The sequence below is a fragment of the Cavia porcellus genome, unplaced genomic scaffold, assembly GCF_034190915.1.
Source record: "Cavia porcellus strain 051 isolate PalLab524CR breed Dunkin Hartley unplaced genomic scaffold, mCavPor4.1 scaffold_14, whole genome shotgun sequence".
Lineage (NCBI taxonomy): Eukaryota > Metazoa > Chordata > Mammalia > Rodentia > Caviidae > Cavia > Cavia porcellus.
In genome coordinates, this window is record NW_026947497.1 from 23,565,745 (window position 1) to 23,709,923 (window position 144,179).

The 144,179-nt window shown below is 33.7% G+C and overlaps 2 long non-coding RNA genes across 2 annotated transcripts; one reads left to right on the plus strand and one right to left on the minus strand.

Moving 5' to 3' along the window:
- Nucleotides 1-16,510: 16,510 nt before the first annotated feature.
- Nucleotides 16,511-43,061, minus strand: LOC134470387 (uncharacterized). Its single transcript, XR_010039239.1, has 3 exons — nucleotides 42,956-43,061; nucleotides 35,924-36,048; nucleotides 16,511-18,401 (listed from the first exon to the last, which is right to left on the minus strand). It is a non-coding gene; the product is annotated as an uncharacterized LOC134470387 (long non-coding RNA).
- An 11,957-nt stretch (nucleotides 43,062-55,018) lies between these two features.
- On the plus strand, nucleotides 55,019-80,515 carry LOC134470388 (uncharacterized). The gene is made up of 3 exons (XR_010039240.1): nucleotides 55,019-55,279; nucleotides 55,478-55,712; nucleotides 79,446-80,515. It is a non-coding gene; the product is annotated as an uncharacterized LOC134470388 (long non-coding RNA).
- The last annotated feature ends 63,664 nt before the right edge of the window (nucleotides 80,516-144,179 follow it).

Consider the following 144,179-nt stretch of genomic DNA (forward strand, 5'->3'; position numbering starts at 1 on the left):
AGTGCCAATATTTAAAAAGGGAAGATATGCTTATAAAAACAATTTATTCAACCCAGCAAAGATAGCAATGTCCAAACTTAACAATTGTATTACACACAGCACTGAAAAATCCTACCCAGAGCAATTAGACAAGGTACAGAAATGAAAGATTTCCAAAGCAGAAAGGAGGAGTAAAAGTGTCTCCTTCTGAAAATAAAAACGACCCCATGTACTGCAAACCTTAAAGACTCCTTCAAAATAGGGTAGGAATAATTGACTCATTAGTTTCAGATATGAAACCAATGTATAAAAATGTTCTGTAGCTGGAGATGATGGAGCAGGCCTGGGACTCAGGAGCCAGAAAGGCCAAGGAAGAAGGATTGTAAATTCAAGCCCAGGCAAAGCACCTTAGCACTTAACAAGATCCTGTGTCAAAAAATAAATGAATGAGGAGATGTACTCCAGTGTAAGTCTCTGAGTTCAATTCCAGTACAGACAACAACAGAGTAACAAAATCTGTTGTGTTTTCATACACTATGACAAATTACCTGTAAAATAAGTTGCAAAACACAATGCCCTTTACAGCCACTTAAAATATTAATGAATGAATTTAACCAATCAAACTAAAGATCTTCACACTTATCAGGCTCTCTAAAAAATGTTGAAATGCTTGTGTAATTTAATTTAAAGAACTGAATGTGACAAACCAGCTATGTTTTATTTGTTCATTTTTGTATGTTTAAACCTTGTTCTATATTTTCTTTCATTAAAAGTTAACTTGAATAAATCATGAAATTATTAATTATCTGAAGCAGTATTTCAAAGTAATTTTCAATATCTCTGAAATAGAAATATTTTCTTACTGTGATTTAAAGAAGTAAAGTACTTTGGAAATACAACAATATTAAATGTGTATGGAATTAATTATATTATTAAATCTTAGTCGATACTTTATTTGAGCTAAAGAGTAAATCCATCCTAAGAGCCCTAAAAATGCCAAATGCGCGCCCTTTAGATTATTGCTTCCATAAAGTCTGAGAACTTTTCCTGTTGAGAAGGAACATACATCAAATTTATGTAGCCTTCCATCACTATCAATAGTGGCATGCCAGCTGTTTACAGTCTATCACTGCCAGAAGTTCCAAAGATATATGTGAAATCATGTGTGATAAAGAATTGTTCCAGCAAGTTTGAATTTAAAATCCTAACTTACACTTAAGTGTGTAAATTGTGTACATGAATGTTTCTCTATTATGTCAAAGAATGTATTTGTCCAGAAAAATATGTTAAGAATACAATTTGGTGTCATGTTGTATAAAATGAACATATTATATACCAAGTCTTCTGCTATATATTTTATCAGTTAAATATCTATATAAAAGAAATATTTTAAGTGCATAAGGAAGCAATATGTAATACAATATTTTCCCTCAAGACCATCATCTCCCAAAGATCCTACAAATGGGTTTTTTTACATTTCTATGCAAAACATCACCTATTTGTGTGCATGTGTGTGAAATATAAAGGTATAGAGATATATTCAGCAGCAAAATAAATTATATAAATAATCATTCAGGAGAAGATATGACTCAGAATTCAAGACCAAAAAAAGGGACAATTTAAAAAAAATAGATTAGCAATTTAAGAATAAATAGCCAAAGCTATCCTTTAGGGAAAAAAAAAAAAAAAACTCATTTAGGAACTTCAGGGGTTCAAATTTATATGCAGAGGTATCTGTGGTTTAGTTTGTGGTTTAGTTTGGGTTTAGTTTGGTTTCTTGATTCTCTGCAAAAGAAAACAAAAGTTATATTTTACCGATTTTTCACTGACTAGGCAACCAGTTCTGAAATTGAATTGTAACACCATTTTCTGTATCTTCTTCTTCACAGGTTACTTTTGGGTGCAATATACATCAACAGTGGTTTAAGAAGCTACCTTTACAGGAGCCAAAGAACAAATGAGCATTGATGTGAGGCTAGGAGTCACCACTTTTAGGTAGGTTAGATGTGGAAAATCAGAGTAAGCCTTTAGTAATGCATTTAGTTTAACTCTATACATAATAAACATTCAAAATCTGGCTAAAATATAAAAATACAAAGACAAAGTTATAGTCCCTTTTTTTCTTAAAGTGTTAAAATGTAACAGGTACCACCATGTTTTTTCTAAAGTAGCAAATTTTTCATGTATATATATTTATCCTGAAAGCTGTACCTCCGACATTTCTCAGGTAGCGTGTATTTTCCATATTATTTCATTGCATTTGTACCTTGTATACCTCATGTTCATTTTGTTTTCTAGAAAGGTCTTATTAAAAATTCCTAATCGAGATAAGAATTTGTGTTGTGAATATCTTGAGAAAGAGCACATTTCACCTTTGTGGCGAGCTGCAGGGCCCGAGAAGTTTCTCAGATGTAGGGAACGTCATTCAACATCAGTTTAGTTAACACGGAAAAAATTTTTTAATTCACTTGAGAAAATTTAAACCTGCAGACATCTTATCATGGCTTGAATGCTGTTGGAGACCTTTTTAAATGCAAGTAAGCTAGTTAATACAACTGAGGTTTTCTTTCTTTTAAATAGTCTTTAAAAATATTTACATTCTTCTATTATTTATTAGAGACAGAGTCTCTGTATGCAGTTAAGGCTCACCTTGAACTCACTGTGTAGCCCAGTCTGGCCTCCAACCCACTGCTCCTCTCCTCCCTCCAAAGTGCTGGAATCACAAGTGTGAGTTATTACCCCTTTCTAGTTTCATCTAATTTTTAATAATCACAATATTACTGTTTAAAAAACTGCATTTTTAGCTTCTCTGAAAAATCGCAGCATGTTCTAAGATCAAACCCTCAACACCAAATCTGCAGTCAGGTGTGGTGGCACACACCTGCAATCTCAGCACTTGGAAGGTTGAGGCAGGAAGATCACCATGAGTTCAAGGCCAAGTCTGAGTTACAAAGCCAGGTTGTTCAAAGCCAGGTGAGTTGCACAGCAAGGCCTTTTGCAAAGCAAGAAATGAAATAAAATGAGACAAAACAAAACCCCTCAAACCAAACTGTGGCTAAGTGTATTCTTGAGAAGTCAGCTAAAGTTCATGTGTTTCCATTTGCCCAACTTGTTCATAACTTGTTCATAACTCTTGGGTGACTCCACAAGAGTGTCCTGTGAGCTTTTATCAGTGCTTGAAAAAGAGAGAAAAAAGTGTTTGCTTTGGTATTTCTTTGCGAAGTGATATATTCCTTCATGGAAAGAGGAAAGCTGTTTTCCAGAAAAACAGTGACAATAGCCTTAGCCAAGCATATTGGCAAAGGATCTAGCTCATATAGTTATTTGTAAAATTTGTAACATTAAACTAAGAATCCTATGATAACTTGCATGAAAATATGCAGTTGCAAAGTTTCTTTGTAAACCCTAAAGAATGTGGTCACAGAATGTGGAATTAGATGAAAAATAAAATGTACAGTGTTTCTACTACAATTACATTACATGTGCTCATCAGAGAGATTAATATTATTGGCCTAGGTTTGTGGTAGGAATTAGAAGCAAACTCAGAGTTGTCTAAGTTTTGAAGTTTGTGCACTACACTAGCTATTCTTTCCAACACAGCAATTGCTTGCAGGTACCATTTTGGCTGTTACTAGACAGAAGGCTAAAAGGAAATCTGCATGAGGCGGAGCATTTTAAAACTCTTATAATGCAATATGTCTTCATCCTGATGGTGAGAAATTGTTGATGCTCTATGATTTATCTGTTTTTGAATTTTTTTAAAGTTTCAATTAATGTGGGATACTATTTTTCTCCTAAACTCCATTTTCCTATCATCAAAAAAGGTCCTTGTTGTTTGTTTTCAATCCCTCTTTCTGCCAAAATTATCTTCCGAGTATCAAGGGACTTATCTCCTCCTCTTTTTTTTTTTTTTTATTGTTGTTGTTGATTGACCAGCCAAAGTTGAGTTCTCATAACCAAATGTACAGTTTATGTCATAAAAACAAGTTTATGCCAAAATATTCTGTCTGATTTCATAATGTTTTTAATTCCCAATAGGCTAAATCTAATTTAAAATATATTGTTTTTCAATATATTATACTGTTCTTATAGTCTCCAAAAATTACCTAAGTCTAATTGAAATATGTGAATTATAAAGAGGTAGGTGAATTATCAAGACGCTGGCCATCAGTACAAGCAAACATAAAGCCTTCATGTTTCTGATACTTCTCATTAAGAACATAAAAAGATTTGGGTCATATAACAAATTTTCTCTTTAAATTTGTTTTTAACCTTGTATTTCTCCAGTAAATTTAAGTATTTTTAAAAATTCTATATTGTATTTAACAATATAAATATTTTATCCAAAAAGTAAACAGATACACCAAATATTTCTTATCTGAATTATAAACTGAACAGCAGATTCTATTTTTTGTTCTCAATCGTATAACCTAAGTGAAATGAAGTGGAAATTTTTACATTTTAGTTAATCTAAAATTGTTTCCTATCTACTGAAATATATTACTGAATGAAATCGATTTATTTTATATTTCAAAAGTATGCATTTAACATAAAGAGTGAAAGCATTCAATAAAGAATGGATATTTGATTAAAACAAAATGCCAGACCACCTCCACAATGTTTTCTATTAACAGTCCAAGTTTAGGGGAAGAAAATACACAGAATAGAGTGTTCTTCTACAGTTGAATTATCCTTTCTCTCTTTCACTTTCTGAAGTTACAATGTCTTACGACTTAGGTATTAAGCCACAAAAATAGTCCTTTTGGATATTGAAATGTGATGCATAGAGTATATGGCTTCTAAAATAATTTGATATATTAAATATATTCTTGGGGAAATAAAGCAAAAAAATGTACAATCAGGGTTTTGTTAGTTGAAACAAGGAGTAATACACCTAGCATATTACACTACCAGGATTATATTTTTGAGTTTTTATTTCCTCCATTATTTCATGATCCCAGATAGGTATCTAAATACAAGGAAAGCAGACTGTTTTCACAGCTGGTTTTACGGAGTTACACCTATGCACCGTAGACCACACAGAGTGAACACAATTGTTCAACTATTAAAGTTTTACCAAGAACTGCTTTACTCAAAGGTATTTCATTGCACTGCTTGGTGTGTACACACACTCATCAATGAGAACATATATCAGTGAGGAGATTTATTTTGGAGAACAGTGTTTGGGAATAACATCAAAGAGGGGAATGTTACATCATAAAATAGCTAAAATTCCATGATGCCGAAAATGAAAAGGTGATTGATTGTGCACACTGTACCCAAGAATATGTCCATAACCTCTCAAACACATGTTGGAGAATAAGAAAAATGTGAAGGAAAGTAAAATTGGTAGTGTCAAAGTAGAAAATTATACTGTGCTTGCCAAAGCAGTGTCTCATAACATTCAAGTCAATCCCCCCATTTCCTATGCATTATCCAGCTTAGGTTATCACATACAGACACGTATCTCATAGCCAAAATTTGTCATCTGTTGATAGAACCAAAGGAAACAGAAAAATGTATAAATATTAAACCCAACATTCTCTCATGCGTTATTTCATACATTGACTATTTCAAGTCAAAAGGCACCCTTTGATAAATGAATCTCTAGTTCATAAATAAACTTAGAATCAGTGTGCCCTCACCTCCAAGAAAAGGGAAACCTCTCAGTCATTTGAAGGTGCAACATGGCATGTTCTACTCATGTTTTAAGGTTTCAAGTGAGGCACACAAAGATGAAGATATAAATATTTCAACTTTTGGTTTGTTTCTTTAAAGTCTACCTTTAGAATGGATTTAGAAAAGAAAGGCAAATTGATTAGTAGTTCTGCAACATTAAAACATAAAGATTAACAATCTTATTTCCATCTCACTGTTTTATTAAGCATGCGGACTGCTTTGCAGATTTAGTTAATCTCACGCAGAAGTGAGGCCAAACCACTAAAAAGAAAAAATACCAGTTGAACTATGAATACCAGATTGTTTCCAACAATCCTCAAGGAGGCTCTGGACTAGAAATATTCCACCAGACCCTCAGTCACTTTTTAATTAAGTGGCACATTAAACTCCTAGATCCCAGTCAACTACAATAATTTAAGGTTTCTTCTGGAATTAACTTCCCTGTAAATATCGCCCTATAAACTTCTGTAAAGTTATTCCTACCTTCATGTAGGTGTTTTCATGTACAATTTCAAGACATCTGATGATGTTTATTTTTAATATAAGTCATAATTAAAAGTCTTGTTTATCCTACTTTTAAGCATTTTCAATATATTCACATTTAATATGCAATGTAAACATTTGAATATATAAAAATAAAATATGGATTTAAAGATGAGAAAACATTTATAGAAAGCATAAATGTTCTTTTACAAAATCTTGCAAGCAGGTAAAGGGGCAGTCAGAATTTGAATGCAAGCAGACCAAACTTGAACCTGACCTCATAAACACAATTTTAATACTGCTTCTCTGCATAATCTCCACTTTTCCTTTTTAATCCCTAAAATGTAAGATAATAGTTACTGTGATTTATGGCATAAATCTGTTCGAGCCATCTATATTCACCCTGGACATTAAAAGGATTCTAAATGTGTATAGAGTTTTATAAAAAATGAAAGTTCTGGTTTATGTCTCAAAATAAATATAAAAGATTAGGCTACCCAGAGAAACAGCATTTTTCTAAGTCTCTGTGTACTTCTAAAAGACTTCTGCAAAAACTATTTACTTCTTAAAACAGAAAATAGTAGGCACGAAACAACAACAACAACAAAAAAAAATGATAGATATAATCGGTGCTGTAAAACCAATTTATAAAACACTATTAACATGTTTTGGCCCAGAAAACTACACAGTGATATTGTTAGAAAGATACATAGTACAAATGTGGCATTTTATAGTTTTATTTTTTTAACTGTCAGTTGAGCCTCATGGTTCCAAAACACGGCAAGATGACAAGTTTACTTACACAGGTAAAAAACTAAATAAGGGAGTGTAATTTTCTCACAGTATGATAGTAACACACTGAATTATTTTAAAATAAAAACATTTGTTTAAAATAAGACCCATATACTTTCAGTTTAAGATGTATAAATCGCTAAACATAAATTAGGAAAATTTTGTAGCACCATGGCCATCGCAAACACGATCCACTTCAAATTTAGATAACTAAAGACTTTTAAAACTTCTTTAGGAATCCACAATATTTTATTAAAACCAATTTTCTTAATATTTAACTGCAGCTTTATCTGTAGCACTGCCTTTCACTAATACTTTCATCTTTTTCTAATGTGGTTAGAGTCACTTTGACATAACTCAATTTTATACAAGGACTTCTAGCTTCAGAGATGAAAACATCAGAATAATTGTTGTAGGAAAACATTTGCATGTTTGGATTTGTTTTTGTGTTTTATTTTATTATTACTATTTTTTTTTACTTTCCATTAATATGTTTTAGTGTCATGTAGACATAGCTGAGTTCCAAAGACATAGCAACTTTTTTTTTTAACATTTGATTTCTTGGCCAGTTCTTCAATTCTTAAAAGGTCTTTTTGTAGCTGATTTTTTCCTCTTTTGCTAAATCTAAGGGAGATACATATTGCCACAAAACCAAAGCAGAGTTTCATTGCAAAATTAGTCCTATTTATTTTCAACTTGTCACAATTTACTTGAAGGTGTACTGCAAGTAAAAATTTGCCTTCAACACCTTCTTTTTCAATTGAGTTGTTGAGATAAAACTTACCTTCAGAGGAAAAAAAGTCACAAAAATAATTTCTGATAAATTTTTATGACATATACAGCTAAGTAACTATTTAACATAGCATTTCCATCACACAAGAAAATTTTTTCTCCCTGCCAAAAGCACACTGACTTCTATCCCCATATATTTCTAACATCATTTTTTCTTTTTTCTTTTCTTTTCTTTTCTTTCTGTTGATTGTTTTGTACCAGGAATCAAACTCAGAACATGCATTTGCCAGTTAGGTGCTGTGCTGCTGAGCTATATCCCCAGCCCATAGTTTTTGAACTTATAATTAATATTTTAAAATAAATATTTCAATGTAGTATGAAAGGGGAGTATTATTTTCCATTCATTTCTCCAATTATTCAAGAATCATATTAAAAAAAAAACACTACTTTCCCACTGAATTGACTTGGTATAAAAGTTAAAATTTGATTATGTAGGCACACATTTATAAACTTTTCATTCATTGATCTGTCTACTGTTAAACTATATTAGGGCTCACCAGAGAAACAGAATTGATATAAAATGCATGTATATTTGTACAAGTGATTTATTCAGTAGCCTCTAAGGAATCAGAAAGAGAAGAGTCCCAGTAGCCTTTGGGGAAATCAGAGGCCCAAGAATGTAAAATGGCCACCAGCACACTGGACTCTGGAAGATCAAGTACCACTCAGAGGTCAAAGGCCAGGAAGATCTCTGCAGTCATCATCATGAGTCTGCGTAGGAAACAGGAAAAATCTGTCCTAGACCTAGAGTTAGATGTTTCATCACAATTGTAAAGATTAGACTTCCTGGGCTGGGGATTTAGCTCAGTGGTGTAAGCGCCTGCCTGGCAAGCACAAGGTTCAATCCCAAGTACCACAAAAATAAAAACTAAATAAATAAAAGATTGAACTTCCTTTAAAGAGAAGGGAGAGAACTTTCTTTTTCTCTTATTTCCTCCAGGGTGAAAATCTGCTGCTTGGCGCTATCCACATCTGGGGTTCTCAGATTCTTAGTTTTCCGTCTGCACTTCGGTCACCCAGAGACACATGCAGAGCTTCACAAATCTGCAAGGTAGTTCTATAGTCAGGTTGGCTTATCAAAGTTATTCTGTGTAGCAAAAGAACCATCTTTTCACTATCATAGCTTTATGGTAAGTCTCAAAATCAGGCAATACTATTCCTCCAACATTGTTTTTATATTTGTGATTAGATATTTCAATATTTCATATTGGTACACCTTAGAAGATGTTTGAAAATATCTTCTGAAGCATCTGCTGAAATTTAGATTGGCACTGCTTTGAATCTCTACATCAATTTAAAGAGAATTAATATCTTAATGTATAATATTTCAGTCATGAATAATCCATTAAGTTAAACTTAGTTTATCTCACAATTTTTCCTTTTTTCAGTGTAGAGATTTTTGTACATATCGCTTTCACAGTGAGGTTGGAATTTGTGTCTTGCTGCTGCACAATTCTTATTTGAACTGGATCCTCTCTTGTTAAAGAGCTAAACACAGGTTCAAGCCACATAATGGGACAGTCATGTATATACTAGGGATCCAACCTGGCTGGAATATGTTAAATGATAAGTATTTCATATTTTTGATGCACTTTAAAGTAGTATGTAATTTTTTTTTGCATTTGGTCTTTTCAAGAACATGAAGAAAATGATTTTTGTTTACTTTTATTCTATAATTTTTTTTAAATGTCATATATTTATTACAGTATATTTATTGGGAGGGGGGAGGCAAGATTCTCTGGGATTTTCTTATGCTACAAAGGGTGTGGTCCCTGTTTATGGGTGGTGTTTATTTTTTTTCCAATCTTTGTGTCTTTATTTTGTTTGCTATGTTATTAGCATAAATAGCACTTTAATAAAATAATTAATAGGCTCTCTGGAGAAAATATTCTTCAGAGGAAGTGGTTAATGTAGTATAGTATTATATACTATTTTCTAATTTGTTGAGTGTATTTAGAATAATAAGCATTGAATATTTCCAAATGTTTTTGTCTTCAAGAAGATATTTCTCCTCAATCATACATTTAAATTGATTTATTTTCCAATGAGAAACAAGCCTTGCAAATTAATATTAAACCCAAATTCGTCATGATTAAACCCTAACATTTTGTTAAGGATATGTTTCTATATAAAATGGATACAAATGCCATTGTGATGATGCCATTCAATTCTATAACGTTTTACCTCTCAATCATGTGAATATATCTCTACATATTTATACATAGGGATGTATGTATCTTTGTGATTTGTTTTTGCTTGACTTTTTGTTTTCTAATTGTCAGTTTTATTGGGGTGGTTAGTCTAATTCTAAAGTGAGAAATAGAGATATTTCTTTTCTTAGCATGTAGATGAATGTTTACATACAGAATCTGACAAAAACTGGCTCCCATTCTAAGCTGCCTCTTGACTTTCCAAGACTGAGTGGGGAAGAGAGTGTTAGAACCCTAAAAAAAAGGGAGTTCACATGAGGCTTAAATTTTATCCACAGTGGAGAATAATGAAAGTGCAAATCAACCCATAGCAGACTGTGAGTCCCCATTTTTCTCTGAACAACCCTTATTCTTTACTATCAGAAAAGAGTCAATCACTTTACCTTCAAGTTCAAATAGGTGCATCAGTAATGGCTTGAATAAAAATTTGTCCTCTGTTGCTCTGGACAGAAGCTATCACCAAAGTCTTATTTTTAAAGAAGAGAACTTTTCAGAATGTGAAATATGCTCCAAATTGGATCCTATCTTCAAAGGTTACAGGTTGGAAAGATACGTATGTATCAAAGCAAAATATGATCCAACAGACCCTTACAAATATATGGCTAAAATTTGTTTAACTTTATTGTGGTTATACAGGAGGCAACAAGTAATTCTACATTTTTATGGAGTATTCTTCAAAATTCAGAAAATAAAAACAATGATGAAGGACAGTGATATAGAATCAATTGGAATCAAATTGTGAATTCTGTCACATTTTAGTAATAAGAATAAAAATTTCACATATTTTAACAGCACATAAGTTGATATCAAGTGGAAAAATTTTTTATAATCATTTCATATTTGTGTTTTTTGCAATAACCTTTATAGAAAGTATTTGGATGCATAATTTTGTTCCTTTATTTTAAGAAAGCCACAAATTCTATTAATTCTTTGTTAGGTTAACAAGTTTAATATTTACTGTTATCATCTCATTATTAAAAGACAGCCAGATTAACATACATTTTAAAAGGAAAAAGATATTTAATTTTATCAGAGTATTATTGAAGAGAAAAAAATTGATAATTCCAGTTGACAACTGGTGGTCAACTTGTAACGCCCAGCTGAACTGAATCAGTGTGGTGCTGGGTGTAGAGGGCCCACCTGAGGATTGTTGCCAACAACATAGAAAGGAAAAATGCAGAGAAAGAAGCTGGTGTTGTGTCACTGGTTCTCCTGAAGAAGCTTGGCCAGCTTCCTTCATGATGGAAACTTGGCTGTTTTGATCATTGGAGGAGCAGAGAACCTCTTTGTCATTGAAGATAGCTGTGATAATATTCAGACGAGCCCTGGTCCTTACATTGAGCGCCCCTTCCTAGCTCCAGTGAGGATTGCTCATCCTCCTGGCACAGATTCTTCATCTCACTGGCACAGACCTTCTAAGATTCCTCTGCTGACATTTGAGCCTTCAGAGCACAAATCCATGAAACAGACTTGCATGAGACATTGTCATGGACTCTGAGTCTTCCGGGGGATGCACACAGGACATTGCCATGGGATTCAGGCACTCGTTGGATACTTTGATTTTTTGGTGTGTGGGTAGATTCCTGTACTTTTTTGGTTTTGATGCTTTGGGTGACTATTGTAAAATAATTCTATTTAAAAATTAAAACAAAATTTGTTATCCGTTGATTTCTTGATGGCATCCATTCTTTCCTGAGTGAGATGAAATCTCAAAGCTGTTTTAATTTGCATCTCTCGAATGATCAGGGATGGTGAGCATTTCTTCATGTATTTATTTGCCTTTGTATATCTTCATCTGAGAAATGTGCATTCATCTCAGATGCTCATTTTTGGAGAAGGTCTTTGAATTTTGGGCTTGATGTTTTTCAATTCTTTACATGTTTTGGTATAAGTTCTTTGAGGAATTTTTGGCTACAATACTTTCTCATTCTGTGGGTTTTCTTTTCACTCTGTTGGTGATTTCTTTGGAAGTGCAAAAACTTTTTATAATATGAGATTGCAGTTGTTGATTCTTTGAAGTATTTGCTGTGAAGTTTGTGCTTTGGTCATAAATTCTCTGCCTACCCCTATGTCTCCAAGACTTCTACCTACCGTGTCTTCAGTAGATTTAGTGTTAATATTTAGGTTTTTGATCCATTTTGCCTTTAGTTTAGTGAATGCTGATAGGCATGGGTCTAGTTTTAGCCTTCGGCATCTGGAGAGCCAATTTTTTCAACATCATTTTTGAAAGATACTATCCTTCTTCCAGTGAATATGTTTAGCCCCTTTGTCAAATGTCAGGTGGCTGAGTGTCTTTGAAGTTGTGTTTGCATCTTCTAATCTGTTCTATTTATCTTCAGGTCTATTTCTTTGTCAGTACTATGCTGATTTTATCACTGTAGCTCTGTAGTATAATTTCAAGTCAGGAATTGTGATGCCTCAGGCCTTGCGTTTGGCAAGGCTGCATGGAAAAAGGAACACTACTCCACTGTCGGTGGGAGTGTAGACTGGTACATCCACTATGGAAATCAATATGGAGATTTCTCAGAAGACTAGGATTGGAAATTCCATTAAATACAGCTATTCCCATCCTTTTTCCCAGAAAAACTGAAAAGGTAATTTCACAGTGATATATGTGTACCCATGTTCATAGTGGCACCATTTGTAATAGCTAAGTCTTGGGAATAACCAAAATGACCATCAATTGCAGAGTGGAAGAAAAAGATGTGGTATTTTATACAATGGAATATTACTCAGCTATAAAAAGGATGATCTTGAGGTCTTCAGAGGTAAATGGAGGCAACTTGAAACAATCTTCGTAAGTGAAATAATTAAGAATCATGTTTATAAATATCACATTGTGTCTCAAGTATAAAAATAAGTAAGAGCCGTAGGAGTAATAAAACCCAAAAGGTATAATTGCTACTGTAAAAAAAGAAAAAAAAGAAAGTTCTCTAAAGGATATAATTGCATGTATGTTTAAGTATGTCAAGTGGATAACCGTATTACTAAGTTCTTGTTGGATCATTGAACAGAACCGTTTTCAATTCACTGTCTGCTTATTATGCTTTAATTTGTAGCTTACACAACTATTTCTAAGATAACAGCATGTAATTTATCAACTAATAAATTCTTAGTGTTTATTTTTAAATTTTGTATAATTTCCACCCATTTTTCTGTTTTTCTTTTTTCTATCTGAATAAAAAAGGAAAAAATATTAAAAATAAAAATGAAAAATAATTCTATAAATTATGTCCTGTATTAAATTGTTTTTCTTGTGAACCCTGACTACAATACCAAGTCATTAAAGCAACAAAATTTCCATTGTCATTCAAAAGTGAGAAATTAAATGAAATGGACTTAAATTTTTAAGCCACTGAGGCTGTAAATTTAGTGTCAGACGTGAATGACTAATCCAATATCATCATAATGTAGTTTAAATAACAGTAAAAATTGTTCTTTTGTTACATATAACATCTTAATGAAACATTGAATAATAAAAAGGAATTATATAATATTTGCATGCCCTGAAGTTTTGGACAGTCTCAATCTTTTCCTTCTTATTTTCAGTAATTTCTTGGTTTATTCAGTCCTTCTCTGAGACATCCTTATTTAATGTCTCATAAACTGAGTAAGATTAGTGGTTTTCCCACCTTTTACCACAGAAACCACCAACTTCAAGTTGCTAGGATCAGAGAACCGTGGCCCAGGCACCGTAGCCTCACAGCAGATCCCAGTATTACAACAGTAACAGCAGATACAGTCCAACAACCACAGAAAGTTAATGAATTCAAAGTAAAATATAATGAATCAGTGAGGGGTATGCGTCTGTGTGTGTGTGTGTGTGTGTGTGTGTGTGTGTGTGTGTATGCACCAAATTTCTGGTCTCCTTAAATAAGAGCGTTCAAGGAAAGGTGAAAGCAGGTGGTGGCGATGAACTGGTTTAGTGAGTATGAAGACTGCCTCTCTGTGCAGCAGGGTTTCTGCCAGGAGTCTGCAGCCTATTCTTTAACTACAAGCCAGCCTCTTCCGGAAACCTCAGGGGTTATTTTATAGGTGTTCTATAAACATTTTAACACTGTTCTGTTGCTGTTCATCTTTTACTGCCAACCCATCTTATCCCTTCTGGAGATGCTGAACCAGCAGGAGAAAACCTAACAGCCAGTTTTGGAGGGCAAAAATGGATTGCTTTCTTCAACTGCCCCTCCCTTCACCTGCTGTGTAAGGGCTGCCAAACTATTCCCGCACAAAAAAAGAGAAACTAGTAAGAATAGATGTGAAAGGAAACTCTAAACACAGGGTAGACCTGAAGGTTTCCCTACTGCCACTCTGAATAAATGTTCCGTCCACTATGTTTCTTTACATACAAATGGGGTTATGTTTAAATCTAAGAAAGTACCATTAAACCTGACACAAAGAAAACTATGGGAAGAGAAAAAAATCGGTAAGGCATCCTGGGTCGTCATTACAGAGGTAAATAGAATTATTATACGGTACTCATATAATTAAGAAACTATTTGGTCCCAAAAACATAATGTTGATATTATGTATTTAATCAATCTTTTCATGAAAGGGAAAATAATATTTAAATTTTATATTTTCCTTAAAATATCATAAGAGGCCTGGGGATGTGTCACCGTGGTGGGGTTTTGCCTTGCATGTACAAGGCCCTCAGTTTGTTTCACAGCACAACAACGACAAAAATAAATTGATAAAAAATTAAAAAGCAGAGTTTAAGTTCTAGTCTAATTTCATTCCTCTAGTTTATGGTTGCATCACACTTTTCAAAGCCAGTTTACCTATCGTGCACCTTCTTTTTTTAGTCCTCTGTTTTCTGACATGGGGTCAACAGTGATCTATCCATGGCCGTGAACTTGCCTGGTTAATACTGTGTCAACGCTCTGCGAGTTTAATACTATTTTCATCAAACACATGGAAGTGAAAAAATAAGTAGTTTTTCTTTCTTTCAGAATTCCCAAGTTAAACTGAGTTAATTTGTTGCAAAGCAAATTTGGAAATGTTTTAACATCTTGCAATTTAATAAATTAAAATTTTCTAAGTTACTTTTAAGTGTTATGACCTTTCTTCTTTTTGTTCCCAATATCGGCTTTTAAGATATCTTTATGTTACAATCCAGATTTTCTTACTATTCACGTCTGAGAAAGCCCCTTATCATAGAAATGACAGCTACTAAAAATTTGTTATATAGTTGTATCTCAAGCAAAGTCACACAAATGTATTGTAAAAGGTCAAATGAGACTTCTAAAATACATGAGGAGTATATGACTGAATCCAGTGAACACATCCCTTACTTTCCTACTGTAAATTTGTACTTCAGTTGTGCATCTCAGTACTTTTCTATGAGGGATACAGGAAGCAATATATGTGTCTCCCCACTTGTTACGATGACTAATAAGGAGTGTGTACTTGTGCAGAAGTAGCAAAATAGTGTTCATATCCACCTTACGCTCTAACTAGCTGTGTGTATGTTTACCTGAGCATCACAGAGGGTTCAACAGATCCACATACCCCAAGATTTGTTATTAAAATGTTTTCTTTTGATTTTCCTGGTGGAGGTAGCCCAGATAGTAAAATGCCACATGATAAAACCAGATTTCCAAGTTTTGGAGGAGATCAAAAGTAAATCATCATATTGCTCATGCATTGATAATGAAGATGATCCATTATGGTAAAATATGTGCTTTCATGACAGAAGAAGGGTGTAAGTGGACGATGATAATAATGATGATGACATTGACACTGGCCATCTAAGCCAAAGTTCCTTTGACAGAGAAATGGAGCAAGAATAAATGATACAGGCACAGGGAATACAGAATTCCTTGATTCAGATGCCAAAGAATATAATAGCAAGGTAAGTATATATTTGACATTGTGAAATGACCATGTAACTAAATGGAGCAGTTTCATATTAGAGCTAGTTTCAAAAGAAAATATAATGAAGGTGTTGTGCAGGGGTGAAATATATTGAACATAATGTCAACATTGCCATTCAGTATTGGAAATTGTAACAGATAAAATGCTACAAGATACTTCGAAATACACAAAGGCTGAAATGCAAGTCAAACATTCTGTATGCACTAATAGCCATATTAAAAATGTATTAACTATGACCCCTCACTACTTGAACTGAAAGTATTGATAGGTCTGCTATATGTAGCACAGATTTCTCATGGTGGTTACAGGAATATAAAAGATTTATAGAAGTCAAGAGTGATGGTGCACAACTTTAATTCCAATACCTGGGAGGCTGAGGTAGGAGGATAGCCACAACTTCGAGGCCAACCTGGTTGCATAGTGAGTTCAAGGCCAACCTGGACTACAAAGTAAGACTCTGTCAGAAAATAAGGCTTATGGAAAAATGATGGTCAACTTATGACACAAGAATTTATGCCCTTGTAGATGCAAAGACTTACTATACTTTCAATTGATCTTGGAATTCAACCATCAGGTCCTTATTCAAATAGTAATAAACTGAATGACATGGTTAAAAGACATGCTCACATCTTCCAAACTAATTAGGAAGTGACATGCAACAACTGGTTTACCGGTTTTTAATTGATATTAAAATTGCTAGCAGAGCACAAGTTTACCAGTGCAGGAACTGTACACCTGAACTAAGCAGAAATTGCAAATGAAATGTTGCGATTTCAAAACAGAGAACTTTGTAGTACAATTTTGCATTTCAGGAACATATAACATTGGCTTCATATATGACAAAGAAAATCAAATTGTAAGCATTTCACCATCATGAAAATATTGGTCTGGAAAAGTTAACAAAACAGCTTAGTGGGAACTTCCAGCAGCAAAACTGAATGTGGAATAGATGATGATGGTGTGTTATGGCAGCTGTGATATAACCTGTAACAGAGCATTGGACAATGGCTGTAGTTTACTGGATCCTAAACATGGGTGGCGTAGTTTGCTAGTTTACAAAGAAAATAGCAAGTGCAAAATACGATAGAGAAATTTTCGTTGAGGATTGTGACTAGAAGTCAAATAGATCATTTCTAGCAGAGGAAAAACAAAATGTTTTTGCCCAGTGAACAATGCAAAAAAAATAAAAAACAAACAAACAAACAAAAAACAACAGCACAGGTGTATAGGAAGGTGAAGCATCACAAAAACCCTCTATGGCAACCCAAAAAAACATGAAAGATGTCAACTGCACTCAGAATAAGCAATATTTGTGTATAGAACATGCAGTTGTCATATGTGAAGACTGCCTTGAGTGTAACAGGAGGAGCAAAGCTCTTTTATTTTATTTTTTGTGGTAGAGTTCTCTTGGTGTTATCATTGTAGGTTATATAGGCTTTTTTCAAGGAAGCACATAACTGATGTAAAAATGTTTACATTATTCTAAATGCACAACACATATTCAGAATTTAATATTTTACCTCATTTGATATTTTATGATCTTGTTAACTAAACACTGTATAATATAATAAGAATCTCATGAAAAAATAATAAGACCAGCCATATATCATGCATGTCCCACAAAAAGGCCAAGAAACAAACACATGTGCTGTCAGTGTAAGTGATGTGCGTGTATTGAATGTGTTGTCTTGTGTGCAGACTGCCTTAGGTGTGATAACTGAAATAAAGATTATTTTGCAGAGTGGCATTTGTATTTTCACTGTAGTCCATATAGAATTTCATTTCTGATGTTCTTTTTCAGATTTTGTACACCAAAACCAGTCGATGTTGAAAATTCTGATGCTTTTTTATATACATTCTTCTTCTCCAGGGTTTAACATCTTTAAACTACCCAGGAACACAGTATTTATTTCTGTTTGCCCTCCTCAAAAAGACATGTTTCATATATTCTCCTTGTTTCCTCTACTGTAAAATGAATCCTTAAATGTTTCTGCTCTGACTTAAATGGCTGACATATTAAAATGTTACCACACCCCAAAAAATCATACACGTACTGAGCAGGTGAATGTCTGTTATACAGACGCTTTTCCAGAGACTCCTCACCCTCTGGAAGTTAAATTATCCTATACTGTGTTTTGAAAAATCACAGCTGCTGGGATAGGGAACACAGTGGGATGCACAAGACAAACACTGCTTGTTGTATTGTTTACAACTCTTGTTCGTGACATTAGGAGCAATCTTAAAAATTATGCTCTAAACCAAATGCAAAACAGTATTTTCAAATAAATATGCAGACAACAATACTAAGTTTACCATTAAGTTAGTCACCAAGCAAATGCTAAAAGTTGTCTCAGTGACACCAGGCATAAAATATTTGGAAAAACAAAAAGAGTCTCTCCAAATCTTTGACTATTCGGTATCCTTAAATGTTTATTTATTTCCTTTGTTGTTGTTGTTGTTAGCAGAAAAATCTCTGCTGGATTCTTCAGAAGAGCTTGTAGTGCAGAAATCTTATTGAAACTTATTGGCTTCTTGTTCCGTATTTTGCTTAGTTAGAAAATCAGCCAGGAAAGAGGTGTATGACATCATGGTCTAGTGGAAAGAACAAAACAAAATTGCTTATAGAAGACAAGGTCAAGTAAACTTTAGGAGTCTTAGCTGACAGAGAAAATTATTATTTAAATATATTAATAATTTTATCCTCTTCAGAAATAAAACCCATACATGTGCATATGTGAACACACACACACATTGGTAAAAATTTGTCTTCTTGTCTAGCTACTGTCTAATTAAATTCTCAAATATAAGACCTTTCCGTTCTATCAGCCACTCATAAAGTTTTAATTAGCCATATTTTTAAAAGTTGAAAATTATGCTGCTGAAAATCAGCTCCAGTTTTGACTAAAAGGTCTGTAAAGAATTACTTGGTAGCAATCAGAATGAATTGCACAGCTTATGTCCAAAGCTTTCTCATATGGCTTGAACACAAGTAATTAGTATGGAAATTCTCCTTGATTACACTAGTTGTAGTAATTTGGTAAAAACAGCCAAAACTTAGCTAATCCATGCTATCTACTGGCCTATTTGTCATAAAATAGCTAAATATATGTATACACAGCTATTGTTATATGTGTTTTTATTTAACGTAGAATTTATTTGTAAGCTATGTCACTGGAAAACAATTACTATTAAGATTGCAGAACCATCTGGCGTACAGACACACCACTGAAATTCAGCATTTGCTTCACAAAAGCGGAATTCAGCACGTTCGACATACTTTTCCAATTATCTGGTAGTGTAGTGCTATTCTTCATAAAACTTTTATTATTTATAAATATTATAATTACTCAAGAATAGAATAAAATGAAAAATGAAAGTGGATTTTTTTGTTAATAATACAATTTCTTGTTCAATTTAAAATGTGTGTTACTGTGGTTCTATAATGTTAATTTTTTGCATCAAACCAAACTTCCACGAAAATCCCAAGATACTAACAACTCACAGTCATTATGTGAATATCAAATCAGTTCCTCTATTAATGTTAATAGTAACACAAAGCATAACCACCAAACCACTAGTAACAAAGTGACTCAAAGAAGGAATTCACCTTTTCAAATATATCTTTTATTCATCAGTTGGGCTTCTGAAGGATAAATTCATGGTTTTAGAGGTACTGAAGAGTGAAAATGAAATTATAATCAGAAAATATAAAAATTTTAACATTAGATTACCAGAGATGGGGAAAGGTCTTTAAGGATGACACATACATGATGACTTTAAAAGGTTTCTACTGATATTTCCATCTATGAAAGCACAGAGAGAGCTAGAGCTGAGGCTGTGGTAAGCAGGAGAATGCCTCTCCAAACAGTGTGGAAGGTGTGACAGTGGAGTCATGCCTTCCTTAAAAACTAAAACCACAACAAAACACAAGAGTACTTCCAGATGTGTAACCAAACATAAAGAAACTAACTTAACCCTAGCCCTAAAATTGAATGTGCCTGTGATATGCACATGTACAAGGCTTTCGGGTGTAAATTTGTAAATACCGTTTCATTTGTTCCCAGAATAAGCCTAACCCACGGGACTATCAATAGCCCCTTTTATTGCAAATGAACAAATGCAGAAAAGGGGTAGCAGCCCTACATGATAGCTGCCCAGTGAACAAAGATGTGAAAAGTACAAAACTTACCTGAATAAACAAAAGCTACAAAACTGTTGCATATTATTACCAGGCCAATTTAGCCTTGTCCACATTTGCTTCATTTGCCTTTGGAAATATTGCAGTAAGAACACCTAGCTTCGGATCTACTCTCATCCAAATTTTAGTATACTATACGTGACTGTTGGCACGATAGACACAATATTATACGGCGGTCTCTAGAGCTTATTCATCTGATTTGAGCCTGAGATTTATGAATACTGATTGCTAACTTCCCAATTTTTCCATTCTCTAACCTCCAGGAAGTAAACTTCAGCAGAAATAGGTGCATTCATATCTCTTCAACATAATAATTTAAATTCCTTTGTATAAATATCCAGAGGTAGGTTGCTATATCATGTAGCAGTTATACTTTAAATTTTTAGATGCAATTTTATACTGTTTTCCACTGGAATTGTACAGTTTTACACTTCCACCAAGAGTGTGCAAGGATTCTAATATAGTCAAAAACTTAAATACACACACACACAGACACATACAGGTTCACAAACTTATTCTATTCTATGATTTTGGAAAAGATGGCCATATTCTTCTTGCTGTGGTACATACGGCCGTGGTCATGTTCTCCAAACAAAAACAAAATTTTGGCAAGCATTTCTGTTTGTGAACTGAGGCACATGAATGAACACGTGCACACACACACACACACACACACACACACACACACACACACACACATATGCATTGGCCATGTGTAATGGTTGATACATTGTATCAACTTGAGAAGTTCAGAAGTTTAACTAAGTGACACAGCAGGGAGCCAGGGTGTTCTTTTTGTAAATATTCTGAGTCTGGGCATGAGAAGATCCTGGAGATGGGATGAATGCTACACTGGTCCTATGGGGACGGTAGCCTACTTGCAGTGTAGAGGATGGAAAGAGGGCTGTTGTTTTCTTTTCTCCCATTTGTTCTTGTTGCTTTTACTGTCTTTTGTCACCATGAATGGTTGCCCCTCTGCCATGCCACTCTGCCTTGAAGTCAATTCATTATGAACTGAAACCTTTACAAACTGTGAGATGTGTAAACCTTTCCTCCTCTAATTGTGGGTGTCAGGTATTTTGTCTCAAAGAAGAGAAAAGTAACTAAGACACTATGACTATCCTGAAATGTTTAAAATGTCTCAGTGTAGTTTTGTTTAGCTTTTTCCTGATCATTAATGACAATATCTTTTAACAATATCAACAAATATTAAAACAATAAATAAAGCATTAAAATGAAAGTACTAAGAAGTTAAGGTATGTAATTCCAAATGTATTTTTATGCATTTACAGATAGGCACACAGAAATTCATAATTTTTGTACGTATTTGGTATATGTTGTTCTACAACATAATAATTCAGTGTTCCTATTCACATCAGGTTATTGGGGTTTTGTTCATTTGACTGTGTTTTTAATGATAGACCTTTCTGTATGTTCTAAAAATTAATCTTTCATTAAATGATAATGATGAGTATTTTATCATTTCATAAATTGCTTCTTTATTCTGTTTGTTTGCCTTGTTATGCAGAAGATTTTTAGTTTGTTATAATACCACAGTTTTATTTCTATTTTTGTCTTCTGTTTTTTTTTTTTTATGTCATAAGTCTTTATAGCTATTTCTAATGGACTCTTTTGTAATTAACATTTTCTCAAACTCAGTCCTCAAAATTGTCAGGATTTTCCAGATTAAAAGAAGGGATTCTTGGAAATAAGGGTTTTATAATAATGTAAATTTAGAATTTTCTAAAGTATTTGCATACTTGAATATGTAAAATGCCTAATCTTTTTATCTTTCTGTTTTCCTGCAAGAATATGCATTGAAACCTGAGGAGACACAATTGTGATCACATGCATGGCCTTATACCAATTGCCTTCCTGCAATAAACAGCAGAACAATTAATAACCGACAAGCTCACTCTCTGTTCATTGAAGCAAACTAGGGACTTCGATAGGCACAGGGACTGGGAAGACTTAAATTCATCTGGAAGTCACCTAGCAATTTTTGAGAATAGAATGAGAAAAAGCTTCATGCTTTTGAATTGGATAATAAAAGGCCTAAGAAATTATCTCTTCTTTTCCTATTAATTCATTTGGCTACTTCTAAGAAATAGTCAAGTCATGGAAATGGTCAAAGCTCATAAGCATGAAAAGACTTCAGATTTAATTAAGGATAAATATCAGAAATAACAGAGAAGAAAAATCTCCTTATTTATCTTCCTTTTTTATCATATAAGAACATTTTTTGATATGAGCATAAATGTATTCTTAGAATAGTAAAAGAAAAAAGAAACAAACTGTGCTTCATTTTGTTTTAGTAGTCCATGGAAAAACACAACATATAAAGTATACGTTTTTATACTGATAAAATTTGCGAGTCCCTAGTATTATTCTGTGCACTGAACATAGAACAGCTGCAAAATCTAAAACATGCATGTATTTTAATGTCTGCCTTTTTTTCAGAAATCAGAGGGAAAAAGTCAAAATGACTGGAAAGATTTATTTAGGAAAAGGTAGTAAAAGGCAAGCATCTTAAGCCATAAAATCATCTATGTTATTCTTCATTCATGCATATTTTCCTATGATACCAAGTGTTGCATAGAAAATAAAGAAAGGAATATAGTACAGTGTGGCGAGAAGCATATAGATAACGGTTGAACTTAGTGAGAACCTGATCTGATGGAACAACAGTCCAAAGGCATTGGGTTGAAAAGAAAGTGTTCCGTAAAGAAAAAGATACACTGATTATGGATGTCTTATTTGAGAAGATTGTCTCTGAGCACAAAAAATAAAAATAAAATAAAATAAAATAAAATAAGGCAATAATTTATTTTATTTTAATTTGTCAACCTTGAGTAGTTAATAGAGAATGTGAGAGTTAAAAGTGAGTACAGAGCATTGTAATTGAGAGACAAACTGAGTACTGTGAGGAGAGAAGAAATAGTCTCAGCTTAACTGTGGAACAAGGAGAAGGAAGGAAATATGCCTCATTCGGGCATATAAACTGCTTTTCAAAAAAGGAAAGGAAACCCTCTGTTTTCTCTGTCCTTCAGTTTGTCTAAGTATAAAAATCCCAAAAACAAATGGAAGCCTGGAGAAACGCAAATTTGGGTTCCGTAGGTCTGGCTTGAGGCTTTGGATTTTACATTTATAACAAATCTCCAAGTGAGGCCCAGGCTGCCTCGAAGCAAATCACATTTGGAGTAGAGCAGCCTGTGTTTCTGTCTGGTTCCAAAAAATGAGGAGCTCCCAACATCTGGCTGTAATTTTCTATTAATTAGAAATGGTCATCAAATACTTGGAGAGAGAAGAGTGCGGGTGGTTCAAGCGTTGACATAATTTTTCAGAGACTGTGTGAGTTTGATTAGACCTGAGCACTGTGGAAAAATTACAAGCTGTACAGTTAGGGCCTCCCAAAGGAAGAGGTGACCAGTTTATAATGGAACATAGTATGCAGTGGGGCCCGTCCCTTTGTACTCCTTGGGAGTCAGGAGAAAAATGCTGGGTTTGGATGACTGAAGGTTAGGTTTATGTGGGGAAATATGATAGAAAACAAGGGGCAGGAGCATATATTGTTACTGATATGGGGCTCTATGTAAACTAAGATGGCTACAGAAAGACACTAAGATGAATTGAGAACAGTAAAAAGATAGATGTATACAGCCAACTTAGTGATCAGATAAGGTAGATAATATTTTTCCTTTTTATATTGTAGGGTTTTTTTTTTTTTTTTTTTTTAGTTTGATGTGTTACTGTCAACATACATTCATGTATTACCAGGTAAAGTAAACATTGCCATTATATGCACTAGTAAGACTCTTTTCCCTAACTATCCAGACTTACATGTTATTCTGTTTGTCTTCTTAATGAAATGAGTTACACAGCAAACTGAGAGCTGGGAGCTCAACATTCTGATCAATAGCCTAAGGTATTCGCTAAAGAACTATAAGGAGAATCCCAGGCAAAGGATTAAATTGATAATACAAGAAAGATTGCTGTGGGAATCTAGTATTGACAAACATAAATCAGCTGAGCAGGATTCAAAGTTCATAGAAAGGAACAGAATTCGGTATCTGGAGAAAAGTTGTACTTAAACTGCACTTAGCAGTGGTACACTGATACTATGTTCAAGTTCAGGTCAGCATAGCAAACAGCATAGATCTGCTAAAGACCACCGTGGAAGCCTTTGGACTCTTCTTGAGATATACACTTACCCATGGCAATCATGTGAAATTGGCCAACAAAACAAAACGTCTGTATCAAAAGAAAAGAAATTCACCTAAAATTTTTGAAGCAACTCTCCTTAATAATGTTCCACTTCTACTGTTTTAAAGACAAGATTATTTGTTTGTGGAAAGCTAGCTACTTAGAGTTCATCAATTTCTTCTCTTCATTTAAAACCTGTCATCCTAAATGCCCTGCACCTGTAGCAGAAGACACAGAATAAAAAATATGCATATACTATAGGCACATATATTCAAAAAATATGTCAAGATATAAAGAATAGTTAATTAGAAGATATTAAAATATTAAGAGTATATTTCTCCTTTTGAAATTTTAAATATATGTCACTTGGCTTCAAAGAATTAAACTAATTAAGCAGAGTTTAGACAAATTATAGGGCACACATTTGATTAGGGTCAAATAAGCTTCAGACTTTGTCCTAAGACCTGTGCTTTTTGCTCATGTTTAGATCAAACTTGTTTTCAAAGCCACATAGGTGCCTATTTTGTCCTCATAGAATTGGTCCATTCAATCAGAAATATCTTGAGCTGTTCTGTTTCATAGTACTTCACACAAGCATCTTGATTTGTGTCTCTGCTGTGCTTCATTCCTTTATGCATGCCAGTATCTAATTTCAGAATGTAACCAGATGATGGTATTACATTAGGTTAAGTGCACAGATTGTGGAGCCATACTGTTTAGAATCAGTTTTTAGCTCTGCTCCCTATGAACAGTGTTTACCTTGAGTGATTGGCTTAATCTTTGAGAATCTCAGCATATCTCTGTTAAAAAAAAAAAAAAAAAAACATAAAACCAAAAGCCACATTTATTTCTTGAATTTCTGATTTCCACAGGCCTGGTAAGCTATACATTCTATGCATGTTTGTTGAAGAATTTTGGTGGACAAAATTAAACAGAAAAAGAAAGTTTCATTTAAAACTACTGCAGTAAGGCAGAGACCAGAACTCTGAATTAAACTCCACCAAAATTAAAAGGAGAAGGGCTGGAGAAAAGGAAAGGCTGGCCAGTTGTAGAACACACCACTATTGAGTTTGCTAAGATTTCACTAAAGATAGGCTCCTGTGCTTCCAAAGAGACTGGGAGACAGGACCGTATCTTCTTCCAATCACATTTAGAATGGATGTTTCCAAACTCCTTGAAGAAACATTGCTACACTGTAAGACCAGCAGAAGGTCTTAGAAAAATTCATATTTTAAAGAAATAAAGAAACAATTTTAAGTTAAAAGTTTTAAAATAAAATATAATTTTTTGTCTTTTTGAGACAGCATTTCACTGTGCATTTCACGTTGTTCTTAAACTCACTTTGTAGTCCAGGTTGACCTCAAAAGCACAGTAATCCTACTGCCGTGGCCTCCTGAATACTGGGATTGCAGGCATTTGTCACCATGCCCAGAAGAGACAATATAATTTTAAAAGCAGATTGGGGCTTACAGTCAGGAATTGAGTCCAGCTGAAGCGAACTTTACTGCCATCTTGGTTATTATCCATTACTATTTTAGTTACATGATGAGTGTTAGTTTTAAAGCCTGAATCTTCTCCAGCTGCCCAATCCATGCACAGAAATGCTTTTTGAAAATTCTTGAGGATTTGTCAAAAGATAAATTCATTTTACAATGTCCATAAATACCTAAAACCTTAATTTTTCCCAAATTCTTAAAAAACTTTAATTTTCAATCAAAAAACCTTAATTTTATCCAAATTCTTCAACTTGTTATACAAACATGAGACTCCACGTAGAAAGTGAAATCCAAAATACTGCATGTGTCTAGAATGAACACAAATTTCAACAAAGAGAATGCTGATCCTCAGGGTTATATCTGTGGTACAAATCCATTTCCTAAATGATTAAACTGAAACAGAGTCCAGCCAAGACAGACAATGTGACTTGAAGACTACATTTCAGTTAATCTTCAATCTTTGGTTAAAAAATTACATAAACACAAAAAGTACAAATTACAGAGAAAATTTTCAAATTTCAAAATTCCTGTCATGAATGAATGACATCAAAAAGAAAACACCAATCCACTTATTCTGACTTTTTAAAATATAGACATTGCTCGTTAGAATCTAAAACTTCAGAGCATTTTACCTTTCATGCAAATAAATAACGCATAAGGGGAAATGCTAGAAGACTGAATGAAGGTTATATCTCTTCTTTTCAAGGCATGGCTCCTTCATTATCACTATTTCTTCTCCTAATCTCACTGATATTTCAGACTGAAATTTATTTAATGAGAAAATGATAGATTCTATGGTCTCTCACAGAGGGGAGCAATATTCTAGGGTCTTAACCTTTCTCTCTCTGCCAAGGGGTTTTAGTATTTCCACGCAGCCTGTTGTCATTCACCTTTATTTTTCACAAATGTACTCTTGGGATTATCAAAGTTCTGTAGTTTCGTGAGTCATCTTTTTCTCCAAGAATAAAATGACTACTCAAGTGATCACTCTTGAATGGTTTCTATTTCTTCAAATATTGACAAAAATCTTAAAGATTTAACTTTGTTTATAGCAATTTGATATATAGTTTCAGGCGTCCACTCAATTACCAACTCTCTCTCCAAAATGAATGGTGGAAATTTTGAACAAGATCTTCCAAAGAATCCAGATTGTGGTATAAAAATAAAATTAAGTTTTTAAAAAAAAAAAAACTTGTGAATCAACTAGGGAATTTGAGGATGTATAATTTAAAGATAACTGAGCCAATATCATTAGTGAAAAATGCCAGAGCATGCCATTTTCCGAAACTAGTTAGACACAAAATTCCTTAATCTCAACATCCAATGCTTCTATTAAATGAAACCATTAGAGGGAATATGAGCAATTTTAAGGCAGATAGACCTTGTGAATTGAGAATAAAGTTAAAGAGATCTAGTACAATCTCAGTTAATCACTTAGGAAGTTTTCAATACTGTACGTTTACAATTTTCTAGAATTAAATGAAGTGGGGAATGAAGGCAAAGATAAAGCCAGCTACCGAGGAAAAGTGTCTCCTTGTAACTTAAGAGAAAAATCACATCCACAGCTAAAGCATAAAGAGTAGAAGCAAGTGAATATAATTGTACTTGAAAGTTAGAAATGTGTGTCATCTCTAAAGAAAGGACACATTTCTATGTATAGTGTGGGAAGTATTTGCACAAATGAGTGTAGATCTTAGAGAAAATGGTTTAAGAATAACAGCAAAAGTGGAAACAAACATGAAGATATCCCAAAGAATTGACAGAGCCAGTGGAAATTACTTTGTGCTTCTTTAAAGACCAAATGTGAAATTATGAGTTTATTATGGTGCATATTCTTGGAATGGGAGTTTTATGTTTATTTTAAATTTTATTCTTGTGTTTGTAGCATTCTGAGTTGGTGTTTTACAATACATGGGGAAGAATTAGTTGTGGTTAGAATGATAAGGAATAAGGAATCTGAAACTATTGGCAGGCGAATAAGAAAGGATATGTGACATCAAAGAACATTAAAGGTGACCTACAGGTTGATGAATACCAGTGAGTGGGCTTGGAGAGCACAAGGTACAAAAAAAATATAAATTATGGGATTTATCCAATGTTGCAAGTTTAAGAGGTAACCTCCAAAATTAAGTGCCTCAATGAAAAGTATAAATTAGAAACAAAGTCGATGCTAATCAAAATAGACAAGAGAAATTGTGCAATTATTTTTACCAGAGTTAGGTGAAATTGAACACAAAAGAATTCTCTTCAGTGAGAATGTGTCTCCACAAGATGGCACTCATATGTGTTTGCAGATGAAATTTATACTACCTGAGACATTACAAGCTGGGAAAAACATCTCTGAAGAAAGCCAGGGTCACGTTGCTTTCAAAGCAAGCCAAACTCCATTCCAAGCATCTCAATTAGCACACAAAATTCACCTAACACAGAGAAATCATGAGACAAAAGCAATAGACATCAGAATTTTCAAACTATGCCATAAATGAAATTACTGACTTTGTCCTTCTCACTCATATAGAAAGATAATTCTCAAGTTTGACCCTAACATTGGTTTCTGATCCTTAGATCTGGGTCACACATGTTAGAAGTTGCAAAACATTTTTGGACACACATCACATCCAGGGAACGAACTGTGCTTGGTTCTAAGCCTCCAATGAAGCTTATTTATAGGTACTTTGCTGAGGATTCTATCCCCAGGGAGCTATCATATAATTGGGAATAAAAATATACACATTAAAATGAAAGTGAGTTGAGCATTTTAACTAACCATATGGATGCTCTAAAAATGTAAACATTTATTTTCTATGACTGCTCATCTCACATTAGTTTGTTTCTGTCCTAGAATCTTTGGATAAGGAGGACACACTCTAGCCAGAAAACTGAGTAAGTCTATCCTTCCTCATCTTGTCCAATAGAGAGGGTAGAATTACAGTTCTGTGAAATATTTAAGGAGACTGTATCTCCTTTTTACTATAATATCGCCAGACCACTATATAAATAACACATGCTCAACCCTTTTTTTTTGTTTTCTTTATTCCTTCTTCAGTATGGTGCTAACAAAGATTCAAGATTAACCAACAGAAAATAGAGCCTATCGTTGACATAGTGCTCTCACCTGGCAAATTATGGGTTGCTTATTCAGTGTTCTTAGAAACAATGAAATCATTTGTAATAATCTTTCTAAATGACAGCTTTGGCCTTCAATAAGCTACATTTAGCAGCAGAGCCCCTTCATACCATTAGAATAATTGAACTGTCCGTGCTATGTGATTCTCCTCAGCAAGAGAGCCCAGCAGTTATTGTCCAAATATGTTCCCAATTCAGAACAGAGGTATCCTGCACAGTTTGTAGCAGGTCAGTATGTTACTGCTTCTCACAGAGATCAGGTTCAGAGTAGAATATGAGAGCAGCTCTTTAAGTATTAGTTGAATAACTGCCTTTCTCAAAGTTATATGTAAGTGACTTTTTTTCATTATTAGGAATATATTTAATACATTTATTTTTATTGTCAAAGTGAGGATGAAGGGATTCCCTTCACTGGGTGACTCTGTCCATGTGACTAGAAAAGAGGAGGGTGATTCAGACTCTCAAGTGGCTCTTTGCCAGCTAAGATTACTCTCCCTACGTTCTAGGAGCAAGTAGGTCCTCAAGTCTGAAAATGGCATGCTGCTGGGCTAATCCAAGAACCAGACAAAGGATTCAAAATCAAAGTATGCACAAGTAGCCTTTCTTTGTGACCTGATTTAGTGAGTAAATACTGAAAGCCAAACCTTTTAGAAAACAATGTCCTGGATCGCTTTCTGTTAATGTTTCTCCCTGATTTTCCCATGGCATGAAACTTTGTTTTTAGTGTACGAATCCTCATGCTGGAATTTTGCCCATTTTCACTGAGGAGGGAAATTGCATTACGGTTATGACAAGTAAATGATAATAGTGCCTACTTTATAACTGCCAATAGACCTGTAGGTAAATCTTATACAGAGGATGAGAATTAGCTTAATCCCTAAGTAATAATGTTATGAACCTGAATGTTATAAAGTAACCTTCTTCAAGTATTATGTCACTGCAGGAAGAGAATAATTTATTTTCTACCATCCTAGCCATCAGCAGTTTTGTGGTGTTCAGAGTGCCATAATGTAGTTGAGACATGCCAGAGATGTTGCCTGAAAACAGCTATCAGAGTAAATGAAACTCTTTTCCTCTCTGTATAGCACATTAAAACTAAAAAACAATTTTCTTTTACCTGCTGTATCTATGAAAAATTTGCTTAGAAAAAAGAAAACTTAATTGATTTCAATGCAAAGAACCAAAACTATAAAAACTTGTCCAAACTAATCCACAAAAATTATATTTTGATATAAATTATTTAAATAATCATAATTGTGAAGGTCTCATTCTAGAAACAACTAACAATTTGGAAAAGTTCATCTAAAACTATAGCAACCAAACAAAACAGCATTGCCTCTGAGCTGCCAACAATGACCAACTGCCTAGGGGGAACATGCTGTTTGCACGTGTGAGAATATCTCATTCTATGTGACAACAATAAGGGGAGTCTGCACATAAAGTATATTAGCGAATTTTGCAAAAATGCTTCTAAATGTGTCATCAGAGAAAGATGGACTTCATGGAGCTAACTGACTGCTGTCTTCTGGTAAAGTATGATGGACATCAGTGATGGTGCATAGGTTTTATTTTTACCTGTTGATTCTAGAAAAGGTAGAGATAAAGCTTTAGGTAGTCACTGAGTTCAGCATATGAGCACACTATCTTGCAACTCAGAAAAAGGCATAATTTCTAAGAACTCTTATGAATATTTCCCAAGCTGTTGTCCAGATTTTGTGGTGTCTTGGAAGACATATGCTCCCAAATCAATTTGATGCTCTTGATTGTTAATGTTTGCTTTATGGCCTTAACACTAAACATGTGCATACACATGTGGCCACTTAGCCTAATGTCTCTATATTTGTGCAGACTGTCAAACTGCACTTAATTCACATAAGCAGATCTTTCCTCCGAGATGGGTCTTTCATCTTCACAATTCTGAGACAGTGGAATTTAAATAAATTCTATGCCCAGAATTAGGGCTCTACTTTTCAGTATTCAAACTATTTTGAGGATCTTTGTAAGACAGGATGAAAATAATATTCAGTCTTCACTGGTGCATGTTAATGGAGACAATCTGTCAAAGACACTGTGACTTATCTCATGTTTGGTTATTTATTCTGGTTATTCAGTGAAAAAAATATCTTAAATGCAATACTAAAGCATAAGTATTCTAAATCAAAATAATTTTTCACTGCTTCATAAACTTTATAAAACTGCTTCATATTTTGGAGACTGTATTCTTAGAATGCTTATTTTAGTCAAATTTTACTTACTTGTACATTGACATTGTCCATATTTTTATTGGGTAGCAAAATTGAGTCCTTTTTACTATGTTAAGACATGTATTCTAAGTTGTGTTTTTCTTTACTTTATAAACTACCATAAGTTACTTTACCACAGATTAGAAATGTAAGTTGCAGGGGCTGGGGATTTAGCTCAGTGGTATAAGAACCTGCCTTGAAAGCAGGCAGCCATGAGTTCGATCCCTGGTACTGATAAAAATGGAAAAGACAAAAAAAAAAAAAAAAAGTAAGTTGCCAAATTATTTCAACAATTTTGATGTTGAAATTAACTTCAGACTTTCCTGAGAAGAGTGAAATACCATATATGAGACAAATACAGTTATCTTAGTCAGTGCCAAACACTTGCTTGAAGGATCTAACTATGTGCTGCTATAACAAATATTGTTTTATCTCATTAAAAGGAAATCTGGATTATTTCAATTAGTTGATTGTAAGTTTCCCAGAGGAATCTGAAACTTAGTATGCATTTTAAATTACATTATTAGATTACCATATCTGCTTTTCTAAAATGGACTATAGGTATTTTGATAGATTTTTCTCCATTTTATCACTAAGCCTGAGTTTACCAGTTTTTCTTTTGCTTCTCAATTGTATATGCTTCAAAAGACTTCAGATTATTCATTTAACCTCTTTATTTATACTAGTTTGACATTCACTATTTCTTTAAATGTAAGTTAATTGAAACTATTTCAACATGAGCAATGACTTATTTATTGGGGAAGAGATCTTGAAGAAGTTTGACAGCCAGTGAACCTAACTTTACTCTCATCTCTAAAGTGAAGTAAATTATATTACAGGATGCACTTAACTATGGAGACTCAGTATGTTGTAGGCCATGTGTCATATCCATGTTGATACCACCTAAATGTTTATTGAAAAAAATGTGCTCAACATGGAACTTGTCAAACTATCTTTTTCAATTACTGCATCCCTATATAGATTCAGCTAAGCAAGAAATTATGTTTTGCCAACTTTTAATTTTTTTCTGTTATAGTCAAAAACAAAGCTTTGCACTATTTATTTATCAAATATTAATTTTACCATAAGAAACAGGAAGTAGGCAAGACTCCAGGGATATGCAGATTTGCAGGTTCTAATCCTGGCTGGCTCATTTATTAGTCATATGGCCTAATCTCTGTATTATGTAGCTATTGTCTACCTCAGTTTCCTCATCTGTATCATATCAATCATTGTATACATTATTTTTGAACTCAAAGAAATTAAAATAGTTGATATAATAAACGTTTTAGGATCATATAGGGCAGTAAATTGTTAGCTCTATTATTGTATCAAGAGGTACAATATAAGAGAGAAAAGATATAATTATCAAGATATAATTATCAATTGTCAAGTTCTGGAAGTATTATAAAGGATAAACGTAACTACAGAAGCATATAATAAGATTATTTCACATATAATAATTAATTCAACTGTATATAATTTTGTCAAACATAAAATAAGTCTATGATATATCTAGTATCTCTGATAAAAAAAATACATAACATAAAAAGTATAAATGAAGGCTAAACATGTACAAGTTTAACATGGCTCATTTGTATTTTTGTTCTAAGTTTTAACTTTCCTTTTTCTTAATGTTACCAAAAGGGAGAAAGAACAAGTTCAGCTCAAATGACTACAGTATCGGCCAAGAATTGGAATCATCCAAGAAAATCCTTCTCCCTTAAAAACAAATTTACACTTTTCTTGGAATCTCAGTGTATTCTCATTATTTTGCTGGAAGCCGGGCTAAGATAAGGAGAAGGTGTTTGAGGAGAAGTATAGGCTGTGAGCATGATGAGCTCACATATCTCAGGCTCCCGACAGGATTGTAAGAACCACCACATCTGTCAGGGAGTCTGAAATACAGCGCATGAGTTTGAGATGGTTACAACCTAGCTCTTTTAAATATTGTAGTTGTCACCATCTCTTTTTAGAAACACCTGGAGTTTCAAAAGTTTTGAAGTTTCTGGAACTTATCAGTAATCACAAACACAAACATATATTGCTCCGTCCCTATTGCTTAATATTAATCTAGTAAGTGAATTCTGAAAGAGTAAATAGAAGACTTTAGCATTTTTAATATGAAAGGATTATCACTGTGCATTTATTCAATAAATAATAGAGAATCATAATACTGTCTAATATGTGAAATTGAAAGAATTTCTCTAGAGACAATTGGTTATATTTTCATTTATAAATATTCAATGCATGTTTCTCTAACAACCAGTTTCATCGAATGTCATGTAAGCTTTGGTAAATTTATATTAGCATTCATTTTTCAAAATTTTCAGTTACTTAGTAAAAAGAAATCAACATGCTTGCTTTTGTGTTTCTCTTTTGTTTTCAAAGTTTGATGGAATAATTTGGCTATTTGCATTAACTTCATTTTTTTGATTGCTAAAATTTTAACAATGTTTAAGAGATTAGGGCATTCTAACCATAATTTTCTATTATTTGTTGTGATTACTAACACTTTAAATTGTGTAAACATTTAAAAGTACTATGAATTTATTTGAAAAGATTGTCTATCCTCCAGTTATTGTATTTAACAATTTTATTATTGTCCTTTATAAAACAATTGTTACATATGTTATATAAGCCTTTTTTTAACCTTGTAAGTTTTGAAAGTTTAAATTTCTATATTGTTTAAAAATCCATTAAAATGATTTTGTCAATCATATTTCTATTTTACTCAATGCAGCTCTGACTTTTATTTTACATGCAGTATATTGAAGACATGAAGTTATGTGAATACCATTGTAGAATCAATGTATTATCTAATAAGTGCCACCTTTGTGTAAATATGTATATTTAACTGAAAGGCAAATTTTCAAATGTTCCATGTTGCAAGTCTCATTAACATTAAGATATGGAAGAATGTATTTACCCTATTAACCTTCGGTAAAACTAAGAAAATAATTGCTATACATGAGTTTATGTTTATCTTGGTTTTTAACTATTGCATAAGGTTGTAGTTTTGGTTTTTACCTTAATAAAATTGGCATGATGCTATTTGTACATATTTAATATTTGTGATATTTACATATAAATGTTTCATTTTCATTGAGACATTATTTTAGTGAGCGTTTGCTGTATATTTTGTCTAAATTTACATTAAAATCATTTTTTCCAATTAAAACTTTAATCATTAGCTGAAAATTAGTTTGAGATTTTGCAGTTTGAAAATGTTGACTTGTTGCCTACCAACATTATTGTTAAAAAGTAAACAGCACGCATATAATCTGCCAAATATCTCTAGCTGCTTTGACATATTTTTCTATTTACTTTATGCTAACACATTTTTCATATTATATGCCTTGTTGATGATTTAATTAGCATAATTTTGGATATGTTACACTTCCTGAGTATTTGAATTAGAATCACTTAACAATTTGGAAAATTTCACAGCTATTGTTTCTTCCATTAGTGCCCTTTCTCTGTTTTTTTCTTTCTGTTCATCTGAAATATAGATTGGTATTCTTCACAACTTTTCATCTAGCGCTCCTTGGTCTTTAATCTCCTTATTTTTCCATCTTTTTTCAGTGCTTTATTATCAGCAGCCCATTCAACTGATACTCCTAGTTCTTTTGTATCTGCTAATCTAACAATTAACTCACCTGTTCTTACTTTCACATCAACCACTGTAAACATTCATATAACTTGACTGGTACTTTTTTGTATGTCCCTAGTTAATTTTTAACACATTTATTTCTCTCTTTTCTTTTTACCTTTTGTAATTCTTGAAGCAGTTATTGATACACGTTGTATGGAGATTAATAAAGAAAGCACACTTCCAGAGTCATTACTGCTGCTCTTTTGAATGCTCTACAATATTCACAGTGAAGACCTATTTTCTCGTTTGCTCTCAGCCAGTGACCAGTCTTCATGGCTTTATTAGACACAGTCAATTATCTTTCTAGATGAGACTTCTCCCATGGGTGACTCTAAATCACGCAGCCAAAGAATTCCTGAAAATTTGCTGCAATCTGCAACTCTTCATCCTTATTTTAAAAGTATCATATACACCACTTTCTATTCTCTTTCTGTTTTACATTATTAGAATGTTCCTTACCTCCCTTGCATGCCTAATTCTAGTTGTGCATCTGAGTTACAAAGAACCCACAATTACTTATTTTACTGATAATTACCATATGTAATGTCATTGTGAATCTATTTCTGCACTATATACTCTCACTTAATTTGACTTGTTTTCCTTCAGTTTTTACTGTTTTTTTTTAAATTTATAACTTTGAATTCATTCTTACATCAAACAATAGCTCATTAAATATTCCTTTAATGATAGAAATATTGCAAAGATATATCATAAACATTTTTCTTTAAAATAAAACAAACAAAATAAATATCATCAAGAATGAACAAAGAGATAGAGGAGTTGGAAGAGAGAGGGAAGGAGAGAGAAGGGAAAAGAGATTAACAAAAAGGAACAAGTCATGGTGTAAACACGTAATCATTTCCCAGTATGATTGTAAACTGTATGAACTGCAAACATGTACTAATAAAATAAAAATATCTAATTAAAAAATAATAGAAAATATGGCATGTTTTGTGAAATTTTCATTTTAATGAATGGAAGTAGTAAAGAAATATATAGTAAAATGTAAGGTATTTGAAGTATATTAAAATAAAAAGGTCTAAAAATTCTGAGGAATATAGAATAACAAAATATAGAGTGAGGTAGTCATGAATGCAAGGAGAAAGTGGATTGCTTTTCTTAAAATTGTAATAAAAACATATATAACATTTTCCATGTTAACCATTTTTAAGTGCAGAGTTTAGCGGTGTTACCTTTGAATGCTTGTTCATGGGTGTAATGCTGAAACAGAACCCATAGCCTTCTGCACAGTAAGCAGGTTTTACACGCTGAAGCTACAACTTCGACCTGGACTCTTTGGTTTGCTTGCTTGTGCTGCCTGGGGAGGGAAGGGGTGGACACTTAGATACTTTAAACTGTACAGCATAAACCTACATTTCTACTTTAAAGGTATATTTAGTGTTCAATAAGAAATATAGAAGTCCTCGAAGTATTCAGTCCTAATGTACTAATAAGTAAACACATGAAGAAATGTTCAACATCACTATTAGAAAAATGGAAACCAAGTTAGAGTACCACCTCTACACATATTCATACCTACTATTTTTTAAAAAGAACAAAATACAATAACTGTTGGTGAGAGGTGGAGATTTTGGAAATTGGAAACTTTGAGCACTATTGGTATATGTGTAAAATGCTACAACTTCTACCACTAAATCTAAAAGCTCTGTTTCTAGGTTGTACTTTTAAATTGAGGTAAGATCAATTTCATTACATAGATGACATTTTCGCAACACCTTGAGTTTGGGAAGGGAAACCACTTATACGTTTTCTGGTAAGAGAGTATTTCATTGTTGGTAATGACAGCACATAGCTGTAATCCCAGAATTTTAGAGGCTGAGGGAAGAGGGTGTTGTGAGCTCGAGGCCAGCCTGAAATGCATAGTGAATGTCTCAGAAAGACATAAAAAGAAAGAATATTTCTCCACAGGGAATAGCTGGCTAGTTGTTAAGATCATGCCTGCCTAGAGTCTATAAAAAACTTTCTGGAAGACCAAATGACTAGAGTGAGTGAGATCAGTTTAGAAACAAAATGGTGGTATAAAATGAAATTAGAACAAAAATTAATATTTTTAGAGACTTGAATCAGACATACTTACATCAGTACTTTCTTGAATGTTTTCTGGAATCCAGAAACATTTGCACAATTCATTAGCGCTCAGACCTGTCTCTCCTAAAATAAATACTTTACTTTCTTTTTTGGGTTGTTCTGTTTGATTAAATCATGCTTCTTCAGACTCCTTTGTAGATATTATAGAAATATCATTGTATCTTGTTTCTGTAACCCAATTCTTTTTAGTTTAATGTATTCAACTTTATACATTTCAGATGAGATTACAAATTTATAAAAGTAGGAAGTATGACTTTTTCCCCTATGCTTTCACCTTTGAAATAAAAAATGAAAATTAATAAGTAAGTTATATATGAAGTTGTATTTTCTAGGAAACCCAATGTCTTAGTTATTTTTCTCATTGCTGGGGCAAAATACCAAATTCCCAAAGTTACAAGAAGAAAGGTTTATTTAGCTCACAGTTTCTAGAGATTTCAGTCCAAAATCAGCTGGCTCCAAGGAATGGTGGCACAGCAGAGAGACAACAGTTCATGGCAACAGAAAATTGCAAATGAGAGCAAGACAATCTTCATTCATTTCCCTTATATTACATCCAATCTACCGGGATTAGGACAGTGCCAATACAATCAGTGTACTGCTCAAACAATCATTTGCCCTTAATCTGAGCATCCTTAATCTCAGCATAGCACCATCAATCTCATATTGTAGATTCAGCCATCTAAAAAATAAATAGACTCTATGACCACATGAGGTAAAACAATGACCCCCAGGATAGAAATATTTTAACATTCATTTTTGTTATTTTTAAAATGTTATTGTCTTTTTGGTGCATGTTTGTAGTACACAATGATTCCATGCATTATAGGGAGTTGGTACATGTTCGTGATATCCATTTTCCTATAAATGTCTTTAGTTTATCCTTTTTTATGGCACAGTGGTACACACTGTACATAAAAACAACATTTTCTTTATCCATTCATCTGTTAGTGAACATATTGGCTGCTTCCAAGATTGAGCTATTACGAACTGTGCTTCTATAAACATGGGTTTGCATGTATCACTGTAATATAATGTCTTTAATTGCTTTGGGAGGATATGTAGAAGAGAAAGAACTGGGTCAAATAGAATTTTCACTTTTAATTTTCTGAGGATTTTTTGAAGAATCTCCATACTGATTGCAATGGTGGTTTTACCAGTTTACATTCCCAGAACAATTTAAAAGAAATTCCTATTTTCCCCACAGCCTCTCTAGCATTAGTTATTATTTGATTATATAAAGATAGTCATTTTTTTCTGTAATGAAATGGAATCTCAGAGTTGTTTTAATTTGCATTTCTGGAATGGCCAGTGATATTGAGTGGTTTTCAATTTTTTTATTGGCCACTTGAGAAGTGTCTATTCATTTCAGGATCTTTAAGTTTGGGTGATCTAATTTTTCTAGCTCTTTGTATATTCTAGAAATTAGCCAATTTTATTAGGCATATCTGACAAAAAAATTTTCCCACTCTTTAAATTGTTTCTTTACTCTATGGATTGTTTCCTTTGCAGTGAAGAAGCTTTTTTAATTTGATGTGATCCCATTTGGTGATTAGGATATTATTTCCTATGAAAGTGAGATTATTGTATTAATTTAAAATATTAAGCCAATTTAAAATTTTAAACATATATGATACAATAAAATATTCTTTAAATAGTTTTTATATTGAACAATATCAATTATCTGTCAAACAGTTTTGTCCCTCTTTGGGGTAAAAATGCATACACTATTCAGTAACTGACCAAAATAATACAGAAAACTTATTTTCTTCAGTGGTTGGGACTTGGACTGAGATGTATTTCTAGCAGTCAGATTGATCTAATCAGCAGTAGCTGGACAGCTTCACCAAGATGTCCACTTACCATCTCTCCCACTTCCTTCCTCCTGTGGCAGGATGTGCGTTTCTTGGCCTTGCATTCCTAGAAATGTGTTTTACTCCTTTCTTCTGACCCCATCTGCCCACTACAACTAAAGCTCAAGTTCTTATATCAAGTCTCTCTGTAAAGTTGTATCTTTTACCAGATGCTATGAGATTCTTTTTCTTTAAGCCCTAGGCACAACTGGAACATGCTGCAATCCTTCTTTAAGGAGATTACTGTATACTTTCAACCATCATATTAATGATTGCATTTGTGCCCAGATTTGTCGTTTTATGTCTTTCAACCTGAACAAATTTCCTTGGAGATATACATCAACTAGCATTGAATTTGAGACATTAAATCTACTCCCATATTAATGTAAACTCCCACATTTACTAAATTTAAGGAAAAAAATTCTTAAATTCAAAGTTTTAGGTGTTTCTAATTGTATTACTTACTTTTCTCTCATTCTTGAGACAAAATATCTGACACCCAAAATTATGGAAGGGAAGGTTAATTTCTTACAATTTTGGAGGTTTTGATCTACAGTCAGCTAGCTCTAAGGCAAGGTGGCATGGCAGGGCTACCGTTCAATGCCCCCACAAAACAGCAAGAGCAAACCATGCAAAAAAAAAAAAAAAAAAGACAAGCCATCTTCCCACCCTTATACTATATGTCAGTTCCACCCCTAGGTGAGTATAGCACTCACACCACCAATCCCAGTGCTAGACAATGAACCAATCATGAATGCTGGATTCAGCAGCATCCATGGTTGCATGTGGCTTGTGGGGGCATCTGAACACAAACCATAAGATTGCACCCTGGTCCCCAAAAGACTCATGCACATCTTTTATATAAAAGACACTTTAGTCCATCTCCACGAGTTGCCAAAGTCCTAACAGTTTCAGCATTGTTAACAAGTCTAAGTCCAAAGTCTTTTCTAATATCTCTTACAAGCTTTAGCTGCAAGCCTCTGTACAAATGAAAACAAACTTAAACACTTCCAATGCACAATGACACAAGATAAACATTGCCATTCCAAATGTTACAAACAGGGAAGGCAAAGCATTGGAAGCAAAGCAAGTACAAAATCCAGCAAAGCAAGCATTAAGTCCTGAGTTCCATACAACATCTGAAGCAACCTGGTTGTGAGCTCCAAAAGACTTCAGTGACTCCACCCTCCATGGATCTTCCAGGGATTTTAGTTCCCACAGCTTTTCTGTCAAGCTCACTCTGCTGTCTTTGCAGCTTTCCTGGCATGACCCATGTTTCTGGCTTTTCCAAACTTCTGGGGTCTCCACTGCATCACTGGCTTTACACTCACAGCTTCATATACTGCCCTCTAAGGGCACACTGCTTCACCTCCCAGGCCTTCTGAAATTTGGGTGGAAGCTGCTTTACCCTCAGAACTCATGCATTCTCCATTTACCTAAAGCCAGCACTATGTGAATACTACCAAGTTCCACTACCAGCTGGAGCATTAGCCTGACTTTTCTCTCTCTTGGCTGTAGGGGTCAAGTGCCTAGATTTGAGCTCTCTGAACCTGATTGTGAGGAACAGCTTTCCTATGCCACTGCCATTTTGGTGTATGGTGTGGCTGCCACCATTTGGAACCTCGTATGGCCTCTGTTGCCACTCTGGAACACAGCCACTCTGTAGCTTTCTCTGAGCAAAGTCTTTTACTTTTGCAGTTTTGAGGGTGCAAAGGGAAGACACCCTCTGTTTTCCCGGATGCTCCAAGGCCATCTTTAAAAATTTTTTTTTTCCTTTTTCTTTTCAGCAATGGAGGTCTCAGCTCTATCTTTACAGTTCGCAGCTTTCTTGTCAAACTCACAATGCTTTGAATCATCCTGCTGGGCTCTTTGCTTTTAACAACATAAATATGGCTAAAAGTCTCCAACAATTGCCATGCCCCGCCTCAACATTTAACTGCCTTGAAATTTCTTTTGCCAGATTAATCAGTAATCACCCCTAATCTCAGTCTAAGGCAAAGTCTCTGGACATGAGCAAAATTCAGACAAACTTTGTGCCAAGCCATAACACACATCATGTGAAGTTCAACAATCAATAAAGTCCTTGTTTCCAGCAGACACTTCCTGCGCCTGGTCTTTACTAGTAGACTTTCTATCAGTTTTCTGGTATCTTGAACTCTGACCAGAATCTCCCCTACAGAACACCCTAAGCTGTTCCAGCTCTATGCATTCAGGTGACATTTCTGAACCTTTCTAAACTCTTCCCCACAAGCCATTCCCAAATGCGCTTAACCACATTATCAGGGACAGTGACAGCAGCAACTCCACTACTCTGGTAATACATTCTGTCTTAGTTACTTTTCTCTCATTATTGAGACAAAATACCTGTAACCCAAAATTAGGAAAGGGAAAGTTTATTTCTTACAATTTTGGAGGTTTCGGTCCATACTCAGCTGGCTCCAAGCCAGGGTAGCATGGCAGCACTGCCATTCACGGGCCTGGCAAAACAGCAAGAGCAAATCTTGCAAAGAAAGGCATTCCTACTTCCCACCCTTACACTGTATGTGGGCTCCACCTTTAGATGGATATAGCACTCAGATCACTAATCCCAGTGCTATATAATGAACCAATCACAAATGCTGGATTCAGCGCCATTCATGATTGCATGAGGCATGGGGTCACAATCCAAACACAACTATAACACTTGATTTATCCATTTCTCCCATTTTTTGGATATCTAAATTGTCATTATCATGAAGTAACGTGTTTGGACTCACAGGCTAAAGTAAGATGTGTGAGATAAAACATGTAATGTCTTTCATAAACATACATAATTTTTTGCTATTTTTAAATATTTTAAAATCTCCAATGAGATGAGGTTAACACTACATACGAATTGTAGTAGTTCAACAAAAATAAAAAACAAGAGGATGAGTTTAGCAAACCCAAAATTATTTTAGGAAAAATTTTACAAAATATCATATTGAAGTAAGGTTAAATTTGATGTCTAACTCCTCAATCTGTTAAGTCATAGAAAATATTTTCCAAACTTGAAAAGAAAATATTAAATAAACAAAGTTTAAGTAATCAAGATGTCATATTCTTCATTACTTTATAAGAATGAAAACACTATACAAAGGTTGAAAAATAATCAGTGGAAAAAATTGAATTCGATATCCAATAATGTTTTTAATAAAACATTGTTTATTTTAATAAACATTTTATTAAAACATTGTTTTTCACTCATCATTTAACTAATGTGCACCTTAAGAGCACAGAGAAACATAGATTATCAAAGTTATTTTCCAACTACCAAAACTACATTACTATCCTTATCAGAATATTATGTTAATGATCAAGCATCCTCAGTAAACATTGATGCTATGAATTTGAATTCAGATTTTGGAGAGAGGATAATATTGTAGTCAAACTCATGAGTTTTTCAACTCAGATTCAGTCATTTGAAATCTTAGCACCAATCACAGATTTGTGACATTGTTATCAAATACAATAAATATAAATTATTGAACCTTTTGTTTATATAGCTACTTGAAAATTACATAATACAATAATATTCAATAAATGATTGTAAAACCCTATCCCAGATCTTTTCTCCTGTCTATTCAACTTTCTCTGTGATGTTGCTTGTACAAAGACTTTTTCTATAGTCATAATTGTCAATGAATAGATGCATTAGTTAGTAGATACCATGAATGAAAGGGAAGGTATATGTTACGTTGTTGATCATATAAACTGCAGATAAAGTTTGACTACATCCTATATATCTGCCCTAGTTATTTTTGTCATTACTGAGACAAAATACTGGACACTCAAACTTAAAAGGCGGCAAGATTTATTGTGGCTCACAGTTGGCAGAAGTTTCAGTTTATGCTTGGTTAGCTTCAAGGCAGGGTGACATGGTAAAAGAGAAATAGTTCATGGCAAGTAGAGCACAGCAATCAGCAAATCTGTGAGGTATTAAGTGACAGAAACAGCTCTCTTTCTATTTCTTGCATTCTAGCCAAGATATCTATCCTTAGGTTATACAGCACTCCTATCCAGGCTATAGCACGCTTAATCCTAGCACCCCGTGATTTCACACTAGCATCCCAAACTCAACCCCTGTGTCACACATTTTGGGTCCAGCCTCCTCTAAAAAGCTGCCTATTACCTCAAGGGGTTTTAGGGAGACATCTAGACTCAAACGGTGTCTTAGTTACTTTTTACTCATTGCTGAGACAAAATACCTGAAGCCCAAAGTTGGGAAAGGAAAGGTTTACTTCTTACAGTTTTTGGAGATTTCAGTGCACACTCAGTTGGCTCCAAGGCAGGCAGGCATGGCACAGCTGCAGTTCATGGCGACTGCAAACAGCAAGCAGGAACCAGCGGAGAGCAAGACACACCTTCTTCCTGCCATTACATCACATCCTGGCCCCACCCCTAAGTGGGTGGAGCACTGACACCATCAATCCAAGCACTAGACAATGAACAATCACAAATGCACAATGCAAACTCATGAGCCCTGGGGGCCACAGACATACGCCATGACAAACGGTATCTGCAGCCTATTATAGTTCAATCCTATATGAATGTGAAATTATCGCTATATCTACTTATACCTCTTCTGTCCTAGGAATTTTATTTTCTCACCCTTCATTGTTTAATCCAGCTTGTATCCCTTCTTTATCCTTCCTACCACCATCCTATACTTTACTTTGTTAGTATATTTTGTGCAACTAAAATATGCTAAAAGGAATATTCACAATGTGCATATATGTACATCTGCATGCTGTTATTTCTAATAGCAATTATCCAGTTTTATGCAATAAGAAAAAAATACTGTGTTCTCTAAAATGTCTGATGTCTGTGAAATTTTTATCTGAACAGGCTGTTCATTCTGTATTCCACTGCTACAATGAAGAGTTTTTTTATAAATTTAACAAGCTTTTTCAGACAAAAATACGAGTTGCAGATGATGTAAATTTTCCCCTTGTTGAAAAGTAACCGATGTTATGGAAAATACTATATATTGGATGATCTGTAGTATTCTGGATTTTACTTCCATTGTTGGGATATATTTACACCTATCAAATAGAATTTCCAATTCACTTGAGATAAAAACCACACATATTCATGAGAGGAATCAATTAATTTCTTTGTTTTGTGAATTATTTTTAGTTTTATGGGGAAATAAATCTGTATTTAGAGCTAAATGTCTGAATGACTCAAAAGAATGACTTATAGGTAGAAACCAATTCTATGTACAGTTAATGTCTGTAAAGGAATATAAAAGAAAAGCAACTCCTCTCAATTTTCTGCTGTCAATATTTACATGAGCAATCGTTTGGATATTAAAGTCCCTAGTATAACTTATAAAAACTTGCAAAACTCTTTGATCTGATATTACCATTTCCCGAGCCAAAATCAAACACTCTTTTAAAGAATTTTAATAAATATTAAATTCCAGTTAACATAAAATGAGAACATAGCTACTTTCATACAAGTCCAATGTACACCTTCTAAAGTTGACTTTTTATTCTTTAACATTCTCTCACTTCTATTGTCCATAATTCCTTTTCACTAACAATAATTTCATACATTCCATTTTATTATCTTGAAATATAGTTCAGATAAAATAAGCTTCTAAAATCCTATATTAAGATTATCCTACAACACACAATGATATAGCTGCTTTCACCAATTTATAGTGAATTTGTCTTTAGGAAGTTCAGAGTTTTGTAAATGAAAAAAAAGATAAGAAAGTGGATGGTAAAATGTAAAATTTTATTAAAATAAGTAATTTTAAAAGTTATACATGTCTATGATAAAACTAAAAGAAACTAAAAGCATAGCAAGTCAAAATGACATAGGATTTTCTGTCAAAAATAATTAAAATATGAGATACTTAGATACTTAGTCCTGTTCTCTATAAAAGTGTAGATATATTAAGAAAAGTAAATGTATAGCAAATATGGGATATTTAGCTACATGGATATGTTAAACCAGTAGCATATGTCATTTACTAGTTTGAATTTTCATTAGTATTTTGGCACTATATATATATATATATATATATATATATATATATATTTGATAACATTTATAAAATATTTTTCTAATTAATTTTTCATGTGATAATTTTATTACAACTTGATAAACTATTTGGAAAAGCTTTTTAAATTTATATTTTATTATAATGTCCAGATGTGCAGATATTTACATTTGAGATATTTTATATTCAAAATATTTATAGGATCTGTGAAGATATTTGTTGTGAAGGACATTACCATGATTTGTATCTCTTGCATTTGTTCTCAAAATGTGAGAAGTTTCTTCCCAAAAATCACTATCAAATATATCTATGTGTATATTTGTGCAGATATAAAACAGTTAAAATGTGCAAAAACTACATATCACAAAGAAAATGGGGAGTTTTGTGATGACAGAAAAGTTTGTCCATATTACCAACTATTTTTAGTATTAACATCTCTCAGTCCAATTATCTGCTTTCTTAGCAACTTTTCTTAAATTTCCCTCAAAGCCTTTTAGACTTTTACTTACTCAGATCTCAGTGTCTTCTCCCCAAAGTACCTCAATTGCCAGGCATTATTTAAGTTACTGTTTTGTAGTATTCAACCAAGTGTCACCTTCCTTTCGCCTCCCCCAGATCAGTCTCTCCTCAGCAGCCCTTTACTGCCATCTAAGACACTCTCACCACTCTGCTTTGCTTCTGTTCCAGCATCTACATTAGTTACTTTTGATTCCATTATTTCTTTCTAGTAATCCCTAAAAAGGCAGAGACCATTCTTAGACTGTTCATACCAAGGCCCTCGACACCAAGAACATTATTCCCTTTGACGTAAACACAACTATTGGAACCAGAACAAATGCGTCCCTCTTTCAGGCCTCTGTGGAATACATGATCGCTGAACATCCTCACAACAAGCTTGCAAATCAAATAGTCTGCTGTTGGAACCACTGCTTGACTCTTGTATACAACTGATGAAGAACTATGCATGTAGGCATGGCAGACTTGTTGCAGTTTCCAATTTGAAAAACAAGGTAGACATTTGTTTCAAACTCATGCCTTTCATCTTCCAAATGCTCAACTTATATCTCACTGAAATCATGCAGCTACATTTAATTATTTGGATCTTTTCCCAGAAAATTTTATATGAATGAAACTCCTAAAATTATCTTGGTGTTAGATTCCTACTTAATACTAGCTCTTTTAAATCTTATTTTGGTCTTAAATAATATCCCTAAAATAAAATAGAAATGTGGTCATTCCTGGTAGTTGACTGATTTGATCAGATTAGTTTTTCTTTCCAGCTTCCATGATTTTATGCAGTGTAAGTGATACATACTCTCATTACCAGATAGAATGAGCAAGAAACTGCTTCAGGGAGGTATATGCTATATAAGGCTCCACACTACATAGCTATAAAAGAGCAAAACTTTGTAAACTAGCCAGTAAAGTATCTTAACTCAGCAGTGAAGACCGGGATATGCAAACACCGATCTCCCTATCTGACCAGATGTGAACATTCCTGATGCATGATAAGTTCAGTCAAGCAATTAAGTGCTTGAAATTTAAAGTCTAAAGTGGTGATCATAATGTTACTGTTCTCTGACTAAAAAGTACAACCAAAACAAATATTTTCAAACCAAATATTTACCAGACAAACTCTTAATCAGGCCTATGTTTAGGACATCACAATTTACAATAAGTAGGTAGTTATGAACTACACAAAAGAAGAAGAATTTCATACAAGCGAAAATAAATGATGAATGTATTTTTCACTTCAAACTGAATCGAAATAATGAGTTTAATTGCAATCAATAATCCCATGATTGCAGAAGAGGCATACATTGTATAATTATTTACCAGGATGATGATTCTCAAATATTTTTCCTGCTTGTGAGTTAGATTTATACATTCAAATGCTCAGTGTATAAATCCACATTAATTTAGTAAGTGTAAAACTATGCTCAGCCTCATTTTTCTCTGTAACTTAGATTATTTAACTGATTCCATTGTTCTCATTGTCACACATAACAATTCAAATAAGATTGTCACTCTTGGCTGTTAGGCTCCTGTCATAATTATCGACCATGGAGTCATCATTATTCTCCTTTGCTTACTCTACTGTTTAATGGATTCATCCCTCTTTCTATTCCCGAGTACTTGCTTTGAACCTCATCAATGTAGTGTCTCAGAACTACAGAATCAACTTGACTTTTGAATATTTATGTAAAGGAAGTTCACTGTTCACCCAATTATGCTAATATTACTATCTTCAAGAACAAAAATATGTCCCTTTTACTCCTCTGAATTGATTCAGTTCTGATTGAGATGGTTAGCAGGATTTATTATGATTTGATTCTACCAAACAGTGTTATTTTCCTGGAAACATCAATGTTTGCATGCAACTTGTATCCAAATAATGTAGCTTATATCTTTACACCTCCATAGTTTTAATTTTTAGTTCATATATTTAGGATATATGTTTAGCATTTTTCATAGCTAGATCGTCAATGGGAAATATTTATAATAAATTATATTTTTGTATTAGCTTTTTATTCTCATTTTTCAAATACTAGATGCATGGAATGATTATATGGAATTAAAATATTAAGTCAAAATTCAAATATGCACAATATCTAGTTACTTTTTATGTATCAGGCATTAATCTAGTCATTAGAAATATTAGAGTAACTAAAACATACCAAATTGTCTGTCTGCTCCAACTCCCCGTGTTAATAGTCTAAGCTTTGTGACAGACTGTTAATTATACATACTTTTCCTTAACTCCATAACATGAAAAAAGCTCTGACAATGTACAGTTTTTCCTGGCACATCTCACTTTATACTGGCCATGAATACTTCATCCACCAAATCAGCAGTTTGTCATGAAAGACAGTCATATGTCACTTTTTTTCAACTGCTTATGTGAAATTAAACAAGAAACCCAAACCTTTCATTTTAGATAATCATACACTTCAGCTGATTTCAAGGTAAATATTTAGAGTGAAATTCTTTTCATAGACATAGCTTAAAAAATCTGACCACCATTTCTATATCATAAAGTCATAAAAACAAGCATTCGTGCTTGATCTTATTACCAGTGCACGTAGTATTTTTATTCTCATTTGAACCACAAATTGTAATGAAACTGTCATAAATATAAAGTATCATACAATGACTACCTTAGACAATGCTTGAAATATACAACATAAAAATGTAAACAAAGTAAAGGCCAAATAAAAATTGGTCACAGTAGACAGAGAAAGCAACAATTTGGATTTATAGCAAATCTAAATTGCATTTAGAATTCTAAATTTATTATGAAAAGGATTCTGTACACGGTTAATTGACTTGCTTGAGAGATGGTCATCTTCACTCAGGCTCTTCTGAATTTGAATAAAACTAAAGAGTACTCAGAATCATGACAGTTTCGGCAACCTAGTGCTTCACCACCAAACTGTCATGCTTTGACCTGTATTGTTGTTATGCCCTCTTTTATCTCAACCTCTCCCTTATTCATTAAAAAATTATTTAATTTTGAAAAAAGAGTACTCTTAATAATCATTGTGAAATTCTCCCATGCTTTTAAACAAAAACTTTTAATCTGATTTGCTCCAAGCATTTCATTTTGTGATTTCCACACAGACCTGTTCTTACTGGCCACTTTATGTGAATGTGTATTGAGTCAAAATTTTAAAAATTTCACTTTTCCTCTTTTCTGACTCCTGAGGTCACATGTGGTACCAGTAAAACTGATTTCAACTACATTTCTAAATAAAATGTCAGGCTAGCCTTGGCCCAAGAAAACAAGTAATTCAGAAAACAGAGAAGATTTTGAGATTATTATATTTATCTTTTACAAAAGAATTACTGTACTCTCAACTAATTGGATACAGCTCTTATATTAAGAAAATAATAAATTATTTAAGTTGGGATTTCTCAAATCCATAATTTCCTTGTCCAAATTAAACTCTTCACGAGTTCCCTATTTTTTAAACCTTAAATATATCTGATAAAAATGTGGACAAGTAGAAGTGATTAACATATATGAGGCTATCTGAGATCTGTTTATTCCCCCATGAAAAAGAAATTTTAAAACAATTAGTCCAGGAAAGATTTTTTTATGTAAATAATGTTATGAGTTTGGCACAACATTAATTAATAAAACTCTGTCTATGAAAATATTTTAAATATTACAAAATTTTACTTAAGAGTTGAGACAGATGAGAAGTTCCTGACTTTCTCATGTTTCTCCCTGCTGGCTGGAGGGGGTGTGCCTCAGCTGGAGGTCAGCAGGCCCTCCTCTCCCTTCCTTAGCTCCTTCTTGCACCACAGGACTGTGGCAGTTTACCTCAGTGTCCTCTCTGGTTACCTAGCAGTGTCCTCTCTACTCTGCCATCTTCCTAGTCCAACATGAGCATAGACAGACAGCACGGTGCCCCTCACACTCCCCCACACGCAATGACACTGCTGCCTTTCTGAAGATATGAGAGTGAACCCTCGAGTGGAAGAGAGTAAGTGAGGCCCATTAACTATACACCCAATATTTTTTAAAATTTTTAATTATTACCTTAAAGACAATAAAACAAAAGTGGACAAAACAAAGCAGATCAGAAGAGAACAAATGTAAGCAACTTCACCACAAGACAACTGGATATTAACAGTAGCTACCATAATGTCTCTTTATTTGAAATAGTTGAGCATACCTTCACATAAAATAGTGTCAAATATAACAAAATAGTATAAAACCATTCAAGAGAATGAAAGTATTACAGGGCATTCAGAACCAAATAACAGAAAATGAACAATTACTACTATATTATCTTATTTTCTCTAAAAAAATTGTTTATACTATCACATATATTAAAATCCAATAAGACACAACATGATAGAACTGATGGAAACAGAAGAACAAAAGCATGGTAGGACTTAAAAGCATGATGATATTAAATCAGCAATGGCTATTATAATGTCTTGTTTTCTTCAAAATAGCTGTTTACATTATTACAGGTAATAAGATCAAACAAACCAGGATAAAACCATTACATCCAATGAATGCAAACATTATAAGGCTTCAAAGGAGTGTAATAGGGAATCATGATTACCATAAACTCTTATGTATTCTTACCATTTCTTACACTAGGGATACTATATGATATTCTATATATGAGATTGATATATTTCGCTTATGAGTTTTGTCTCAAGTTGTGTCCATGTATTTATAAATATCTCAGTGTGATGATTCTTTATAGCTGAGTAGTACTTCATTGTATAAAAATACCGTCACTTTTTAATCCACTCCTCAGTTGATGGACACTTCAGTTGTTTCCAGAGATCTGGCTATTAAAAATTGTGCTGCTGTAAACATAGGTACACATCTATTACTGTGGTATGATGTTTTCAGTTCTTTTGGGAATATGCCTAGAAACAGAATAGCTGGAACAAATGGGACTTCAAATCCCAGCTTTTTGAGAAATCTCCAGACTGACCTCCAAAATGGTTGCACCAATGTACACTCCTACCAACAATGCAGGAGTATTTGTTGTTGGTAGTTTTCTTGATCCTGGCCATTCTTTCAGGAATGAGATGGAGCAGAAATGTTGTTTAATTTGCATTTTTCTAATGACACTAATGATGATGAACATTTTTCATGTATTTATTCACCATTTGTATTTCTTCTTCTGAGAAGTGTGTATTCATCTCAGATGCCCATTTTTGGATTCGGTCTTTGAAATTTGGGGGTCTGATTTTTTAAAAAATTCTTTATATGTTTTAGACAGAAGTCCTTTGTCTGAGGGACAGTTTACTAAGATTTTTCCCAATTGTGGGTTTTATTTTCGCTATGCTGGAGATTTCTTTTGACATGGAGAAACTCTTTAATAAGACCTGATCCCAGTTATTGATTCTGGGAAGTATTTCCCATGTGGTTTGATCCTGTTCATGAATTCTCTACCTACCCATTGTCTTCAAGATTTTTACCGACTTTATCTTCCAACATATTTAGTGTTTCTGTTTTAATATTTAGATCTTTGATCCATTTAGATTTTAGTTTAGTACATGGTGATAGTCATGGATCTAGTTTTAGTTTTCGGCATATGGAGAGCCAGTTTTTCCAGAACCATTTATTAAAGAGTCTATGGTTCATCAGGGAGCATTTTTGGCCCCTTAATCAAAGATAAGGTGATTGTGTGTGTTTGTAGTTGTGATTGTATCTTCTAATCTGTTCCATTGATCTTCAGCTCTGTTTTGATTCCAGGACCATGTTGATTTTACTACAGTTGTTTTGTAGTATAACTTCAAGTCAGGGACCGCGATACCTCCTGCCTTGCCTTTGCGGCTTAGAATTTTCTGTGGTATTCTATGTCTCTCCTCATTCCAGATGAATTTTAGGAGTGATTTCTCTAGATCTATGAGGTATGCTTATGGTATTTTATTAGGATTGCATTGAATCTGTATAACAGAGTTGGGAGAATGGCCATTTTCACAATATTTATTTTTTCTATCCATGAACAAAGGATACCTTTCCGTTTTCTGAGATCCTGTTTGATTTCTTTTTCAGAGTAGTAAAATTTTCTTTTACTTCTTTTGTGAGATTAATTCCTAAGTTTTTCATTTTTTTGATGCAGTGTGAAGTATGTGGCTTGTCTTATTTCTCTCTTTGTGATTTTGTTGTTAGTGTATAGGAATGCTATTGATTTTTGAATATTGACTTCAAATCCAGCTATATCTATCATATATCATACCTAGGAGTCTTTCAGTGGAGACTTATATCATACCTAGGAGTCTTTCAATGGAGTTTTGGGGGCCTTTATGTAGAATATCATGTCTTCTGCAATAATCATAATTTAACTTCATCTTTTCCTATCCTTACTCCTTTTATTTCTCTCTCTTGTCTAATTGCTATGGCTAGTATTTCCAGTACTATGTTGAATAGGAGTGGTGAAAAGGGACAATCTTGTCTTTTGCCTAATTTTAAGGTAAAAGCTTTCAGTTTTTGGTCATTTAATATGATGCTGGCTGTTGGTTTGTCATAGCTGACCTTTATCATATTGAAGTAAAGACCATCTATTCCAATTTTCTGTAAGGTTCTTATCATGAATGAGTGTTGCACCTTATCAAAGCTTTTTCTGCCATCTATAGAAATGATCATGTGATTCTTATTTTGGTTCTATTGATATAGTTGATTAACATTTATTGATTTACATATGTTGAAACATCCTGCAAACCTGGTATGAATCCCACTTGGTCATGGTGTATAGTCTTGATAATTTGCTGGATCCTGTTTGCCAATATTTTATTGAGAATTTTTCCGTCTATGTTTATGAGGGATATTGGTCTGTGGTTCTCTTTTTTAGTTGGGTCTTTCTGAGGTTTTGGTCCTAGAGTAATATTTACTTCCAGGAATGACTTAGAAAATAATTGCCTCCCTTTTTATTTCATTGAAGAGTTTGAGGAGTGTCAGCAATAAGTCTTCTTTGTATTGCTTGTAGAATACTACAGTTAATCTTTCTGGGCCTGGGTGCTTCTTTGTAGGTAGGGACTTAAAATTACATTTTCAGTTTCATTAATAGACATGGGATTATTCAGCAGTTTTACATCTTCTTGACCCAGCTTTGGAAGTTTGTATGTTTCTAGGAATCTGTCCATTTCTTCTATGTTATTGAAGCTGTGAGAGTAGAAGTTTTTGAAATAGGTGTTGATGATCTTCTATATTTCTACAGTCTGTAGTGATTTCACCTTTATCATTCCTTACTGCATGAATTTGAGGTTTTTCATTCCTTTTTAAAATAAGCTTGGCTAGGGGCTTATCAATTTTATTTATTCTTTCAAAGAACCAACACTTTGATTTATTGATTCATTTTCTTAGTCCCTATTCCTTTAATTTCTGCTCCTATTTTTACAGTTTCCTTCCTTCTTTTGGCTTTGGATTTGACTTGCTCTTCTTTTTCTTGATGTTTGAGGTGTAGCATCAGGCTGCTTATTTATGTTCATTCTCTTTTCCTGACGTGGGAACTCAGTGCAATAATTTTCCCCTGAGGACCGCTTTCATTGCAACCCACAGATTCTGGTAAGTTGTATTTTTTTTTTTTGGCTTGTAGGAATTATTTAATTTCATTTTAATTTCCTCTGTGAACCACTGATTGCTCAAGTGAATTATTCAATTTCCATGTGTTTGTGGGGGTTTTGCAGTTTCTTTTATCATTAATCTCTAGTTTCGTGCTGCTATGACTCTATAACATGAATGGGATAATTTCAATTCTTTTGCATTTACTTAAATATATTATGTGGGCTAGTATATGGTCTTTTTTAGAGGGTGCTGCTGAGAAGAATGTGTATTCTGATGTTGTTGAATGAAACACTCTGTATACATTTATCATATCCATTTGCTCACAAGTGTGATTCAGTTCTGTTATTTCTTTGCTGATTTTCTGTCTGGTTGATCTGTCCCTTTGTGTATTAATGTCTCCTGTTATAATTGTTTTTCTGTTTATTTGATTTTTTATTTTGTTAATACTTGTTTTGTATAGCTGGGTATATGATATATTTGTGAATATATATTTAAGATTGTTATTTCTCCACTTGATGTTTTCCTCTAACTAGTATATAGTGACCTTTTTATCTCTTTGGATCATTCTTGGTTTGAAATTCACATTGTCTGCAAACAGAATAGCTACCCCTGCTTTTTGGGGGGATTCCTATTACATGAAATACTATTTTCTATCCTATAATTTTCAGTCTATGAGTTTCCTTTTGGGATAAATGGGTTTCTTGTAGTAGCATATGGTTGGATGTTGTTTCTTGATCCATTCTGCCACTCTGTTTCTTTTAATTTGTGAATTGAGACCATTTTGTTAAAGGTTATAACTGTTATATGTTGGTTTATTGTTTACGTTATCTTTCTGCTGTTGTATCTTTATGTTTCCACTCTGTCTAACTGTCTGTCTTGCTTAGTTGTTTTTTCCTATGTGTATCTAAACTATCTTTCAGTATTCTTTGCGGGGTGGTTTGGTGATCATGAAGTTCTTCAGCTATTCTTTGTCATGGAAGTATCTTATTTCTCCAACAATTTGAAGGACAGTCTTGCAGAGTACATCAGTCGAGGTTGGAAGTCATTTTCCTTTAGGATCTGAAATACTTCACTCCATGCTTTTCTTGACTTTATTGTTTGTGCTGAGAAGTCTGCTGATAAGTTTTCCTTTATAGTTGTTCTGTCTTTTCTCTCTAACAGCTTTTAATACTCTATTCTTATGTTGGATTTCTGGGATGTTGATTAATATATGCCTGGGTATAATTTTATTTTGGTTATGATTTTTTGGAGTTCTACATCCTTCACTAATCCGTATGTCAGTTTCCATTCTCATGTTTGGGAAATTTTCAGTTATTTCATCTATAATAGCCTCTTAATATCATTTGTGTTATCCCCTTCTTTTACATTTATCTCTACCAATCATGTAATCTTTTTTGCATCATCTTGCAGCTGTTGAATTGTTATTTCCTGATTCCTTATTAGTTTTAAAAGAACTTTTCTTTCTTGTTCACTAGCTGCAATCTTGTCTGAAATTCTATCTTCATTTTCATTGAGTCAATTTTGAAACTTTTGATGGAATTTTTGATTTCTTGTATATCCCTTTGAATCTGCTTCAGGTGTTCTGTTTATTTTTTATATTGTTCATCAGATATTCTATCTTTTTGCATTGTTCCTCTAATTCTTTAACTGTGTCTTCTTTAGATGTGTTCAGCATTTCTTTCATTACTTTTACCATTTCTTCTTTAACTGGGAGATTATTTCTAATTTGAATTCCTTTAAAGTCTCCTGGAGTTGGTTCTTTATTTCAGTTGCTATTATTTCAGGTATTTCAAGTGTATGGCTTATTTATTCTCTGTGTATATGGCTCCCAAGCTTTCCTAAGATGGATGGAGGTTTGAGATTGCATTTTGGTCTTTCGTCTTGTCATTTTCCTGTATTTCTCTGTTTTAAGTGATATTCCAAATCTTCCCCTGGGCTGTTGCAAATCGTCTCCCTTGTCCTTGACTCCTGGGACTGGAGGTTGCTGAGCATGGTACAGTCAGGCCCGCAGGATCTCTCGTGCCACCTCCTGTGTTCCAGGAAGCTTGGCAGGCTCCTAATCACTGTGAGTGTTGGTCCAAAGCTCTCCCTGGGCTAGCGCTGATGTGCTGGAACTCACCTCAGGTGCCCTCCGCTCCCCTTCTTGAACAAAGGTCTCTTGGCATGGTCTAGTCAAGCCTGAAACTTCCCGAGCCTAGTCCAGTGTGTCTGGGAGTTGGGTAGGCATTTAACCAATTGGAGCGATGATCTTAGACTCTCCCTGAGCTGGGGCCAGTGCATTGGAACTCACCTTGTGCAGCTTCAGCTCCCTGGATTGAGAGAACATTCCTGGGTGTGGCCCAGTTAGACCCAGTGAAGCCTGCATAGCCTAGTCAAGTGTGGCTGGAAGCTGGGCCAGCACTTAACTGGTAGTTGCCGTGATCTTAAACTCTCCCTGGGCCCACTCCGGTGTGCTGGAACTCACCTCGTGCAGCCTCAGCTCCCCAGATTGAAAGCTGTATACCCAATATTCAAGGTAAGCTTTCTATAAGATTCCTAGGCTTGAGCTCTCATACCCACTGAAACACACCTAGAAACTGCTACATGTACAGCACTTCCCAGGCACTTCTGGGAAGGCACCTTCCTGGTTCTCTACCCCAACCCATTCTGTAGCATAAAACCTATTAGAAGTCCTTCTTTAGTGTTCCTTGACCTGCTTATGGTTATTTTTCAGATATGCACAGAGTGGTTGACTTCAAAACTCAGAGCTTTTAACATCAAGAAGTTCTGCCTGGAAGTGACAAGTGCTGGGCAGAATTCACCTGTGGTATCCAGCACAGTCTGGCACCAGAATGTAGTGAGTGGCAGCAGCAGAGAACCAGCACCTGGTAGAGTCAACCTGACGTGTCCACCATAAGCTGGCACTGGATGATGATGGCCAACAGTAGTGGTTACCAGAAGATGGCTGTGTAAGTAATTGATTGGCATCTAGCATTACTTGGTGTCATTTGGTGACATCAGGATTCCTAATAGAGTTGTACTCGGCTGGTTCAAGATTTCTCTAAATTGACAAAAAAAAAAAAAAAAAAAAAACCTAGGCTGACTAACAAAAGAATTGCTCGGTAATCATTAATAAAAAACTTCAGTGATCCTTTTGATACTTTATGATACTAAAATACAAAACAATAAGTTATAATGCAGTTTATAGTATAACTTATAAAGCAGAATATATATTTCTTTTATAAAAAGGAAAAAAGAAAAACGACCAATATTAATTATAATGATTATTATTTATTAAAGTAACTTTAGGTCCCTTTATATTTTGAAGTAAGTCAGGCAGAATCAGTTTTCTTTAGTTTTAAGAAAAAATAATTAATTTTTGACAGTAAAATGATTAAGCAGTGGAAGCTAATCTATAAATCCAGCTAAATCAGTGAGAATAGGAATCAAAACAGGCTTACATTAATTATTTGAACTGACTTTCCATTCCACCAGTTTGAATATTGGTTTTTAAAAACATAAAAATTGAATATCCCACTTGTTCACAAATGATACTCAATTCGTCACATCAGTGTCTCCACTGATTTTTTTGTTTGTTTGTTACTGTGCTATTTTTTTATTTAAAGAAAACAAAACAAAACAAAACAGTAAAAGGGCACAAGTAATACAGAATTACAAAAAAAGTAATAAATCACTAGTTAATAGATTACATTTTATTATCTTAGAAATAGTTGATCATGTTACAAAATTAAGCCTACAAAGTGCACATTCAAACAGTGAGACTGCAAACAGTAGTGCTCAATGATCCAACAAAAACTTAGTAATATGGTCATCTATCTTACACACCTAAACACACTTAAGTTGTGTCCTTTAGAGCACTTTCTTTCTCTCTCTTTTTTACAATAGCATTTACACATTTTGGGTTTTATTACTCCCACAGTTCTTATTAATATTTTTCGGAAGAGAATAAAATCAAATGTGACAAAACAAAACAGTCAGTCAAAACAAAGGATGGACACAATACATGATGTAAAAACAGAATACAAGGTAATCAACAATGGTTACCATAATGCCTCTTGCTACCTTAAAAAGAATTGCCTATATCATCGGGTATAATAAAATTGAACAAAACAGTACAGAACAAGACCAATAAAACCTAAACATTGGAAACATTACAGGACTTCAAAAGAAGATAATAGTCACACCAGAATGGGCATCATAGTGAATCTTATTACCTTCAAAGTAGTTGCCTATACCCTCAAAATTGATAATATCAAACAGAACAGAATAGAGTAAAATCAGTAAAACAAGATGGTGAGAGCAATTCAGGGCTTCAAATCAAGTTAATAGGAAATCAAAAAAGTTACTACAATATATTCTGCTAAAATTTTAAAAATTTCCCCTTAATTAAAAACATAATAAAAATAAATATTTTTTTAAATGGGGGCAGGAGATTGAGATAAAAGAGGACATAACAACATAACAATACAGGTAAGAACAGTACAATTTCAGCAACATAATGTTTTAACACAAGATAACCCAACTTAAAAGTAGTTGCCATAGTGTCTCTTTCCTTGAAATATTTGAATGTGACTTCGTATACTATAGCATCAAAAATATCAAGACAGTGTGAAACCATTCAAGGGGTTGAAAGTATTACAAGGTATTTAGAACCAGCTAACAGAAAATGAACAATGGTTTCTATATTATCTCTTTGCCTATAAAAAATTTTTGTTTGTACTATCACAAATAATAAAATCCAATAAGATACAAGATGATAAAAGCAATGGAGACAGAAGAACAACAGTTTGATGGGACTTCAAAACAAGGTGATATTAAATCAGCACTAGCTATTATGATGTCTTGTTTTCTTCAGAATAGCTGTTCATATCATCACAGACAATAATATCAAATATCCCAGAATAAAACCATTCCAATTAATGAGTGAAAAATTTGTAAGGCTTCAAAGCCACATAATGGGGAGTCATGATTACCACATACTTTTATATATTTGAATCATTTCTTACAATAGGGAAACTATTTGGTATTCAAACATGTGAGTTTGATTTATTTCACTTATGAGTATGGTCTCAAGCTGCATCCATTTATTTATAAATACCTCAATGTGATCCTTCTTTATAGCTGAGTAATAATCCATTGTATAAAAATACCACAACTTTTTTATCCACTCCTCAGTTGATGGACACTTAGGTTGTTTCCAAGATCTGGCAATTACAAATTGTGCTGTTATAAATATGTGTGCACATATATCACTGTGGTATGATACTTTCAGTTCCTCTGGGAATATACCCAGAGGATATTAGGATACCTGGAACAAACGGGGCTTCCAGTTTTTGAGAAATCTCCAGACTGACCTCCACAATGGTTGCACTAGTCTACTCTCCCACGAACAGTGCAGGAGAGTTCCTTTTTCCCCACAGCCTCTCCAGCATTTGCTGTTGATGGTTTTCTTGATCCTGGTCATTCTTTCAGGAGTGAGATGGAATTTCAGTGTGGTTTTAATTTGCATTTCTCTAATGAGTAATGATGATGAACAATTTTTCATCATCATTTTCATTTGCCATTTGTATTTCTTCATCTGAGAAGTGTGTATTCATCTCAGATGTCTATTTTTGGATTGGATCTTTGAATTTGGTAAATCTGATTTTTTTTTAATTCTTCATATGTTTTAGACAGAAATCCTTTGTCTGAGGGAAAGTTCAGTATGATTTTTTCCCAGTTTGTGGGTTTTATTTTCACTATGCTGGAGATTTCTTTTGACATGCAGAAACATTTTAATAAGAGGTGATCCCAGTTATTGATCTTAGGAAGTATTTCCCATTCAGTTTGAGTCCTGTTCATGAATTCTCTACCTACCCCTAGGTCTTCAAGGTTTTTACCCATTTGTCTCCCATTAGATTTAGTATTCAAGTTTTAATATTCAGATCTTTGATCTGTTTAGATTTTAATTTAATACATGGTGATAGGCATGGATCTAGTTTTAGGTTTCAGCATATGGAGAGCCAGTTTTTCCAACACTATTTATTAAAGATACTGTTGTTCTTCCAGTGAACATGTTTGGCCCCTTTATCAAAGATAAGGTGGTTGAGTGTGTTTGTAGTTGTGGTTGTATCTTCTAATCTATTCCATTGATATTCAGCTCTGTTTTGATTCCAGTACCATGTTGATTTTATTACAGTTGCTTTGTAGTATAACTTCAAGTCAGGGATTGTGATACCTCCTGCCTTTCCTTTGATGTGTAGAACTGTCTTTTGCCATTGTAGTTCTTTTCTTGCTCCAGATGAATTTTAGGAGTGATTTTTCCAGATCTATGAGGTATGTTGATGGTATTTTTATTGGGGTTGCATGAATCTGTATAATAGTTTTTGGAAAATGACCATTTTAACAATATTTATTCTTCCTATCCATGAGCAAGGGATGTCTTTCCAATTTCTGAGATTATCTTCAATTTCTTTTTTCAGTGTATTGTAATTTTCCCTGTAAGAGTCTTTCACTTCTTTCGTGAGAGTAATTCCTAAATATTTCATTTTTTTGGTTGCTAGTGTGAAGGGCATGGCTTCACTTATTTCTCTGTCAGTGATTTTGTTGTTAGTGTATAGGAATGCTATTGATTTTTGGGTATTGATTTTGTATCCAGCTACATTGCTCAATTAATTATATCTAAGAGTCTTTCAATGGATTTTGGGGGTCTTCTATGTAGAGTATCATGTCATCTGCAAACAATGGTAATTTAACTTCTTCGTTTCCTATCTTTACCCCTTTTATTTCTCTCTCTTGTCTAATTGCTCTGGCTAGTATTTCCAGTACTATACTATATAGGAACAGTGATAAGGAACATCTTTGTCTTGTGCCTGATTTTAAAGTAAAGGCCTTTGATTTTTGGCCATTTAATATGTTACTGGCTGTTGGTTTTTCATAGATGGCCTTATTATATTGAGGTAGTGACCATCTATTCCAATTTTCTGTAAAGTTCTTATCATAAATGAATGCTGGACCTTATCAAAGGCTTTTTCTGCATCTATAGAAATGATATGTGATTCTTACTTTTACCTTTATTGATATAGTGGATAACATTTATTGATTTACATATGTTGGGCCATCCCTGCATGCCTGGGATGAATCCCACTTGGTCATGGTGTATGATGATTTTCTGCATCCTATTTGCAAATATTTTATTGAGGATTTTTGCATCTGTTTTCTTTAGGGAGATTGGCCCATAGTTCTCTTTTTTATTTCGGTCTTTCTCAGGTTTTAGTACTAGAGTAATATTTGCTTCCAGGAATGACTTAGGAAAGATTGCTACCCTTTCAATTTCATTAAAGAGTTTGAGGAGTGTGGGCATTAAGTCTTCTTTGCTTTTCTTATAGAATTCTGCAGTGAATCCGTCTGGGCCTGGGCTCTTCTTTGTAGGTAAGGACTTAATTGCATTGTCAATTTTATTAATAGGAATTGGATTATTCAGCTGTTTTACATCTTCTTGACCTAGCTTTGGTACTTCATATTTTTCGAGGAATCTGTCTATGTCTTCTGTGTTATCAAGCCTTTGAGAGTAGAGGTTTTCGAAATAGGTGTTGATGATCTGCTATATTTCTAGAGTCTGTAGTGATTTCACCTTTTTCATTTCTTATTGCATGAATTTGAGATTTTTCTTCCCTTTTTATATAAGGTTGGCTGGGGGGTTTATCAATTTTATTTATTCTTTCTTGATTATTTGGATTGTTTTCTTAGTCTCTATTGCATTGATTTCTGCTCTGATTTTTATAACTTCCTCTCTTCTTTTGGCTTTGGGCTTGACTTGTTCTTCTTTTTCTAGATGTCTAATGTGTAATGTCAGGTTATTTATTTGTATACGTTCTGTTATCCTGATGTGGGAAGTCAATGCAATAAATTTTGCTCTGAGGACAGCTTTCATTGTGCCCCACAGATCCCAGTAAGTTGTATTTGTATTTTTGTTTGTTTGTAGCTATTGTGTAATTTCTTCTTTAATTTCCCCTGTGACCCACTGATTACTCAAGAGTGTGTTATTCAGTTTCCATGTGTTTGTGGGATTTTTGCAGTATCTTTTGTCATTAATTTCTAATTTCATAGCTCTATGATCTGATAACATTTAAGGGATAATTTCAACTCTTTTGCATTTATTTAAATATGTTCTGTGAGCTAGTGTATGGTCTATTTTAGATAATGTTCCATGTACTGCTAAAAAAAATTTGTATTCCGATGTTGTTGGATGGAACACTCTGTATACGTCTCTCAAGTCCATTAGTTCACAGGTGTGATTCAGTTCTGTTATTTCTTTGCTGATTATCTGTCTGGTTCATCTGTCCCTTGGTGTCCATGGTATGTTAAGGTCTCCTGTTATAATTGTGTTACTGGTAATTTGGTTTTTCATTTCTGTTAATACTTGTTTTATATAACTAGTTGCTCTGGAATTTGGTGCGTATGTATTTAAGATAGTTTCTCTTCTTAAAATTTTCCCCTAACCAGTATGTAGTGACCTTCTTTATCTCTTCTAATCATTATTGGTTTAAAGTTCACATTGTCTGCAAACAGAATGGCTACTCCCACTTTTTTGGGGGGTTCCTGTTGCATGAAGTATTGTTTCCATCCTTTGACTTTCAGTCTGGGAATATCCTTTTGGGTTAGATGTTTCGTGTAGACAGCATATGGTTGGATTTCATTTGTTGATCCATTCTGACAGTCTGTTTCTTTTAATCGGTGCACTGAGACCATTTACATTAATGGTTATAACTGTTATATGTTGATTTATTGTTGACATGTTATCTTTCTGCTGTTGCATCTTTATCTTTCTGTTCTGTTTAATTCTCTGCTTTGCTTAGTGGTTTTTCCTAAGTGTATCTAATCTGTCTTTCAATATTCTTTGCAGGTTGGCTTGCTAATCATCAAATTCTTCAGCTGTTCTTTGTCATGGAAGTATCTTATTTCTCCATTGATTTTGAGGACAGTTTTTCAGGGTACATCAGTCCAGGTTGGAAATAATTTTCCTTTAGGATTTGGAATACTTCACTCCATACTGTTCTTGACTTCATTGTGCTAAGAAGTCTGCAGTGATTCTGATAGAATTTCCTTTATAAGTGATCTGTTTTTTCCTTCTGACAGCTTTTAATATTCTGCTCTTATTTTTCATTTCTGGGATGATGATGATTATTATATGTCTGGGTGTAGTTTTATTATGGCTATGATTATTTGGAGTTCTATGTGTTTCACTGCTCTGATGTCAGTTTCTGATCTCATGTTTGGGAAATTTTCAGCTAATTCTTCTCTAAATATCCTCTTGACATCCTTTATGTTGTCCCCTTCTTTTTCATTTATCCCTATCAATCTTATGTTGTTTTTCTTTGTGTCATCTTGCAGTTGTTGAATTGTTATTTCCTGATTCCTTGGTTTTTTAAAAAGATTTTTCCTTTCCTGTTCACTCGCTGCAATCTTGTCTTCATGGTTTGAAATTCTATCTTCAGTTTCATTGAGGTGGTTTTTAAGGCTTTCAATGGAATTTTTTTTCCTGTATATCTCTGTGCATCTGCTTGATGCATTCTGTTTGTTGCTTACATTGCTCATCAAGGGATCCTATCTTTTTATTTAATTTCTCCAATTTTTTAACTGTGTCTTCTTTAGATATGTTCAACATCTCCTTCATTTCTTTTATCATTTCTTCTCTTACCTGGGAGATTATTTCTAGTTTGAATTCCTTTAAAGCTTCCCGGAGTTGCTTCTTTATTTCAGTTATTATGTCCAATATTTCAGGTGTATGGCATATATTTTCTTCTATGTACATTGCTCCTAAGGTTTCTTTGGATGGGCTGGAGGTTTGAGATTGTAATTTGGTCTTTCGTTTTGTCATTTTCCTATATTTCTGTGTTGCAAGTGTATCAAGTGTTATTCCAACGCTCCCCCAGGGTGTTTTGGAGATCCTCTTCTATGTCCTCAGCTCCTGGGACTGTGGCTACTCAGCTCCCTGGACTGAGAGAGGGTCACTCGGAGTGAGGCAGGCTGGCCCAAGCCCAACCCTTGGAACTGATGGCACCTGCTCACCCAGAACTCCAGATTTCTCCAAGCACAGCAGGGAGCGGGGAGGCCACCCTAGGCCATCCCAGGACCTACCACACTCATTCAGTGGGGGAAGCCTCAAAGTTCCTCTCCGGGCTGAGCAAGGGTCCCAAACTTGCTGGACTCAGGGAAATTGTGTGGGGCATTTACACCAGGCCATCCAACCTCTGGAACAGATGTCACCCACTTCTGTGCAATTATTTTCTAAAGATTTTTTTTGAGCCCTGAGACTTTTCTAAATTTGGAGAAAGTAAAAATTAAAAAAAAAAATACTTCAATGGTTGGATAAATTTGAATGCTTTAAATGGTTTTTATTCTCCAAATTCAAAGAATAAAAGTAGTTGGTTGCTTTGTATTTCAGTTTTAACTCTGCCTTTCCTCTATACTATTATTATACAGTGTTCTATTCCCATATTTTTTCACTCAAGCTTCTTCATAAACCCAGTGAATATAAAAATGAAGATAGGTATTACAAACACATAATATTGTAATGCAGGTTCCATTAAAAATCCATAAAAATAGTTCTCAGGCTGTCATCCTGAACTATTAATTAATTCTAATGTCATGGCTGAGAATAGTGCCATAAACAGTGTAGAAAATTAGAGAAATTGTAAGTAGCCGTGAATTTCATAGTATTATATAATCAGGATTTGAAATGCACTTTATATACATATTTAATCTTGAAAATTATAAGTGCAGTTATACCAGTTCCCATATATTAAAATTCTCAGGTCCTTGTTGGATCTAAGTTTCTGAACAGTGGTGGCTAAAAAAGATGCTAAGAAAATAAAAATTGTGTTTGCATATTGTGTGAATTTATTATTTATTTATTTATTTATTCATTTATTTTTGTCTTTTTCCTTTTTATCAGTACCAGTGATCGAACTCATGACTGCCTGCTTGCAAGGCAGGTACTTATACCACTGAGCTAAATCCTAAGCCCCTTATGGCGTGAATTTAAAAGTAAAAAGACATGTGGAAGCCACAAGATTAAGTGAAATAAATCAAAGACACAGCTTAAATATTACGTGCTTTTTCTCATATGAGAAACCTAAAATATGCAAATAATAGAATGTATGGGACGAATCTTTCTCGAATGGGAAGGGGATTAAGAGACAGCAGAGAAAAGAAAGAGGAACTCAAATGTGTGCTGTTCGTGTACCAACTTTACAAAAGGAATCCAAACATGATGTACCACAACATGGACTAATGAAACATTTTTAAAGTTCTCTAAGTTTCCCCCATGAAAAAGAAAAAAACAGTTTACTTTTGCAATGAGAAATATTCAACAATTAAAAGCAGTGATAATTGCATAACTATGAATGTACTAAAACCCACTGAACTGTACAATCTATAAAGTTTAATTCTGTGATATAAATTTTATCTCACTAATCTTGCTGGATGATAAAAAGAGGAGGAAAACAACCACAGCAGCCCCAGAGCATTCAGTTTCAGACTTTAACACTGCCTAAAGGAGAGCACACCAGGTCCAGCTGTCTGATTTCAGTACAGTGATTTAACGTTCTCATGTCTTTTTCACTGTCTTCATATGCTTTTTCTTTCAATTGTGAAACAAAAGAACGTCTTAACTTTGGTTGATTATGATCTAATAGACTGGTTTATTCTCCAATTCCTCTCTCAATAGCCGGACTAGTTTGACTGACACTTAATTTAATAGATATCCATTTCATGACAGAAAATCTCCTTGCGGATGTTTTCAGAAGGAAAAAGAACGTGGCCAGTAAATTATTTGAGACTGTCACTTCATCAACACAGAAGGCCTTTCTTCATGAGAGTATTGCTAACTCCAAAATATACTCTCCTAAGTTAATACCTATACTACAAATACAGGGCAATTAAAACTGGGCTTAGAGTTTCCATATTGAAGCAGCAATGAAGTCCCAAGTGGTGACTGCTGCTGCCAAATTTTATTCAATAGTTGTGTTAGCCCACGCTTTTGTAAAGGATAATGAGAAAACTATTAAAAATGAGTAAAAACAGTATGTTTAATACATGGGAAAGCTATCAGATTAACTAGCACACAGGAAACAAAATATGAGGAAAGAAGAGCTGTAAATATGTAAGCAACATTCTTACAACACTTACATATCTTTTTCTATTCTGTTCCCAGTTATATCACAGGCTGAAAACTCTGGCAAATAGTATGGTAGAGGGCTGCTCCACTTTGGAGAGATATGAGTAGTGTCTATGATAGTGTTCTGTAACTTGCAATATAAAAATTAAACCCATGAACTTTGAAGATCCCACCGAGAAGAAATCATAGAATTGAGACAAATATATAACTGAGTTTTAGCAATTTCTTCTGATCCATGGCACAGACATCTAAGAGGGCTAGCAGCAATTGCCTGAACAGGCAGATAAACTGTCTTGTTCTGAGTGAAACATGGTAACAGTTTATATTTCTGAAAGGGTAAGACACAGATCAAGACCCTAGGATGTCAACTGGAATCTGTTGAAGGCCATTCCTTTGAAAAACCAGACGTAGGCTCAATCTTTATACAATTTAAATCTAACATTACTGAAAATTCAAACCAATGTGGCTTACTCTCTGAGTGCTTTAAAGCTAAGAATTATTTCCTGCCTCTAAAAATAAAGAAGGATAAACTCTCTTTGGAAGAACAAAATATGATAGAGATCTTCTACACCTTTTCATACAGATTATGATGTTTTTAGTAACTGAAGTAGATTAAAAGTAGAAAGAGACTCATACTTGATACAGATGTTAAATTAATCAAAAAGGACTTTCATTTTCTTACAAATAATATACTCTTGAAAATACAGAACCAGAAGGAAAACTAAATGAAAGGATGTTTAATTTTGCCAGACATATGGAATTTTTTAGAAAGAAAATCAGTGGAAAATCCAGAACTGAGGTTTAAAAGCTGAAATTGAAAATCTAAAGCTGAATTAAAAGTTCAATATGTGTGTTTAAAGTACATTAGCTATAGCAGAAGACAGGATTAGTGAACTGGAAAAGAAACTAATAGAAAATATCCAGCATGAAGCAAAGAGAGAAAATGAAAAAAAAATAAATAAAGAAAAGGAAAGAAAATGAACATGTCATGGAAATACTGCATTGCAAATCTACATCAATCATTGGATTGAGTGGAGTTCCATAAAATAGAAAACTAATAGAAATACTACAGATACAAAGTTGGGAAATTCCCAACACTAATGAATATGCTGAGATGCAAACTCAGACAAGGCAAAACAAAAGAATACTTCATACCACCTTTCCCCCAAAATAATATCTACCTAGAAAACAAATTCTAGCATGATTTTAGAAAATGTACCCTGAAAAAAGATCTTAATATCAGAGAAACATGGTATATACATTAAATCACACAAGTGAAAAATAAATTTATGTCCAAAGATATAGATATGTTGTAACTGACTCTGAGTTCATATGTAAAAATGTACAGTAAAACAACAGATGGACTGAGTTTTGGGGTATAGTCCTACAATCTCAGCACTTGGGAGGCTGAGTCAGGAAAGATCTTCAAGGGTTCAAGGCCAACCTGATCTGTAGCTCTATAGCCAGACTATTTCTCAAAAATAATTTTTAAAAATTTAAAAAGAATGTAAGAGCTGAGAATCTAAAAATCCATTCATAGGTATTAATTGTCACCTAAAAATAGACAACTGAGGTTATAGGTGAAGTCCTGCCAGTGTAAAGAAGCTGGAACAACCATTGGCAGTGGTGTATGAGGTAGGAGTTTGGGAGCAAGACTTGCATTTTACTATGTGTGCAGACATTAAGAGATTTGCCCAAAGTTAATTTAAGAATAATAAAGACCTACATATTAGCCAGTGTTTTAGTATCACCATTCTGAGCCAATTCTACATGAGAACTATGATGAAAATACCCCTTGTTGTGAAGCTAAGCACATAAACAGCACTGTTGTCTCAGCTTTTAGTCCGCCTGCCAGAGTGTGCCAGAATGTTCACTGATAGCCCAGGACAACCATGGTTCTTCAGAAGGAGCTGTACTTGAAGAAGTGTCATCTTCTATGGAAGGAGTATGCAGTGGTGGTGAACCAATGGCCTGCAAGCTGCGCCAGGCTGTTGGTTATCACTGAAAGCTCTAAGAGGTTCACCATTGCTGGAGGAGAATAAGGTAGTGCTTAACCCCAGCACAGTCATAAACATGCCATAAAGTCATAGGTATGCAACTGATACACACTTTTGCAATTGCAAGTAACCTACAGTACCAAATCAGTTGGTCATTGGTTTTGCAAAGCAAGTTTTATTGGAACCCAGCCATTGATATTCATTGATATATTGTCAGTGTGTACTTGCAAGTTCTTAGGACAGAGACCTTATGTCCACAAAGTCTAAGCGTGTGTTATTATTCTTTGATAGAAAATAGTTTGTCCCTCCAATAATGTCTGAAAAATTTTACGTTAAATAAAACATTCTTTTCTACCTGAGTTGATCTGCTCTTCATAATTAATATTCTGATCTTGAAACTATATTTTATGTAACTAGATTATAATGTTGTGAAGAAAGATTCAGGACTTGCACTTGATCTCTTAGTGGAAATGTGAAAGGTTAGCAGAGTAAGGACAATAAAACAGCTTTTCTTATGAAGTTAGTAGTGTGCAGTTCAATTCAGCTTTAGGGTTTTTTTTCCCCTAGTTTTAATTTTGGTGAAAGTAATTTCAAAACAATGCTTAATATATTGACCAAATTTGACTATAGTGCATATGAAGAAAAATAACCACCTATGCTTCTCAGTTTTAAAGATCTTTTCCCTTTGTTCAAGTATTGGAAATGATCATAAATAATAATTGCAGACCTCCTGGCACACTAATTAAACATTTTCTTGCATAATTATCAGTTATTTTCCTGAGATTTATTATTCAGGGAAATAAAAAGAAGGCTACTATTTGCTGATATTCCGCAAATTATTCGGTCAAGCTTTTAGAACACCAACCTGAATTTCATGAAGTCATGTTCAATCAGTTTTATAACATTTTTAAAAATATAGTTAAAAATCCTAAGTATCAGCCATTTGGTTTACACATCCACATTATTTTGAAATAGTTGGAGAAACTAACATGATTTTTTGCTCACTACTTAATATCTCTATAGTTAATATCATGAGAAGATTTCATTACAGATAACATAATGAGAACTTTCTTCTTCACTGAAGAATCAAGTTGCTCTCCATTTATCAGAGTATAACATTACAGTTCACTCCACATTTTGGTTGCTAGACAGGTTTTTATATTATTTCTATCAACATATCTGCTTTGTATTTTGTTCTAAATTTGATTTCATATTCACCTATAGTTTAATTATATATTTTATGTAATGCATTGGTAGCTAATGGCAACTTTTCTCTGGAGGTTCCAGGAAAGAAGTACCAAAACCACTATAACTTAATTAAAACATAAATGGAGAACAATCATTAAATATATTACATGCCCTCTTACATACCACAATAGCTGTCTGAAAAATGATGCTTTTGGGTTCACTACATTAATAGTAGTAAGCAAGTTATGGATTAGATTTTCTTAAAAGTTTTGGTTTTACTTCATCAACATTGTAGCTAAATTTAGTGATAAATAATAATACAATTACTAATTATATATTACCATTGACTGGGCTAGGGGTGTTCATAAAGCTGGTAAAACATTTCTGGGTGTCTATGAAAGTGCTTCTAAGTGAGAACAATGTTTGAATATTATGACACTTACTGTGGTAAGAATTTTCCAGTATGAAATAATATTAACCAATTCCTTGCCAACATAAAGAGGAGAAAACTGCGAAGAAGAATAGTAACTTTGCTCTCCTTTGAACTAAACTCCCTGCCTCTTCTACTCTTGGACACCCATGTTCCTGGTTCCCAGGACTTCAGATACAAACTGAAAATATCCCACGAGCTTCCTAAGCCTCCACCTGCTGTGGAAGCCTGGAAATTCTGTCTCCATTATCATGTGACCAAACTCACATGATACATCTCTTTGTATTGTTACAAAATATATTTTTAATTGAACTATAAACAGACTGCATTTATCTTGAACATCAGAGTAAGATGGATTTTGTATTTACTGTGGAATTGTTAGCTAGAGCTAATTACCATATGTGATCACCTTACATAGGTAATATTAGTTGTGGTGAGTACACCTAAAATTTATATTCTCAGTGATTTTCAAGATGATTAACTAGTCACCACCTTGTGCAACCAATGTCTTGAATTACTCCTCCTATTTCAATGAAATCTTATATCCTTTGTCCAACATGTCTCCAAATCTACTTGGTTCTATTCCTCTGAACTCTAACACAATTAAGAAAAAAAATCAAAGTTAAAAATTATGTTTAAGATATCACTGCCAGGAAATGTAGACCTTCATGCTCTTGAAGTCAACTGTATGACTTCCCTAATGAATTATTATCATTAAATTTTTATATAATGTTTCGCTACAATAATTTAAAAGATATTTAGGTTTTCTTCTTTAAATGAATACAAAATTATGACTTTATCACTGTATAGTAAATTTTAATGTATAAAGGAACTTTAAAGTCAAACTTATTGTTATATATTCATGAAATGACCATTCAATTGCTACACTATCAGTATTGCTGTGTTATTTATAGCAGAGTTTTTATATATCTCTTGAAATTTTATACATGAACATTATTCATACATATAAATATTTCCCTTGCATCTAAAGAAAGTCTATTTTTCTGAAGCCAGATTGCTTATGCCATTTCTAATTTTTCTTCTAAAAATGAAAGCCAAATAATTGCCTATTAAAATTAAAATTAAATTTGCATAAAAATTTTCGATAAATATTTTAAATTTATACATAAGAATGTTATAGTTTATGAGAATTCTATTTTTTAATCAGCACTTCAGTTTTCAGGTGCATACTTAAAAAATGCAAAAAGTCTATTCACCTTTTATAAAAAGGTTAATTTGAAAATAATCTCTTTAGTAGTATTCACTTGAGTCAAGAAATTTAAAGGAGAAAATAGTATAATGAATACTGTGCTTTGAAAGACAACATTTCTCACAGCCTACGATGCCTTTACTCCCAATTGAATTAATTGGGACCTAACAGTGACTTTGCTAAATTAAAATATAGCACAAAATTCTAAATAATCTGCTGCCTGACTAATTTAGTATATCAAAAAATCTTTTTTTTTCTGTCAGCTTGGAGTAATGGGGGGACACAAGAAGAAAAATAAATGAAAAATCCTGCCTTATAGTGATTAATCTTGAGCTTTGTTTGGGAGTACAGTGGCCACACAGAATATGTTGGAATTTAGTGCCCTGCACATTAATTAGCAGATAAATATTGTTCGAAGCGTTTTTAAGAATTATTTTTTATAATGCAACATTTTGCATTATGACAAGTGGTATTCATATATAGCTGTTTTAATTATTTTCAGTATATGTTTCAGTATATATTCAGAAAATTTATAGTTTTTACTGACAATGGAAGATTGAATGAGATAAACAATGAGATAAACTTTTAAATGATCTGAGCAAATGCAAACAAATGACAGGACAAACTTTAAAACACAAATCATAGAATCAAGGAAAGAAAAGAAACTCTAAGATATTACTTGTTGTGTAAACTCCATTTGTTGTTATAAAATATTTACTTCTTTTTAAAAACAAATAATCAGTTAAGAAACTACCAAGAATTTTTTTCCTGCTCATCAGCAGCACTAATTTTACCACACACTACTTTAAAACTTAAAATAGCAAATTCTATTTACTGAGTGCTTAAAATTTTGTTATGCTCCAAAAGTATCACGTATATTTACTTATTGGACTTCCAAAAGAGATCTAAGTTTCAGGTAATTTGAGCATTCTATTTTAAAGATTAGCAAACAATATTTATTTTCCCAAAAGCACTCAGAGCTTAAAAGATTTCATCCACTATCAACTCCTTGCAATCTGACTATATTCTTATTCTCTTATTTACCATTTTCAATTAATTCCAAAATTATCAGTAGTTTCTGGCTCAGTGGGAATTTTGTTTTACTAAAGCCAATGTTCAGCATCACTCTTAAGTGAATACCTTCTTAAATAAGACCTGTCTCAGTGATTATTAGCACATGTAACGTTACACTGATACAAATGTTATAGAAAATGTTTCAAATGACACTGTAAAAATATGATTGGCAAAACTCAGACAGTGTAAAGTGTAGCATGTCAGGGACTTTTGTGTGATTTATGTACAAAAAGGACCCTAAATAAATAATATATATGAATGTATTTGGATTGAAATAGGAATTATCAAAAATTGATGCATGAAATATTAGGTATTTCCTGGAAAGGACATCTGTAACGTTCTGATGAATAAAAGAAAGCACAACAGAAAGAAAAAAATCATTGGTTCTTAAAAGTGAACTGAAGGACGTAAAAGCACTGAAGGAATAATAGATCTCCTGAGTGTCTCTTATGTAGGATATGTTTCAGGATCCTCAAAGCAGTATGCATTTCCCTTGGATAGAAATTTGCACATTTTAAGAAATATTTTACTTTTTAAATTGTAAGTTTTTACCGGGGATTTAGTTCAGTGGCTGAAGCACCTGCCTGGCAAACACAAAGTCGTGAGTTTGATACCCGGTACTAAATAAATAAATAAAATAAAATAAAATAAAATAAAATAAAATAAAATAAAATAAAATAAATTGTAAGTATTCAATAAAGGTGAGACCAAACCAGAAGATTACTAAGAGAATATTTATGAAGTAGTGTTTCCATGGGCAAACTTTGAATGGATGAGTGAAAAAGAGTCCTTCAAGCAAGAAATCAAAACATAATCTGAGATAAAACCAGGTGGAACTCCAGTTCTAAAATATGTAAACACACTCATAATGATGAAAAGAAGATGCCTCACTCTGAAAAATAACCACCCAATTAAGCAAACAATTGAAACAGCATAGAAAGGAAGAAACAATTGGAAATAGTGGTATTAAGTAGTATACGTTGATGTGAGTCTATGGCATTATTTTTAGTTCTAGGCTTTGCTTGTATATATAAATGCATCTACATTCACTAGAAGGCAGAACTCAATTTTCCCTTCTTTAATACCCCTGTTAGAATAGGGAGGAAGAATTATATATAGTATTCTATATTTTAAAACAGAGTACTTATATGTTGGATACTCAGAACACTCAATATAACTTAATTATTTTATGAAATGATCTTGAGACTATATTCAGAAATCAAATAGCAGAACTGTATATTAAGTGTTTGTCAGAAGTTACTTAAAAGATAATCATTACCTCTTCCATAGTTGTATTTCTACATGCAGTTTTTTTTTTTTTTTTTCTTTTTCCTCTTTATTGGTACCGGGGATCAAACTCACGACTGCATGCTTTCAAGGCAGGTGCTTATGCCGCTAAGCTAAACCCCAGCCCCTCTACATGCAGTTTTTCAGCAAAGAAAATTTAGTAGAGTTTGGAAAAATTGTCTAAAATCACACAAGTGATAAGCTGCTCATATGTATTGGAATTCACTTTTTCTATAGATGCCATATTGGTATTTGATAGAATACTTAAAACGCTGAAATGACTCCTAAGGATTCTATCCTTTGGGGAATTTCTTTTCAGGCCTTGAAATCGATCCAGTTCTGAATTGGAAAGAGTAGTATACGTTGATATGAGTCTATGGCATTATTTGAATTGTCTTCAAAGCAACTGTCAATTAGTAGATTCTCTAGCAACCTGAAAAGCATCTAGGAAAATCCAGATTGACACAGAATCGTATAAATGGTTTAGAAATATGTTTTAATGAGGTACTTTTTCATGGTAAAAAGGCTTGACTCTAATTAAAGAAGAAACCAAGACACTGTTTGCTGACTTTTTTTTTTCTCTAAATGGTTTTAGGCAGCCTTTTCAGCTAGTTGTGGAAACTACAAAAATAAGACTCTGCATTTGCCAAAAAAAATTGACATACTTTTCAGTATTACTAATAGATATCCAAGCAAGAATTATAGAAAACTTATACTTTCCTTTGCAAGCAAACTGTTCTCCAGCAGTAGTTTCAAGTTTGACAGAAACATGTATATTCCAATTTTATCAAATTACTGGAATTTCAAGTTTTAAAAATGAAACTCACTGAGCTGTTATAACAACTGATAAGTGATAACTGAAGTAGTCATTCTAGAATCCTCCACCAAACGGGAAGTTTGAGCTGAGCAAATGAACAAAAATATTTGTTGAATCTCTTACAGCGCTTCTAAGTTTACCCTAGAAATAGCTTTTAGAAAGTTATACTTTGCCAGAGCTAAAGATGATTTTAAGATAATGAGTTCAAAAGTTTCAAGCTCCTAACTTTGGAAGCTATTATGATTACACGGTTAGCAAAATATTTTTCTCTGGATAAAGTAGCCCTGCTTTTATATTATTGTTAATCTTAGTTACCATTAAAATGTATCATATTCTAGTAAATATGAAGAAAATGTCAGTTTTATGTATATAAGACATACTTTTTCAATTTAATCATTAAAAATGAGATTAACGAATTAAGAAATAGCTCACTGCAGAGCATAGTTATCATATAGATTATTTTACTAGATTAATATTAATCCCGTGGTAGTTTTGTGATTCTTAGTTTTATAAAGTGACTGGGTCAATTTTAACATACCTTAAGATTCTGAAACTGAACTATATGACAAAAACAGACATATATATGTAAAGACTTCATAAGACAATAATCTATGGGTATCTCAGTAATTCATGAAAAACTTGCAGATCAGATGACTGACTGAATGCACCAAGCCATTTCCATGGTGTAGCTCCTTTCTTTAAGGAGTTGAAACCTTACTGGAGAGGACAGAGTTGTACAAAAATCATTACAAGACTTTATCAAATTATATTATAACTTTAGAGGTTAACAGCAAGATATTTATGAACTATAATAATGGGATTGAAAAAAATTTGATGAAACAGCTAATATGCTAGTGAAAACATTAGTAGGATTTTTCCAGGACAACCAAAACAGAAAAGCACAGTAAGCAAAAAATAGGATGTTCACAACCAAAGAGCTGAGAAAATGCCACGCACAATACGGAAGGTAGTTTCTACAGCCTTTTAAGGCAAAATTAGGGTGGGAAGGAGCAGCAGATTCAGCAGTAAAGAGGCCGGGGGGCAAATCATGCCATAATTATGCGCTTGATTCTGTGAATAATGAGGTGACATTTAAGTAGGAAAGTAACAAAATCAGAGCTGCTTTTGTAGAAAGATTGGCAAGGTTATTTCTTGTGTTTTGGATAAACCAGGAAAGAGGCAATACAGATGCCTCTGATAGAAGCAGAGTGAGGGAATGTGCCACTAATGTGTCAAAGTTGTTTGCACAAGTCTTAAAACTTCAACATATGAAGTACATATATGGGACAATTTTATGTTTCAAAGCACCCTTTGAAAGAGTCTATTGAGAATTTCCTATAAACTGGTGAGTTATTATCTGAAAAAAATACATGAGGATGGGAAATGTCTTGTACAGGTAATTGTTATTTTTATTATAGACAGCTAAATTAGCTAAATATTAATACAGTCAGGGAGACATGGGAGACCTAAAGACAGTCAATATTAAAAATAGATGCCTCAGAATTGTGGCTGGAGGCGAATCTGAAAAGAACTTAGTCTTAAAATGGATAGGAAATACCCAGCCCTGCCAGCCTTCTAAGAGATTAGCAGCAATTTGAGACTGTGCTGTAATTAGCACTACCTGGTCCACAGGTTCCAGATAGGCATGAGACACATAGGTGGGTGAGAATACCTGGACCATAGTCCCTTCCCTTTTGCCCAAAATGCCTTTGTTCTTGACACATACCTTTGCTATGTGACTTGTTTCTCTGTAAAATCACTATTAGCCAAGCAGCTATACTCATAATTGTATAGGTTGATTTTCGTTAGACTCATGTTGCCCCACATTGTGATTTTCCTGTATAAATTACCCCTAACAAAGGCCAGCCAATCAGGACTTCACTTGGAATTCTAGGAGTTGCTTTTCTGCTTATTTCAATGAAACTCTCCTAACTTCCTCTATTGGTTCACTTCTCCATTCTTCAATGTTCTGAGGCCACAAACTCAGCACGTTTGACATCTAACAAGTTAGGCTTATATTTCTTCTATACTACTTTGTCCTTTTAGTTGACTTTTTTTTTTTTGCAATAAAAGGAGACCATATAATACTATTCATTTAAATGATTCATTAGATGACAATTGCAGAATATTAATGGCTTATAAGATGTCACTTTCAGATAATAAATATATGAATATAAAATCACAAATAAAATGAATTTTAAAAGTTAATGTAATAAAAATTTGTCAGAATTAATTCATGTAGTAGGTAACTTTCTTTTCTATTGCTTCAGTAACATGATAAAACAAAAATGCTCATGTGATACCTTAAACCTCTAATTTAATGGAAGCATTCATGTTCTATAGTAAATGGCCTTTAAAAAGTAAGATTTGTAACCTCACAGAACTCAAAGGTCCAGACACCAGAAGCAAAAGTTTTGTTAGAAAATCCTAAGGGGTTATTGTAGACAGACTTCTGTTGCTTTATCCTGATTACTGAGCCCAATATTTCTAGCTTTAAACAAAGGCACCATGTTTATCCCAACAGAACAAACTATCACTTGTCACAACTCTACATATCTTCAGAAATGTCATTAGACTATTCCACCAGCTTAACACCTTTGGGTGATTAGGAATATAAACCAGTGAAATATATAAGTAAAATTCATTGCCAAAATGTACTTGCTTTAAATTAAAAGGAGTTTTCTGAAATGAAAGTTAAACTACATCATTAGCTTGATTGGTTTGAAAGCCACCAAGGCCATTAGCAAAGCACAATGTTGTGTGTGTCTTGTGGGCACCATACCTGGTCCTTGGCCCCTTTCTCTCTGATGCTGTTCTACTGCTTTGCTTCCCAGCATTATGAGCTAAGCATCTGAACTCCACCACACACTTCCACCACAACATTTCTGCCTTGGAGCCAGCTCGTCATATAAAGAACCAAAGACAAATTAAATCTTTGTTCCTTTAAGCTGCAGTTCAAGGTATTTTGTACCAGCAATGCAAAAACTGACTGATTCACCTGGATATATGTAATAGTTCTTTTATATATTAGCATAATGGCCAGTGAAACATTCTATAAATCCAGTATTAGTAATTTTGATAAAAGCATGACCAGAAAGAAAAGCAGAGACGCATACATAGTTGTCTATTTTAGTGAGGACATAGAACTCTTTTCTTTACCATGTGAATGTTTGAATTTAACCACTCTGACATTTTATGGGATTTGTGATGGTCTTGCTCAGCATGTGGATGCTCTGTCACTGATGGAGACCAACCTGAATGGCCTGATCAACAAAGTCGTAAGTTAGCTTTCTATATTAAAGATCTGAGCCTGTCCAGGCATATATGTCTTGTCTGATGAGCCAGCGGTTGGCATGGAGAGACAGAGCCCCCTATGCCTCTGGTCTCAGTAGAGTTCTCTATGACCCATGATGCTGTGATGTCTCAGAAGGCAAAATGACATTTCAGCTGAGGACTCTCTGAATTTCACACAAAATTGTACTGAAGTAAATATTACTTCACCAAAGGAAAAAACAAGCTGCCTGTTACTACTGGTTTTATTCATACAAGAAGGCTTGGTCTCCTATAAGACCTTGATCGCGTCAGTGCCTTCCACTCTGCTGCCCCCAGGATTTCCCTAATGCCATCTATAAAGTCGTATGCACTAACAAAGAGTGACAAGTTCAGAGATTCTTGATCTTAAACCAATAAGAGCTCTGATCCTCTGAATCCCCTGGCGTTTTTAATCACTGTCACTTCTTCCTTGGTCCTTTGTTGTACCCTCACCCAGGTTATTAGAAGATCAGTCAATCATCCCTGAATAAACCATTTCTGTAGGTTTTCATTTTGTGTTTTTTGATTGTTTGGTTTGGTTTTTCTGTTGAGTTAAATTCTATGCTACCAAGTCCAGGGATATTCCTTGGTTCTACTCTCATTAATATTTTTTCCTAGTTCCTACTCTTAAATATAATCTATTAACTAAGAACAATGAGTGTGAGGGCAAGAGATAGAGACATAGGGAACAGTTCCTTTTGTCCACCTCATTAGTGAAATTTTGTTCAGCTCATTTTGCTTTCTATGAACATATTCTTTATGGAGCAAAAATGCTTTTAAGTTTTTTTTTTTTTAATTTGAAAAGAACCATTCATAATTTTCTTTCTCAGAGCACCTTGCCAAAAAATTTACCTGGTCCCTTTGAGACTATTTACCTGAACTACAAGTAAGCAATACTTGCCTTAAGAGGATGAGTCAAAAGTCAGAGTTTTGTATAGCTGAGAGGTTACAGGGGTCACAGGAGAGTGAGTCACTAAATTCCTTCAAATCCTTAGGTGAGTTGGAAAGTTCCTGTGCACAAGATAAGGCTCCAGGGAATTCTGCAAAAGGTAGAAATTAAAATGTCTACAATCTGAACAGACTTTAACAACCACCTTAGTTGGAATTCCAGGTGCCTCCTTGTTGTGGCAGGCTGGAACGTGCATGTTGCTGCTTATACAGAACACACATCTACCAGGATCATAAACTCAGCAACCTTAACAAATTAAAGATGCGGAGTATAAAATAAAGAAATATAACTTTTTTGTAAAAGGACAAATAAAAAAGACTGGCGTTATTGTGGAATAGGAAGGGTCATCCAGATTTTGCTGTCATTGTTGTTCTCAGTGGCTTTTTATTTAGGACTGGTGTTATCTCCCTTCCCGCTATGGGCACCTGACTGTCTGGTCCTCACCTGGGCACCTGTATCTACATTCTTTCTGTTCCTTTGACTACTTCCTGTATTTCTGTGATGGAAAAGTGTGAGAGCCTCACAGAGGGGCAGCTTTGTTAACCTTTTCTAATAAATTATTAGGTACCTGTGTTATCTGGTGGCTCTCTCAGTCTAGTTTCTCTATCCTCCATCTAATTCCTCAGGTATAGAGTCTAACTGCAGAGGCAGAAGCTGGTTTTAGTAAAACTCTTCATTCATTTTTACTAAAGCCTATGTTTACCTAGAAACCACCTTTCCCTACGTTATTTTATGCTAAAGTGCTAGGCAGAGTATTCATTAGGAACATGAAACTTGCTTTATGACAATAAGGTTATGTTCTAGGATTAAGAAAAGCCTAAAATAAACTATTAGTGATATATATGAACCCATGTTTAAAGCAGCATAATTTGTAATAGCTAAATCTTAGAAATAATCCAAATGCCCATAAACTGCTGAATGGATAAAAAGAGGTTTGGTATTTTTATACAATGGAGTACTACTCAGCTATAAATAAGGGTAAACTTGAGACTTTTATAGACAAATGGATACAACTTGAGACCATACTGATAAGCTCACAAATGAAATAAATCAAACTCACATGTGCAAATATCATATTTAAGATTTAAAATGTATAATAGATACTGTGAAAAATGAGAAGGACAGAGACTGCTCAAAAGTAAAAAACAACTGAGATAGGGGAAAGGATGAAAGAAAGAAGGGAAATGATTATATATATATATATATATATATATATATACACACACACACACACTCAAATGGATAGCTATCCTATTAATCTTGATTAGTTCATCAAAAAGAACAGTCTGTGTTTTCATTGTTCTATTGTAGGATCAGTTTTTCACGCCTACATCTTGTAACCTGACAACTACTTTGAAAATAACAATACACACTATATTATCCAGTGTCAATTTCTTATTATTTTGTTTTGAAATTCTGTATCATCATTTTTATTCTTTTTTTCATCTAAAATAATTAAATGATAAAACAATCAACTAAAACATTGCTGTGATCCAATAACTTCCTCCATGATGGCGGAACACTATTTAGACCAAGGTAAATAGTTTTAATTATTTTATATTATTTAACCTACAGCATTTGACATATAAAATAAAACTTATTTCGTAAGTGAAACTTACAAACTATGACCCACAATGACAAGAAAAATCAGACAATATAAGTAGACTCACAGACCAATTAGTTTAGGAATTTAAAATAGCTACACATATGTACATTCATTTCTTTTGTTGAGGTGGTTTGCCATGTTTTCTTGTCATGCTTAACTCACACCATCAAATTTAGTGGATCCCATCTCCACTCTTTACTGGGACGTGAACTGTTTACCTTCAAAGCTTTAGTGCCTTAATTTTTCTTTGTATCTCAATTAGCAGCACCGTTTTTGTATGTATTGTTATTAGGTTTTAAACTTAAGTAGAGAGATTGCACTTTGAAGACCTTTATGCTCAGACTGTGGCCCTTCCAGAGGGAGAACCATCAGCAGCTCCTGAGGTCCACATCATGTTAGAACTTAGGACGCTGGGAAACCAAGCAAGAAGCTTGTCTCCCTGGTAAGCGGCTGCGGTGAGGCAGACTGCAACCCTTCTAGGGGGAGAACCACTAGTGTCTCCTGAGATCCATGCCATGTTAGAACTTAGGAAGCTGGGAATCCAAGCAACCAGCCTGCCTCTCTGCTAAGCAGTAGTGAACCTACTGGTGCACAGCCTAGAGTCAAACATCCCACTTCCCCTACCCACTTTCTTTTGTTCCCCCTCCCTAGCAAATGGGAACCAGAAATCTGAGCATCTCCTGGGAGGTTGACCATAGCAATAAGGGGGATTTCCTTCTGCCATATTTTTGAAGGCAAGTATTTTATTACTCTTTTGCTGTATTCTGATTAATGGTACTGCTCTATTCATTATTCTGTTTAGATAAGTTCTATAATGTTCTGTATTTCATTTTATTTTGATATATGTGATTGAAAGAACTACTATTGTAAAGATAATGAAGTATACTGTGATACCTATTACTGTTATCCAGGTAACCTGCCATGAAGTTCTGTACCAATTTCACTGTATGATCATAGTTGGCTTTATTCTGTCTTGTTCTGTTGTGTTTTACTACTTTCAAAATAAAATTAAAAAAAAAAAAAAAGACCTTTATGCTCTCCGCTTCAAGGTTAAGTGCTCAGTGCAGAAGTAAATTGATAAAATTTCCTAGTGTAGCCTTTCTTTGCACTTCATTAGTTATCAGGTAGTTGTTTGTTTCTTTTGCAAATATATATGATTATTACCTGCTTTACACAAGCATTTTTTAAAAAAGTTTCGCTCTCCTTCACATACTGTGCTACAGCCAACAAGCCAGAAAATGTGATTGCTAGTTAGGACATAATTATCCCAAACTCTGCCCGCAGACATTCTTTGCTGAATGAATTTTGAATTTTCTGAATAAGCCGGTCATGTCAGAAAAAACTGAAACAACTACTAATATCTAAACATTTACAACAAAATGATCTTTATGATTTCAATAATCTTAGGACAAGTAAAAAACATTCTGGTGCCTCTCAAAAGCCTAAAAGTGAAAAATACGTTAATGCATATTTTGTATTTAAAAGCAAACTTGACACTACAGGAAAAATTCAGTAAAACTCAAATGACAATGATGTAAAAATTTATTTTTCTTACATTGGTGATGAAACAAATCCTCACTTTATGCAGCCAAAAAAAAAAAAAAAAAAAAAGGAGAGAGAGAAAAATCTAGTAAGGATTAAGTAAAGAATTCCAATGTACATTTTTCAATTCTTCTGCAGTATAAATGAACACATTTGATTAACTTTCAGTTTTAGAAGGCTACTTGTGCATATATCATATCTATATCTATATCTATCTATCTATCTATCTATATATATATATATATATATATATACTTTTGTGTTATGTTACATTGTATATTATATATTATAAACCATTCAGGAAAATCAAATAAAAGTAAATGTTTTATTGTGAGGTTTGTTGAAACAAATAAATATTACATGTTAAAATAAGTATTGTAAAATAATTTTCATGGTTTAACTAAATGTTAGATCATTGTTTAGTGTCTGAAAACATTTTGAGAGAAAAATAGCCTTTATAAAGTCTTCTATGAGATTTGCAACTGGGATTAAAATGAACAGATGGCTTGATAATGCTAACTAAAGGTAAGTCTAGAAGAACTGTTTTGTGTGTGAAATTTTAGAGAATGATTAGGTGAGTGGTGGTAAATTAACACTGGAGGAAGTAAAAATATATTTCTAAATCAAAGAGCACAATTTATGAAAACCATGTTGGTAAAAGGGGCTATTTCCCTAAAGATTTTCACTCTTTTGAAAAGTGTAAAATTATAAAATTGGAAAGGGTATAAAATGATATCACACAGCTTGTATTTGATTGTATAAATTACATAACCTGTATAAAAACTTACAGCTAAGAATTTTTAATTTTACCATTTTTCAATGTAGAAGGGTTAAATGTTGCTATGAGAATTTCAACTTTGGAATTTCTTGAGTTACATCTGCTTAATTTCTCAATCTTAATTCCAATACTTGATCTGAATGAGTACACACCATGGATACTTCTATATACTCAAGATGTTTCTAGAACATAGCATTTAACCTTTTATCTTAAAAATAATTGGAGAAAGAAGAGATGAAAACATGAAGATTAAAAATCTGTTCTGTTGATTAGTAGCAGATCTTTTTTATTAAATAGTTGGATGAGACTATGAAAAGGAAAAAACACCCACAGTAATGACAGAAGGTGGAAATGACAGAAAAACAATGATTAATTATACATGCAAAATGTGTGACAAAGCTTCACATTTCAGAGAAATGTCCCAGTGTTGCAGCTTAACAATAGCTGAATGTAAAATACAAAAATTTTATTAAATATAATTTCACCTACTTAAAACAAAGCAAAAATCCTCTTTTGAGATAATTTATATGTACAAAAAGATAGTTGCCAGAATAAGTTACAATGCTAATGATCAGTAGCCGAGTAAATTTTTAGAACACCATCATAACTCATGAAGTTTTTGGGCTAAGCAAGCAAGAACACAACAGAGGTGATTTCATGTGCACTCAAAAGTTGCTGATTTTTCAGCTGAATTGCTTATAGGACAAAAATTGGTAGAAAGGACTAGATCCTTACAGCTTTTTCTTGTTTGTAAGAGAACTTGACAAAACATGGTAGAAAGGACTAGGTCCTTACAGCTTTTTCTTGTTTGTAAGAGAACTTCATGTTTTGAGACCAGTGCTGTCTAACTGGAAATGTTGCGTTTTTGACCATTGAAGCTTATAAGACGTTACCTTCATACTAACGCAGCCATTAGAAGGAATCTTAGTACAGATGCACTTGGGAAGGACTGCATTCAAAATGTTTGATGACACCATGGGATCTTAAATCTTATTTTGCCAAATTCTTATCATGTTACACATCATCATTTTCTCTTCAGTGTTGAACATTGAAGTCATATCTGCAGCTGAGTGTGACTGATCACACTTGTAATTCCATAATCCCAGTACTCCCATGGCTGAGAAGAATTGATGCAAGTTCAATGCTAGCTTGGGCTAAAAGGTTAACTCAAAGCCAGCCTAGACATATAGCAACATACTTTGTTAAGAAAAAAAAAAAAAAAAAAAAAAAAAAAAAACAAAGAGAGGTAGAGAAAGAGAGAGAGAGAGAAAGAGAGAGAGAGAAATTCCTTTGTCTCTCCTGGTCCTAAAGTAATAGAAACATATTGAATAGGCATTGTAGAGCAAAGAATATGTGTATAAGTATGCAGGATTCTGACATTGCTCACGTGACAGGAAAATAAATATAGTCCTAAAAACTTATTTGTAATTTAAAAAATTTTTCTCTACCTTGTTCCCTAATTTTAACATGGTGTAATTTTATTGAAATTAAAAAAAAAAAAACTCTAAAAATGTGTATGTGAATATGTATATGTGCTATTTATTACAGTGAATGAAAATGAGTTTTAAATGATGAAAAAATAATTTCTGAGGGACTTTAACATCTAATATACTTAAATAGAATAGATAAATTCTGCTTTTCATTCTTAAATATTCCTTGGTCAGCAAGAGGAATTTTTTCATTGAAATAAAGTGTTATTATTTTCATGATTGCCATAACAGATATTCATTGAAGCACATATGCACTTTCAAAACAGAAATGCAGACAGATACGCTTTACCTAGATAACCTGAAGGAAAGCTATGAAATGCATGAACACATCATGATGATTCAGCATCAATTTGTCTAAACAAAATAGTGAAGTAGACACTGAGTATTGTCATGCCCTCCTTTATACTCTTTTTGAATGTCACCTCTCTCTTCAGGAGCAGGGATTGAACCCTCAAATGCCAGGTAAGTGCTGTAGCACTGAGCTGCATCTCCAGCCCATGGCTTTCAGATACTAGTTACTACTATTGTGTAGAGAGTTGCTCTTTGACTCAGCTGCTAAGCTGACCCTATTTGCTATTGGATATTACAATTTTTACTTTAAACTTTACTCTCCTTGCTTTCATTATACTCAGATTATCAAATATTAATCAAAGATGCAATCACTGAGGTAGATTTGAAAATGCGATTGTCCCAAAAGAGTTAAAGACATCATATCATAGTGATACATGCATTCCCATATCATTTGTAGCACAATTAATAGCAGTTAAATCCTTCAGAAGCTGCCTATGTATTCATCAACAAACAAATGAATAAAGAAAATATGGTATGTGTACACAATGGAGTACTATTCTGTCATAAAGAAAGATAAGCTCAACTCATTTGTAGAAAAATGGATGTACCTTGAGGCCACAATCTTAAGTGAAATACATGAGACAAACCATCTTATGTGTTGTAGCACTTATTTTTAAAGCACAAAGTCCTTGGTGAAGAATGTAAATGACATTCTATAAACAAAGACAGACAAAGGTTTTTAAGCAAGACATATGTAAGGACATTCATAATTAGGAAAATTCTGGAATAGAGTGACAATTGATTTAAATAATAAAGCATAAATAATATTAAGCTGTTCTATAATTTTGGTAACAATTAATGGAGGTCTGAAAGAAGTTAGGGGTTATGGGTAGGAATTTACATGGTAATTGATAGATAATCCAAAGGCGGACGCAGAGGAACCGTGAAGAGGGTAATGAGCTTCGTAGGTTCCACTCCTGTCCTCCGTGATGTGTGGTGGCTGGGATCCATGACGGTGGGATGTTTTGTTCTTGTTAACTACTGACTGAACATTTGCATTAAAGAATACTTGTTAAACAGTAGATCACTGGTGAAAAGATATATAATTAATTAAAATAGCTACCTTGATATCAGTGATCAAAAAATTATCTCCTTCATACTCAAAATTATATGAATTATAATCTGATTGCCTCATCTGAAGTGAATTGATTCAAATAAATACTGTCCCAAACTGTTGCCGGGTGTAGCTACAAAACCCTATTGCTACTATTTTAGATGCCATAGCATAAAAGATGTAGGTTTTTGTGTCTAATGACTGTTTTTGCTTTGAATCCTAGAAATATACATTTTTCAGTAAGGCAGAAAAAATATTTGGATTTAAGGTAAATTTTAAAACCTAAATATTAGAATTTAGTAAGTATAGCAAGAAAGATACCATGTGTTACATGAGGAATTTGATTTAAGTCAGAGGATTTGCATCATATATACAAAACTAGAATTTTTCTATATGTTTCAGGTCATATTTTCCTAACAATAATCAAGAATCAACCAGTCTCCTCAAACTTAAGGGAACTTATATCTTACGGAAATGTTTTCTTGTACTTTCGTTATCTTTTAACTAAAAACTATTACTTACAACTTTGAACAGTTATAAGAAATTTAAGAGACAGGAAGCTTCAAAGGAATTATAGCAGCGCTTCAAGTTTTAATCATTTGTTGGATCTTTTATGTTTTGATAGGCTGAAAGGCATAGTATATTACATTGTCTGATAGTTTTGACATTAAAACAAAAGCTGCCTGTGCAAGGGGAGTTTGAGTTGTTAAGCATACCAGAACCCGAAAGAGTAGCTCATGTAGTCTCTGTAGCTGTACACCTCCCCAGGGTTCCCATTTGCAGCTGTGACTTCGGCATTTGTTTCTTTGTACCTCCATCCATCCAGCCAAGCATTAATTCTTCATGTTTCAGGCATGGGCTCTTCATAGTCTCTTCATGGTCAGGATATAGTGTTAAATAAAGCAGAATGTCTGGAATCAAAAGGCCAAGAGTTTAAGTCTAAAGAGGTAGACACTTTTCATGTAACTCTGAAATCTGAAGAATATATAGATCTTCATAGTCAACATGATTTCAGTATCAATAATAACAAATCTGATCTCAGTGAAAATGGGGTTTCTGAGATTAGTTCATTCTAAACAGAATTTCTGATTCCATACTGCTCAAATACTTGTCCAAGAAGCTCTACACATTTCTAGAGCCATAGTTATTAAATCAACATTTTAACAGAAGTAAAATTGAGCAAATAAAAGAGCATTCAAATGGATGTGACCTGAAATTCCTTTAGCAAAATTCCATAATTTAAATAACATTTAGTGTCTTATGTAGAAAGTAATATGAAATTAAGAAATATAGGAAATAACTACAGTTTTCATAGATTCAAAAAATTCACCTTAAATTTAAGCCATGCTATGCTAAAAAATTTGTATTTCTTATAAAATTACTAAAATTTCAAAAACAGCCATTCAGAGTTTCATATGGTGTTATCTTTCAGAAAGTGTGTGTCAAAAGCAATGTAAGAAACAAGACAGTGGAAATCTAGTCTGTATTTTCCATAATAAAATTGTGGCAAATTTTGTTGTAATGATAGTTGGCTTTGCATTGTTTGTGGACTTTTTCAAAAGATGCTTACCAAAAGTGTACATATTGTGGATACACAGTGATCCATTGCATTGATTCTTAAAATTTGCTATTCTTTCCAAAGTGCAAACTGACATTTGTCATATTTGGGAAGATACCTAGTATATATCTCTAGAGATAATTATATACAGATGTTCATGATTATCTTTACCCTGGAAAGGGGTCTCGAGCAATATGATAAGAGAGAAAGTCCAGAAAAACAAATAAGCAAAGTTTTTACTAAGTTTTAAAATGCAAGGACAGATAGAATGTGTGTTGATTGTAACCACTATTGAGTCATTTTAAGTCCAAGCTAACCTACAAATGACAACCTGTGAAATTTTGACTATTACATCATCCTGTAGTTATATTTTATGTCTTGGATCATGAAAAGAGATGCTTGAAATTATATTCAATTTGTTGCAAAGTGCCTTGGAACTCATAGATTATTTGCTAATATCTGGCAAAGACCTAAAATATTTCTGTGCTCTCAGTGTTGACTACCCCGTCCTCTAACTCTTATTTTGTGGTCTCAAGTTTAATGTATATTTCATTACGCATAACACTAGCTACTGGCTTCTGTTTGTTTTTTTAAATTCCACCCATACTTCAGCACTCTGGGTGCTCAATAGCCACAGGCTAACTGATCTCTATTTGTTCGCTGACAGGTTAACCATTCTCAGAAAGAAAATGAGACTCAGGAAGTTCGGATTGAGAAGCAATAGGACCAGCATTCGATGGTGTGTGCTATTTCAGCTAGGAGATTCTAGAAACGTGATACATTATGCATTTTTTGTGAGAATATATTTATAATATGGATACTGGTTTTGAATCATCACTATAAGTTAATATTGTTTTGTAACAGAAATATTACATTGTAAGGAAAATGACTTGAAGAATTAGAAATAAATTATAATGCAAACAACATTTAATTTCACTCAAGTATTCCTTTCCGGGTATTTTCCAGAAAGAGTAAAGCTCATCACATTACATGTACACCTATGCTTATAGCAGCACAATTTATAATAGGGAAATCTTGGAAATGTGCTATATGTCCATTAACAGGTCAATGGATAAATGAATTAGCACTCTGCCATAAAGAAAGATAATCTGTGTCATTCATAGATAAATGGATGCAACTAGAGATCATAATATTGAATGGGTAAGTCAGATATAGGAGCTTAAATACAGGTACCTTGTGCTTTCCCTTATATGGAAATCCAAAATATAAATAATGAAATATAAGATAGATATTAAAAAACAGAGAGATGTTTTTAAAGTGGGAGGAAAAAAATAGAAGGACAGAGGGCAGAGAGGGACAGGTGATGGAGAAAAAATGAATTAAAGAGAAAAACACAGAGTTTTGCAAATCGAAAGTGGACCAAGAGATGGAAAGCAAAAAGAGATGAGTGGACTGAAGGATTAAAATATTAATACCATGGGGGTCAGGGATTTAGCTCAGTGATGCAGTGCTTGCCAGATAAGCCTGAAATTCCAGTACCTCAACCCCCTCAAATTAAGATGTGTTAAGATATATTATGTACATGTATCAACACCCCAGTATAGATCTAATGATTATGTACTGCAAACATAATAAAAAATACAAATAAAAAGTTATTAAATTTATTATTAGGTCCCACTGTGAAAACAATGATAAATTTGCCATTGTCTTTTTAATTACTTTTGTAGTCACTGTAGCCATTTTACATATTTACCTTATAATCTGAACTAAAAATATCCTTAAAATCAGGTCTCTAAAAATTGAGTTATTCACTAGAGTATTAATTTAGTTCTCATGCTTTTTGAGTCTGTGTATGGTCCAGAGGGCAGTTAAGAAATAGAAATACTATCATTGTGAGGATAAAATGTAACTGAATAGATTGTGCTGCAAATGACTTGGTAAACTTGGTGCCCAGTGTAATAACCTTCCTAACCAGTAAGGGAATGTAAAGAGAGTTTGATTCCCCTTTTAGTAAAGTGTGTAAGTAAAAAAAAAAAAAAACTTTTTTGTTGGGGGACGGGTACTGGGGAATCAAACTCATGACCTTGCACTTGCCAGGTAGGCACTTGTGCCACTAAGCTAAATGCCCAGCCCCGTGAGTAACAGTTTAAAATGACAGTTGAGTTGTTCAGAATCACAGAAGTTGAGGTTTGGAAATTTTCATCAAAAGTCATACTTAAAAACTATTTGTAACTAAAAATGTTTCAGGGAATAATCTATGAGATAATATCTGAAGAATGAAAATAAAAATTAGTTCATTTAATTGGAAGGAGAAATGAAAATGCTATTATGAAATGACAGAAATATTGCCAGATGATTTTAATTTTATAAAAAATGCATGCTCATATTTCAAGATACTGTGATACATACTGTACGGTAAACAGAAGTTTGCCTAACCTCTATTACCGCAGACTTTATCTGAGTCAAAAAATGCTGAACAACTCCAAAAAGTGGCTTTAGTTATGTCTCCTCTGATGAGTAATCAAATTTAACCAGACTACTGATATGAAATCACAGTACAACCTGTCTTTAACCTTTCTTAAAAATTTGTTTTCTTCTTTGTAATATTAAAATACTATTATAATATGAACTTGAAAACTCAGATATAGAATATCAGAAATGTAAAAATAACAGTATCGTTCAACTTTTATTTCCATAAATAAGCACATTTAACATACTAGTATGTTTATTCCTATATATCTATCTAATTAAGAAAATTATATGGCAAAACTGGTATCTACATGTTTTTCCCTTTTAATTTACCAAGGTTATTATCTGTTTTCATTAAATATTATTTAGAGTTGGTATTTAATGCTTTCCAGTACTCCAACTTAAAATTATACTGTATTTAATTAAGGCTCTGTTTTAGTTGATTGCAATATTTGGAATTATAAAGCACTCTTAAATCGGAATATCTACATCTTAATTTTATCAAAATTGCTCTTTGTTGCCATACATTTTATTTCAGATAATTTGAATTTAAGGTACATGATATGATTTATTTTAGGACAAAAAGAAATATGATTCATATAATTTTTTACATTTAAATAAAGTTAAATGTATAAAAGACTTTCAAATAAGAGAATTTCCACATACATTTTCACAGCTTGCCTTCAAATTACATTTCTATAATTGCAATATATTTGTAGAAATTTAGAAATCAACACTGGTATATTGTTATTAGTCTACAGGATTTATCTAGGATTTGTGCTTCCACTTACATTACACTCCTGAGATTCAGTGGAGAAGAGAGCACTGCACTTGGCCATAGGAGTTCACTCTGTCTCCTCCAATCTGACAGAATTATTTGGGATTTCTCTTTTAAAATCTTGATACTTTTGAAGAAAGTCAATAAAGAAATGTTTTCGTAGTTCTAGAGTAATTATGAGCTTTAGAAATAAAATTCTGAAAATGCAAGTAAGTTCGTGAAAACAAAAAGAATCACTATTCCAAGCCAGTTGGTGTTACAAAGATATGATGAATAATTTGGGTAAATGTAAAACACTTAAATAATAAAGACTACCAAGAAATTGAGTTGAGGAAACTACATTTTTAAAAAACTGAATATTTTAAGGTCAGGCTGATATAATTTATGACAAAACAATGGAAGTCTCTAAATCCTAAGTCCAAAATTATTATTTAAATGTAAATGAAATTTGAATAGGTTAGTGAAAACAATTGTAACACACTCTGAAATCATGTCATTCAAAGTATCTGGTTCTAAATTTTTACATATTCGTTGTTAAATTTGTTATTTCAATATTCTTGGAGTAATTGAAATCCAATTTATGACTTCAATAAGATTGTGAGGAGCTAAGTAAGGTATATTACCCCTTTCTTCATTTCTAGAATTATGTTTAATCATCATTTAGCTTCAAAATTCTTGTTTCATAATTGTATTTAAAAATCCTACTGCACTGGTGGGCTATGCTACCCATCCTTTCTTTTTCTTTTCTTTTTTTTTTTTTTTTTTTTTTTTTTTGTCTTTTTCCTTTTTCTCAGTACTGGGGATCGAACTCACCACTGCCCGCTTGCAAGGCAGGCGCTTATGCCGCTGAGCTAAATCCCTAACCCCTACCCCACCTTTCTTAATTTTACTTATTTTATTTGTCTTTCTCTCGGTCTTGCTCTAATTCCTTCCTTACTCAAAAGTATTGTCACTTATACAAAAATAATATAGCATAAACAATATTTTATAAGTTAGAAGAAATTTTAAATAATATTTAATCAAAACTTTGTTTTTCAGGTTAGAATTTTGAGGATGAACTTTATGAGAACCATGGTTACAGAATTTCCACTGTGTCTAACACCCATTTAGGGTTCATTGCATCCTTTCCATCCTAACCATCACATGTGAGAAGCAAGACAGAATGCTTTCTCATGTAGCACAGCTGGAATCAGGAATATGTTTCCAAATAGCTGTTGTCCTGCTCTCATTCTTTTGGCCTTTGGTTCTGCGAGCTCAGTCTAATCAAGTCTCAACATTCACATATGGAAATTGTTCACATTAAGGTTTAATGACTATGGAAGCATTATGCATATTATGGAGTCTCCAGGAACAAAAATTTATGTGAACTGTTTTTACTTTAAGTTAAAAACCTAGTTTAAAGTTCTCCAAGATAAAATAAACAAATAAAAAGATGCATTTAACAAAGAATTTTGAATATGCACAATTATTCAGGGTGCTTTTTGAAATAAAACAAAAATATTTAATGGCTGTTTGCATCTGGGAGCAATGCAAAGTATGAAAATGAAAAAGACGAAATACTTAAAAAACATTGCCTGCACCTTTACATGGTGACACACGCGCCTGGTCACACTGCTCAGGAGGCTACAGAAGAGAATCCCTTGAGTGGAAGAGTTCAAGCCTGAGCAACACAGCAAGAACCTGTCTGGAAAGAGAGAGAGAGAGAGAGAGAGAGAGAGAGAGAGAGAGAGAGAGAGAGAGATTGAAGGAGAGAGAGGAAGGTGGAGGACGGAAGGAAGGAAAGAAGGATTAAGGAAGGAAGGAAGGAAGGAAGGAAGGAAGGAAGGAAGGAAGGAGAGAAGAAGGGAGGTAGAGCTGGAGAGAGGGAGGGAGGGAGGGAATATTCTCCTTCATGTTTCCACAGTATTTTCTTCATAGACCTAAAGCACCTGTTTGAGCAAACCATTTTTAAATTTAATTCTCTCTCTCTCTCTCTCTCTCTCTCTCTCTCTCTCTCTCTCTCTCTCTCTCCCTCTCTTCTCTTCTCTTCTCTTTCCTTTCTTTCCTTCTCCTTTTTCTCCACACCCATACCTTCTGTGACTACAACTATAACTATCTATCTAATAACCATGTATTTCTACAAAAATGGAGAGAAAAATTTCAACTTTATTTTTTTTTGGACACAGAATCTGTGTAATTCTGTTCTGTTATTAAAGATCACCCTTACAGAGTCCCACACATAATAAAACATCAACTTAACATGAATATAATTTAGTATATGCACTGCCAAAGTGAGCACATGAATGTAATTTAATATAAAATGAACAAGAAATCAATCAGCAGAGTTGATGAAATTAGAAAAGACCTTTTAAAAGTGATCATAATTAGGCTGAATATATTTAAAATAATGAGTGAAAAGAAAGTTAAAATAGAAGCTGTCATAATAAGTTAGATTTACAAGTATGAACAACAGACTATCTAAAATAACCATTTCATCAGATGAAATAAACAACAAAATAGTACAAAATAAAGGTTATTATGCTTAAAGACATAGTTATGGAAGATATTAAACTCATACGAAGGGGAAGCTAAGTGTTGATGGAGAGCACTTTCTTCTTCCCCACCCTAAAAGTCAGAATTGAATAAGCTTGGCAGAAGTTTCTACAGTTTGAAAATATCATATATTAAGTATTTTTGCCTGACGTGTGGGAAATAGTGACAGAAGACTGATATTTAGTAGAACTCAAAAAACATACTTTGATAAAATAGCATTTTAAACTACCACTGTGACATCATTCACTTCAGCTAACAAGAAAAACTAGTCATGTTAAAAATGGTTATGATTTGTAACTAGTCACCATGTTGCTCCATATCTTAATGGTTAATAGTTTTAGATTTTATTTTCCATGAGAGATGTTACTAGCAAATGTATATCTTCTCTTGAGAATACCACATTCAGCATTGGATTTGTATGGACCTGTACATACAGCTCAGAACAAGCACCATGTAGCAATTATTTTACAAACCAACAAATACAAAAAAGCAAAAGGAAAATCTTTGGCTGTAAACTGTCTCACAATAAAAACATATCAGAGGATATTTGTCAATATATTCCAAAGAACATCAGAGAGCTATTTACCAGGGACCATTTCATGTGATGGAAGCTATTTGCTTAATTTTTAGGGCATTTATTTTAATTTTGCTATCACTAATGTTCCTGGTGTGCACCCTTATACACAATTCAATTAATAGCATGCTGGAAGATCTAATCCAGCAAGTCTTTCATAATCACTCCTAGTTCAGTAAGCCTTTGAGTTGCAGATGAAAATCTAATTTAGAAATAAAGGAATCTAACTACAGAATAATACTCACTCTTAATTACGTTTAGAGTCTCCCCAGTCATTCCATATTTTCAATAGTGCTTTGGTTGCTCCAATATGTTTCAAAATTTTACAAATGTTATCAGATACAAAGGAAAACAAAATTTGAATGATATTCTCAGGTTACTATATATATATATATATATATATATATATATATATATATATATTTCAGCTAATGCCTTTTCTCATATGCTTATGAACTACTTATCATGATACTATAATGATGGGTCATATTTACATAAATATGTTATCTAACTTACATAATTACGAGTCCACATTCCCCTACAAACTGTAAATATAAAAAGACTTTAATCCTCAAATTTACATTCAAGAACAGAATTTGAGAGGAATATATGGATTATCCAAATTTATACAGCAAACTAATATTATGCCCAGTATCTAGATCAAAGTCAACTGGCTTTAATCTATACTTTCACCACAGCAATTATCTTCGTTGTTAAAATTTTTCTGATGTGGTATAGTGATTTAGAAACATGTCAGCAATTCCACTGGTACTCTTTCCATGGAAAAATATTATCATTGACTTCCAGTTGAAAGTACTATGTATAGGAATATTTTAACCAGTCTTATACAGCAAAATTAATACAGTGTGACTGTGCTATAAGTGGATCATAAAAGACAAGGTAGCTTATGCCTCATTGAGATAGTCAGTTTTTATCTGTTATGTAAGTAGTATTAATATCCTTATTCCATGGATCAAGAATCTATACCATTCTAAAATGATCACAAGCAGATACTCCAGTTGGTAACTTTAGCCTCTCAGACACCTAAGCCTAAAAGCCAAATATGAAAAACTAGTCAATCTTCACATTATTCAGAAACCCACTTTCAATTCATCTCCAATAGTCAAGTGCCATCAGTTGAGAAGTCCAGAAACAATTTCTACTTTCCGTAGAAATAAATCCCTCCCCTCATTCATATAATAAAACCATTTCAAAAGATTTTTTCATGATTTATTATACAACCTATTGCTAAAACAAATTTAATAAATAGTAGTGCCATACTAGAAGCCTAAAACACTTGACATTGATATAGAGACTGAAGGGCAAAAAGAAACAGAACCGTCTTGAAATGCTGGACCAAAGGCAGAAGATAGTTTTCTAGGCCTTGAGGCCATACTCTTAAGCGGAATAAATCAAACACAAAAGTGTGAATAACACATTGTTTCCTTGGTGTGAGAAACCAAAAGTGTAAATAAGGAACAAAACGTTAAGTATGAAACTGGAAAACAATGCTCAAGTGGGAATGGGACCTGGAGGAGGAGGTGATGAACGGGAAAAGGAAAAAAATAAGAAAAGAAGGAAAATCGAAATTTTAAAGCTTTTGTAAATAAAGAAGGGAAGAAGTGTTTGTGGAAGGATAGAGGAATGAGAAAATAAAGAATTAAGATATATCATGTACAGATGTAAATTTCCTGTGATGAATGTGATCATTATATATATCTAAAATGTTCCAATAAACTTAATTAATAAAAACAAAAAATCCACACCGTTGTTAAAAGGATTATATCATGTTGGTCTGATGTTTAAAATTTTAAAATGGGCTTCACATGTCATAAATACTAAAATTAGACACAGACTAATTAAAGTACTCAAATGCAAACCTGGACTCTTTTTAATGTAAAAGGAAGCATTAGTCAGAGGCTAAAATTAAGATCTCAGAAGCCGAAGCCAAATGCCATTAAAAAGCAGTTCAGGAAAATTAAAACAGAGCTATCATCAGGAAATTGGCAGTGTCATTTTGGCTATAATTTAAAATTCCTATGGCGCAGACTGCTGTGTACCTCTCATGTCGATGCCTTTTTGATGGTGTAATCTGCAGTCATTATCTTTTCTGTCTGTCCTACCAATTTCTCCAGTGTGTCAGAAGCTAGTAATTTATAGAGCTCACAGTTCTTCAGAGGATAACAAACTACACCCAAAGTCACTGATCAGGAGGAGCTCAGCCTACTCTGGACGTGGTATAATTTGAAAGGATTCTAGAATGAGTATGTCTTTGTTGCTATGATGTATGAAAATTTGGAGAAGTCTTAGAGGTAAAGCTACTTTAAAATTTGGGAGAATAGAGATGAGTTGCTGCCAATGGTCATAAATGAGAACTTTACAATTAGGTGTACAAATGTCTTGGCATTTTCCCCATCTAGAGCTGAGTTTTATTGCAGTTCTCCATAAATCTCAGTAGATGTGTAACTTCTTGATGGAAGAATTTTTGCAAGTGCTTTAGTTGAACTTGTAAGTTTAGGGATATCAAGGGCTGAAGGCCAGTTTCTACCAATAATTAATGAGCATTCTTAATGACTCAAATGAAATCTTAGAAAAGGGAAAAATAAATCTTTACATTTTTAAATGACACTTTAATCAATACAAATAAAAACCATATACAAAACGTTACTACTCAGCCAATAGCAGAAAATAATTGCTGACTGAATAATACTTTTGTCATTATGTGATATAAACTATCACCATTTGAGAAATAAATGTCTTCTGAACAAAAAGACCATTTGAGAAATAAATGTCTTCTGAACAAAAAGAATAGTGCATTTCCAAAACAAAATTATGTTAAACTTTCCTAAAATGATTTTTGAATGATATATGGTTGCACTCAGTTTAAGTGTTGACTGGCTCATAATTTTGAACTAATTCAGCTTTATTTCCGACTCAGAATACTTTGGGCCATGTATTGGTCAAGTTTTCTACTGCTGGAAGAAATTATCTGGCATCCACAATTTAAATGAGAAAAGATTTAAAATTGGCTTATGGTTTCAGAGGATTCCAGGTATAGTCAACTGGCCCCAAAACAGAAACTTTATGGTTGATGACTATGATGGAGCATAGCTGGCCAGCGTGTGATGGCTGAGGGAGCATACGGGGGAGCACTAGTGAGAGATATACCCTCCAAGAAACACTTGCAGCTCTCACCTTTTCTAACTGGACACTCATCTCCTAATAGCATCAGCAGATTAATTCACTGAATATTAGAGCAGCCTTATAATCCAATCGTCTCTTTTGAAGTTTCTTAGTCCAATCAGGTTGAGAATTAAGAATAAACAAAGGATAATTGGAACACACTATTGTTATAAAAATCATTTATGATTTCTGAATTAAATATATCAAGTATAAACACTGCATAAAATTAGTTTTTAATCTCCCCTCTCATATAAAAGTACAATAAATAATAAGTCACTTAATACCATATTAACAAAATGCCATAATAGACTATGTTGTATCAAATAAATGCTGTAAATAAGGTGATTATATTTAGTTTTAAATAAATTTATTTCTTTTGTTTTTCATTACCATGTTTCCTTGAGTAGCTACAATACATAATCTCACCTTAAGGAAATTATAGTCAAATAAGCCACTACACTGCAGAAATACTGTACAAAGCACAAAGAGGGTAGGAACTGTCCATGTCAGTTTGAGCATTACAATACCTGGTGAAGATCTAAATATTCTTTAAATTGTTCAATTTGTGGAGCAAATTGGTCACCATTTGAGCAACCAGAAATTATCCACAGATACTGTACTAAATAATTGCATCGATCAAATTATATGAAAGACGGATTGTATTTGACAACAATTATTTCACGACTCAAACTAGGAAAAACCATTGAAGAGACTCAGCGGGAGCCGGTCTCACATCCCTGAAGTGTGGAAATGTGGCCCTCACTGTGTGAAGGAAAAACCTCATACATGCTTTAAATTACAGAGTTGGCTGGAGTTAAAAGAATTGTTTTATGTAATGTGTTTATCTGCCATAGAGAAAAAATGCAATTTCAAAGAAATTTGGTATTTCAGAAATTTGTGATTATTTGTATTTTCTTGTGGCAACCTTAATACTGTCTAAAAGCAAAACTGAGTGGAACTGGACTCATTTAATGCACATTTCCAGTCATAAAAATATTGTCAAGTGCTTGTTTTATGTCAAGATTGTGAAAATAAACCTATGTTGATTAAATGCTTAATTAAGCTTGGATGAAGTTTGAAGAAAGCTTTCCAAGCATTTGTGAAACATTTCACAGTCTTTCTTGCATGTGGGATTGGTAGTAAAATCTGATACCAGGAGCAGATTTTCAAATAGATTTCAAAACTAACAAGACCTGTCAGTGTTACATTTGAGTCATTAACAGTGCACGATCTTTCTCATATTTACGAATGTCTTCCTAACACACTTGTGGTTTTCCAATCACCTCCTACTGCTAAACGTATTCCCACCCCAATATACCTATCTGTGTAATACAAAACATTTTCATTAGTTTAGGAAAGTAAATTTAAAGTTTCATGTAGTTATGGAAGAACAAAATATTTTATTTAGTTTTTCATTTTTATTAGTGCATGATTTCAGTACATAATGATAACATTCACTGTAGGGATTTGACACATATACATCACACATCTAAGTTAATTTTCCCCTTGCCTACACTTCTGTTTTATTTTGCCAGATCAGATTCATTAATTTATCTTAAAAGTAGTTATAAAGTTATATACTTATTAATAATTAGACTAATAGGCCAAAAACTTATAAAACACATAAGGTAATTATATTAAGTCAAGGTAAACTTTTAGGTACATGATCTGTGCTGAGTAGAAGTAACTTTTTCCTCTTATCTATTTTTCACTAGGGTGATATGTGTGCTTACCTATATTTATTGCAGCACAATTCATAACAGCTTATACATCCATCAGCAGATGAATAGGTAAAGAAAATGTGTACACAACGGAGCAATACCGTGCAGTGAAGGATAAACTTCAATAATTTGTAGGAAAATTAGAAATCCATAGATCTGACAATAGTTAATTTTGTGACTTGAGAAGAGTCAAAAAGTATCTCAAGTTTTCAACATTCTGGTTTATCAACAGAAAAAAGATAAGTGGAACTGAAGGACAACAAATGTTTCATCTTGTATAGCAACTTCAGTCAGTTGGTGGTGGATGATCAGGACGAATTCTGAAAACAATTGTACTCGACTGACCAGTCTTTCAAGATCCAGTTTGGACAAATGTTCTGGACACCCGCTCATGGTACTTGTCCAGGGCAGGTTGTGTTGCAGTTGCCAGCCACACCCAAGATAATGTTAGGTTGCTTTGTGCTTCAGCAACCTGTGATTCACTTATTTCTTGCTTCTAAATTACTTCTATCAGTGCAGGAAATAAGTCAATCCTTATTTTCACAGCTGGGGAATTAATGTCAAAGTTGTAGAAGTATCCCTTGTACCCATTCTTAAATAGACTTTAAGGATAATGTTTTTGCTCAAATAGAAGAGTCCAGTGGTCAAAAATAAGTAACAGAGGAAAAAAAGTCAATTTCTTCTACACTACAGTTAAACATGACCTTGCTGACCAAAAATATTCTCAGTTGCTATTGTTTTCCTAAGTAAGGAAACTCAAGTAAGATTACTGAGAATGACCTACCATAGGATATCTTATAGGAGTCTTAATTTTAATTAGTTTTTTTTTTAAAGATAAGTTACTTGGTAGAGACTCAATAATATATAGTCTTCAGATTCCACTTTGAAGTCACTAGTAGAAAAAGCAAAGATTTACACAATTAAAATAATAGAATTATTGATTTTAGTAGTTATACTAATATAGCAGTAACATTAGGAGATATTTATCTTTATTTTTCCTGCTCTGCTAAAGTGTTTGTAAGTATGAAGCCATTTAATCCCCTCAGTAGCCTAATTCTGTATAAATACAATTTGAATTAAAGTAAAAACTGGATCATTCAGATACGTTAGTCAATGATTCAAATAGCAACACTCTGACCTTATGAATTTTTTTAACTAGAAATTGTCACAGAAAAAAAGTCTTCTTTTTATAATTTATAAGATATCCATACATATATTCCTGCCAGTGGAATAAAAGTATAACAATGCAGAATCTATGTAACTTGATTTATTCCTTCATTCATTTAAATTTGTGAATGCCTAAAAGTACCAGTGTATGTACTACAAATGCAATACTTGGGGAAAGTACAAAATTGTTCATTTCACAGATTCCAGAGTCTATTCTACTGCTGGACATTGGTTTTAACTGACAACTGTGCGTACTGATCAGGACCCCTTTAGTAATTACAATAAAGGAGAGTATGATGAAGCAATTTGACATACAGTAACCTACACATGCACTAAATTCATATAAATGTTGGAGTTTAAAGGTGAATATTAATGGAGTGAAGATGCACAAACCTCACAAGAGCTTTCCCTTGTTGATGGACAAACATTTTTCCAACTGCTGTACATTTCATTATCCTACAAAGAAATAGTTTTTATTTCATTTAGCAAAATGAAAATGAAGGGCAACCTGCAGACAGAAACAGCAGATTAAATGTAGGTTGTTTGCTGCCTTCACTCAGTTCCTACCCAAAATGATGTCCTCATGTAAGCCTAAAGTTTTTTTATAGAATTGCTAAGTTCTGAATCTTGCAATTCCTTAAATTGTGTCATAAATATCAATTAAACTGCTTTTTGGTAACACAGTGTGTATTTGATCCTCCTAAACTAATTTTGAAAAGAAAAGAAGGGAGCTAAGCCCTCACCTGTGAGTCGGTCAGAGTGCAGACTGAGAACCAGGAGGGCAGCAAAGCCCCTGCCTGTGAGTCAGCCAGCATGCGGAACGGAGAGAACCAGGGGGAAGTAACACCCCAGCCTGTACATCAGCCTAAAGCAGAAGTCTGAGCACCTGTTTAGCGAACAACAGTACACAATATACTAATTACTGTAGATTTCCTATTGTCTTACCACTGTTTCATTTCTTTTTATTGTTTTTATCCCTTTTAAAATAAAAATAGATACATGAATAAAAAAGAAAGAATCAAAGGCACACAATTCCGTCATGAAGAATAATTACTAAGGATAACAAAGTGAAGTTTCCACTACCACAGATTAAAAGATATGTTTGGGGAGTAGTATACATGTATCTATGTTAAATGTTTTTCAGTCTTAATTTTAACATTGTGATACTAACAAACCTTTAAACATATTTACATTAACAACATCACATGCCTGATATCCAGGTACAAATAGCCATGTAATTTTCCAAAGCTATATGAATCCTTATAATTTTCATTCATGAATAAATTTATAAAGTACAACTAAAATTGGTGGAATAAAAATGTGCTTCAGTGGTTGTATACTGTTCTCTTTGAAATAGATTTTGGTTATTAGACTATATATAGCACATATTAGGAATAGATGATTTTCTAATACATATTGATTGGACTATTAACTGATTTTATTTTCAACTTTCAAAATCACTTGCAATAGTCACTCACTGACACAGTGCTACCTTGCCATTCTTAGTGGCTTAAAACCTCTTCCAAAACAGATTAGGAAAACTTCATTTCCCTTCAAACTTCAGAATCTAAAGTCAGTTGGAAGGTAGCTTTCTCAAAAAAGGGTTAGGATTCCATGGGCTAAACCTTCTCAGAGATGATATATCTAAAAGTAAATTAAATGACATTCATGGTTTCTTATTCTTGAAAACGAATTAAATTTTTCTACTTTTTAAAAACATCTTCATGTAACAAAGTTAAATTCCCATTTCCCTTTCATTTTATCCTTAGAGTCTCCACTTAGTATTCACTTCCCTCTCTGAATGTGACTTTTGCCAAGTTTGTCTACATGGGTGTTTGAGTTCTAGAAAAGACAGATGTCTCTTAGGTATGTTTAAAGTCAAAGTCATGGAAACCCTGTCACACAACTTCTCCCTCAACATATTGGATTATTTATTTCAAGGGTTCCCTATTCCCTGGCAATTTGTTCTTTGCAAAGTCATTTTTAGGTTAGTACATCCAGCAGTATGTCCCATGTACTATCTTTAATTTAAGTACAAAATTCTCAGGCAGGATCATGAGTTCTTTAGAGAAAAATTACTCTGTACTTTCAACAAGTTTGGTTTTCTTTGATATATGCATCTACATACCACATATACCACTGTAAAATGATCTTTTAGATACAACTTTAATTGATGCCAACACAATCTTAGAACTTTTCATATAGATAGAAAATACTAACTTAAAAACTCTAAACCCTGAATCTCCTCTTCAATTACACACACACACACACATAATACATACACATACACACAAAGATGCTAAGTGTTTGTGAAAAGGGAAGGTCATAGAAATATTTCTATTCATCATTAGTCCCATCAGAATTTCCATAGGACCCTTTTCTGTGAACTTTATCCCATGGACTGGGATTTTTGCGGTCTCTACCTTGAATTTTTGGTAACCAAATTAAGTGCTTTCCAGTGATAATATAGATTAACCTATAACAATGATAGATTTTCTTTATAAATGTTACTTAATGCTTTATCTTAAAGTTTTTTCATAACATTGCTTCTTGAAATTAATATATTTGAAGAAATGAGTTTGATACTCTGATATTTTTGTCCGTTTAGTCTCTTGAAATGACTTCCAGAATAGTAATTAGTATTTCTATATGGGAACATGTTGCATTCAATAGTGAAGAACCATTTTTATGTCATAAGCATTTACACTTGAAATATATACACAGTAAGTACATATGTATATTCATGTCTATGTATTATCAAAGCATGAATTTCCAACAACAACTTAGAGTTTACTAAACACACTTATACCAGTAGACAAATTTGTCATAAATAAAATTACATATACTAACAAACATAAAAATGTGTTCAAATGTATAAGTTTTAATTTTGAATTTAAATGTTAGGTTCAAGTCCTGTAAGGTATTTATCAGGTTTTTCTGGACATTTCTGAACCTCACTACCAGTGCAGCATTATAAAATGACATTACTTTCTGTAGATGAAAAAGGTATCTTTCGGCATGCTTTCTGAAGACTCATTAGATACTACTTATATAAGGGTTAGTAAATTATAATGCTTAAAATTAGTTAAGTTAATCACATATATTTTGCAACTATATTGTGAACTTTATTTTTAAATTAAATTTATGATAATTGCCTCATGAGTTTGCATTGTGCATTTGTTAAGGTTCATTGTCTAGTGTTTGGATTGATGGAGCCAGGATGTGCTTGGACAGATTGTGTCAGTGCTCCACCCACAAAGGGGTGGAGCCAGGATGTGATATAATGGCAGGAAGAAGGTGTGTCTTTCTCTTTGTTGCTTCCTGCTTGCTGTTTGCAGCTGCCATGAACTGGGGCCCAGCCATGCCAGCCTGCCTTGGAGCCAACTGAGTATGGATTGAAACCTCCAAAAACTGTAAGAAATAAACCTTTCCTTTCCGAACTTTGGGCTTTAGGTATTTTGTTTCAACAACAAGTAAAAAGTAACTAAGACAGAATTTGGTACCGAGGAGTGGGGTCATTTGCTGTGACTATACCTGATTATTTTTTTCCGAGAGGCTTTGGAGATGGCTTGTGGGCAGACTTTGGAAAGGTTCAGACATTTTGCCTGGATGCATACAGCTGGAGCAACTTAGGCTGTTCTGTAGAGGAGATTCTGGTCCGAGCTCAGGAGACCAAAAGGCTGATAGAAAGCCTGATGGTAAAGACCAGGCTTGGGAGGTTTCTGCTGAGAAGGACTGCATTGGTTGTTGGACTCCCCATGATGTATGTTATGGGTTGGCAGAAAGTTTGTCTGCATTTTGCTCATGCCCAGAGAGTTTGCCTGACACTGAGACAAAGGTTAATGGACTGATTAATCTTGAAAAAGAAATTAAAAAGCAACCAAACATTGAGGCTGTGGCAAGGCTATTGTTGGGGGCTTTTAGCCAGCTTTATGTTGCAAATAAAGAGCAAACAGCCCAGCAGGATAATTTGAAATACTGTGATTTTGGCCAGAAGGAAAATGCCAGAAAGGCTGTGGATTGTAAAGACAGAATTGAGATTTTCATTGCTGAGGGGAAACAGAGAAATAAGAAAGATGGCTCAGGCGCATTCCAGCAAGCTGGTCCCCACCCTTTGCAGCCTCACTGTAAAGGTGAAAGAATTTGCTCAGAGGAGAAGGCTGCAGAACACCATGCTCCAGAATGGCGACAGAGGCCACATGAGGTTTGAGAATGGCAGCAACATAGAGAAGCTTTTCCTCACAATCAGGTAAACAGAGCCCTGTGATCCAGGCAACTGACCCCTACAGCCAAGAGAGAGAGAAAGTCCTGGCTACTGCTCCAGCTAGCAACAAACCTTGCCAGCATCCACAAGGTGCTGATTTTAGGTGCAAGGAAAATGCACAAATTCTGAGGGTAAGATGGCTTCCACCTCAATTGCAAAGGGCCTGGGAGGCCAAGCAGTGTACCCAGAGAGGGTAATTTGTGAAGATGTAAAAGTGAAGCCAAAGGTGCAGTGGAGACCCAAAAGTTTGGAAAAGCCAGGAATGTGGATGATCCAAGGAAAGCTCCAAAAGTGAGCAGAGAGGATTTAAGAGAAAATCTGCAAGAGCTGAAATCCCTGGAAGTGCCATGGGGGTGGAATCACCCAAGCCTTTTGGAGCTTGCAACCAGAGTGTTTCAAATGCTGAGCATGGAACTCTGGGACTTAATGTTCGTCCTGTGGATGTTGGACTTGCTTTGTTTCCAATACTTTATATTCCCCTGTTTGCAACTTTTGGAATGGTAATGTTTATCTTGTGTCTTTGCATTTCAGAAACGTTTAACCTTGTTTCATTTGTACAGGGACTTATAGTTAAAAGTTTGCCATAGATATCGGAGGAGACTTGGGATGTGGACTATTCAGCAATGCTGAAGCTGTTAGGACTTTGGAAACTCTTGGAGGAGGACTAAATGTCTTTTGTATAAAGGATGTACATGAGTCCTGGAGCCCTGGGGTGGAATGTCATAGTTTATGTCTGTGGCCCCAGGCCTCATGAGTTTGCATTGTGCATTTGTGATTGGTTCATTGTCTAGTGCTTGGATTGATGGTGTCAGTGCTCCGCCCACATAGGGGTGGAGCCAGGATGTGATGTAATGGCAGGAAGAAGGCTTGTCTTGCTCTTTACTGGTTCCTGCTTGCTGTTGGCAGCCGCCATGAACTGCGGCCCAGCCATGCTTGTCTGCCTTGGAGCCAACTGAGTGTGGACTGAAACCTCCAAAAACTGTAAGAAATAAACCTTTTCCTTCCCAACTTTGGGCTTCAGGTATTTTGTCTCGACGATGAGTAAAAATTAACTAAGACACTACTATTATAAAATGGACCTAGAGATCTTTCTCGTCCTTTTTCTACCACCTTAGGGCCTAGTAAGAAGGCATCTGCATATGAAGCAAGAGGTGGTTACTTATAAGCACCAAATCTCCTGGTGTCTTAATCTGAGACTTCCCATTTTCCAAAAATATGGGAAATAATGGCTCATTGTTTAAGCCATCTTATCTAAGTTTGCTGTAATATACAAGCCCAAGCTGACTGCCTACACACTTATGTTTTTGAATTGGTTGAATCATCATCCTATGACAGTAGTTTCTGGAGCACTGAAGCACTTATGAATTAATACCTTTATTTCTTCTTTTGTGGCCAAAATGTTGGCTACTGTGTGCTTTACACAAAGGAAAAAAAAAATACAGTTATTAAAACCAATACATAAATGAAGATCTTCAAAGAAATGAACAAAAAATTATAGGTTTAGCCATTGCTTCACTGAAGGTTTCTTTATTTATTCATTTTTAGTAGTCCAATTGAAGAGATTACTTCAACAGCCTATAGGTTTTTCCACTCAATGAGTAGTGTTTCTTAATACTACCTATGTGACAGGTAGTTTTTAGTTTTCCCTTAAAAACACACAGCAACAGATAAAAAAAGCACAATGTGGAAGGTAGATTTGCTAACCCAAATTCATCTATTAGTACAAGAATTTGGAATATAAAATCAAGCTACACATTGGCTATCTTATAGAAACTAATAAGAATAAAAAGGTGCTGAATATCTTAAATAGTTTGTTTTAATCTTTGTATAATGTAGTCATAGATAAATCATTATGTTGTAACCCATAGTACAAACAATTATTATTTTCAATTTTAAAAATTAAAACAATTTTTTCCTGCTATTATAATCCTGGAGTCTCTTTCTTTTTTTCCCAACTGTTCTCAGGCCAGTCCAAGTTTTCCCCATTTCCACTTGCAGTAAGTGTTGCTATATTATGCTTGAGCACAAAAATGGGAATAAAACTGATTAATTTGTTTACTTTCCTTGAAGTTTTCTCCTAAATCAGTGACGCAATTTAGTTCTATGTAAAAGTCTAAATCAATCATGTCTTCCTCTGGTTTTACATCTTTTTGTTGTGTAACAAAATATTAAATGTTAAGGAGCTTACATGAAGGTAGTATTATTTTGAGATTTTATGTGACTACAAGTGAGGAAATTCAAATTTATGATCTCTTCCGTAAACGCAGGCTGACTACGTTCAGACAGTCCATGTGTACTAGATCAGCTGCTATATGAAGAGGCTTCTGAGACTCACATACGTGCACTTTGGAAAATCCCAGACCTAAGCCTCAGGCTCAAATGGTAGCCAGTATTTTTATTTGTTTTAATCATTATCATCAGAAAAATACTGTTTTGCTTTCCAAAACACTTGAAATATGATCAAGTTCAGATTTAAGGTCAGTGTTGAGGGCTATTAAGACAAAAGGGCTTCTTCCTTGGTATTAGTTCATTTCATCTGCACTGGTGATTACGATACTAACCTGGATCTGTCATTGCCTCTGAAAATCTCAAAAACAGAACCAGCATGACGGCCTTGAAGAATCTTACTCACTTGTGCTCCGGTCATGGCTTTATATCTTCGCGAAGTGCCTACCTTCTCTCAGTTTTTGATGAGATATACAGAATAAATGATTTTTCAGATTCATTCCTTTTCCTCAAATATGTTAATTGTTTTTTGAGTTTGTACCTTATACAAGAGTTGACTTCAGCACTGCCTATATTTGATGTTGATTGTGGCTCATAATGCTAACCCAACCCACCTTATCTCACATTTTCCAGACCCACAGCTATGTGATGCTGGTTTTCTAGTTAGGACTTGTGTTTCCTCACTTTGGTGTCTGGGTTATTCTGCACATTGATCTTATCAGATCACTTAAACTTAGCAGAAGGAACACATATGAATAGGAATCTTCTGAATTTTTAAAGGCTTTCCAACACTTTTGAATTTGGCTCATCCCTTTCTTTAGTAGTGCTCAAAGTCTTCTGTCTTTAGCACTCTGCCCTATCAAAATATATGTCCAAGAAGAAATCTGGTTAGCTCATCATTCAGTGATTTACTCAGCCTGGGGTACTGTCATTCCCAGGTGCATTTGAACTTTAACCTCAGACAGGGAGCCTTAAATCAAAATAATGATTTTGTAATTAACCTTAATAATTTATGTTTTCTGGGAGCAGGTGAGAAATGAATTTGGAAATTTAAGGGCATTCTGTTTATTACTGAAATCATATGTTAATACTTTCTCCAATTCTACAGTAAGAAAGTCTATTTTAGGTATTAAATTATTCATACACTTTTCTATCTTAGTCATGGAAATACAGAAATATTTGCTTAGATCTTGTAGCAGCTAATGAAGGAAATTAAAAAGTTTTATATAATGCTCTTATTTTAAAAATGTGGAAGAGTCAGCTCTCAAATTGGAATATGTGCTCAAAGCTTTAAAGTCTTACAATTCTGATATTTCACCTTATCAAATCATAGATGAGTATGCTCCTTTATCTACAATTTTCCCAACAAAACAGAAACTACAAAGACTTCAAATGAGAGGGGAGTATTTTTCCATTCATTTCTAGGGTGGCTCCTTGGATCTGTTTCCCCTTGGATGTAAAATAACACAGAACGAGATTTTTTTTTTAATTAAGTGTTGTGGAGAGTTGTAGAGTTTAAGTGTTAAGTCTTGCAATAAGTCTGTCTCTGACATATCTGAAAGAAGAGATCATATGGGATTCGCTGTAGTCTGAAGACTGTAATTATTCTGTTTGCAAATCTTCTGTGACTTGTGTTATTTCCAAAGATTGGAGAGTCTAGCATTACCAAAACAGCAACAGTGCTGTCTGTGGCAAGATGGAATTAGAAAAGTGTCATCTATTAGGATATCCTTTGTAAAGTTCATGTTTAAACACTTGGTTACTCCATGCTTAATGGTATATTTACTTTATCTCACAAAACAATTTTATCTTTATAGTCTCAATATTTACAAAAGATATATTTAAAAATTAGCTTCCTAAATGTATAAGTAGACTTTTAATCCAAAAAGTCTGAATAATCAACTTTCTCTAGTGCAAAATGGGCATAATTGAAATACCACCTAAAACACAGGGTGGCTGTAAAAATTAAATAAACCAGTATTTGTAAACTTTGTGACATCTTTTAAATGTTCAATATTATTATTGTTGTGGTTATTTTATATTCCTTATTGCAAAGGTGATATATTGGAAAAGAATTAGTTATTAACAATCACCTTGAAGGAAAGAAATAAGGAAATAAAATTTTTTTTCTTAACATCATAAGGACAAATGTACAGCTGTGTCATTAGTTCAAGTTTAAACTAAGGCTGCTCCAGATTTCCTCACACTGAATGTTGAAACCATACTTGACTTTGGCATCAGGCAATGACATTTAATATGTTCATATGGCCCTGCATGCCAGTAAGCATGCACAGCGTATTATTTTATGATGTTTGAGTTGGACTCACACTTTTTGGGTGTATGTATTTGTGTTTTTTTAGATTCTTGTGAAAAGCTGGGGAACCTGTTTCCAATTTCATGACCATTTATCACTAATCTAAAATGACTGCAGCATTACCTACATGCCTATAGACAGAAAGCTCTAAGAATTGGATCCATCTTACATTTGCCCAGAACTTCTGCTAAGCCAGTTTTGTGCTTGCAGAGGAGACAGTGACAATCTGATGATAGCGGACAAAGTATCACACTTATCTATAAAATGCATAAAAATCTTTAATTCTTGAAAGGTGAAGGAGCAGTGATGTAAGCACCTTCAACAATTGTTTGATCGTAAAACATATAAACTTTAGTTTTCCTGTATTCTATCTAGAATTAGCCTATAGTTTTCAGTCTTGAACAGATTTAATAGAAAGAAAGCCAGATTATGATTTTCCACTTGGGATAGGTCTCTTAATCAGGCATAAAGTACACATTTCCTGGAAAATCTTCAAAGGGCTGTGAAAATATTGCAGCTGCAAAGTAATTAGGGTACTTGATATTTCTCAGTTTATATGAATGTAATCACAAATGTCATCATGTCAGAGAAAACTCCATGGTTAAAAGCAGCTTTTGATACCCAGAAAGATTCCTCCTTTGAATAAATATGGATAATCTGTGGCAGTCATGAAACTTTCTAATTTTAGCTTTTCCTTCACTCACTCATGGAAACATTTATAATAAATCTATTATGTGTTAAGTAAATTATTTTTAAAAGTTAGTTCGCTTTATTCCACAGCTAAATGTAATTTAAATAACATTTTTTATAAAGCACTTTTACCTTGAAATTCTCATGGACTACACTTTGATAACTTTAAAATTTTAGTATTCTAAATGTAAAAATGGGTTTTTAATAAATATGCTCATAATATCATTATGTAAATTAGCTTATGTGGAAAAAGTAAAATAGATGAAAACATTTTAAAACAATGTTTAAAATAAGCTTTACAAAATTGTTCAAAACAGTTACAAAGCATATACTTATTAGATTACTATTTGGTTGATAAAAAGTTAATACAAAATAATTATCCAAGAAAAATGCTGATCATATAGGTTTAGTTGGAAGTACAGGCTAAAAATTTCACTACATATGATGATGCTTCTTTGCTCTAACAATTTAGAAGTGAAGTATTGAACTGTTATTTTTCTTATGGAACTATATGCCTGACTGAATAATTCCCTTACATAAAATGCTTCAATGGCATTTTAGTTCTTTAAAAACAAACCTATCTCACTAGGTATTCTTCCTTCATTCTCTAATCTTCTGTCACATTAATTTTCCTTGAAGCTCATTCTTGCTTCCTTTCAAGCTCTATTTTGCCTGAAATGCTTTTTTCGCTTCAGCTGACTTCCTTGAGTAGTTAACCTCTAATAACTCTGAAATGCTAGTTAGTACTTAATTAGTCTGGAAGGCTTCTAATTCAAATAAGCAGGCAAGGTTACCTAGGTATATTTTCTCATATGCCCTTGAATTTCTCTTGTGCATCTACTTTAACAATTACAATTAATTATCTGGATAATTATTTGTTGGGAGCCGCAGCCCCGAGCCCGGTCGCCTCACTTGGCGGACGTGAGGCCTGTAGTAAAGAGTGAGGCCTGAGGTAGATTACCCCTCCCATCGAATATGTTAGTTTCCTGCTTACCGCGTAAACAACCCGCTCAACAATATAGTCTGCCTGGCAACTGATGATGTTAGCCAATCAGCTTGCCTTGCTTACTTTAACATGATTGGACACTGTACCCGTATATATACCGGTGCCACCCCTGGGCGGAAGTAGAAGCCAGATAGAAGCCCGGAAGTAGAAGCCCAAAAGGAGCCGCGGAGAGCGGACCGGTAGAGGCTTTGGGGCAGACTGAAGCACAAAAGGAGCCGCGGGGAGCGGACCAGAGGAGGCTTCAGCTGGGAGAACCCAGGGCAGGCTGTACGGAGAAGGAAAATAAAAAGAAAAGGTTGTCCACTACCAGACTTTGTCGTGTGTCCTTCCTGCCGGCCGGGAGCGGACATCGACAATTATTTAATTTCTTTCTTCTACAGTAGAATATATAACCGATAAGGTCAAACAATACATTTGGTACAAACACATAGCAGATTATTTTACACAAAGAAGGTATTAGATAAAATTTTGTATGTTTGTTTGAATGAAATTGTACTCATGGTTAATTAGCTCATATAAAAATTTTTTTGCGTAAGAAAATTATAAATTCTGGAAAAAATGTATATTTTTACATACACATGAACATGCAATGGCATAGATGCACACAAAAGCACAGCTGAAAGCAAATGAAAAGAAGATAAAAAAAATGACCAAGTAGTGGCCATGAAAGAAGAAGAGAAGGGCGCTTGTCTGCCCTCCCATGTTTACAACTTTTCTCCTGAAGGAAGTTTCAGTCACCACAGTGAAGGTCACATCCTTGACAGAAGCCTGATCTCTTACTGGCATACAAAATCAGAAAAATGTATTTCTGGGTTCTCTCAGCAGCAAGAAAATGAAGAAGCAAATCCCAGGAGAAAGCAACAGAAGCCGAGCCCACATTTCTGTGTGTCCCTGAACCATGTAAGGCAAACTCAAATACCACAGCCAAGGTTGAAAATGGGGACATAAGTTTAGCGGCTGCCCACTGCAAAAGAGTACAATTTGAAGTTCAAGTTCAGCTAAGTTAACTTCCTGCTAAAACAAACACAAAAAAATCCAATACTCCTTTGGCTTGAAATTTATACTTGCTGCAAAAATGTCCCTGAAGAAATAGAACTTGGCTTGGTGCTTAGGAGACTGGAAGGAGTTAAGAGGAAAACAAGATAAAAATATTTTTGTCAGAGAAGAGGAAATAATCTGTGAATGCAGAAGACCTGGCACATTCGGAGACACAATGAAGACTGATATGACAGAGTAAATGAGAAGGAGGGATATGAAATGATACGAGGTGGCCATGCTATTAACCAATGGACAAATATTTTTAGACAACTGTATGTCATATGCTGCCTCTTCTCTGCCTCTGGCATGATCAGACTTCGGGTTTTAACTATCATTCTGACTGTACAAAATGGAAAAAGTCTTGCTGGAGGGCAGAAGTGCATAAAGAACAGACAAAATCTGCTGAGGTCTTGCAGCTATAATTAGATAAGAGGGGTGAATTAGTAATACAGAGTACAGAGTAGAGACTGACACCAGACAGTGTCATATGTCCTCTTGGTGGTGTTTCCAAGATTCAAATTAGAGGTGGAGACGATTTGAGTAAAAGATTAAGAATTGAGTACATGAGAATGTTGATGGTGTCTCCTGAATAGATTGGTTGGTAGGACACGTAAAAATTATGATTTAGTATGCTATATTTAAAAGTGATAAATCAAGATATGATATTTGAAGCCATGCAAGTGGAAGGGAGAGTAACGAGAAAGGGAAGTGAGACGTGAAGTAGACCAGGAACAATCCCTCAGTGGCAAGCCCTAAAAGAAGTATAAAGAGGAAGAACTAATGATAGAAACTAAGGACTAGAACATTTTGAGGAAAAAGACCAGCAGAGTGGGATGTCACAAAGCCTACACGAATACCAGGATTCATAAAGGAAGAGATTTTTTTACAGCAGATGGTCAAAATAACCCACCTGTAGATGAAAATTTTAGTTTATTTTTAGTGTATGCATTATGTTCACACCTTTTAAATAAATTATTCACTTAGTGACACTGAGGACTGAACCGACTGCTTCCACACTGAGCTACATCTCTAGCTTCAATTTTTTTAGAGACACAGTGTCACTAAATTGCTATGTTTCTCAGGTTTAGTTCAAACTTGCAATCTATCTGCATCCAACATTGTATATGCTGGCATTTCACCTTCTTTCATAGGTCCAGCTTAAAAATTTATTTTAATTGATGCATCAAAGCAAAAATTGTGCCTATTCATGGAGTTACATTTGAGGCTTTAGTATATATGTATGTTGTATAATGTTTAAGTCAGACTAAGCATATTTACTATCTCAAGAATTTACCATTTATTTATAGAGAAAACATTAAAAGTTGTTTCTTCTTCTTTTTTTTTTTATTGTCTTTTTCCTTTTTTATCGGTACCGGGGATCGAACTCACGACTGCCTGCTTGCAAGGCAGGCGCTTATGCCACTGAGCTAAATCCCCAACCGTTTCTTCTTGTTTATTAGAGTGTTGATGTTTTCCAGCTATAATTAGCATTATCATTATGTGTACATACTACCTTACCGTGCACACTAGAACAACTTATTCATGACTAATTGTACCTTATTACCCTCTAGTCAAACTTTTAAGGAACTAAGAAATTAAACAAAGGTAGTAATGCAAAGGCCATCTATCTAAAATAACAAGAACGAAAAAATTTGAATATGCAGAAACTGGGTGAGAGGCTAAAAGTAGACTAGGATACACAAATCATGTAATTGTGTGCACATGTGTGTACATATGATGTCTAAAGTGTATGTATCTCACATTTTCAGTAATATATATTCTATATATTTAACTATTTTTTGAAGATTATATTGCAAGCATATTTGAAGGCTAATTGATGCAGTCCTTAAAGCAATGCATTGGATGTACAGGACACATAACAAATAATGAATGTTCCCTCGTTTGTGTAAGTGGCATCTAATTGAATTTTATCATCTAATGATTAAACAATACTTATTAAGCAACCAGAGACACATTTATATAAAGTTTTCAAAACATAGATGAAACAAGTTGGCCAGTATCCTTAAAACAAAAAACACACATAAAACAAGGTAAAAGCATAATCCACTTCAGTGTAATAGCAAACAGAAATTCAAAATTTTAGAATATTTTCATAATTCTTTTAAAATATTTATGAAACATCATCACAATGTTTGCATTAGACCCTAGAAATAGACACAAAATGTTCTATTTGTTAACTATGTTACTTAGGCGAGTTACATAACACTTTTAATTCTCAATTTATTTATATCTAAAATTGGGTAATAGAGCTTATAGTGTCAACGTTCATAATCATAGTGCTCTTATCAGTGAGTAATTGTTTCAGTATTAATGAAAATGATTGAGAATTCTAGCTTTGAAGTAAAATACAGGAACTAGGAAGAGTGCATTTCAAAATTCACCTGCACTCATGCACAAATGGAAAAGACTACAATAGCAATATGGTGGTAAGTATTGCTTTATAATTTGAATGACAATTGATTTGATTTGATGTTCATTATAATTAAGAGACAGCTTCCCTGTCTTTAACTCTCAGCTCTACAATTTACTCGTAGTAAAACTGTGGAATATTTATGAAACCTTTCATGTCTCAGTTCTCCCATCTGTGAAATGAAATAGCGGCAGTGCCAATGTTGTGACATTTTAACTAATACTCAAGTGGCCTAGACTAGCTGCATGTTCATCAGTCCCACTCTTTCTGTTTAGTCTCTGGAGATGTAGACATTTTTTCTCAGTGAAGCCTGGGAACCCTGCTGTGTTCCTTCCAGAGGAGCGTAACTGGAAGCAGTATGTGACCCCTTCTGTCTGCTCATAGAAGGCGTGGTACACTATATGTGTTCTCTTTAGAAACAGGACTAGATCACCATGAAAAAGAACACAACATGAAGAAGCTTCAGCAAACTGTGGCATGGACCAGAAATAGACCTTTATTGACATATACCATTGAATTTCAGTGGGCGTTTTTATTACATTAAGAGTATAATCCCTGTACTATAATATCAGTACAACACAGGCAGACACTAGCTAGAATAGAGTATACTATCACCCCTCATTTATTTTGTCAGCATCTCACTTGTTTATCTTGTAAGATGTTTTTAAGTTAATTATCATATTCACATAAAAACAGAATAATGGATTAAAAATATACAAAACACATAGGATAATTGTACTAAGCTAAGGTACATCTTTAGATATATTGTCTGCACTGGATTACAATAATTTTTCTCTCTTTGTTCCTATCATCTGTCTTTTATTTTATAATTCATTTATATATTAAACTCTTCATAACAAAGAGACCATGTAATATATGAGCCTGTCTGTCTGCATTACTTCACTTAAAATTATGATCTAAAGATGTATCTATTTTTTCTATAAATTACTCAAGGTTATCATTCTTTATGGGAAAGTAGTACTCCATCATATTTCAATACCCTATTTTCTTTATACATTCTTCTGTTGATGGGTGTACATGCTGTTTTCAAGATTTAGCTGTTATGAATTGTGTTGCAACAAACATCATTGTGGAATTAAGTCTTTAACTCTTTTGTGAAGCTATTTAAAATGAGAAGAGCTGAGTCAAATGGAATTTCTATTTTTAGTTCTAAGGAATCTCCACACTGAATTCTATACTTTTTGTATCAATTTAATCTCTCATGAACAATGAGAAAAGTGTTCCTTTCTCTCTGTAGCCTTTAAAGAATTAGTTGTTGGTTGATTTCTTGGTGGTAGTCGTTTTTCTAGAGTGATATGGAATCTTAATTGTTGTTTAAATTTTTATTTCTCAAATGACCTGTGATGTTGAACATTTTTTCATGTATCTATGGCCATTTGTAGAAGTACCTATTCAATTCAGATGCTTTTTTTTTTTACTGAGTCTTTAAGATTGAAGAAGAGAACAGAAATTGGAAAGATAACCACTTTTTCTAGATAGGCAAAACCAACAGTCAAAATAGCCAAACCTCCAAAACCATTGTAAAGATTTAACACAATCCCAATCAAAATACTAATAACATTCCTTACAGAACTAGAGAAAGCAATCCTAAAATTCAAATGGAACCAGGAAAGATATAGAATAAAAAAGCATGTCTGGGCACCAAGGACACACCAGGGGCCATTCAGCCCCTACTTCAAGTTATGCTATAAAGCTACAGTGATTAAAAACAGCATAGTGTTGGCAAAAAAAGACTTGTGAATCAATGGAACAGAATAGAAGGTTCAGAAACAATTCCACGCCTGCTCAGCTATTTCATATTTTACAAAGGGAACAAATCCTTTGCTGGAGGAAAGAAAACCTCTTCAACCCAATGGGGCTAGAAGTAAGTGGTCATGCACATGCCAAAGATTTAACCTAGATGTGTGTGTCTTACCTGCCCTAAACTAAAATCAAAATGGGTCAAAAGCCTAATTATTAGAACACAAACACTTACTGCTAGAAGACAAAGTGGGTAAAGCTCTTGAAGACATAAGTGCAAGTATGACTTTCTGAACAAAATCCCAGGTGCACCAGAAATAATCAAGAATTAACAAATGAGATCATAGCAGAGCAGAGGAAACCATCAAATGATTGAAGAGACAATGCACATAATGAGAAAAAAATAACAGGAAAGAACTTTACCTTGCACTCAGACTAAAGAATACTACCTAGAAAATATAAAGAACTAAAAAACCGATTTTTTTTATTTCTATAAACAAAACTCAACCATAAAATCAAGCACAGAAAACACTATGTTCTTTTTTTAATGTCTGATACCAATTGCTGATTGTGGTTGCTTTAAAAGGCTTCCAATCACATTTAAAGAAGTTAACAAGATGGTATTTTTAGAAATCATCTTCTTGACTCTATTCTTTTGATTCTCTGTTACATGTAATAGCATATGGATTGTCATAAATTCAGCAGCACTCTGGTAGTTGTTAGAATGAACAATTTTCCATATTTCTTTATAAGTCCTTGAAATTATATTACATACATATATAAGTTACCTTGCACAACATTTAGAGAATATATCTTATGGTAGACATTTAAAATTTTGCCCCATTTGGCATTGTACAAATCATTCAAAATAATATATAAATTTTGCATAAACAAAATTTGAGCAGAAACTTTCAACCTGCTACAAAAGTACTTTTATTTTTTCCATATGGGAAGAAGTTATCTATATTAGAGCCACTTTATTGATCACTGCAGATTATATGAAGCAGATTGCATTGATTTTTTAAAATTTCCTTTAGAAACCCAAACCTACTGCTTTTTTCCCACAGAAATTGCATATAGGTTTAACACTTGCATTGGACTCTGTTGCAGACATTTTTTTTTTCCTTAACCAGAGCCAACTGCAGCTCTCTCTTAATCTCCAGCTGACTACAGGGTATGTGTTAACATGAGACACACAGAAGCCGTAAAGGAAATCAGCCTCAGCTGCCTATGATCTTGATACTGAGATTTCCACATTTCCATACCCTTCCCTGAAGTTTTAGTACCAGAGAAAGCTGTAGTCCTCATGTGGTTTCTCTCTTATTCATGAATGTACCTAAATCAGTAACAGAATCCTCCAGTGATGCTTCTGTAGTTACCAACTTGCTCATTAAAAGGATCCCTTCTTATGTTCTATGTTGTTCCTTTTTTTGGTAATTTATTTTCCCCATCTGAACACTTTGAAAATATTTTCAGCTCAAACAATAATATCTCTGGTAAATCTACTTCAAACTCCTGAATGACCAATTCTTATGTCATTTCCATACTTAATTTTTTTTTCCTAATTCTAAAACAAATGTCAATACCAATGATAGAACAAAAAACAAATCTCAAGTCTAGAACAATATTTTCTTCATCATTCCTTCAAATAAGTATCTTATGTAGTATATAAAATACTCATAATATTCTTTTTGTTCATAATATAGTACTATGGCAATACAGAAAATTTACAGAAATTATTTTTAGTTCATCAATAGAATGAAGTTATGGTGTGTTTTCACACGTGACTGCCAATCTGGAGACTGCTACTGATTAGATGTACAAGCTTGAAATTGCAAAAGAATTGGAGTACCCTGTTTTTCAATCCCCTCCTCCTTTGAGCCAAAAATGCACAAAGGAATTTGGCCACTAGAGCCTTCTTACACATACTCAATTTTATTAACTTAGGTTCTGTACATGAAGTAGCCTTTGTACAATTATATTCTCAAATTAATTTTGAGACTTACCTAGATGTTTTTGTTAGCATGTTTTTGTAATATAATAAAGAATAAATCTGGATGTGACACCACATTTCTGTAATATCAGGACTCTAGGAGGCTAAGGCAGAAAAATCACAGATTAAGTCTAGACTAGGCAACACAGTGACTTAAAAATACTCCATCTCAAAATAACAAGGAAAGGGGGAGATTTCTAAGGATGTAACTCAGTGTAAAGCTCCTAATTACTAATATTTTTTAAAAGAATAAAAATTATCACGGTCATGGTACATTTTGTCTCTGAGAAAGTAGAATAATCCTCTCACTTATGGTATATACTTAATAAACATTCCTGACCTGAGTTTATTTCCATTTCTTCAGCAACTTCCTCCTAATTATAGGAAAATCAAAAACTTTGATGCCGAGAGCTGGGATAATCTGTGGAACAAGAGTAGTGTGCAAAACCGCCAAGTTGCTGATAAAGGGAGTTATTTGCCCAATAGTCTTTCAGAAGATGAAGCTGAGTGGGAAGATGTAATATTCCATAAATATTATTTCTTTTACTCCATTAAATCAGGTGTCAGTCCTTAGAGAAGTTTTTAAAGGTTTTTACCAAAGATATCTTGTGGAACAGGTATTGTTATATCAGTTTTGGGCAGGGGCAAAGCATGCATCCCAAATATATATAGAATTAAAATACTGGAAAGGGTACAAAATGGACCAAGTTCAACCTTTTTCTTTTTACATGAGAAAAGGGGCTGTATTCACATCATGAGGAGAAGGGACTCTAGAAATCTCAGTTTCCTGGGTTTTCCTGTATCCATCCTCTGTGTTGTGCTGCTTCATGAATTTGGCACTAAATATTTAGATGAACATGAAAGCAATTTTTAAAAAATTATGTGTACTTTTGTCAAATTTAATTATTTCTGGTAACATATAAAGCATTTACCTAGACCACATGAAACATGCTTCACTACACAGATACGCTTCCAATTCTGTAATTCCCACAGAAAATTGCTTTGCAGATGAAAAAAAAAGACTGATTATACAATCAAATAATTCAATCTCTATAATAAAGAAAGACTAAACCTGAATGTCGAGTCGCACTCCTGTAAATTCAGGAGCCAGAGGCGCAAAATCGCAAGTTCAAGCCTAGATTAGGCAGTGTAATGTTTTAAAAGTATCTTATCTCAAAATAAAAAGGAAGAGGAGGTCTAAGATTTTTGAACAATTATTTTTAGACCTTTAGTGACATAAAAGAACCCTAATATATAGTTTCTAATATCAAAGCCTCAGTTTGAAAAAAGTTTTGGATTCTGTGTAGAAAAATCGTTTCATGTATGAAAAAAAAAAAGGCTCTCGTCAAGAAAATATGCAAGTTTTGCACATGATCACACCACTAACCTGTGCTTGATTCATAGTCTAACCTGTTTGTATCTTTTTTGGATTCTAACAGTAATTATTTCCCTGTGGAGTGATAAATTTCCTCTTCTCCTACAGAAAAAAACAGGGGGAAAAACGGAATTGTTCAAATTCCAATCAATTTTCTAACTGACAATCACATTTTCAGATATTTGTCTCTTGGTGCTGAACATACCATGACTTCTCCGAATGGTTGATTACATTTCTCTGACATGACTGTTTTGTATGACACTGAGCATCACGTATACTGTTTCCACGATACTATCATTTTAGGAATGCAAAAAACACACAATCATACAAGCACATATGCACAGACAAGGGAGTGAAGTTAAACACACACAGGCATGCACACATGCTGCAATTTCAAGGATGGAATTTCATTCTAGCCTATTTTGATAAGTAAATCGATGTCTCCAAAACGAAAATTCCAAAAAGAAATGGAAATGTATATTTTCATTTTTGCTTTAGACACAGTCGAAGACAGCATTTGACACAAAATTGTTTTCTGAAAATAATTATTTAATAAATTTGTTTTAGAGCATTATTAAATAAAATAATGAAATTAATAAATGAAATTTAATAAAAGGATGTATTAATTAATAAAAGAATAGAATCATTAAGGTTTCCAAAAGTATATATAGAGAAACATGAGATTTAGTAATGATATATTTGGCTAAGTTGCTACTCAAAAATTATATAAACTAATATGTTTCACACTGTATCAACTATCTTGAAAATTCACAGTAAATTAACACATCAGGGATCTCTAAACTGATGGTAGCAATAAGAAAAAAATTACATTTTTAGCAAACTAATTTCATTGTTTTATCACATATTTTTCTTTTCAAGTTCTCTAAAAGTGGCGTGAGACTCCATTTGTGCCATGGAAATTGTGATTGATAGAGTACATGGGAAATGTTAATGAATAAGAGAGTGTAACACAGTAGAAATTACACCACTGTCAAAAAAATGAATAACTTAGTTTTGTGAAGAGTGTGTTTCAAGCTTCAATATTCCTCTAATTCCTCTCGCATATAGAGAGAATTATTAACCATAGCTCATTCACTAGATGAAGTGATGTTTTCTTACTTTTGTGTGTGGGGGGGCATGGAGGTGGTTGCTGTGTATTCGAACTCATAACCTCACGCTTGCCAGGTAGGCACTGGGCCACTGAGCTATATCCCTAGCCCCAAATAATGTTTTAAATACACCCACATTTAAAAAACAAAATGCCTCAATTAAGGTTTTAGGAAGAGTAAATAAAGTTACTGAACGTATGCATGTTTTAATGCAGAATTAGGTTGGAATATTAGGCTATTATTTGGATATTGACAAAACATTGTAAGAAAGTATTAAATAAAATTTGAGGTTGACACATGACAAAAATTATACTTCAAGAATTGCAAGTAAGCATGGATCTTATTCAAATCTTAACTCAAACTCAAACGGTAACTCATTTGTTTACTTTTAAAGAGAAAAAGCAATAAAATTAATGCTACAAAATTTCAAAACAAGGTAGTAGAAGAGCAACAATCATTAATAGATTGCGTATTGTTATATTCAAAGTAGTTTCTCAGATTGCAAAATATAAGTATGAAAAAGCTGATTAAACAATACAAGTACAAACCTTTATTTTCAATGAACTTATTAAAATTAATATATATTTATCTTTTCCTTTCTCTTTCATTCTTATCTCCTTTCCCACATCCTCAGTTTATCATTTCTTTTAAAGAGTTTCTTCCCATTTCACAATATCTATGTTACATTTGGAATCTTATTACTCTTTCAGCTTCTTACATTAGGGAGACAATAAGATGTTTACACATGTAAGTCTCATTTATTTCACTTATGAGTGTTATCTAACATTGCATCCACTTATCTCTAAAAGACTCAAGTTATAGCTGCATAGGACTCACCACATAACCATTCCTCAATTTATGGTCACTTGGGTTGTTTCCAAGGTATAGTTATTACAATTACGCTGCTAAAAATGTGGGTACACATGTATCCCTGTGGTATGCGGTTTTGACTCTTCTGAGAAGATACCCAGAATGTGAATAAGTGAGTTGAATGGTACTGCTAATCCTAGTTTTTCAAGAGCTCTCTACACTGATTTCCACAATGTTTGCACCAGCCAACCTTCCCATGGATTATTTTTCCATGTAGTCCTATCAGCATTTGTTATTCGTTGACTTCTTGATGATAGCCATTTTTTCTGAAGTGAGATGGAATCTCAGCATTGTTTTAATTTTCATCTCCAAATGACCAATGAAATTGAATATTTTTTCATATATTTATTTTCTATTTTCATGTCTTCATCTGAGAAAAGCACATTCATTTCAGATGCCCAATTGTTATGTTTGGTCTTTGAATTGGGGGGGGGTGTGTCTGATTTTTTCAATTCTTTATATGTTCTAGATAGAGGTCCTTCTTCTGAGGGATAATTGACTAAAACATTTTTCCCCTCTGTGGGTTGTCTTTTCATTCTGTTGGTGACTTCTTATGATGTGCAAAAGCTTTTTAATAAGATGAAATTCCACTTATTGATTCTTGAAGTATTTCTCATGTAGTTTGGATTTTGTTCATGAAATCTCTGCCTCTACATATGTCTTCACTATTTTTACCTAATTTTTCTTCCACTAGAATGAGTGTTTCTGCCTTAATATTTAGATCTTTCATTCATTTGGGCTTTACTGCATAGTGACAGACATTGATCCATTGATCTAGTATTAGTCTGTGGCACAGAGAATCATTGTTTACCTTCACCATTTATTAAGAAGACTATCACACTTCCAGTAAACAAGTTTGGCCACTTTGTTGAAGATAAGGTGACCTAATGTGTTTGTAGTTGTGCCTTATCTTCTCATGTGTTCCACTGACCCTCGGGTTATTTTGGGGTTTTTTTTTTTGTTGTTGTTGTTGTTTGTTTGTTTGTTTTGATTGGGGGATTTTCTGTTTGCTTTTTTCTTTTTTTGCAATATAGTGCTGATTTTGTCACAGTGGTTATGAAGTATAATTTCAGTTCAGGGATTGTAATGTCTCCTGCCTCGCCTTTGTTGCCCAGAATTGCCTTTGTTATCAAAGGTCTCTTCTGTTTCCAGATGAATTTTAGGAAAGTTTTCTCTAGTTCTGTGAGGTAATGTTATTTTAATTAATAATGCATTAAATCTGTATAAAAATTTAGAGAGCATGGCTATGTTGACTATACTGGGTCTTCTTATCCATCAGCAAGGGACATCTTTTCATTTTCTGATATTCTCTTTAATCTTGTCTTTTCAGAGCACTGTAAATTTCAATACAGAGATCTTTTACTTGCTTTGCCAGATTTATTCCCAACTGTAAGACATTTTTGGATGCCATTGTAAAAGGTATTATTTCCTTACTCAGTGCATTTGCCGTTTGTGTATAAGAATGCTATTGATTTTGAGTGTTGACTTTGTATCCAGGTATACTACTAAATTTGAGTATTAAATCTAATGTTTCAGTCCAACATTTTTTGGGGGGTCTTCTATGTAGAGTATCATGTCTTAGCTTCTTCCTTTCCTATCGTTCCTTTTATTTCTCTCTCTCATCTAATCGTTCTGGCTAATGTTCCAGGAAGTATATTGAACAGTGGTGATAGTGGACAGCCTTGTCATCTCCCTGACTTTAAAGTGAAAGCTGTCAGTTTTGTCAATTTAATATCATGTTGATGGTTTGTTTGTTATATATGACTCATATCAGATTGAGATAAAGACAATCTACTCTGATTTTCTTTGTGGTTTTGGTTATGAATGTATGACTGAATCATAAGCTTTTTAGGTATCTATTGAGATGATCATGTGATTTTTGTTTTAGACTCAGTTAATATGGCATATTACATTGATTTGTGTTTGTTGAACTGTCCCTGTATTCTTGGGATAACCCATTTGGTCATGGAGTATAATCTTCCTGATGATTTGATACATTCTGTTTACCAGTATCTTACTGAGGATTTTTGCAAATATGCCCATTAGGAAGATTGGTCTGTAGTTTTCTTTCTTGGTTAGGACTTTCTCTGGCTTTGGTTTCAGAGTAATACATGGCTGCAGGAATGAGTTAGATAGCATTGCATCCTGTTCAATTCCATTAAATATTCTGAAGAGAATTGGTATTAAATATTCTCTAAATTTCTCACAGAACTCAGCCATGAATCCATCAGGATCTCAGTTTTGATGGTAATTTTTAAATCACATTTTCAATCTCTGTAAATGAGATTGAGATATTGAGAATTTTTATATCTTCTTCGTTCAGTTCAGGTAATGCATACATTGTCTAGGATTCTATCCGTTTCCTTCGTATTATTCCTCCTATGATAGCAAAGATCTTTGAAGTAAGTATTGATGATCCTCTGAATTTCCACAAGAAATCTTTTCATTCCTCAATGCATAAATCTAATTCTTTTCTTTCATTTTCACAAGATTGGTTAAGGGTTTATCAATTTTATTTATTCTTTTAAAGAAACAACTCTTCAATTCATTAATACTTTGCATTGTTTTCTTAGTCTCAGCTGCATTAGTTTCTTCTCTGATCTTTATAATTTCATCCCTTGCATGGTCTTTGGGCTTATCTGCTCTTCTTTTTCTAAATGCTTGAGGTACAACATTAGGTTACTTACTTGTGCTCATTCTGTTTTCTTGATGTGAAAATTCGCTGCTATAAATATTCTTCTTAGGACTGCTTTCATTATGTCCCATACATTACAGTGTGCTGTATCTACATTTTTGTTTAATTATAGATTTAAATTTTTTTCTTTAATTTCATCTGTAACCCATTGTTCAGGTGGGTATTATATAATTTCCATGTGTTCATGGAAACTTGTCTAGCTCTTTTTGCTGTTAATTTCCAATTTCATCACATTATGATCATATAATATACATGAGATAATTTAAAATCCTTTGCGTTGATGTAAGCATGTTATATGGGCTAGTATATGTTCTATTTTAGAGAATGCCCCATGCATTACTGGAAAGAATGTGTAGTTTGATGTTGTTTGGAACACTCTATAAATGCCAAATAAGTCCATTTGTTCACATGTTTGGTTCAGCTTTGATATTTCTTTGCTGATTTTTTGTCTAATTTATCTAATTCTTTGTGAAAGAAAGATATTAAGGTCTTCTATTACAATTGTGCTATTGCTCATTTGATTTTTCATGTGTATTAATAATTGTCTAATATAGTTGGGTATGCCTGTATTGGTGCATATATATTTATGATTTTTATATGTTCCTCTTCAAGTTTTCATCTAATAAGTATGTGGTGGTCTTCTTTATCTCTTTGGGCAGATTTTGGTTTCAAGTTCACATTGTATACAAATAGAATAGCTTCCCTTACTTTTTTCTGAGTTCCTGCTACATGGAGGATTATTTTTCATCCTTTGACTTTCAGTCTAGAGATTTTGTTTTCAGTTTTACGTGTTTCTTGAATGAAATATATTGTTGGATCTTGTTTCTTGATCCATTCTGTCAATCTATTTATTTGGATTGGCAAATTGAGGCCATTTACACTTATGGTTATAATTGTTATGTACTGTTTATCTTTATCATATTATTTTCCTGCTATTGGTTTCATTCTTTTTTCCTCTGTTCAATTGCTGGCCCTGCCAGGTTGTTTTTTCTGTATTACTCTTGGAACTGTGGTCATTTTTATTCCTGTCTAGAATACACTCTTTGTAGGGTTGACTTGGTGGTCATGAACTTCTTCAGTTGTTCTTTGTCACAAAGAATTTCATTTTTCCGTTAATTTTGAAATATAATTTGTGGGCACATCAATTTTGGATGGAAGTTGTTTTCTTCAGTATTTCAAATACTTTGCCCCAATCTCTTCTTGACTTTAGGCTTTGTGTTCAGAAGTCTACCATAATTCTGATGGGCTTTCCTTTATAGGTGATGTTTCTTTTTTCTAATAGCTTTTAGTATTCTGTCATTCTGCTAAATTTCTGGGATCTTGACTGTTATATATTGGTGTAACTTTATTTTGGTTATGGTTGTTTCAAGTTCTATGTGCATCATTTATTTGTATGTCTAATTTTTTATCCATTGTTTTTATGGCAGTTGCACTGTCTCTATCTTTCTCATTGACCCAATAAATCTTATGTTATTTTTCATTGCTTAGTTTTGTAGCTTTTGGATTGATTCATTACACTCTTTTGTTATTTTTAATATATCATTATTTTCATGATCACTAACTGCAACTCTTGTTTTCAAGTTCTATCCTCTCCATTCAATCTGTTGCATATACTTTCAATGGAGGTTTTAATCTCTTTGATTTCTGTTTGCAACAGCTTCTTGGACTCCATTTCTGTTCTATGTTGGGTATTTATTGTTTCCATCATTTTTCTAAGCTGTCATATTCTTTTTTCTGTGTCTAATATCTTTGATTTTTAACATCATTTCTTTTTATACCACTGAGAATATTTTCAATATAGCCCTTCCACTTGTTTTATTTTTTCACTTTTGCTGCTATTATTTAATAGAGTTCCAATATTTGACTTCCAGTTTCATCTATCTTATTGTGTTCTAGGCTTGTCCTGGGTGTGCTGGATGGCAGAGAATGCATTTTGCTTCTGTGTCTTGTCATTTTCAATTTTTATTTTTTCTGTGTTTCTGTTTACTGATTTCTTAGGATAGACAGCTTTAACCCTAGTATTAAGGCTTCCCTATGAGATGTCTGTTCTTTAGGATATCCTGTAAGTTTAGGTGGTTCTTTATAGTGATCCCAAGTACCTATATTCCCAATTTTTAAAGGATGCAAAATTACTATTTACCTCAGCACCCAATTCTTTGTGTTGAGTTGTAGTGATGACTGTGACACCATATAATCATAGTTATCATATAAGGGAGAAAGACAAATTATAGCATATATGGCATCCTGGCTAAAGTAGTACAGTTTTTAAAAAAAAACAATAATTTCAAGTACAGCTTAACTACAGACAGATTAACCATTAACTTGCTGTGTCTAACCTCAGGAGCAAACTCCCAAGTTATATTTCAAAACAAAATGAATACCATGTACTCCTGTGCAGTAATTTTCCTCTTAGTGGAATGATTTTACCCTTCTGTGGGAGGCATAAGGTTCAAGATGAGTAGGGACAAAATAAAATGATGAATGTGATCAAATATAGTAGAGTCAAGTATGGAGATCAAAGGGTCATTATAATTTCTTAATGAGCCACATTTACCTTTTGTATAAATGTGATAAAGTCCATTATAATTGTGAATATATAACTGCACAGAGTTAAATTTCTAAAGATACTAGGTACACATCCAGAGTTTGTTAAACTTAAAAACCCAATTATGGAAAACTGGTGGGCCCAGGAGGAAAAGAATGAAGCAGAATACAAGGGATCAATCAGAAAGAGAGGAGACACTGTTAACTCATTTAAAAGTTTAATTGCAGGGGCCGAAGATTAGCTCAGTGGCATACACCCCTGCCTTGCAAGTGTGTGGTCATGAGTTCAATCGCCAGTACCAATAAAAAAGGAAAAAGACAAAAAAAAGTTTAATTGCAAGAAGCAATTGAGGAAAAACAAAGAGGCTCAGAAGAATAAAGTTAAGGATTCAAAAAGAAGGTTAAGAAACCTAAATAATGAAAGTAAGATTGAAAAAGGAATGCAAAAAGGAAAAGAACAAAAGAAAGAAGAAAAATAAACCCAGAAGCAAAAATATCCACAAAATACAAAACAAAACAAGACATCAGCCAGCCAGACAGGAAAAGGATAGCCAATCAGACAAACAGGGGAGAAGAAAAGTAGTAAAATCCGTCCGGTGTTGACAGTTCTGTGACAGTGTCCATGTCAGATCCCACAGATGTGCTGTGCTCTCCAGCTGGGTTTGCCGTAGAGCTATGCTGGGAATGGAGCTCAGCTCGGCCTCTGGATGTGGGGTTTGGGCCTTGTCTTCTGTTGGTGGAGTTTTCTAGAACCCCACTGCTGGCTCTTGGTTGCTGCTTTGGGCAATTCCCCATTGCTGAACTCACTGATTACCCTGCCCCCCAAAGGTGTGTGTGCCATTCTAAGTGGTTCACTTACTCTACCTGCCAAGCTCAAATTTTAATTTCTTAATCAGTGAAATTTGACCTTTTATACATTATACTAAAATACATTATACTTATGAAGATACTTCTACACAAGGTTAAGTTTCTAAAGATATTAGGCACACATCCAATTTTGCAAACTTAGAAAGAAATATATAGTATAACTATTATACTTACGAATTCAATAAATTGCAAGCTTTCAATTCTATGGTGCCAACAATAGAAAGATTTATGGAAGACAATCTTAAATATGGTAATATGATATTTCCTTAAGAACAAATAATTTTAATTATATATTTCCTTAAGGCAGACAATCCTTAATAGTATTCCTTATTTAGCACGTACTATTAGGCATTAGTAAAGGAAAGACACAACGATGAAAAAGACAGAAACTGACATAATAGTCTAAGGACAACAATGGTAGATAAACAAAGACAATGTAATTTGAAATATAATAGAACCATTGTCTACAGTGGCCTGTGTATGCTGATGGGAGTCACTAACTTAGACTACAGAGACTCAATAGACTATGACATTTGAAATGACCATGGCAATTGCAGAAGAGTAGTGTACCAACAGAATAAGACTTTCCAAGTGGAGACGCAATAAAAGGTAATTTAATGTAGAAGAAATATCATTCCTAGAAAGATAGAAATATAAGATATAAGACAAATTCAGGAAAAAGAGAGTAATGCTGCTAGACTAAAGACTATAAAAATGGGATACCAGAAGGCAAATCCGCAAACATAGATTGCAGTCAGACAAAAGAGAATCAAGTATGCTATATCAAGGTTATCTGTATTGAGATCCTAAGGATGTAATTCAACTCTCACCAGTTAAGTGTTCTTTTTTTAAATAAAATTAGTTGAAAATTTAAGATATTACTCTTTTTTAGTGGCTTCATTCAAAATTTGTTACAGATTGTATTGAGTAGGTGTTACAACCTTGTTGTGCTTTACTGATATCATAAAAGTCTTACAGGTACTTTGAATATTGTAATAAACTTTTATCTTTCATAAAACCTTAAAAAATTGAAACTTTTGGGCTGGAGATTTAGCTTAGCAGCATAAGCACCTGACTGGCGAGTGCAAGGTCATGAGTTTGATCCCTGGTACAACAAAACATATACACACACACACACACACACACACACAAAAAAAAAACCTAAAACAAGTGAATTTTTTTGGAGAAATATAATGATTATGTCATCACAGTCTAATACTTCGATGCTAATAGTTAACAGCTTATAGAGGAAAAGAGAAATCTTTCTAGAAAACCAAAACATTCTAAAACTACTGCACTTAAAATTTTAAAGTCAACCTGAATTTTAGTGGTGGAAAAGTTATCTTATAATATTTCATCCATATTATCTAAGGACCTTGGAAAAGTTGCAAATTTCCAGTACCTCTAGAAATTTTCCATTCCTTAATGATATAGAATCTTGAATGTTTCTATTTTAACTGCTTCCAGATCTCTAATTCTTTCATGGTGCTGTATTTTAAATTTTGCCAAAATTTTAGTTGTGATTAGAACCTTACAAAATGTCTTTAATGTATCACATTACTTTTACAGAACTTTATATTAGGATTTTATTTTCTTTTCCTTTAAGTGGAAGCAGGAAGACTGAGGACTTTGGGGCATAAGACAAATGTGTAACTCGTAAATGTGGCGTATGTTAAGAGGAGTACTAAGCTGGAGCCAATTCAGGAAGAGGTAAATCTCTTCAACTCAACTGCATAGTGCCTAGGTCTTCAGTCTCAGAATGTTATATATAACTTATATGTTCACATATCCACTTATTTTAATAAATTAAACTAAAGGAAAAATTTAATGATTTTTGTGGCATGTGATTATTTTGTGGCATGTGATATTGACTTGCAGTTTTTATTTTATATGTTATATGTTATCTGGTATTATATACATCATGACTCTTAGAAGTTCTTTGTTTTTAATTCTTTACAGTGACACAAAATTATGGAATGGGCTTTGCTTATTTTAAATCAATTGTATTAACTATTTTAAAAAGAAAATTTAAAGGTCACAGTAAGAAAAATTAGTGGTTATGGATTAAAAACTAATGGTCAACTTAACACCAAATGAATTAAAATAGTGTGCTGCTGAGCACAGATGTTCCACCCAACGAAAGTTGCCAGCATAGAGACATGGAGAAGAAGAACTAGGAGCTGCGTGTTTCTCTAAGTGTTGCTGTTTGAACCACTGGTTCTCCTGGAGGAATTTGTCATGACTATCTCCCCAGAGTTCAACCGTTGTCATTTGAGGAGCTCGGGACTCAAATGGTGAGAGTAGCTATGGTTCACGTTGGGGGAGCTGTGGTTCTTACATAGTGTGCCATTTAATCTGCAAGACAAACTGTCTTGCTGGCTTCCCGGCATGCATTTGACTGTGCTTATCGGACGAGCTCGGGACTTCCGTGTTGCTGATGATGGCTGGGGTACTTTTCAGGACAGCCCTGGTCTTTGTTTTGAGTGTTACTTCTCAGCTCCAACATAAAACTTTCAACCTACTAGCACGCTCCATCAGCCTGCTGTCATAGACTTTCTAGCTTCCACCGCTGACCTCTGGGCCTTCCCAGCACAGATCCCTAAAACTGGTGTGAGGCCTTCCTATGGGCGCTAGATCTGCAGGTGGACTCATGGGAGGCGTTATTATGGGCTCTAAGTTTTCATCTAGACTCATGTGTGCTGTGGGATTCAGGCCCTTGGCTGAATTCCAGGTCTTTAGTGTTGTGGATAGATTTCCTGCACTTTCTTGGGTTAAATTCTGGATGACCATCATAAATAACATCATAAATTCTGTGTCCTGATTCTAATTGTTCTCCTTACAATCCCTCTCTACAACAAGTGGTTTGTCCTTTTTCATTCATTACAATGGATGAGCCATTTAGATATTTTACAATGACATTATTTTTAAATGTACAATTCTGTGGCTATTTCTCAGAATAATAATATTCTTTTTCTAAGAAGATAACTTGGGGTAATCTTTTTGAGAAAACCTCAGATTTTAAAATCTAACCATGCATTTTTTCAGTTGGACTATGTCACTCTATCATGACTACATTAAGGAATTGTAGATGCTTCCCAGTCAGTGATAAAGAGAGGCCTCAAAAGCAATGAACTCTCTGAATGACTATTTAAAGATACCACACAGAGATTTATAATACTTACACATTCTTTCTCTTGTTTTTCTAAGTCTCTGCTTTTTGTTTTACAAAGTTCTTTCACCTCTTGTCACTGAAGGTTGATAATATCCACTGCAGTCTTCATCAATCAGGCAGTTCTCTGGGTGGCCTTCCACTGACCCAGCTCTTTTCATTGTTCTTGCTTTTAATTCTCAAAAATAAACGGAATATGCCAGGCATATGACATCCCCAGGGATGAAGGGACAGGTCGGGCAAGCCCAGATTCTACTGCAGCCCCTCCCAGAATAGAATGTCTCTCATAGCATTAGCTCAGCATTTCCTATGTCCTGGAGTATAAAACTCAGTGTGGCTGCCTTTTAGGGTTCCTCAGCTGTGGAGCAAGAAGGGTCATCATACATAAGACCGCATGTAAATTACACAGGAAAGAAGAACTGCATGTGTGTATAATCAACAATTAACAGTCTGCCTCTGCACTTCAGCTCCAAATCTGCTGAATACAAGAAAAAGTAAGAAAGGAAAAAGTACCAACTCTACCTCACATCTGCAGCCCATAAGAAAGAAGGGATGGCTTTACCTTAATCTCCAGAAAATTATAGAACATGTCCCTGTTTATTCCACAGCTGATCATAGTCTTAGTGGATCACTTTTAAAATGTCTAGTCCAGCAGAAAATTGCATAGGTTTATGTCAGTTTATTCTAGTGAGAAAATGTATTTTTAAAATGTTGTTTATGACTTAAATAAGAATATCCAGTACATTTATTAACTATGTAATTCATTATCCCTTTTTTTTTTGTTTGTTTGTTTTTTTTTGGTCTTTTTTGTTTTTACCGGTACCAGGGATCGAACTCACGACTGCCTGCTTGCAAGGCAGGCGCTTATGCCACTGAGCTAAATCCCCAGCCCCTTCATTATCCCTTTGAATGGAAATTAGATTTGTGCAAAAACTTCCTGTGACCAATGAAAAACATGTATTTTGTAGATTAATAACCATGAATATAAGAGAATTTCCCATTAACTTTGCAAAGAGGGCTTGATTGCAATTGTGCTCACTTTTTTTTGGAAGAGTAACATTAAATCAAGAGTAATATCAGTCTTACAAATGAATCTACCCTATACTTTGTTCCATTTTGCTTTCCTATATTGCTATTTATAATTAAATTTGAAGGACACAAACCAATTATGCTGTATAAAAATTAAACATAAAAATTCCCTCAGCAGTTTGAAACCAGAGTCTTTTTTAAAAAGGGCTAGTGTGTAAGGATTGAAGACAAGAGAAAATACAGGTTTATGACAGCCCAAATGATTTTCTCCAACCACGGATAAGCTACAAGGCACATCAGACCAAGACTTAAATTCCCATTCATCCCAAGATACAATTGGTTAACATTTTTAAAGTAAAAAATACAACTGCAAGTGTGTTTAGGAGTCTTAAATAGATGACCATATTAATGTTTTTGGTTGGATCATTGAACACAACTGTTTGCAGTCTCACTGTTTGAATGTCCACTTTGTATGTTTTGATACTGTGACTTGAGCAACTATCTCTAAGATGACAATTGTAATCTATTAACTGGTGGTTTCTAACTGTTTTTTTTATTTGTTTTTTTTTTTTTGAGCTCTGTGTTAATTGTACCCTTACACTGCTTTGTTTTGTTTTTTTTTTTTTTCTCTTTTTACTTTTAAATAAAAAAATTTAAAAAAATGTAAAGCATAGAGGAAAAAAACTATTTTTAACAACTTGCTTCTAGAAAAAACATGCAAATATATACACATCATAAATTACAATGTATTCATAAAATTTGGAATAAACTCTCAGAACAAAACAGACTGTGAGTAGAAAGTGCTATAAATAAAATTATTAGGCTTACCACATTGATTTATGTAAGTCTCGACCAGTGATGGTGAATGTACGCCTCATGTGCTGCAGCAGGCTGTTTGTATCACTAAAAGCTCTAACAGGTTCACCATGACTAATCCAAACCAATCAAACCTGTTACCAGTGCATGCTACTGTTAGTCTGTTGTGAATCATTAGCAAAACCAAATGTCCTAGTATAATCATTAATCCAAAACCAGCTTGTACACAGGCTAGAAGCATGAGAACTATTTTAGAGGGAATCTATTGAAATGGAAACTATTGTACTGAAAATACATGTAGAGCATAAGGAAAGGTAACTGTTAACAGCTCAGTGTTTGTGACTCGGTATTTGTGTTTCATATATTGAAACTTCATCCCCAGTGTGGTAGTGTTGAGAAGTGGGGAAGGTGAGTAGCGACTACTGCATGAATAAGACTAATGGCCTTAGAAAAAAGATCCTAGGACCTTGTTTGTCCCTTTCACCATTCGAGGACACGGTGAAAAGGCGCTGAATCTGTTGGCACCTGGATCTTAGACTTCTTCAAGTCTGGAAACATAGACAAGTCATTTCTGTATTTATTAGCAACCTAGTTCATAGTAATTTATAACAGCTAAAAGAGACTAGAGTAGACTGAATAAACTAAATAATAACTTCTTTTTTTTTTTTTTTAATTGGAACCGGGGATCGAACTCACTACTGCCTGCTTGCAAGGGAGGTGCTTATGCCGCTGAGCTAAATCCCCAGCCCCCAATAGCTTCATTTTAACATTGAGTAGTGTAAAATATGCAAAGTGAGAGATCAGATAAAAACCAGTATTTTAAAAAAAGAAGATATGCAACATGACTAATTTTTGTATATATAAATCTTTATCAAATTATGGGACACTAAAAAATTCATTTGAAAATATACATTTCACCAGTAAGAGTATTACTTCATGATATCAAAAAGAAAATAGATATTTGTAAGATGAGGATGAAACAATCACACAAAAAGGAACAAATGACCACACACATAATCAAGGAAGCTCTTCAGTACTGAGCTTTCTATTGGTGTTAAGAGACTGAATATTTAGACTTCTCTACCTTACTTAATTGTATTTATGCCTCAAGAGATTATTTTACACACACATACACACAGAGAGACTCACCTACACATACAATGATTATTCCATTCTTAGTTCCTTTTTTTCAGTGAAGTCTGACTTTAAGAGTTGGTTCATATCACTGATGACACATGTCTGAATTATGCTTGTTAAAGTATTAAGTAATGAAGTATCCATAAATGCCCTTGGGAAAAAAAAATTATCCTGGATTCACAGCCAAGAAACTGCTGAACCACATGCTTTTCCATGCATGATGCCTTAGTCACTGTCCCATCACTCACACAACTTTAAAGGGGAAGATTTACTTTGGTTCCAGTTTTCAGCCTTGCTCAGCAGACTCCAAGGGAGAAGCTGGGTGGTGGGAGGGTCTGGGCAGAGAGAGACCTCACAGCACTGCAACCAAGATGTAGAGGGAGAGGGCGGACAGTGGAGATTGATACATGATGTTGCATGTCAAGACCCCCGTAGCTTTCCTCTTTGGCCAGTGCCCATCTCCCAACAGCACATTCAGCTATGGATTCATCAGTGGGTTAATCTAATGATGTGTGGAGTGCCTCATGATTCAATAATCTTCCAAAAGTTCCCCCTATGAACAAACGAGGCCATCTGAGGGAATTCTCAAACCATAGCATGAGAAGAAATACTTCCATTAAAAAATGTGTACATTGTTATTTCTCTGTTCTACCTTCAAATTATTTGTAGACAAGTAGTTTTTGAAATATTTCTAAACTCAAACCCTTTCTCTTATCATTTTTAATTTTCCAACTCTTATCAGCCTCTGTTACTTAGACTCCCTAATTCACCGTCAGACATCTAGAAACAAGCCCACTACAATGAGCTGACTTCAGTGCCATTCCTTGATATCCTTCTGATATACTACCAGGCTATTCCTTGCTAGCAGAGTGAAAGCCAAAAATACATAAAACCCTCAGTTGTAAGCCAGTTTAGTTTGTGATTTTGTTTCAAAAAGGCCTTTTAAAACAGACAACTGGTAATATATTCACTAAATGATTTATATTAATTAGGGATTTTAAATTGCAATAGAATCTTCTATAATAAAATGTTTGAAAAATAAAATACAAAAAGCAAAATAGTACACTGTTAACATATACATGATTCTTTATCTCTGATTATGATATTATCCAGAAGTATCAAGGATTATACATATTGCCAATTTTTTAGATACTATGCCCCAGTGCAAAGGAAATGTGTTTTCCATACAAAACCACGATGGTTAGATATGCTGAGCCTTATTTCCAGATACTCTTTACCAGCACTTCACTTTGGCTTTGCATTAAAACAAAATTTACTTAAAGGCTCCACAAATAATAGCTCTCCAATGTCCAATTACTGCTCACAATTCAAGGAAATGTCTACTTATGGAAAGGCATAGGGCCAATCTCAAGTTTAAGCAATAGTCTGTGAAAACTCAATCTGGCATCTTGATAGTTTTCATTTAAAAACTTCCAGCAAGACATTATATATAGGGACCGAGGGTATAGCTCAGTGGCACAAGTGCCTGCCTGGCAACACAGGGTCATGAGCTCTATCCCAGGTGCCCAAAAAAAGGAATTATTTATAGATTGAAAACTCATCCCAGTGGGTACAAAAACCTATTAGGATGATATCTTCTCTACTTGAAAGTCCAGGCATACATGTGATGCTTACATATTATTAATTGGTAACTTCTTAGGGGATACGCAAAAGTAAATCTAGAGAACTGGCCTCTAGTCTCTGAAAAATTAAAAATAACTTTAGCTAAGCCACTGTGTTTGAAAATCAATTATAGAGAAATGTCAGCAACTCAAAACCAAGAAGGTAGCATGAATTTGAGGAACTAATAAGAAAAACTGTTAAAAGCCACCTAAAAACAAAAGCTTAATTTTGAAGTTGAGATTAAAAAAAAAAAAATGTGTGCACTTGGAAGAACTGCCCCAAAGTAATGTCAAAACTAAATAAATATATAAAATATACATATTTTACAAGAAGTTCTTTAAATGATACTGCAAGCAGACAACATATTAATAACTGCAGAGAAGAGCTAAATAAAATAATTCACTAGTGACCCAGTTGTTAGCTGACCTACTATTGCAAAATGGATCAGGATATAAAATGTAATTGCATATATGCTGCATTATCATGAATATATCAAAAAAGGAATGATAATTATATTCTATAACTAACAACAAATTCAACTACAAAGCAAAATAAAGCAACACAAAGAAAATCATCTCACAATTGGAAATTAAACTGGGGTTTTTTCTGGTGAAAGCTTAAAGATCTCTCTGTTCTATTTTTAATTTCATGCCTCAAATTATATATATATATATATATATATATATATAAAATCATATATGTATTATAGTATTTTAATTCAGTTAAATACATACATGAAATATTTTTCTCTTTGGCCAATTTGTATGTTATTTATTCACTATATATTGGGGACTGTACACACACTTCTAACTTCATTTGTAATTTATTTCAGCTATCATTTGTGCACGTATATTTTGTTCATTCCTTTTTAAATTTTATATTTGTTCCAAGTCCATAACAGGATCTATCTTTGATTACATATATTTTCTTTCATCCTTTTTCTGTTTTTATTTTAGGTTTATTGAACAATACTGAGTCTTTTTTATTGCTTCTAAGGACTTTGGATTCTGTTAAATAATTAGTAGTAATTCAGAGCTTACGATATAAATATTAATTAGAATCTACCTTGAAATAATACTTACACTGCTCCATATGTAGTATGAGGACCTACCTAAAAAATAAACCTATTGTATACAATGTGTCTCCAGTAAAAATTACTTTAGTTTGTGTCTGAAAAGTTTTCTTTATCATTTCTGAAAATTAGTCTCTCTTTGGCATAGAATTCTGGGTCAATGGCAAATGCATTTATTTTCAAATTTCAGTACTTTAAAACAGTGCATTGTTGCCTTCTAATTTTCATATTTTGTAAGGATAATTCAACTATTTTAAATAACATATAAATTAAAGTACAACACTTGAATATTTAGTTCATGATATGTGAATCCAACCTAATTATACGAGAAAAGCAAACTAAATTGAAATCCCATACAAGATATTCTTTTTATTAATATCATCAAAGGCCTAATTTTGACAGAGAAATCTATAAAGTTAGCAGAGTTTAATAAAAGTTAACAGAGATGAATTACTTACATATGTTATAGTATCTAATAGGGGATTTGTGACAAGAAAAAGATACCATTAAAAACATTTGTAGGCCAGTTTATCAGTGCAAAAAACAAGAACTAAAACCAACAAAGTTTTAATTTCTAGAATATATGTAGGACAGGTGCCATTCTACAATTGAAATACAGCAAACCAAAATAAGGAAACCAGCAGGCAAAAGATGTGAGCCTTCATTGCACACACAAAGATTCAGAGTGGTCTTCATGAAAAAAAGGTATATTAATTTGCAATTTATTATTATAGTGTCAAATTTAGAATCTGGGTAATGCCAAGTGTGACCTGGGAGGAAATATGTCACAGATTTCATGTATTGCTGGTGAAAGTTTAAGTTATCCTAGCTACTCGAAAGCATAATGTGATTATATTAAGTTAAATTCTACATATGTGAGTGATGAAATCTAGATAGTCGTGGCTTAGATGCAATTCTCAAGAAATTCTTGCATAGATAATGGAAAATAATTACTCAGAACTGTTACTTTAGAACCAGTGAGTTGGATCCAATTCAGATGTTCAGCACTGGAGGAGTGGACAGTAGAATGAGGCACATGAACACTATGCAGTTAATAGAAAAGCAGACTAGAGGCAGAAACATATCTTTAAAACATGAGGAACAATGGAAAAAATAGACTGAATTTGTAACACAACTTATGAAAATTTAATTTTTATGCACATAATACAGAACCACACCCAGATAAATTATGCATGTTCAATATACAAGAATGATTCTCTATAGTGAGAAGAATATATGTAGGGAAGATTTAAAAAATGAATGAAGGAAACAAAAAAAATTGATTGAAGAGGTCTTAATTGAAGAACTCTTACAACAGAACTTGGGATAGTATTAAGCCACCTCTTTACCTCAGTGAAAAATAAAGAATGAATGGGTAAGTATTTAAGTAGGTATGCATACAAATCAGACATAGAACAGTACACCCATTGGTATAATAGGCAGAAAGATAAATAGATGAAAGCTAAGAATAGAGGAAAAGATAACTACTGGATAGATTCATAGTACCTGAAGAATCAGAGGGATTTTGACAGGTAAATAAAAAGGAGATAAGATCTTCCTTGAAAAATTAAATAGACTAGTTAAAAGTGAAATAGGAAAATCTGATAGAGATATTTCTTAATGACATTTCTTGGAATGTAATATAAAATTTATTTTTAAACATATATATATGTTTAATATATATATGGGAGAGAACTATGAGAATTTTAAGAGAACTATAGCTAATGAATCCCCCAAAGATCCAGGAACAGAACTGTCCAATAATTTTGAAAAATGTCTCTATAATTTTTTGTATTATGTACCACATGCAACAAAGTAATTCTGGTGTAGCTTGTTGCTGATTTTTTCTGTAAAATGCGAGAAGGACCGCTTTCTGATACAAATACCACCAATATTTATCTAAAAAGAGTAGATTTCACAAACATGAAGAAAACAATAAATAACCCTATACTATGAATCTATATATTGTGCCTTAGGATACTTCCAAAAATTCACTAAAATAAAAAGCTGTATTTTCACATTATCAATACACTATAATCAATTTATTGATGTAGATTTGTTTCATACTTACAAGAAATTACTTTTTCTTATATTACCATTATTCTCTACATTTGTCATATTTCATAAATATGCAATTACTAAATATTAACACTATGAGTGCCTTATACGTTGTCATGCTGTGTGTATATGACATCCCCATGCATGGTGTAGAAAGTTCAATTTACAAATCAAATTCCTTTTCTTCCTAATATCAAAGCTTGAATTTTGACCAAAAGTGTTCTTGGCTTATCCTGGTGAAATTGTTTTAACAATAACTTTTCTAATTAAGATCATTTCTATTTTCTTTCTTTTTACTTTGCATGTATTACTCTTGTACTGACAAAAAAATGATCCTACTGGAGCTGCATGCTTATTTTTCAAAACAAGATTACCCGGTGGTATAATCTTGAGTCATCCGAGGGCCTCAAATAGAGTGAGGTAATATATTCTACCTTCACTAGCTCAGTTTCTTTTATTTTCTTTTTTCCGTGGAGAAAAGGCTTATGTTTTGGGAGAGGCAGAAGGTCTTAGGTCATGACCTCAAAGGACTGGGATCACAGTGGAGACCAGTGAGTCTATTTACAGGAACGTGAAATCCTATCTGTGCAGGTCACTGGCAACATTGAGGGAGACAGGAGCACAGAGCGTGTGCAGACACTTTGCTTTTTACTTCATCCAAGTCTGGGAGAAAGGAGTCACCATCATGATCAACGTTACATGTGAAATCTTTGGTATTTGCTGGTATTTGAATAATCTTTTCACTGTGGGAAGGCTCTTTCTTGGACCAGCCATCAGGCTTTCAATCGTCATGTCACCTCCCTTCAAATCTCTTTCAAGCTGTTAAAGACACAGCCAGCATCCTGTCTCCTATCATCCTCCACTCCCCTTCCCATACCTTTATTCTCGATGAAAGCTACTTTAAGGCTTCCCTTGTCAAGGGACAATGTTTTCAGGGAAAACACATTGGGCTGTATATGCAATTGATCAAAAACATTTGGAGAGTGCACAAAAGCAGCCAAGTCAGAAAAAGAAAAGGACAGCTGCATAAAGATGTCATAGTTATAAAAGAGCTGGTTGTAAAAGCTTTGGCAAACCAAACAGCTAAGTTAAACAAAGCTCAATTAAGACGATCCTTTCCTCTTTCCCATTCCTTTCTATATATGCATATTAAACTCGCTAATTAGTGTCACATTGTTTTCCTAAATCCTGATTTCACTTCATTGTTCTGCTGGCCCAGCTTTCATATCTGCCAACACAGAAGAAAATTCTTTTTCTACTTAAGAGAAATATTTTACCAATTACTTTTCTAAGGATGTGTTTTTCTGCTAAGGATAAATATAGGAAAATATAAATTATGTACCATAACCTATTATTTATGCTCAAAGAATTCATGGATTGAATAAAATTGTTTTGTATGCCTTAATGGCAGACTTTGCCACAAATTTAAATATATATGAAAGTCTATCAATTTCAAGCAACATTGGCCAAAATTTCAATGATTAAAATAAGGAAACAAAATAATAGTAGCAAAGCTAATTTGTTCATGAGATACTTGCAGGTTATGTTAGGTTTTCTTTCATGATGTATTAATTAGTGATACTCAGGAGATAGTGGCATTGAATCCTATAACCTTCCAATTAAAAGACAACTGTGTAACGCAAAAGTCTTGGTAAAATTTCATCACTGCAGTAAATCAGAATAAATATCAGTGTGCTATAATAAGAGCTGAACGGAGAAAATCCCAAGACCTCTTACAACAGTGTTAAAAAGAAAAATTTAGATACATTGAATTCTGTAGTTTATTTGACCAATGAAATTAATCATGAATTTAGCAGTAGTTCATACAAAAAATGGTGCACAATGCTCTGCCTTACAACACATATATGCTATGTTTATAATGAGAGGAGAGAAATGATACACACAAAAGATCTGATGGGCTGCCCTGCTCATTTGCCATCTATTGTTATGCTCTGAGACTTCTAGCCTCTGACTGGCTGGATGTCCAGATGCTGTAATTGGCCAAGACACAGCACAATGATGTACTTTTAGGTTACGATGTAATATCAGACACTCAGCATAGTAAGAAAGAGAGTTTAAATTGGCTTACAGTTTCCAGTGGGTTCAGTTCACAGTTGGCTGCCTCTAAATCAGAAATGCTTAGGTCAAGGAAAGCTGTTTATCCCATGGCAGCTAGGAAGGAGAGGGGAGGAGGAGAAGGAATATGAGAAGGAATATGAGGAGGAGGAAGAGGAGGAGGAAGATCAGGAGGACAGAGAGGAAGAGGAGAAGGAAAAGAGAACAGAGTGGAGGGGGAGGGTTAGGAAAGAGGAGGGGAGAGGAGAGGATAAGAGGAGAGGGGAAGCTAGGGAAAGAAAAGAGAGGAGAAGAGGAAAAAAGAGAGGAGAGGAGAGGAGGGGAGAGGAGAGGAGAGGAGAGGAGAGGAGAGGAGAGGAGAGGAGAGGAGAGGAGAGGAGGGGAGGGGAGGGGAGGGGAGAAGAGAGGAGAGGAGAGGAGAGGAGAGGAGAGGAGAGGAGAGGGGAGGGGAGGGGAGAAAAAAAGAAGACCCAGAGGCAAAATCTCATCCTTCCAGATTATACCTCCAGCAACCTAGTCCAACCAGGTCCCACTTCCCAACAACACACTAAGTCATGAAGTCATCAGGTGATGAACTCACTGATAGTGCCCTCATGATCTAATCCTCTTCTAACAGGAGACTTTGGAGACATTTTAGATCTAACGTGTAACAGTTGTGGTTCACCGTATATACACCAAACATAAAGTATAGAAAGAAACCTTTGCCTAGAATAATCAGCATATGGCATTTACACATAAAGTTTCCACTATTGCAAATAATTACTGCATAATTATTTGTAAATATATATGAATAGACATTCTAATTAAGTATATTGTTAAAAATCTTAAGGTAAATCTATTTTGTGACAGCAAATACTAACCTTTTTGACATTTGGTAAGTATTGATTTTCCTTCTTTGATTCCATTTTTATAGATACTTTTATTTTGTTTTCAGAAGGTGCATAAAATAAATTACACTCCCCATGTGCAGTGTTAAAGAAAATAGCTGCAAAATGGAGGGTATCATTACTCTATTTTCATGATTTAAAACTTATTCTAAGAATACGAGAACGCTAATATTTTTTTCTTTCTGTAGTTGATTTTAAAAGTCAGTATTTTACAGTTTTAATTTATAATTGAAAATTCAAAGATTTCAATTATGTAAATTGTTCAAGGAAGTAAGAATTTGGATTGATCAATTTTAGCTTATTTTAAATTATTTTTATTGAAACATTTAAAGTCACAATTGACTCCTGTGATATTCGAGTAAGTAAAGTCTGGTAATTAATTTAATGACGTTTTCTAAATGCAGCTTCCCCATTTGAGATCACATGGTGTTCAACAGAGTCTCAAGTTTACCATGGCGCATTAAACAATCCTACTTAACGATATGAGTTTGCCTGCATATTGAGCTGTACAACATACCAAATGAATCTCTTTTGCTTTTTTTATTTTTCAAACACTGCTTCTTTCTCATAAAGAGTAATGCATATACATCCACATTCATTTTAATATACACATAAACATTATTATTCACATGTATACACAGGGATAGTTTGTATTCTGACTAGCTGGTTGCTAGATTAACAAAGGATTTACACTTACACATAATTGAATTGCTTGCTATGCCTCATAATCTTTCTTATACCATCTAAAATTGTTAACAGATTGTTACTAATTATGTTCTAGTGGTAGAATGCTGAGCATTCTAATAGACTTCTCAGGAATCAAACAAATTCATTCCAGAACCATAATATGTTCCCTGAAATTAATAGTAATTAAAATAATATATCATTTTCAGTGTAAATTAAAAACTACCTAAGGTTAAAAATAGCTGGCACGCTTTAGTTGATAATCAAGTCTCTGATCTATACAGATTAGACTAAGTAATCAATGCATTTATGATCTTATTTTTAGCATTTTGGTAGCCCACATTTTGAGGTATTTGTAATTTAAATGGTTGAACAGTGGCATCAAACTTTACTTCCAACCTAACTTGCATAAAACAAAAAAAGTATTCATAAAAATCAATATATAAATTTAGATAAATTTTGTTTATAATGTTTATTCATAATTATTTTTTGTTTAACCAAGAAAACAGTTATCTTGTATAGACTAAGTGGTGACATAAACTGTTTTTCTGTGTTTTTTTTTGTTTTGTTTTTGTTTTTGTTTTTGTTTTTAGTGATTCAAACCCACAGCCTTCACATTGAGTTACAAATGCAGCCATTTTTAAAAAAAGTTTTGACAGAAGATCTCACTATATCCCTAAATTTCCTGTGGGGTCTTTAAAATGCTGTTCTCCTGCCTCAGCCTCCCAGAATGCTTGGACTACAGGGAAGCACTACTATGACCAGTTTTGATGTAACAGCTTGAAAACAGTATTGGACAAAAACCAGGACTGCACTGAAAAACTTGTGAACATCATTCCTATCCAAATGACACCTTAGAAAGCTATCAACAAGCACTTGCCACAATCTCCCACTGAGCACACATCCTGCCTAAGAAAGTCTTGAAGCTTCATATACTAAAGTCACTGTCAATTGAAAGTAATTGTCCTGATTTTTATAAAAATCAGAGCAGAAATCAATGCAATAGAGACTAAGAAAAAAATCCAAAGGATCAGTGAATCAAACAGTTGCTTCTTTGAAAGAATAAATAAAATTGACAAGCCCCTAAGCAACCTTATTTTAAAAAGGGAAGAAAACGCTCAAATTCATGCAATCAGGAAAGAAAAAGGGGAAATCACTACAGACTCTGTAGAAATGCAGATCATCAACACCTATTTCAAAAACCTGTACTCTCACAGGTTTGATAACAGAAAAAATGGACAGAGTCCTAGAAATATACGAAGTACCAAAGCTAGGTCAAGAAGATGACCTAGCCGAATAACCCAATTTCTGTTAATGAAATTGAAAATGTAATTAAGTTCTTACCTACAAAGCCAGATGGCCTTACCCAGGCCAGATGGATTCACTGCACAATTCTACAAAAAATACAAAGATTCAAAAGGGAAGTAATCCTTCCTAAGTCATTGCTGGAAGCAAATATTACTCTACTATCGGAACCTGAGAAAGACCCAACTAAAGAAGAGAACTACAGGCCAATCTCCCTAAAAAGAACACAGATGCAAAAATCCTCAATAAAATATTGGCAAATACGATGCAGCAAATCATCAAGATTATACACAACGAGCAAATGGGTTTCATCCCAGGCATACAGGAATGGTTCAACATACATAAATCAATAAACGTAATCCACCATATCAATAAAGCCAAAAGTAAAGAACCACACGATCATTTGTACAGATACAGAAAAAGCTTTTGATAAGGTTCAGCATTCATTCATGATAAGAACCTTACAGAAAATTGGAATAGATAATATAGTAACCATTGTTCATTTTCTGTTAGTTGGTTTTGAATACCCTGCAATACTTTCATTCTCTTGAATGGTTTTATACTATCTTGTTATGTTGGACACTACAGTGTATGAAGTTGTACTCAAATATTTCAAGGAAAGGGACACTATGGTAGCTACTGTTATTTCCTGTTGTCTTGTGGTGAAACACTATGTTGCTTAAATTGTTCTGTGCTGATCTGTTTTGTTATGTCCTCTTTTTTCTTAATCTTTTTAAAATATATAAAAAAAGAAAGTAGTCATCTTAGATAACAAGGGATTCCTTCCTAACTTCACACATTTGTTTATTCATGCATATTCATTCTTGCTTTCACCGTGCCAAGTGTCTTGCAGTTGTTTACCAGAATACCTCATCTTCAATGCTCTATTTTAAAATATCATTGCTTACAAGACCTTTAAAGTAAACAGGGGTTAACTCCATTGGTTTATTAAACAGTCAGTTTTCTTTCTTGCCAGCTACACAAAAAGCCTTGAAAGTACAGATATTATTTACTAACTTTTGAATTCCAAGAAAATAGTAACAGAAACACAGAAGGCACATATTAGAGAAATACCACATGTATGGGAAAGTTAATAACTCAATGACACCTAAATATTTAAAATATAAATAATGTCCCCAAATTCAAAATTTAAAAAGCAATTGACAAAATAATATTTTAACAAATTATATATCAAAAATAAATAAACATAAAATAGCAGTGTATATATAAGTAAATTTATGCTTTGTTTCTGTAAGAAAATCTGTATTTTGACTGCAAAGGTAATAAATTTTGTGCCAGTTTAAAAAAAGAAAAAGAATATATAAGCTGAGATTACAACAAATTCAAAGTTCAGCCCAGTGTTAAATTGGACATGTAATATATCTTTAGTCATCTAGATTAAATATTTTCTGTGATTGCCTTTTAGTTCAATTTCCAAAGAACATCTATATCATATCTAGAGAAATAACTTTCTTTTTAATGATCACCATGTAAAGAAGAATCACAATTTTCTTAACCAATATTTTTGCATAGGTAAATTGTTTTATTTTATTCTTCGTTTTTTAAAATATACACAACTCTACCGTTAAACACTTGAATATTTCTTTTATTTCTACTAAATAGCTTTCTAGAAGTAAAAGTGAATTTGATACACAAAAGTATACGTGCACTAAAATTTTAATAATTTAAAATAGATCATATCAATTTCTTTTCCCCCTAAAGTTAAATGAATTAGATGGTTAGATCTGAAAATTCTTGAATGAATTTGGTGTTTTGTGTAGGTCTTAAGGAAGTGTACTTTCAATTCAATAAGCTCTTTACTTTTAATATTTTTGCATTTACAGAAATATGAAAAAGCAAATAAAATATTTAACACATGTCCTACATCAATCTTCCTTAAGTATTCACTTAGTAACAGCATCATGGATTAAGTTGCTATACATTTTTTATAATTAATCATCAAGTATTTAGACATCATTCTAACCAAAAGCACATCTTTTATTCTGAATTCCTTAGTAATTTTTCAGGTTCAGAATACCACAATGTCTTTACTTTTCTCCTTATATTCCTCTTGCTTTTGATAATTCTTCAGACTTTCCTTGTCATGAGTCCATACTGAATCACAGAAATAATAAGTAAATAGGTAAGTGTACACAATTCCCCCATGCAGAATTCAAACTAATCTTCCTTTTTGTAAGGGTAGCATAATTATATACCCTTAAGTGGACTGTTCACAGGTACCTGTGGAAAAAGTTTTTATGAAAGGAGAGACAGAAAAAGATTGACCTTATATGGACTAAGTTTGTCAAACACTACGTCCCACTAGTTGCATGAAAGGAAATGTGTAAACAGTAAGCAAGCCATATGGGAGTGTGCTCTCTTCCCCTAGAGTGATCATAATGTCAATAAAGTTCTCCAAACTCCCTCCTCCAAGGGATAAAGGAGAAGAGAAACATCAGCCAGATCACAACCTAGGGACATTTTGCAAAACGCCAGAACAGTAATACCCAAATTGTATTTTTTTTCTGATTTTAATTTGATATATAATGTTAATAGTGTTTCATTAACACTAACTCCATCTTTTAAAGCACACAACTAGAAACTGAACTTCCGATCTCCACAGTATGTTCCACATCATGAGACTTGAAAACTGTTGATTGTACAAACGAATAAGCTGTTGCTTAGTAATTTGAAGAGGTCTCTATCTAATGCTGTTGCTATGTTTCCCTTATTTTATATCCCAGCTAAGAATTTCTAGGTCCTTTATAAAACAGTCATGGGTAAGGGTGTGGGAGCTGCTTTGCATTTTAAGGCTACAAATTTGACTGTATCAGTGACTGTGAAACTTGGGATATTACTCATAAACTTCAAAATTTTATAACTATATGGGTTTTAGAGTACATTCTATGTATTGGAATGAAAAATTATTTCTTTAGTCTGTGTACTTATTAGAAATCTCATGACAGATTTTTTTTTCGCAGTTTTAAGCATTCAAGGACACAAATAGCATCACATAAGGATGTGATGGGGACAAATAGAGCCTTTGCAGTGTCTGGGAACTTCGGCAATATAATACATGGTACAGTCTTTTGAAGAATTCCAAAGCATGCAACAAAATGTCTTATACGCAATACAGCCAGGGACTCAATTGTAACAAAGGGTCTGGGATACCTGTAGTCCTGAACTAA